The sequence below is a fragment of the Opisthocomus hoazin genome, chromosome 7 (assembly GCF_030867145.1).
Source record: "Opisthocomus hoazin isolate bOpiHoa1 chromosome 7, bOpiHoa1.hap1, whole genome shotgun sequence".
Classification (NCBI taxonomy): domain Eukaryota; kingdom Metazoa; phylum Chordata; class Aves; order Opisthocomiformes; family Opisthocomidae; genus Opisthocomus; species Opisthocomus hoazin.
The window spans coordinates 31,238,086-31,372,085 of record NC_134420.1 but is presented as its reverse complement, the minus strand read 5'-3'; the positions used below and the strand labels follow the sequence as shown (position 1 = coordinate 31,372,085).

Below are 134,000 nucleotides of genomic sequence, written 5' to 3'. Positions count from 1 at the left end.
CTGTCCCTCGCCATCTGCCATCCCCTGCCCGGTACGCAGGCAGCAAGCACCCTGCGAAGCGCACCGTGCCCTCTCAGCACCTAACGCGCGGACGCAGTGTGCGCACCGTGACGTGGCGCAGCCTGGGCCGCGGCGGGGACTCCTTGCTCCTGGGATGCTGCAGAGAATTCGTTAGCCTGTCCCCAAGTCGTTGGGTTGCTGCCGGCTGTTTCACAGCCCCATCGTGCAGGTGGTCTCTGGGGGAGCCGCTGCCAGCCGGCGCCGCGCCACGTGCCTTCCCCTGGAGCGATGGCTCGCAAAGCCCGCAGCATGCAGGCGCCTGGGAGCGGGCAGCAAGGCAGGCAGGGAACCGCATAAATAAAAATTCAGGCGCCTCCAGAAGCTTTTCCAGAATTCGGTGGTGCCCGGCCAGGAGTGCAGAACGAGTCTGGATTTCCAGCTTAAACAGGCCAAGCCTTGCGGCGGATGCCATTCTTTCTGTAGCCGCAGTTGCGGGAGTTGTCCCGAGGAGCCGTCGAGGTGGATGTGGCAGGGAAGGCAGGGGCCATGGCTACCCCCAAATTTGGTGAAGAGCAGAATGAAATGATTGGCGGTGCAGCTTTCCACCGGCAGAGAGAAAACTGAAGCGGCCATAGGAGGGTGTTCCCTTGTGGCAGGCCATAACGAGTTGAAGCTATGTCTGGAAGAAGATACGGAGTCACTGCTTTTATTGCTAACTCCTGTCATTAGTTTCAAGTTTCATCGTGCGGAAAGGCAGTCGCAGAACATGAGGAGCGATTAGGCCTAGCACGTACCTGAAGTCAGAACAGTTTAACCAAAAGCGTGATTTTTGTGATTCATTTTTGTGATTGATGGTTTCATGGGAAGACTCACAGTGATGGATTTATGGCAGAAGCAGCAAACACAGAGGCCGGTTTCAAACGGGTGTCCAAGCTGCCCCACGGAAAGCTCGGGCCCACTTCGCTAATTGACGTGGCTGTGGCAGCTTCCGTCTGCGGACGAGCAAGGTGGGAGCAGAGTTTATTCGCCGGAGAGAGGTTAAGTGCGAGCTTTCGCAGTTCAAACCAGAACCTGTCAGGGAGCCCTGCGGCACGGTGAAGGACAGCTCGGCTTCCAGCCGCGTTCAGCCGTTGCTCTGTCTGCTGACTCTGCAACTGCAGGATTTTGTGTGGTCTGTGATTAGGAAACCTTGTTTAAAGGCTTTCCTTATTTAGGAAACCTTCCCCTTAGCAACAGTTTTGAGACCACCAACTCACTCCGCATACCGCTGAGATTAGTTAATAGTTCAGTTATAAAGTGTAATTTTAAAGGTTTTCTTTTCAACTAATGAAGATAGAAACAAAATATGTGCCATACATTTAATTCAATAAATGAATACATGTATAAAAATACAAAAATGTAATTTTACTAACATTGGTGAGTGGCAGTTGATTGGACAGGGCTGGACAGATTTAGTTGGCTGATTTGGTGACATATCAGCGTTAGAGAGCTACCGATCTCAGAAGTTCGTGTGGGATTTAACTCAAAGTCTTTCCATACTGCCAGGAGATTCTTTGGCCAGCCGGGTACCACCGTGCCTGCCTGTCAGCGTACAGCCGTTTGAACAAGAGGAGTGGTGCGGGCGCCCTGGCGACGCGGTGATGACTTGTGCTTCCCAGTGGTGCAGCCCCGCGCTCCTGACAGCAAAGGGTTGCCAGCGCCCGTTAACGGCGCTTGGCGAGAGCTGGGTCTGCTGAGGCACGGCGCCGCGTGTCCCTGTGTCGCGGGCGGGCAGGCCGAGGCGTGGCCTGTAACAGAGGTGGCTGCAGACACGCAGCGAGCCGGGGGCAGGGGCGGCTGCTGTGGATTCGCCCTCTGCCACTGTAACCACCCGGTCCCGCTCACACCTCCAAGGGTAAAAAGTTTTGTTTGCCGCAGTCATTCCAATTCATGTCAGCATCGCTTCGCGCCGCTGCAGTTTCACGTCTCGCACACTCCTGCCACGAAAAGAACTTTCTGCCTTTATTTATCATGGCAAAAAAGAGACTGTTTCATTCCTATGCAATCCCTTTCTAAGCATCGTTATCATTAACACATTGCTTATTCTCACTTCCTTTCGGTTTGCATTCCCATGGGGTGTTGAAGCCTTGACAATACAGAGGCGAAGATGCTAACGACAACTCCTGGCAGATTTGAGAGATTTCACGTAAACAACAGTGTGAATGTGATGCAGAGGGGAGCCTTGGGTTTAGCTGGGCCTGCTTAGCACATGCCGAATTCTTCACTGCTCACAGGAGACCTTTCAGGGAGCCTGGGGCACGGCAGCGGAGAAACAGCAGGTCCGCAGGTCCTTCGGCTCCAGCCTGGGCACGGCCGAGAAGGGCTGGGTGGGGACGGAGAGCGGCGGTTCGCAGTCTCTCAGGTGCGGCAGAGAGAAGCCGGGGAGCCATGCCGCCTCCGTCAGGGTGTACCTGGGGCAGGGAAAAGCCCGGGTGCGGAGGCCCCTTTCCAGGACCCGCAGCGCGGACGGCCCGAGGTCAGGCCCCGGCCTGGGAGCCGCGGGGGCCGGGGCAGGCCCCGCCGCGCCCGGGCCGCCCGTGGCCGAGGCGGCGGTTCCCTCCAGCGGCCGCGGCGGAGAGCGCAGCGCCGGGCGGGCCGCGCGGAAGGGAAGCGGCGGGAGCAGGGAGCGAGGGGAGGTACGGGAGGCCCGGCGGGAGCCGCTCCGCCGGGGGACGGCGCTCGCCCGCGGGGAGGGGGTGGGAGCGGGGCCGGCTCTGGCCCGGCGGGCCGCGGAGCACGGGCGGGGAGCTGCGGGGCCCAGCGCCCCGGCGGGGGCTGTGGCGGGGCCGAGAGGGCGGGCCGGTGCCGTGGCTGGATCGTTAAGCCGTGAAGTGACACAGGGAACCCTTCAGCCGTCCCCTGCCCTGGAGCCGTGGCTCAGCACGCAGGGATCACCTTTGCTGTTCCCCAGCCGCAGCCTTGCTCCTAAGGAGCAGCCCGCACTCCTGGGGCTGGGGGAAGCTGGTGGCCTGAGAGGGGAACCCGCAGTTGCTGGGGAAAAGCGGGAACGATGCCGTTCGGTTTCAGCAGTGAAATGAAGTCGGGTGCAGACTCCAAGCACATGACGGCTGGCTGAGCGGGGGATACTGAGGTTCGAGCAGCTCCTCAGCTAGGAGGGAGATGTGGGGTGTTGGTGGAAGTGAGCATGGTCGTACGGCTCTCGGCGTGTGCATCAGATGAACCTGCAGCAGAGAGACAATACGCGACGAACGTCCCCTCGTGGCTGGAATTAAAATTACATTTCAAGTCAGATTCCTGAAAAAAAAAAGTACCTCGAACTACGTATCCACCTCACACCCTCAGATGCAAGAGGGGAAGCTGGTGGGACAGAGGACATGCCTCAAGCACAGCCAGATGCCACTGCGCCCGGGGAAAAGGGGCTGCAAGCGTTTGAGATCGTAGAGGGACAGCCATGGCGGTGAGAAAAGACACCGAGGATGAAGCCGGGGGGAAGGAAAGGGTGTGCACAGCACCCCTGCTACCAAAATGACTCGCTGTGGTCTGGTGGTGTACAGAGCGTGGGGAGACTCTATAGGGAAGGGCAGGGAAGTGCTATGGCAAGTAAGAGCTATGCAGGAGGTGAAGAGAGGGAAGGTCACAACAGAGGGGAGAACACCCGGGAGAAAAGCGTTTTTTCTCCCACATCTGCCCCATCTCATGCTGCAGACCGTGGCTGCTGTCCATATGGAAGGGGAAGAGTGAGGCCTTTTCTTCCCATCTCCTTCTCAGCCTGTCACCGCTACTTTTCTCCCTCTCAATCGTGCTGCTGGCCTGGGGGGCCAACATATCCAGAGAGCAGGATAAAATGGGGAAGGAGAAGGGGCCCTGGGCGTGCTCGTCCACGATGGGAAGCATGTGCTGAGAAGCGCAGCCAGGTAGCAGCATCGCTGACAGCGGAATTGTTCGTTTGAGGTGTGAGTCGTGTGCTCCCTCCTCAGAGTGGCTGCAGCTTCGTAGAGGAGCATCTGAGATAGTCTGCTTGTGTTTTGCCTGTTCTCAGCTTAAATGAAAGATTCCTCTTCCATGACTGTCATTTTAGCAGAAAATCCACACAAAAATGTCATAACAAAATGAGGGGAAGTTTTGCTGTCATGTTTGAGATGATTACAGGTAACACTTCACCCTAACAACCACATTCCTCATAGTTCCCTGTGAACTGACTGTGAGTACTGCAGTACAAAGATTCGATTTAAAGATAATTATGCCAGTGAAACCACTTATTAGGTCTATGCTTTAAATAAGCACAGTTGTTATTTTTGGCTAGCCATTCGTAACCCCCTCAGACCATCGGGACATGTTTGCCTGTGCTTACAGTAATGCTCACATTAAATTCTATGGATTTACACCTGTTTTATAATAGTGTCATGGAGAGTAGGCTATGTCCCATGATGTATACAGGCTGGCTGTTTCTAGAAGTTTAATTTCACCTGTTCACCCTGCAACCCGGGGGTGTACTTAAAGAACAAATCATGGTTCTTCCTTGTCTGAATTGATTAGATGTCTCAGCAAGAGGCTATCCTGCTTTTAACACATTTAAAAGTATAAATTATAAAACCCCCTCCAGATTATGGAGAAAACTGAAAGTCTGAAATACCTAGTTTAGATTTTAACAAAGATTAAAGCAGAATCTAATATGTTTTCCACAGCAAGCATCACTAGTAGTATTTATTACAACAATGAATCTGGCTTAGTAGCTGAATTGAAATAGTCTTTTTTAGTGAAGGATGTTACTACACAAATGTGGACAAAAGTTTATATCCAAGCAGTTACAGGATTTTATTTCCCTTTTCAAGAAAGAGATTTCTGGAAGACTCTTGGAACTGCTTACTGAACAATTGAATAGCTGGGGGGGGAGGTTTCACACGTTAAAGATTTCTTTGTCCACACAGTTTGCTCTGTCGGTTCATTTGGCAGTGCTGCGCTAAAAACCAAGTACATCCTGAAAAGTCATAGACACACTCTAGTGATGCCATATGAGTGCATTTTAAGGAAAAGGTAAGCAAGAGTAATTACTTAGCAATGAGCAAGCAGCTTTGTTTTAATGCAAGGGTCTAATTTGCTGTTGTGCAAAACTACTCAGGATGATTTTTAGAGTTTTTTAGGATATATAGGTGCTCTTTGGCATGACCTATTTGCAAATTAGTGCCAGCCTGTCTATAACAATGCTCATATTTTCCTGTGTATTCCCAGCATGCCTGTTGGCACACACGTTTGCCCAGCTTTGTAGACTAGATCACAGTATGATGAAGAACTTGACAGGGATTTTTATTCACAAGACTTGATTATTTGTCCTCTGGAATCAACTGAAATATAGAATAAAAACAGAAATACAAGATAGAATAAAAATTAAAATAATTTGCAAAAATATTCAGGAAACCTTTTCTCCGTGTTTTTTGTTGTTGTTGTTTCATAAAATTAAATATTTGCATGCTTTTTGTTCATTTGCCTGTAAGAAGTACTTACACATGCTTTCTTTACTTGAAGTCATAGGAACAAATTTAGCACTAACATAAGTACATGCTTATTGTGACTGTCTTCAAAGTGTTTTTCAAGACCTGTATCTGGCATATTCTTTAAGTGGAGAGTGTTGCAGAGGAGCGTATTGCATAATGACTCCCTCCAGCTGATCATAAAAGTGTCAGGGAAAAGTGCAATCTATGAAAATCCCCAAGAAGAGCAGGAGAGTTAAAATATAGCATGAGAAGAAGATTTCCAACCTCACTGCTAATGTAAGCCTTGTGTCACAGGGTTGTACCTCTTTATGCCAGCACTTCGGTGTGGCCTGGCCTCCAGCCTGGTGGGGCGAAGCTGCGGCTGCAGGGCTGCCTGTCAGGGCTGCAGACAGCTCTCAGGCTCTGGGTGACCACGAGGTCTTTCCACCACAGCGGGGAAACCCTCCTCTTCAACAATGACCCCTTCCCCCTATAAGGTTTAGCTTTTGGGTTGCCAGACAAGGTACGGATAGTGTGCTTCAGTAGTGCTGGTCATTGCAAGGCTGTTGGTACCAAAGCAGTGTTTAAAACCAAAGCAAAGCTTAATGTTTGTAGTGAGTTACGTTAGCGGTTCTGTCTTCAAAACAGAAGACCCATATTCTGTCGTCATCTAGAAATCCCCAAAACTGCCACTGCAATGCCTCTTGAAAGTGTCTGAGCAGACACTTAAACAGCCAAGCAATGATAACCATAACATAATCCTCATAACCATCATGTGTAACCATAATGATGCTGCTGACAGAAGCATGACATAGTCCATGACATAACCGTTGATGCTGTGTAACCAATCTCAACAGAAAACCTATTGCACTAAATGTTGCAAGAGTAAATCAGTATACAAATTAGATAAAATAACATGGAAAAAGTATGCTTAAGGTCTGGTTATTCCAAGCTTCTTCTGTGGTAATATGTATGTAGTTTTAATTACCTTTTCTTTTTCCATATTATTTTGGAGGTAAGTCAGATGGTAGGCTGGATGGAAAATAATTTCTGATTTTTGCATTAAAGAAATATTAACTCTCAATTTATGCCGAAGTAAATCAATACTGGGGACCGTGAGATGGGCTACTTTCCCTAAGGGCACAGATCTGTCTTTTTCATTTGTTATTTTTTTTCAAATCAGAATATAAATTGCTCTGTCTTCCCCTTCAGCCTAGTGGATAAATTCTGAGGAAACTACACCGTTGTTCTGATGGGTTTCTTCAATTCTGTACATGAACAAACTACCCAGGGCCTTGCTGCAAAAGTGAACGCTGCCATATCCATGTGCTGAGCTAATATCTGGCACTTGTCTTTGCTGTTTCCGTCATTGCTAAGAGCACAAAGAGTTCTCTTCAGTAACAAAACTGAGACTGCTCTGTTTCTCTTTCCAAGACAGCAGATTTCTGCAAGAAGACACTGAAAGCAAGACAGGATTAAACCATCCATTCTTCCTCATAAGGAACTGCATTACTATATTGTAAGCCAGGCGTGGTCAATCTTTCAGCAAATTCTTCTGATTCCTGTGACAGAATAGGTGGCTCGACAATCAAGCATTCCTCCAACCTCCTGAACTCATGGCGCTTTCCACTGTTTCGTCCTCAGGTTTTGTTTCGATAGGACTAGTTGCACAATTTGTCGTAAGAAACAGTCATAAAGAAAATAACCCTGAATAAGTACTAGGGGAAAAATACTCCATGCTTTTACTGGCATAAAAAACTGTTAACATGCTCTTTAGCATCATAGAAAATATACAGCAAAGCAAAGGAAAAATGGCAAGGGTCATCCAGTACAATATTGCCCTAGGTAAGCACAATTTTGCAAGGCTGCATGATGACCAGACAGGAAATAAAGAAAACCACATCCTTTTTGAACTTGTAAGGAGAAGACCTTTGCTTCCCGAGCAGGGTTGTTATCAACCTGAAGAAACACTCTTTGGTTTTGGCTTGTGGTTTTTGGTGGGGTTTTTTATGTTGGCAAAGATAAGTATTAATTAGTTACGATGTTTACTAATTAGAACCTAAATCTTTTGTGTTTTTTTCTGTATATCAGTTGGAGGAATGATGAATCCTATTTCTCTTATAATGGTATCAAAATACTTGCCAAAGAGTTTGAGAAATTGCCTCATGAGGACAGAAGCACCTTTGGAAGTGGAAACACTGGGCTGAGATGATAGAGGGAGACAGACAGGAAGCGTCTAGGAGTTTGTTTGCTGGATTTCACCTTCGTTCTAGGAACTGCATTTCCCTCATGGGCAGTTTTTGGTCGTTTTTCACAAAAACCTTTTTCCTTTGATACACATGTGGATTCCTGGAGAACAATGCTATCTTCAGATTTCATTGTGTCAATACATCAGCAGAATTTTGGCTGAGATTAACAATAGAGGTGTTGATCTCCACTTTACACAGAAAATGCCTACTGGCAGGTTAGATGTTCATACATAACTGTATACCACACTCTGTTTTTCAGATTGTCACATGAAGCTAAAACTCTTCAGGAGATATTCAAAGAGGGTGAATGGGTCAATGTCTCCCTGAAACAGTGACAGAGACAAATCAAAGCACACAAAAGAAAATGCTGTTTCAAATGTAGGCAACTTAACTGTCTTCGTAATTCATTTTTATATAACACTGAACCATAAAGTTCAGTGAGAGTCTTCCACTGTCAGCAGCTGGACAGTTCTCACACTTTAGCAAGTTAGGAAAAAAGGCAGGCCTGTGCCCAACTGGTGAACAAACTACTGGGACAAGAAAACCACTGGTGGCTGAGCGGAAATTCCAGAGAAATTCTTATTCCAGAGAAAGAGGGGGATAATCGGGTCTCCGGGGGGGAGGGGGACAGGAAGCACAGGGAGAGGAAGACCAGGCGTGAAAGCCCTGAGACACAAGATTTCGGTCCAAAAAAGGGGCCAGCCACTTGTGCTGTCCCATGGGTGGAACTGGAGAGAGTCCAAAGGAGAGCGGGAGAGATGAACAAAAGCTCTGTGAAACATAGCCTGAAGGTGTGCAAAGCCTGAAGAAGATGGCTTGCTAAGCTGTGTGATGACATTGGGCCAGTTGCAGGCAGCAGCTGGCAGCATGGGCAGGGCCCCACATTACTGTCAGGAGGTTCAGTCGTGGGGGGCTGAGGCTGCGGCACGATGAGCCAGCGAATGTGGAGTAACAAATCCTGGAACAGGCAGTCTCCTGAGGTCCCCTTCAGGTTCAGTTTCTAAGATGTCTAGGAAGTGTCTTTGCAGGGGAATTAACAATTACACATAGCAGTGGAAAAGCACTGAATGCTAACTTGAACACCTGCAGGAATTCCACCAAAAACTTTTCTAGAAACGGTGAAGTGTATCTGGCATGCCAGGCCTTTTGACAGGGGTAGGTCAGATGAGTGTAAGCTTAATTATAGAGCAGAATTTAAGAGACAAGGAGACCTTGATGAACTCATGTCTATAGTGATCAGCCTCACTACAAGGTGCAGCAGCGCTGGGCTGCAGTCCCCAGGCTTCTTGTTACAAACATTTAATTTCTGGCCCTCACTGCTGTCCCAAAGGTTCTTGCACTCTTCAGTAAGTGGATACGGCTAGGACTTGTGAGTTCTCCTCTTCCAGGTGCAAGGTGTTGTGGACACTTCTGCTAGCGCTCCATTTCTTGAGGAGAGGAAAACACCATACTTAGTAGGTAAGCACTAGAGGTCAAAAGCACAGTTCTAGTCTCTCATCTACACTGTCAGAGCCAAGCATTTCATGCATACATTCTCATAGATGCTTGAAGTACTGCATACTGTGGTATTTTCCAAGATCTGTACTCTCTCCTGCCTATGACCACTTGAAATCTCCAGGCTGGACAATCGTGAGCTCACAGCCCTCGAGGCATTCTCGCTGGTCAGTGTGTGCAGGGTATAGCTGCCCCGCAGGTAAAGGACTGTGACTTTCCCAAAAGTCAACAGCCACAGCAACCAAATTGTACTTTTCAGACTGAAGCATTAACACTGGAAGTGAAAAATTTTGAACTAGAGTCCTCTTTAGCCTTAATTGAAATGTGGAAAGCACTCCACATACATAGCTGTAGGATAAGCCATGTTCACTGCTCTGGCAGGTTGATGTAATGCTGCATAAGCATCTGAATCAGTTTGCTAGTCCATACCTGTATCAGAAAGTGTTTGCCATGCTTTTCAGAGTTTGTGTGTCTCCCACTCTGGTGGAATGTCCTGTGGAAGTCGCCATAGTTGGATAAGAATATGAAGTACTGCAGTAAAGCCCTGTAAAATATTACCAACAACTGAATAGTACATCCCTTCCTTGCTTTCAGATAGAGATGCATACAGTTGCTCTGCACCTTATCCTGAGGGAGAGGGCAGGAAATATTCACTGATGTACTGATTTGTTTAAATATTTTACCCTTGAAAGACCACAACTTCATTATAATCAGTATAGACACCTTCCCCTTTAATGATAAACCTAAGTTGCTAATTGTTATTTCAGGGTATGGTGCGTATCCGTGTTAGGGGCTCTTTTGGGTCGACCTGACTACAACTTGGCTTTACAGTGTCCTGCCCCAAAAGACAGAAAAAATCTTTTACATTCATAAAATCTAAGGTTTATTAGAACATAAATTAGTGTCCTGGTTTTGGCTGGGACAGAGTTAATTTTCTCCCTAGTAGTTGGTATAGTGCTGTGTTTTTTAGATTTATTATGAGAATAATGTTGAAAACACACTGGTGTTTTTAGTTGTTGCTAAGTAATGCTTATACTAAGTTAAGAACTTTTTAGCTTCCCATTCTCTACTGACTGAGGAGGTGCACAAAAAGCTAGGAGGGAGCATAGCTGGGACAGCTGATCCAAACTGGCCAAAAGCATGTTCCATACCGTGTGACGTCATGCTCAGTATATAGACTGGGGGAGTTGACCAGGGCAGGCAAAATCACTGCTCGGAGTCGGGCTGGGCATCAGTCTGTGGGTGGTAAGCAATTGCACTTTGCATGACTCTGTATAAAACAATGATGATGATGATGATGATATCTTCCTTTGCTGTCCTAATAAACTGTCTTTACCTCAACCCACGAGTCTGGGGTTTTTTTCCCGATTCTCCTCCCCATCCCACCAGGGAGGAGGTGAGAGAGGTGAGTGAGTGCCTGTGTGGTGCTTAGTTGCCAGCTGGGGTTAAACCACAACAATTAGGAAAAAATAAAGCAAAGCAAACAGAAATTGCAATGCATGGTCGTTACTAAGGCTGCAAGACTTAAGTTCACATAAGGATTTATAAAATATTTACATACAAAATAAGTGGGTGAACCAGCTATTTCAGAGCTATTATTTGTTCATATTATTACAATTTTAGAGAGACTACATTCTCATCAACTCTTAAACCTGCAGTTTGCAGAATATGGAGGCCAAATCTGTTTCAGATGCAAACAAAACCCCAAAACCTGAGTGGAATGAAAAGCCTTGGCAGAGGCTGTAACAAATGCCTAACACACAGCGCCCAGTCAGCTGCCAGCAGTGAGAGAGGGTACTCCTGAGAGACCTGCGACATGTACATTATGGGAACAGGAACTTGGGGAACAAATCCAAATTTTGCCATGGTATACAGCTAAGTGGGTGTCTGGCTTTGCACAGCAACAAAAAATATTGCTACAAATAAAAGCATCACTGTGACCCTTTATTTAAAATTACAAACCCCGAAGGGCTCTACCTGTAGCAGTAGTTGCTGTGCAGCAAGACAAGAAAAAAGTCAAACCCATCATTTCAGCCTTCCAGATAGGAACCTAAAAAACAAAGACCAAAAAAGGTACCATTCAGTTACTGAATACCAAAAATATTCAGGATAATAATTTGTTTATATTAATTGGATTGATTTTTTCCCTATTTTTTGTGTCTCACCTGTGCTGTCTTTCTGGAACAGGATGGACCCAGAATCAATTTTTTAATGTTCAGGTGTCAGGTGGATTCTCTCCCAACTTCATCACTCTCCTTTTCCATGCTTATCAAAAGCTAGAAGTCTCAAGGGGCTCCTTTAATATGTAGGCACCCCTGGGACAAGTCTTAACAAATCTCCGGGAGTAAACATAATTTAACCCTGCAGAGAATGATGGCCCCTCATGAGAGAGGGTTTCCTGTCTCTTCTGGTTCATAATAACAAGGGTCTCTCAGACCTGGTGTCGATGGTCCCAAAATTAGCTTTCTGCCTTACCCACTAAAACTATCTGAATGGAAGATAAGTTTATTTTTAGGGGGAAAAATGCCTGCAAAACATCGTTCACTTTATATTCACATCTCACCTTGGTAGTAATATCTCACTCTTGTAGCAGGTGCTTGAACAACTTTCTCACACAAAAAGCCTTCTTACAATAGCTGCAATACATCCAAAAACACACACCTGGCAACAGCCTGTGCCTGAGTAAGTCAGCATCTGCAGCACCTGTCTGGTGGCCCCTAACCGTGGGAATTCAGCAGGAGTCCATACATGTCGTACAGGTGAATACTGAAGAAGGGATCTGGGAAGAAAGGGGGGACAATGCAATCAAGTGAGGTGTGAGTTGGGATATTAGTCATAGATTAGTAAGTAAAAAGCTTTCCCCATACTTCTGCTAAATCATAGAAATATAAACTTGAGTATGCTTACCTGGCTTTGGGTACTCACGCCAAGTTCTGCTCTGGGGTCCAGTAGTGGCTGACCTGTTGTACCTTTGGTGGGACACCACAAATATGTATAATCTTGTTAACAATGTCTCTGCAGGGTGGGATGATAGGACTTCTTGAGAAAGCCCTTTCATCCTGCTAAGCTTTGGTGCATCTCCAGAAGATGCTATAAGAAGTATCCTGGAGGTACAAAGCAAGTGTTCTAGTCATTGTGAACAACAGGGATGTGCACATGGACAGTGCTGAAACGGTGTTGAGCTGGCTCGTTTTCACAGACCTGATCCTGTGATTCATCACTCATTTTTGATCTGCTGATTCATCTGAATTTTAATCTTAGTATACCGACTGAGATTTATGATCACTTCAGCTTGTTCTTTAAAACTAATTCTTACTAGAAGCAGCATTGTAACTGCACACCTGTGTACATTCAATACCCAGTCAAAATTTCCAAGATGACTTCCTGCAATTTCAGACACTGCTATCGGGTAAATTCTCTGCCAGTTTTGATTTTATTTGGTTTACATTAATTTATGCAAGTTATATAATTTAATAACCTTTTGTTTTATACTAAAGCATGACCTGGCATAAGAATTTTGTGACATGAAAAAATCATGTCAGGCCTACACTGCAATCACAGAGCACTTGTGTCTTTTCCTTTTTCTTGTTGCCTTGTCTTCTTGTTTCCTTTTATACAGACAAGCCAAGAAAACTAGAGACTGTCGAACTTAAAGCTTTTGACATATTAACGGAATGCAGAAACAGAATCGCCTTCTAGCTGTGTGCTGTGAGAGCTGCAGTTTGGTTGATGCTCAACAATGTGCGCAGGTGGTGTTTCCTCTTCTTCTCAGTGGTCAGAGGATGCCTCTGTGGAGCAGGAAACAATCAGTTTCATTGCTCACACTGTTCTTTTGTGGACACCTTTTTTGCTGTTCGCAGCTCTCCTGCTTTGGGAATTTCTCTGAACAAGAAACCACTAATCACGGTTTACCTGTTAGGACTCACATTCAAAACTGTATGAAAAATTAGGACTGCTTTTGGGCGGAGTCATCACTTTTAAGTGGAGGAAACACCTGCTTCAAGGAACGACTGGTGACATGGTCTCTATTGCTGACATACACTGATCAACTGTCAGATCTGTTTGTTACACCTTCACGAAGAAAGTGTGGTGTCAGGTTTGTGCATACATGTCCTGAAAGGATGTGCATGTGGATATCCACGAGAACGGGCAAGTTCGCTCTTATTTCCTCACTGCTGACAGATAAACTTGTAGGAAAGCTGCAAGCTTGGCTTTGCAAATCTTTTTGTTTGTGTTCCTTTCCCTGCTTAGCCCCATCTTTTCTCCAAAGCGGAGCACTCATTAGTACTTGCTAATGCTTTCAATTCTTTAAAAGTCCTGTGAGACAACTTTATATTGATGTATGAAAGCAGAGCCGAATGGCTTTGTATTTATTGTTGTCTAATAGTGTGTGGCCTATGTTATGATTTGATGGCACAGCTCCACATCTATTTTTTTTTAAACAGATGTCATTGAGAAGGATGAACAAATAGGTTGACATCTTAATTCACTACAGTTTATTAAGGTAAATAGAAATGAAACAGAGCAAAGGTTATATCACAGGCATATAATAATAAATCAGAAGATGAACTATGGCACACGCTACCACTTCCAATCCACCCCAGGGCCCAACCCCTGAGCCATGCTGCGCCACACCGCCTCTGCCCCTGCTCCCAACTGCAAGCCCCCAATTTCCTCCCGGGAAAACATCACCCAGAGTTAGCACCCAAAGGAAAGAAGTTCCACTGGGGGTTCTTCTCCAGGCAAAGGCAGGAGGGAGGCCGGCTCAGCTTAGAGCCTTTGTTCTGGACAGTACACTTGTAGGCAAGATAGAACAGGAAATCTCTCTCTCAGGCCACGAGGAGACAGTCATCATCTTCATCATAAAGTTTACAACGGCCTTGCAGTTCTTGCGGGCTTACTGGGACAAGGTCCAGAGCCTTCATCAACTTTTATTACATTACAATATCAAGAATGAAATGACAGTAAGCCCTTCTATCAGTGAACTTACAATGCTGCCCAGTGGAATGAGCCTTGGGGTTCACCTGGGGAATAAACAAGGTGGTACCATCCCCGCTGTGCTCCGGGCAATGGGCAGGCGCTCACACAGCAGGAAATGCGGTAGACTAGAGTTTTCTGCATGCATTGACACATGACAGCTATCGCTAAAAAACACAGCCAACTCAATGCAAGTACTAAAGATCTTGCAATTTTCTCCCGCAGATCCATTTTCTGAGCTCAGCCCAAACTTCCATGCCCATCTTCACAAGCTGTGAAAGCTTTTCACAGCATATAGCAAGTCGCCATTGTTTTGATTAACCCTGAAACACATTGCAGAGCTCTGAAGAATTCCTGTGCCACTGCGCAGCAGCTCTTGGGTGGGGGGCATGTTAGGAAGTATTCTCAAGCTCACAGAAATGGAAATGCAGCGAATTGGGTTGAGCATTAAAAGATGCCTACAGGGGAATGTTACAAGATCCTTTGTAAGGTAATGTCCATTTTTTCTATTTTCCAGGTGATACCAACCCGTTCTTCTCATTTTATTAGCATTGGTACATCACAACTTATACTGTTCTTGTATGACACTGCTTCCTAAAACTGTTATTACATGTGCACACATGCGCACACATGTCCTCTGCAGTTTTTTGTGTTGCGACCCACAACAGCTAAACAGCATTGCCGCAGCCAGTGGTTCCAGGCAATGAGCTACTTATGTTTTTCTACAGGCAAATGCCAAACCTGAAAGTTCGTTGTGAATAGTTACAGAGATTTTTCTGCATAGATAGACAGCCTGCCGTTACTGACTAGTGCTTGTGATGAATGAATTAGCCATCCGTTTTCTGTAACCACTGTAGGAAGAGTATGCGATCCTGTGTGAAAGAGGAAATAATAGAAAGCCATTCACATCTAACAGCAAGAAACTGGAGGGGAGTGTTAACACTACAGCGCTGATCAGAAAGACAACCATGAAAGTCAGTCAGTATCAGTTCTTCAGAGTTTTCCTAGGCTGGCTGATGGTGCCAGAAAATTAAAGTATCTTTGCTGAAGCTTATAGCTTTGGAGGGATCTGAAAGTAAAAAAAAATCCACGTGAACTACAGGGTTGCCAGGGCAGCATACGCAATCCAGTGTTGGGGGATAGCAGAACTGTGGGGACTCCAAATACGGTGGTGGTGACAGTAAGATCCAGAACTGTGAATCACTCTGCATAAAAATCACAAGCTACTTAAAAAAAAAAAAAAAAGGTGTTGCTGTTCTTGCTTGGTCTTCTCACTTTGGATCTCTCCCTGTGCCAAAGCTGCCCCATTTATGGAATAGTCAGCCATGCAAGAGCTGCCAGATGTACTGAACAGTAGTCCTGGCTTTGTGTACCGTCTGCCGTCAAGGAGAGACACAGACAGCTTTTTCTTCTGCCTCCTCCTGTCACCATGGTCTCATCAGTGTCTCCAGCTGATGTCCGATATATCACTGCATCCTCCCTCTGGGGTAGACCACCTCTGTGTCACACTCCCTGCACTGGGAGCTCTTCTCACAACCCTCATGACTCAAATCCCATTGCATCCATTTTTCCCAGTCTCCTTTTCCCTTTCTCTTGGCTATGCTGCTGGCAGCAATGGCTGCACAGATTGGTGGCTGCAGTATGATTATTTTTTCCCTGTCCTTTTCTATGTCATGAGAAGCTGTAAGCCAGCTTTGGATCCAAGAGTAGCCTGCCAGCCTGTGTACATTTGTAGATGCAGCTGATAGGAACTAAATGCATTTGAGAGATTTTCAAGTTAGCTCCTGATAGACTGACATCCCCTAAATGTATACTCATAATTAGTTTCTGAAACTTGCTACAATTAATATGGTCACAAGTTAATTTTCAATGTGACTAGGCAACAGATTTTCAAAAAAATGGGGCAAGTCTCATACTTAATATAGTAGCAGTTACAGACCCCTCCATGATCTAAAACCAAAGTCACCCAGGAATATAAGGAGTGGATAATGGTTTGAGTTGCTTCTGCCACATGCTTCATTGCTCGCCTCACCATAATCCTACATTTTGTTTGCACTGCGCCTCCTGTGAGGTGAGAAAGCAACAGTTAGAACAAATATATTATCCGAGGTTACCCAGCTCCACCGAAGTGCCATGCTTGGGTAAGTCCCAAGGGCTCATGGACTCCAGCAGGCACAAAGGGGGAAAGCCAAACATTGTCCCCCCTGTGCTGACTGGCCAGTCAAGATGACTGGGAGGCAAATACTTTTGGAGAATAGAGAAGAGTCACCTTTCTGTTGAGATTTTAGATCCTGCACCACTCCAGATGTACAGTTTAGAATGTACCTCTAACTACTTCTCTAAAAAAAGATACATTTTTCAGACCTTCCCTCTTAAATCAGGCCATAACACTGACAAAGGTGCTGAAAGTCACCGTGAACACCAGACCTGCTCATCAGAAGATTCTGAAGAGATACAAGGGAAACCCTGACTGGATTGCTGCCAACTATACTGCTTTAGGAACAAGTCTGGTTCCCGGTGGTGAGAGCACTGCTAGAGGGGAATATAATCAGGCATTAAGTTCTGTGCAATGCAGCTTCAAGCATCTGAATTTATTTGCTCCTTTCCTACAAGATTCACAGTTGAGGCTCTTGCAGACAAGGAGTGGTTTGACTCTAAAGCAAGTTATTTATTGCTTTATTTTTTTTTCTAATAAAAAAGTAAAATAATTTATATTTAAAAATGGTGTTCTAAAAATATTCATTGTGAAAAACAACATTATTTGTTGTGCTGCTTTTGGCTGGAATAGAGTTAACTTTCTTCACAGTAGCGAGCATGGGTCTGTTTTGGGTTTGTGCTGAAAACAGTGTTGATAACACAAGGATGTTTTTGTTACCCTGGAGCAGTGCTTACACAGAGGCAAGGACTTTTCTGCTTCTCACCCCACCCCAGCAGTGAGGAGGCTGGGGGGCACACGCAGCAGGGAGGGGACACAGCCAGGACAGCTGACCCCAGCTGGCTCAAGGGATGTTCCATGCCATACGACGTCACGCTCAACATGTAAAGCTGGGGGATGGAGGAAGGGGGGAGACGTTTGGAGTGATGGCGTTTGTCTTCCCAAGTAATTGTTACATGTGATGGAGCCCTGCTCTCCTGGGGATGGCTGAACATCCGCCTGCCAGTGGGAAGTGGTGAAAGAATTCCTTCTTTTGCTTTGCTTGTAGGCGTGGCTTTTGCTTTACCTATTAAACCATCTCTATCTCAACCCATGAGTTTTCTCACTTTTGCTCTTTTAATTCTCTCCCCCATCCCACTGGGAGGAGTGAGCAAGGGGCTGTGCAGTGCTTAGGTGCCAGCTGGGGTTAAACCACAACACTCAACCTTCCCCCATCTCTTACCAACAGACCAAAATCTATCATTTATAAACAGTCTTTACAAAATAAACATATGCTACTAATAATCAACAGAAAGACTATTTCATATAGCTAAAGTACTGCATAGAACAACAGCTCATGGCAGGGATTTGGTATGAGAGTGCTCTAGGACGATAAACCATGTCTCCAAACACCAGTAAAATCTGAGCAGCAGACAGTCACCAACCCACCTATCAATCACCTGTGAGGACAAGTTAAACCCATTTTGTACAAAGGAAACTGTTCTTTGTTTAACCTACACTAGTCATTCAGAGAAAAATAATCCTCATATTTCGTAGCATAGCTGAACAAGAAAAAGTCCATTTGATACAATTTTTTTATCTTCTCCATTTGTTCCGAGTTCAATTGTCTGAGATACTCCAAGGTGATATCACCATCAGTTCGTTTCTCTGAGCCATACCTCTTCAAGCTGGGGTAGTGCAGGCTCTCTGGTGCTCCAATGACCTTCAGAACATGCTCGGAATCTAACCCAAGAGTTTCATACTTCCCCAGAATATCATAGTGAATGTTGCAAGGATCACAGAGCAGAGACATTGGTTTCCAGTGAATGTCAAGAGTATTTGGCGGTTTTGCTGTAATGAAGTTGACAAACTCCTGGAAACTCACTTTTTCAGAAGAATTTTTGTTTTTCCTGAACATTGCTCTAATCTCATTAGCAACAGTGATACTGTAGAACGGCTCAGAGTGCAGAAGTTTGTCTCTGTAAGCTGAAACCAGCCGTTCCAAGGGATGTCTGGTGAACATCACTTTGGTGTAATTGTTCAGAAATTCCTTTTGTATGGCAGGAGGGTAAGCCACCAGCTTTTTGATCAGCGAGGTTTGGTGGATGTGGTCGTGCTCAATTTCAGAGGCATCCATATTCAAGCCTGCTTGGAGAAGAAAAATTATTCTCTTCCAGTTGGAGCAGCCTACCTTGGGCACCTCACAGTAGATAAATTTATGTTTGTGCTCCACAAAGAGCTGGTTTGCAACACGAGAATCCAATTTGCTTCTTGATTTAAGAAGGTTGTTCTTCAGGCAAGCAGAAGCCAGTGCACTTTTGCGATCATTTTGAATTGCCAGCCAATCTTCAATGGGATTAGGAAAAGCACCTGCAACCAAGGAAGAAATTTAAACCATTAGCATGAAATAGACTTCTATAAGTCTCTTTCTCTGTGACAATCATAGCACTCAACCTATTTCTTTGCGTGCAAAAACTAATGAAGATGCTAAGATCTATTTTTTGTTTATTGTCACCGGACTCCACTATGGCAAACATGCAATAAACTATCCTGCTTAGTGAAAAGTTTGTTAAAATGAAAACTTTCAGCATGTTAGCAGTATTACTCTAAGCAGATCAATGTTCTAACACTTCTAACGTCAACCAGCTTTTGTAGTGCTCTTCCTCTCACACACTGCGAAGACAGCTATCACCAAGACAGGGCCTTGGGTATTTTCATAGTATTGTTTATCGGGCCTTGGGTATTTTCATAGTATTGTTTATCACTTACGCTCCATGGTTATTTTCTAACACATTTGGGAAAGGTGTCCCTGGTTTTACAGAACATTAAATTTTTCTGTTGCTAAATTCTTTACTCACCTGTTAGGTTTTTTTGTCTCTTACAGAAAAACCCAAAAATAAATATCCCAAAAATGAAATTTGAGAGAAGAAAAACTAACAACTTCTGGTTCATATTACTTTCACAGGAAGGAGGATGACGTGATGTCCAAAGTGGAAATCTGCCTTTCTGTCAACAACGAAAGATAATACAAGTTAGATTTTATATGACTGATATAACAAAGATAACATGGTATTCTCTTACAGACTTTATGACAGTAGAACGACCTTTCAAGCCCTATAAATACAGGCTTTGCTAATATGTAAAAATTCTCCCATGAAAAAGACTCATCACAGTTATACTGTTAAACCAAACAGACAAATAACATGACCATTTCAAAACGATTACAGAATTCCCCCCTTTCTCAGTACAATGACCTGTGTATGAGCAAATACTCCTCCCTTCTCCTCATTTCAAGCTGGTGTTCCTGCCAAACAAACTCTCTATCCCTTCACATTGTGTAACAATAACCTCATTTAGGATTGCAGAGATGTATATTTTTTTTAAGTAACCTCACTTGCTGGAGTCCGGGAGAACAGTTCTCTGTAACCTGCAACAGGCCTATCCACAAGCCTATGATGCATTCAGGATGAGATTCTTCCCATCTCTTGCCCTGAAGCTTTCCACTTTTTACAAATAAATCAATATGCACTGCAGGAAAAACTCTTCACATTCCAGCAGCGAATCCTAACTACTAACGACAGATTAATTCTCCCATTCTCTCTCTCCCAAAGACACCGCAGTACATATATGTTTGCTGCCATTGCTGCTGCAGCAGAAGAGCCTCAGAGTGGTTCACTATGGCAGGAAGCATATAAAAGCAGCAGAGGAAACAACAGAAAAGGAGATGTTCGATGTTCACAGGTAAAAGGAGAGAAAGCCAATGCGTCCAACACTGAACATATTCCCTCTCCTAGGCTCACTCATTCTGTCCCCTTGTACTTCCTGGAGAGAGAGCTCTAAGTAAGTCCTCTGTGCAATGCTACTGTGTTGCCCCCATTAGAAAGCTCTTCATCAGCATGCTTTTCATCATTTTTTATTTGACGTAGCAAAATTAAGTGCAAAACCGTAACTACTGGCAAACATGACATTCTATTTCTCTTCTATAAAGTCTGCGCCATCAAAAACATCCAGCAGCACTGTTTTCTTTTTCTGCTTTTCAATTTTTCATCCTGCACCTGCTGGTAATAAAAACATCATTGCCTGGATATCTTGAGGATGTAACTTTAACTGTTTTTTTGTTTTGTTTTTACAAAGATACAACAGGACCACTCTGGAAGTTATTCGTGGTGCCCCTTGCAGTGTGGATGTACATAAACCCAGCTGCCACACTGGAAACTGGTTTCCTGTGTGTTCTGAGCACCAGTTAAATTGCTGAAAATGTACTTGCATACAAGGCTTCTTCCTTTCAGGTCTGAGGAGTGATTATTAGACCCAGAATTTACCAGAATATCTTCAAACTCATGCAGTTAACAGCATTACTAATTATTAAATCTCTCTTAGCGTAGGCATGATCTGAGAAATGGAGAGGGATGACTGCCCACTGTCTCTGACCTGTAAACATCATTACGAATAAATCTGCGGTTACGTATATTAAGAATTTACTTGTGTTTACATTAAACTGTTACAATACTCATTCAAATGAATGCAGTATTTTTACACACAATGGCATTTAGCCAATATTTTTTCATTTTCTTGGCTGCATCAGACCATTATAAAGGCTGCAAGAAAAAATATGGGTTGATCTTTGGCCTTTAACCTTTTCTTTACCGCACACCAATTCTCTCTTCACTGTGCAATCTATTGACTTCTAATGCATCAAAGGCTGTTTTCAAGGCCAGCTAAAGTCAGTCAGATTGTTCATTGATCTTGTGAGGTCCAAGGTCGAGTGATCCCTTTTTATTCTTCTTCAGAAGTGTTTGAAAACAGAATTTCACACTGTGTAGCCATTAAAATAAATATGACTCTAAATAATTCTGTACAGGGACTACAGAGTCTGCGTTGGAGAAAGAGGCTGGGCATCATTTACCTCACATGCTGTCACCTCAGGTTAGTCATTGCTATCATATCTGTCTCAGGAATCAGAAAATGAACTCAGTTAATTTACCCTATTTAGATACTTGTATCATATATATTTGTTAATTGAATTACTAGTACAGAATATAAGGCCTGCCATAAGACACATTTCATGTTGAAACGTGTCAATGAGTCACCAGAGGGAAACGGAAGGGACTTGCCTCCCTGAGGCAAAGAAGCTGTTTATGAGTTAGTCAAACACAGGAGACAACACCTCTTCTGAGATATTTGTGGAAGCAAAAGAATGCTGATTTTAATTCAGGGGAACAGTCAGACCATAAGGAGGGATAGAACAAGCTCCAAGGTGACAAATTAAATCTATCTGGACCCCTTAGATAACTTCAAAGTGCAGACTGGCTGCAAGAGCTAAAACTGTCCATCAACAAGTGAAGTCAACACAACAATTTGGAGAAGCTACCTGAAGGTGAAGTCTGAAGGTTTCTTCTGAAAACTTTTCCTGATGGGAGACCTTAATACGGAGCTCTGTGTAATGCAAGGCCTTCAACGATGAAAATCACCTAAAAGCAACCTGAGGAATAGGAGGAAAGAAAATTCAAAGTAAGAGCCATTTTGTCAGAAGGGGGACAAGTCACCCAGAAATGAAAAAGGAGGAAAAAAAATCCAAAACAAAAACCACCATTGTGATACACTCAGTGTCAGTAGACCAGATCAACTTTTTCTTCTGTTTCTTCAGTTATGCTTTTTCCAGATATTTGTAATTGTGTTGTCTATTTTAAATGTAATTAATTAATACTTCTATTTGCATTTTATCTCATCCTATCTCGATTTAGATGTGATTTAAGGTGACTGGGTAACTACAAGGCATTCCTCAGTCAAGGTGTGGTGAGTCTATTAACACAACAACTCCATAATAAATAGTCTAGTTCTGCTGTAACCAAAGGGCAGCAGAATGGACTCCCACAGGCAAAGTGGAAAGACAGTAGCATAGGACTCAAAAAAAAAGGCAGCAAAGTCTTCTAGTGAAAAGTAACACAGCAAGAAGTCAGAGATCTATATGTCTCTTTGGAACTAACATATCCCCCAAAAGAGAAGAAATTATCAAAAACTAAATACAGGGCATTAATCTGTTTTGTTTGTTACACATAGTTGTGGGGGTTTTGTGGATTTTGCTTGTTTGGTTGTTTTTTATTTTTAATGAAGCATAAAATATTCTAGATAGCAGCCTTACACTACTCTGTTTGGTTTTGCTTGTTCTTCAGATCACTTCGTCATAGATCAACCGTACGTAGCTATGGCTTAATACTTTCAACACTGCGTGCCATACTGGATTCTGCAGATTTTATCAGAAATCATTTTATGATTCTTTCCTGGACATTGCTAAACAGTATACCGGGCAGTAAGAGGAATGATCTTCACATCTTTCTTGCAGAACACTTTCAGAAGGATTTCTACCAGATGATGAGACTTTTTGAGGCCGGCCAGTTAGCTGGTGTTTAATTCCTTCCATGCGTGCCCAGCTGATTTGATGGCTTTCAAGTTTCTTAGTCAAAACATGCTGCAGTATCAAGTCAAATGCTTTATACAATTCTAAATCCACTATATCAATGTTATTACTTCAGTCAGCAAAACCTGAACAAAAATAGCAAGTCAGTTTGGTGATATTCATTTCCTATAACATAATCCAAAGCTTTTATGTGAGAGCAACCAGAGCAATTGATCAAGCCAAGAGTGGCAGCAAATGGGAAACAGCAATGCCAGTCATCTCATGTACATGTGTGATGGGAAAAGGGTCCAAAGCCCTCGTAAAATGAGAAATATTTCTTGAATTCCAACTTTCTTTGCACTACTGTTAATTTTACCATCTCCCTCTACTAACCCATTGTTAAGATTCTTTTCTTCCCGATATATACACTCCTCATAACAAAACCAAAAATTTGTATCACATTGTTCATACCTTTGTTCTCATATTTGCTGACCATAAAGTGTTCTTTCCACCCTTCTGTAACCTTCATGAAATTTATGACCATTTTCTGCTTCTAACTACTTTCAACATCCTCCATTTCTATATGCTATACCGAGTATGGAGGAGTGGCCAGCAACCTACTTGCACATCCCCTATATGTCAGGCTAGACCATTTGACCCAGAAAAGCTCTCTACCTCAATGATGAGACTGTAGTTTTCCAGGGCTCTCACAAAATTGTCATATGCCTAAGTTATCAGAATTTTTTTTCTGTTAAATTGCTTTCTCTTGGTTCATTTGTCTCATACTTGCTTTCCATTTTCTGATTCTTGACCTTGCAACCATTGCAAATGTCTGTTAGTGGTCTGGACTTCAATTGTTCGTACCATATGTAGCTACACCACAACCACTGACACCTATCCAACCACCAGGTCTGGTTCTGTAATGAGTTCCTTTTCCCCTGACCAAGGTCTGGTACAGAATCTCTAGTACAATTTCAATTCGGAAATATTTAGACAGTCCCAAGATGTTTTAATGATAAAGTCATGTGAGTGCACGACCTAGCACATCACACTCAGACTGAACTTCTCCCTCCTGCTATGCGGGTTTATTCCTACCAGAGGCTCTGAAGGAGTAGATTGCATTGCATTTAACAGGTATCACTGGTACATCATTCTGTCCTTGAACCTCTAAAACAATGACTTATAATATAGCATTCCCTAGTCCTTCTCCTGGATCTGCTGAACTATTGCAATTGAAAAATCTGCAGTATTTAAAGAAGTATTAAAACAATCAGTCTGAAAAAGCAATATTTTGATACCTTTATAAACAATTAGAAGTCCTATAACTGGAAGTGTTGAATAATGTTATGTCTTTATGTATGACACCTATTACCCAAGTACAGAAATATGTGTACACACACTCGTGTGTGTATATATGTATATACATTTCTGAACTAAATGCATGTGTGTATATATATATACACATACACGTAGTTCAGAAACACATTAATATCAGTTACACTGGCATGTTATTTGCTCCAAGTAAACTAACTAAGTAGGTTGGTAAGGATTTAAAGTCTCCTGGTGATAAACTTTTGAAGGTGTGTCTCCAGGTAAGGGCAAAGACAGACCTTGGTCACAGCTGAGCATGTGGGGTGATCCTCTGCACCCTGCTTGATAAGTGGGACTTTTCAGATTAAAAGAATGAAATTACAACAATACTTATGTATGTACCTGATATACTTGAAGTCAGAAGTGAAAAAAGGTACCAGCAGGGCAGCTCAGTGGAACTTAAGGAAAATCTCTGGAAACAGATAACATTCTCAGTGGCTGAGCCACATTCTATACTTCACTTCTGTTAATCCCTTCAAAAGACAACTGCAAATACATACATACTGATATGTACATGAGTACATAGAAGGTGAGGAGGGGATGATGTGAAGAAACTCCCCAAGAACAGCGAGAATAAAAAATGAACAGGAAAAACGAGCTTTGCTGGACGCAGTTCTGAGTGTGCTGTTCTAACAGGGTAAACTGTGCCTTCAGAAGCAAGACCCTTGCTCACCCAAATCTGCAGCCCCCTTGTTCTTGTACAACTCGCTATGGATGGACGGGAGGGAGGGAGACCCCAGAAACTGGAGTCTCAGCAGGCAGGCTGGCCTGTGAAGTGGAAAATCATTAGTGGATTAGGAACCTCCAGCAGGCTGCAAACAGCCAAGGATTAAAAGAACCATCTGATCTGCGTAATTTTGCCAACGAGAGCCAGGGTCTGACATCATCTTACTTGCAGCAGCAAGGGCTGAAAGGTGTTGTGCGTGAAGGGGTATGAGCTCAGCAGGGAGACAATGCATGAGCTAACCTGGGGGCTACTGAGGAAGCGGCTGACAGGGGTAGCCTACAGAATAGCACACTTCACAGCAGTGAGGCAGGTACAAAGCCACAATTTCCAACACAGGTGCAAGCTAAAATTCTTGTTCCCTGCAGCAGTCATTTCAGCCCTCTATTACTGCATCAGATTTCTTTCTGGTCTTGGCAACCACAGTGCTACCTTCCTCATTGCCATCATTAAACTCCTTGTTGTTCTCATTTTACCACCTTCTTATGCCTATCTTTTAGCTTTTCCTTGTCTATTTCATCCCATGTCATCTCCCTGTCTTGCCTTCCAAGGATTTGCTTTACCTGTCATTTCTCGTGCAGTATTTAAAAGCTCAATTTTATTTTCTGATCAGTCATATTGCTAGCCTCTGCTACCATTAGCCCATGCCAACAAAGAAATGACTCTGCTTTCTCCTCTGCTGCCCCCTTTTTGGAAGAAGTTTCTGAAGCACCTACAGAGCTATTGCATTTTCTCACCTAGAATCACTCCTTAAAATCCTCCTTTTCAGGGATGCCAACACCAGTTAGGCTGCCAGTGTGCTAAAACAATTACCAACCAGCTCACAAAACAGCAAGCAAAACGAAGAGCCAATCTGGGAATGAAAAGAACCAAAGCAAGGAGAAGAAAAGAGTACATGTGAAAAGGCAGCACAGAGTCTGACAGAAAAAATCCCAGAGAGGCAAGGAGCGGCAACGTGAGGAAAAGTGGCAGAGCCATGGCCATGGGAAACAGAAAGGCTATGTAGCTTGCTCAAAAGATGCTGTGGGAAAGGGAGGCTGAGAATGGGAGTGGAAAAGACGTAAAGTATAATTCAGTGAAGTAAAGGTGGAGAAGAACAAATTCAAGGAAATCAGTATAGAAAGGAATATGCAAAACTATCCAATAGATTACCACAGGCATTTAAAGAGGAAGGAGAGTAAATGCACTGCAGTCACTCCCGCACTGGAACCCACCCCTTACTACGTGATAGAACTTGTCTCTGTTTTCCTTCCTGTACCTGTAGCCAGAAAGGCAATGGGCTTTTGGTTTTTTAAGTATGGCCACTTCCCATCAATACTGTCAGGGAGCAGTGAGGGACAGCTCTTCCCTTCAGGACGGGGAGCTGGGAGCCAAGCGCAATAACCACATGGCCAGTGTGGCAGGGGCCTCACCAGACTGGATCCATCACCACCCCTGAAGGGTGAAGACCTGGAGATGGTGGCCAGGTTCAGCCAAGAGACCAGACCACCAGGCAGAGCCACAGTGACACCAGCTCGTGGGTGGGCCCAGCTCAGCTGGGCCACAGGGAGCTAGAGACCAGCCCAGCTGCGGCATCACTGGGGCAAGGACTCATGGCCTCAGGGGGCTGGCGTGGGGTCCTGGGCTGTGGGCAGGGTGGGAGAAGCCCCAGGGGGTTGGTCAGGGACGGTCAGGGCCCTGTCAGTGCTCTCTCTTGGGGCCTGACAGATAATGTTAGAACAAAGTCCACCCCCTCTGCTTTGTTACCTGGTAACGGGCTGTGGGGCCATCTTATCTAAACACTAATTCAAAATCCCATGCACTATCAACTGCCATTTAAACCACTGCAAAACCAATTGTAGGAGAGCAACCTTCACCAGTTCCTTTTAGGGACTCTAAATGAGCCTAAGAAGCTTGAAAAAGAGGAAGAAAGGGAGAAAAAGAAGTATGGAAGAAAAGCTTAGAACACGATGCACACCTACCACGGTAGCAACGAACAACCTCCTCTCAGGCTTGTTTCATGGGAGGTAGGGCCTCATAAATTCCCCCTGCTTTTCTCATTATATTGGTAACCAGGTCTCTGGCTTTTCCTGTGGCTTACAGTCTGCTCCCATATTTCTCTTCTCAGTTACTGTCAGTAATAGCAATATTGTCCTTGCCATTCTGGTCTACCTGCCTTGTCTCAGCCCTGTCCCCTCCTGATTTTCACCTCCCTGTGTAAAGTTGATTCATTCATTCTTGCCATTGCACACCAAATAGCATAGCCAGAACTGTCTGTAACAGTCCTGGCTGCTTAGCACACAGCCCCCAGGCAAGCTCCTGGCTGCTGTTCACCTTGTTGCATCCTTCTTGTGTTCCCTCCACTAGTACCTCTCTGCCATAAATGATGACAGCCATGATCTCTCTTCCTCTTTTTACACTCCAGTGCATATAAAATGTCTCTGCTTAAATTATTCTTCTTTTTGCTCCCATCTCCTCCAGCTTCTTCTATCATTCTAGTCCAGCTTTTGACCCTAATTTTCAGGATCCAATGCCATTTTGTTCAAAACCATACCTCTACTCTCATTACCCTCATCTCTTTGTTATACTCCTCCAAAGACTCCTGCACAGGAATCATGTACAAGTCCTCACACCAGTGTTTTGGTGCCTGCTTTTTTACGAAAATAACCTCTTCACCTGAAATATCCTGACACTTAATGACAAACTGTGTGTATGCATTCCTTTCTCTTCCTCTACGAATCTAGGCCTATTTTTCCTTTCCTATCTGGTCCCCTCTGTATTACAGGATAAGCTGTTCAGCAGAAGTGTTATGCTAAAAGTCTGATTTTAGGAAACATGTTTTTACATCACACTATGGCACATGCAGTATCAAATATCAAGAAGTTAGGAAATAGTAGGATTAAAGCGGTGTATGAGCTAAGTCATAGGGAACATAAGATGAAGTATTGGCTGGCTTTTAGCAGCCAAGTCTTGAAAAGCAAGAGCTGACTTTTCAGAGTATTTAACGTTACAAGATACTCTAAGTTCAAAATAGTCTTGTTGATTCAGCCACTGATATGAGTACTCAAAAGATCTGCAAATCTGGTTTCCAGAGCCTGCGCAATTACCCAGAAAATTGAGAATGGACAGTCAATGAGAGTCTCTGAAAAGCTGGGAGCCCCACAACACCTGAAAGTATTATGGCAGACAAAGAACCTAAACTCTCATCCTAAAGCCTCTTGCCTGATTCACTGCACACCTTCCCTCATCTGCTGTAGGTAGTGGGGATCCTACTGCACAGCCCTAGAGTTTCTCAAGAGCATGTCCATCCTGTGAACTGAATGTGTCAAGTTGTGTGCAATATCTTGTTTCTTTAAAAACGAAGTGTTGAAAAACTACCAAAAAATGTTTTCATGTGGCATCATAACAACATGCACAAAAATAATTGTCAGTAGTGAATCATTTAGCTCCCTTGAGTGATCTGATGATACTCTAATGGAATAACCAATAGTGGCAGTGGGTTTTTACTTTCTGAACAAACCCAGTGTCAACAAGGACGAGCTCATCAGACTTATCTGCTGACAGAAACAAAATGGCAAGACTCAGGCATGTGGGATGCCATCCCTGGCACTGGAGAAGAACCGTCCCTAGCACAGCGTGTCCCTGCTTCCCCTGCTCCCACCATCAGCACAGCCTGCCCAGAGTCTTCCACACCTGCTGCCCCAAATTCCACCAGCACGCCACTCCACAGGAGCTCTTCAACACCGAGTTCCCCTCCTGCTGGACATACATCTGCATGGGCACCAGTGCTTTTCCCTCAGCCCCCCGCCCCAGGTGTGACTCCTTCTTCCTCAGTCCCTGCTTCCACTCCTCCGGCTTTTAACCCAGTCTCCAGCAAATCCCCATCTCACCTCCAAAAGCCATCCTCGTATTGTTCTCAGTCAGATTTCCCAGCAAATCCTGTTCCTTGGGCTTCCCAAATGCCCATCAGATCTCACTTGGATTCTGCTGTTCAGTTTTCCCCATGCACAAGCCAGCTCTCTGCTGGCTCCCACTGCCAGACTCCTCCCTTAGCCTCCTCAGTCAGCCTCACAGCCCCCCACACCAACCACACTTCCGAGCCCAGCTCATCAGATCTGTCTCCTTCTTCTTCCAAGCCTCCCCCGCAGCCCCATTACTTCTCGTTCTCATCTCTGTACTCAGCTAGTCTCAGGTTCTGCACTCCAGCTCTCTAGCTATTTTAGTATCTCCCAAACTTTACTGACACATTTTCCTTTCCTCTCCCTCCCACACGAATTTTCACACTATTCATCAAGGCACAGTTTCTTCCTGCTGATTTCATTCTTTGAATCTGTTTTGCCAGTGATCCCAAACACTTTCACCCAAAAAATATTGCTCATGCTTGCCTTGTTATTTAAAATGGGTAGTTTACTCCTCTGTGCCACCTCAGTCCAGCAGAGATTTCACTGAGATTATACAAGAGGAATCCCCTTAACCTCATTTTCAAATGCTTTTTCCAAACTCTGCAAAGTACCTGAACTTCTTAGAGGAAAGGTCACTGGAATCATGTAACACAAGAAAAAAAGAGCACAGTTTCCAAAACACCCTGTATAAAAAGGTATAAAGTATTTGCTTTTAAAAATTATGCTGAGGCAGAGATCTAGCATGGAAAATTTCTGCTTAAGTACTTGAAATTTGACAAAATCCTATGCAGCTGCAAATGGTGTTGAAATGAGAAGAGTCAAGATGCGTATTACCCTTAGCAAAGGGTGAATGAAAGCCTCTGTCTCTTCATTTCAGGCACCAGAATCCTTGTAGCATCAACTTTTAGCTGCATGTTAAAGTCGCCTGTTCTTAACTGAGAAGACCTGTAGCAATGAAAAACAGACTGACAAAAAAATCCTCTGTAGATTCGTTTCACCACGGTGTGATTTCAAAAGCTAAATAACATCTCTGTTTATTTCTTGAGACATTCGATGACAATTTCTAAATATATAAATGAAAAAAAAAAACCCCAGACAATTCTGTGACAAAGAAATCTCTTTGTGGAGATTTGACTACACTAGGAAAATCACAGTAACATGAAAATCTACCAACAGTCCAATTTTTACTCACTGATCAGACAACCTCAGTGGAGATTTCCCATTCCTCTGTGTGATGGTAAATAGAAAATAAAGATTCAGCCAAAGAAAGATCAGTCTGAAGAGACACATTATTTTAATTTTATGCCAAGGTCTACAAATGAAACAGGGGAGACGTTTTTGTCTTCTCCTTACCTGAAATTCAAAGCCGGGCAAAGTGTTTCTGCATCCACACAGATTTCTTCCCAGGAGAGCACCTGAAACACTCTGTATACATAATATTTGTCTTCGTTTTGATTAAATGCCCAGCTAGAACATGCAAGTTTTTCCCTGTGAATGTTTAGGTGAGTGTCTTTAGCTGCACATTACAAAGCAATGTGCTGTGTCTGTCTTTCGGTATAATGAGCACCATTTAACCACTCCCCACATATGGTCTACAGCAGCTGTCAAAGCCTGCCAAGTGCTTCAACAGCAGCCTGCCAAGAGGCTGCCTGCTAAGCAACCAAGAAGGAGGATGGTTGGGAATATGAGGGTAAAGGTAATTTGGTTGAGAGCAACTGTGATGTGACAACATATATTATTTTCAGATGAGGAACAAGAGCAAAGATCAGTTCAAACCCAATGGACTGTATACAAGAAGACTCCGATAAACCCTGGGTCCTGGAAGGTAAGTTCTCATGGGAAACATGGCTAAAGCAGAAGGAATTCAGTAGAGTTGGCAGTTCCTTAAAGAAACGACGTTTAGGGTACAAGCACAAACAATCCCACACAGTAGGAGGACAGGAAGTATGGTCAGAGACCAACTTGGCTAAGCAACACGGTCTTCAACGACCTGAAACACAAGAAAGAAATGTACAGAAAGTGGAAACCAGGTCACACTCCTAAGGACGAGTATGAAAGAATAGTGAAAGTGACATGTGGGCAGAAAATATGGAGACATACTTTGTTAGAAGGCTGCAGAATCAGGTTGCTTCATTTCAGAATTTTTTCATGTGCTTGTTCTTTGTATTAATGAAACTTCAAGATCATATGAATTGAATAAGGTATCCTCACTGGGCAAAAAAGATTAAATGCCTTTTGTCTGCCTTCCAGCAAAGATTCAATTCTGTCAACGTAGAGACATTCTTGGCAAAAGAACTACATCATATGGATGACCAGCTGAAAGAAAATCTCATAGAGGAGTGTTTGTTGTACTAATGCATTACAGAAGTTCCTAGGACATATGACTCCATTGCCAGCAAATACCAGTGTTGGTCATTACTTGTGTTGCCTATGCCGTTCTCTTACGTAGACATGCTCACGCGATTTTGTACAGAAAAAAACCTCCTTAAAGAAGTTTTAACCTTGCAGAAAAATTACATTTTTCACATTTTACAAACTATTTGAACCAGGAAAAGTCCATTTGATACTGCTTCCTGGCCTTCTGAATTTCTATTGAACACTGCATTTGTCTAAAATACACAAGACAATCTGTTTCTGTGAGACATACTTTTTAAACTCAAGAGTAACATACAACCTAGCTTGAAATTCATGCTTACCTAATATAGCATACTACAGGAGTCATACAATAGAAGTATTGTTTCTATCCTACGATTTTTCTCTGGGTAAAATTTTTAGACTTTGCTGGATAAATTTTGGTGACGGCTAGATATTTCATCTTGAATAATGCTGAGAAGAAAGTTGTTCAAAGGAACAACTAAATTATGGCATTAATTTCTTCAATCAGAGTTTTAAAACTTTATAAAAACAGGGAATAGCCTTACATCTAAAGGCAATCGGTCTGTCTTCCTGCCTGAGTATAGGCCTTTCAACTATACCCACATCCACCTAAACCCACCCCGCAATAGAAGTGATTGAGCACCAAAGGTAAATGTCATAGCTATGCTCCTGAGCCAGTCTTCCAGTGAAATGAAGTGAATGATGTAATAAAATGTTTGTTAAACTTGGAAGTCCCATGGTCCAAGTTCCAGTACAGGAAGCAATAGCTACCATGAGGGAAAAAAACATAGGGCCATAAAAATAAGAGAGACAGAACAACTGTCCTACGAGGAAAGGCTGAGAGAGTTGGGGCTGTTAGCCTGGAGAAGAGAAGGGTATGTAGTCATAGGACAAGGGGTAATGGCTTTAAACTGAAAGAAGATATATTTAGATTAGATATAAGGAAGAAATTCTTCACTATGGGGGCGGTGAGGAACTGGAACCGGTTGCCCAGACAAGTTGTGGATGCCCTCTTCCGGGAATTGTTCAAGGCCAGGTTGGATGGGCTTTGGGCAACCTGGTCTAGTGGAAGGTGTCGCTGCCCATGGTAGGGGGTTGGAAATAGGTGACCTTTAAGGTCCCTTCCAACACAAACTGTTCTATGATTCTATGAATAGTCCTGGTCCTTTGAGGATAAAAGATGCCAATGATATTTTCAGATGTGAGACAGATTTCTGCGACGCTGTGGAATTGTTTCATAATATCAGTATTCTTACAAGGCTGCAAAGATGAGAGGTGTTAATTTCAACCATTTTAATTGGTAGCAACAGTAATCTAAAACTAAGTAGTAATTAAGATAAACTACAGCTTTCCCACAACCTCTACTCCTCCAAAAACAAAAGAAGCATCTAGATTTAGGACAACTAATGTAGCCTTCAAAAAGTGTATCTGCACAAAGTCCTGCAATGATACCCTCTGGAAAGATCATCACTTTTTAAATTATGATTCTTCGCTGATTTTTTTTTTCCGCCACAGATCCTAGTTCAGCCTATATACAGTAATACAAAGAAAATAGGGCTTTTAATGGCCCTTTTTACAGTCATTTAAGAAAAAGGACATGCTACACGTTAACCAATATGGGAGGTATAAATGTGACCAACCATACACATGCCCAGCTATGACCCAGGGCTCACTCACCGTACCAGAATGAAGAATGTCTGTACGGATGAGAGAGGAAGATGGCAGAAGCACTTTGTACAGTCATAATTACATGGCACTTTAAGAGGTAAGTCTTGGTTCATCCACAGAACACAGAGATGATCAAATGCATAAAGCATACCTCCGTTTTATGTGCTTACTTAGAAAATCTGCCAATACAGTTAACAAAAATTCCTAGCTAGTGAAGCCTTCTTAGTATATGTGAAACCTGAAGGGCAAAAACCAAAGGTGATCCTTCATTTCAATTTTCTTTGTTTCAAATTTAGAACTATTAGTATCTTCAAAAGGGTAAAATTTAAAACAGGATTAAAGCAGAGTGCGAAATAGAAGCTAGTAATTAATTTGTATTCTCAATAAGCTTTGGCAACCCCTACTCAAATGCTGCAAGAATTGAAAAACAAAGGCAGCTTACTACTTCCCAAACAGTGTAGTAGAACGCATCCTACAGGTAAAAGTGCTCAAATTTTAGAAGTTTTATTGTGGAAAGATTACCAAAGCAGCTTCAGGTTTTGACATGTAACAATGCAAAAGGAAAGAGTATTCTGTAAATAATCTCAATGATGAAATGACAGTAAAAGAAGAAACTTGTGTGCCCTTTTGTATTCTCTGTACGTTTTCATGAATAAGAGTCCTTGCACTAGTATAAAAATAGGTTTATGACATCACATTGGTAGCTAAAAAAAAATCAGAAGTTTGAAAGGGCAAAAATTCTTGCACCTTAAGAGAATTTTCTAGGTATTTGCAGCTAAATGTTTTAGATATCAATAACAAGAAACTGAAGATACTAAATAAGATTGTGTCCTGGCTTTTAATCAAAGCAGAGATTAAAAAAAAAACAGAAAACATTGAATGTAATATCCCATGAAGTTTAAAACAGTCTATAAATAACATCAACATTTCTTCTTCATACTACTACTTTAAATCTGTTGTCTACAAAATATTTAGCATTTTGTCTGATTTGTGCATCTCCTTTACACTGATAATTTCACACAATATTTCTCAGGTAATAGGAATTAGTCACTGGATATGTATCTGAAATGTTGTGTATTTATGATTTTCTTTCCACTGCAGTTAAGGCAATGTAAAAAATCCAACAACAACAAACCACATGAAAGCACTAACAACTGCAAATTTTTTTCTGCATCTGAAGAGATCAATTGAAAAGCCAATTGCCTTTGACATCTCTAAACTTAAAGTCAGAACTCAGTATCTTTTAAAACACAAATAGAGAATATAAATGCTTTGATTTATTAGTGAAACATCTAGAAGAAAATAATTATATGAATTTTCTAAGAGAAATAGAAAAAAAGAAGAGAAATACCTCTACATTTCCTGCCTCTGGAGCTTCCTGTCTGGGTACAGCTTTGTACAACTCTGGCTCCAGTTTGCTTTCTGTTTACTTAATCAAATAAAAAGAAGGTGTATCCTTGAGTACTATAAGTACGGCACTGCCCATTATGGTCGTTCTTCAGCAAGAGAGTTCGAATTTTTTTTCTTAGCAATATTAGTCCCCACGAAAAAATGGAAGAAAATCTTTGATCTGAGTGACCTTTACCTTCATTTGTAACATTTTCTTTTATTTTAAACATTTTCCTTCGTCCATGCACTATACCTGCACTATGCAATCTGCTGATTTCTATGTCAAAAAGGGTCTGATTCAAAGCTCGCAGAAGTCTGTTTGAGATGTTTCAGACACTGATGTCAAGTACATTGATTTCTACCTATGCAATGATTTCACTTCTAGCCTGCGTGGGTGCCAAGAGCTCTTTGGTGACCTAATGATGGACAAAAGTACATATTTAAAGTATTCAAAAGGAGGTGTGTGAAAGTGTGTGTGTTGGATTAATCTTCAGATTCATATTTATAAAAGGAGAAAGGGATCTATGAAGGCAGAAAAAGGAATCCAATACCTTAATACTATGCATCTGGAAATTTTTTTCCAACATCTGTTCTTAACTCTTTTGCAGCTCACTGCTGATATTATGAAAAAGGTTGTTCAACTCTAACAAATATGTAAACAGAAAAGGGGCCTATCTTACACATAGCATCCCATGTACTGTGACTGCATATTTGTAATGAGCCGGAAGAGGATTGTCAGAGGTAAGCTGAGCTTCCTGGGCCTGGCTCGTTACCCGCTGACACTAACAGCCAGCTGAGCTCACGAAAGCCTTAGGTCTGATTTGGGACAAGGTAGATCCCTGTAGTTGTGCATCAGCAGCTCTGCCTAGGCTTATCTTTCAGTTCATTTCACATCCTAATTTTTTCGTATCTCAACACTGAGACTCTTCAGTCTGCAGTAGAGTTAGGTGTTTACTTTGGGGATGAAAACCAAACTGTGTCACTAGACCACAGTGACAGCCTAAAGACGTGTATCACTGGTACTCACCTAGCCAAAGAGAAGGGCAACACCCTAAGAACAAAGTCTACAGTGAGAACCTGATGTGTTCTGTTTCCATAAAACGTAAAAGTGGTATGATTTCTATTAAATAAAAAAGTGCAAGTGGTTTTCTTGATACAATTGCTGATTTTATGATTTCTGCAGGAATAGCACTACATTAACCACTGTCCATTTAAACAAAAAGGAAGAAAAGCACAGGAGTTCACTGCAATTGCTCCCCAATACATTTGTTTGTTTGTTGTCCATTACTTATTAATCTTCTGATGGATGATGGACAGTTATTGATTATTTCAGCCAATCACAACTTAATAAGCTTTTAAGATTGAATACTTTTCAGATAATCTTTGTACTGTGCCCTGTCAGGCAGAGCAATGCCTTGTGAGCTAAAATCACAAGCTCATCAGTTACACATTACCTATACATCTATTTAGTTAAACTACCAACCAAAACAACTCTGACGACATATGGCCTACAGGCAACAATCATCAGTTATGACTCGTTTTAAGACAGCAATACCTAGAGAAGAATCAGATCCTTGTTCTTATCTGCCTGTAGAACAGAAAGACAGTCCCCACCTACGAGGCCTGAATTACAAAGGAGTATTGCAGATAAAGCAAACTGATCCCGATGGAGTGTGGTCATTATTAGGGAGCCTAAGCAGAAGCCTCCAACCTACCATGGTAAGTGGCTTTGGTATTAGAGAAATAAGGGGCTTTTTCTTCTATCATCTTACTCTCGTGTTTCTATCAAAAGCATGGGGAAATACGTTTATGGTACAGAAAAGGCATAAGCAGATAACAAAAAGATGCTTTAACATGCTTATGTTCGCAGATATGAGAGAGATCCGCAAATGCTGATATTATTACAGAATAACATGGTGAAAACCGAAGAGAATCTTTTAATCTCATTCTTTTAAAAAACTTACCTGCTGTCTCTGGTAGAGTTTTTTTTATTCACTTCCATTTCCACCTGTGCTGGGAAAGGGAGAAGGCACGGCAAAGGAAAAAAGTGCCCATGTTTTCAATTGTGGTGCCCCGCATTACAGCATCCCACAGCTCCTGCAAAGCTGGAAAGTCCTGCTTGCCATACATACAATTCTTGAAAAATTTAGCTGAAAATTTCCACAACTTAAAAGACTTGACGTCTTCAGAGAAATAGAAAGCATCCAAATATGGATGTATTTTCACAAAGTTCTACTCCCATTCCTGGAGCAATACTGATACCTTCCTGGTTCACCTCACAGATGTATGAGAGCTTCTTAGTGAAATGACCGAGAGCTTTAGTATGGGAAAAACACTCCTAGACCTAATGGGGCAAAAGACTCTGGTTCTGTAGGCTAGTGTCTCGCAGAACGCACTTCTGATTTAGTTACTGCTTGAAACTAAATACATGGCCTTGGGCTAAAACACACTTTTAAAAAAGCATCCAATCTTGATTAAAGTGCTTTTAGTGATATGGAATCCATCTTCAGTCCTTCTGTCTCAACTCACCACCACTCATGTCTTTGCTAATAAAAATTTTCACCTTTTTCCCACCTGAATTTGCCTAAACTCAGTAACCAGCCCCAGAATCTTGTTGAACATTTCTCCAGCCAGACTGAATAGGCTTCTGCCATCAAGCTTTGGTCTGCAAAGTAGGACAAAGACAGAAATAAAAAGAAGCCAAGAGCAGCTGGTGACTTTGAAACATACTCATCATAAACACTTTTCAAGTATTTTGGTTATGCTTATGACCCTCCTCAATCTTCAAAATTTTCTGTAAATTACAAGCAAAAGTACTGGAGCTGGTGCCATATGAGTAACACAGAGAAAACATTCAGCTTCATTAAGTCAGTGTTTGAAATGCACTGTTTTCCCAAAATGTAACACACAGGAGCCTAAAGGGCTGGCTTCATGCTCTCTCGTCATATGATGGCTTGTAGCAGGCATTAGTTATTACTCTCTTTTATCCTTTATCTTCTAAAACAGTGACCTGCAACATAATACACTGATCTTGCTTTGGAAATACCAAATAAATTCTAGTTTTAATTGAAAAATCTAGCAAGTAAAAATAAAATTTGCACATTTTCTATCTGAACAACTGAATTTGGGAAAGATTGTAAGAAATAAATTCGTAAAATAGAAAAAAGTTGTACAACTCAAAATGCAGGAGTATCTGTATAGGGCACCCTTTAACTCCATACATGGATAAACTTTAACATATATACTCACGTGGTAGTTCAGAAGCATAATAATATCAGTTACACTCAGACTGGTGTATTATTTGTCCCAAGTAAACTAATAAAAATGGGTGAATACATATTTAAATCTCCTGGAGATAAAATTGTAAGTGCAGGTGTGTCTCAAAGAAACAATTGGCAGGGAGAAATCTTGGTCACAGTCAAACAGGGTGATCTTCAGCACTTGATCTGGTGATAAGATTTTCCATGTAAAAAATAAAATGACAATAGTACCTGTATGTGTTACTGATATGTTTCAGTGCCAAGACAAATAGTTGAAGTGACAGGGTTACCCAGCTTTTACTGGGTGGTGAATAAAAAAAACTGGGTGGTTAAATAAAAACTATTTAAATTTGATTATTTAAATAACCAATGCACAATAAAGTTTGTCTGGTGTATTTTATAATCAAATTCCTTCAATAGTCTTAAAAAAGAAAGCCACCAAACAAAACCCCAAAACAGTTGATGCTCTGATCTGGGTTTGGAAGAGATATATTTTCTCTCCTGACAGGGGAAAGGAAGGAAAGTAACATATAGTTGCTACACATGAACAGTATTCACTAAAGAATATAAAAAGGAAAAGACAATATGCAGAGAAACCTTCACAGTCCCTCAGTTAATATGGCTCAAAAAAATCCAACTCATAATTAGATTGTTGGCCTTCACTTGTCAGTTATTAGCACTGCCTCTTTTCAGGCTCTAATAATTGCAGTCCTACCCTGCTGTAACCACTAATTCAGTAGTCTGTCACATCCCATCCACTCTCTACATCTCCTTTCCATCCTACATTTCAATCACACCACACATCGACCGCTTGTCTTCGCTCTGAAGACCCTGTATGTCTTTATTTTGTTCATTAGAAGTGCAGCTCTCTCAGATGCAAGATTTTCAAACTGGTACTACATTAAAGGTTCTCCTGAAGTCCAGGCAAGTTAAATCAACAGCATTTCCTTTAGCTAGATCATTTCTTTTATCAAAGATATCAGATCAGTACAGCATGATCTACCTTTGGAAAAATGTATGTTCCATTTTATTGTCCTGCCTTAATGACTGCTTTCCTTTAAAACCTGTTCTAAAGCTTCGCACACTGTTGAGTCAGACTAATGGCCCTATTGTTGACTGGATCAGTTTTACTGCCACTCCTGGTTCTTCTTTAACGCAGGTACAATATCTGCTAGAAGAGTAACCGATAGTCCTGTAAATACATGATCTGAAGCAGTCCAGAGCTGCAGTGGATTGAGCACGGCCCATTCCCCACAAGCACTGAAAGAATTTGTGTGCTAGGATCTGGGTATCTAACAATCATGGTAACAACGAAGCTGCAGTTGTTCAAAGGCCTATTTGATCAAAGTGATCAGTTTCCATTCACCAAAAAAAAAGTCAAATCCTTCTCCAAAGCCCTGACAGTACCACAGCTGTTCAAAGATAATTCACTATAACCTTATTTTCAAAGTGGGCAAAATGCTTGCATTCCCCAGATTCCCACTCAAACACTTTAAGTGTTCTGGCTGGCTTGAAAAGAAAAAATGATGCATTCTTTCTTCTCATTTGAACTATTTACTATAATCATAGAGGCGTCCATTTCTTATTTTCTGCCTTATTGATCTTCATAACAATCTGATGGGTTGGTTAACTCAGTGATGCACTCTCTTAGGGTAATATCCCTATACCCAAAGTTCTGCCTTTCCCTGTGTAGACATGCTAAAGGAATTGGCATATGCACTTGACCAATTAGGGACATTTCGCCTTACACGGAATTTGAATTTAGTCTTCTTGAATAGAGGCTAAATTATATGAATATGTTAACGAAAAGAAACAAAAGGTGTTTTTCTTTACAGCTCCAAGAGAGAGGAAGAACAGGGTAGGTCTGAGGATCTCAGAGCATTTTATATCTTCAAGTACTAACAGATGGACTAAAGACTCCAGCCTTGGCAGGTATAGGTAAAACTCTGCTACCTAGTGTTTCCTTTCTCTGCAAGAATTAACCTTCTGGATATAGGAATAATTGCAATCTCTTTGGCCTGTTTTCTCCTTTGCTGTGTGCCGACAAAGACAAAAACCACATCAGCAATCAATGGATACAGCTGCATGTCACCGATTTTCAAAAGAACACTGTGAAATGTTTTTTTTGCTTACCTATACATAAATTGTATTTATTAATTAGTGTGTAGATGTATAAGCATATTGTTTAAGGCTGGATATAAAAAACTTACTAAAATTATATCCTGAACAAAATCTTCCCCAAACTTCAGAAATTAATGTCTAAATTTTTTTCTGCCTTTATGCGTATTTATATCATGATCATATATGCAGCTATGACTCTGCTTTACTTGTGCTTCTTAACATATACTTTCCAACATCCATTTTATAAACTCTTCCTAGTTAAATAATAATCTACTATGTTTAAGGTTCATCTAGGATATTCTTAACACCATTGTTATAGAGGAAAGTTTTTGGGTTTAAGTATGAACCCAAAACCTCATTCTTGAAAGAAGTCATACATTTTAGGGTAGTCAGCAAACAGGTAGAGCAAGAAACGATGCCAAGCATATAGCAGGAAGTATCAGATAAGCTTACTCTTATGCTAGGATTTATTTCAGAGAAAAGACCAAGAATGATAAGTTTCAAGATGTTCTTGATTAAATCCTTACAGGCTAAGCAAACTTGATCAAATCCATGTTTTGCTCATTTTTCTGTGAAGAGAAGAACTGTAAGCCTCCACATGGAGTCATTCAACAAAACCTTTGGTTTATATTCTAACATTGTTTTAAGGATTATGAATTTTTCATGTTTACTTGCAATTAGGGAGAAATAACTTTGTTCCTGTACCTTTTCTGTTAGTTTTTAACAATGTATACATGTTTATGTGTACATATGTGTACTCTAATTCTTTTTTCAACAGTTCAGTTATAGTTAGACATTTCTAAATGAAAAATTGTACCTATCCTTTATTTGTTGACTTTCACAGGGACATGGCACAAGGAACACCCTGCTGATTAAAGAATTACTTTCTACAGAGAAATTTCAAGACATTTTCACTGTCTTTATTGTCTAAATTCTGAAATTGAGTAGTCAATAATTTTAAGTTGAAAAAATAAGCTAAATAAAACATATAAAATCCAAGATACAATTATCTCGGGGAACTAGCAACACAATACCAAAGTGTTTCTCTACAGGTTTTCAGCTCAAATAGCACTCTGGCAATTAATTAATCACCTGTATTATTTTCATAGGCAACAGTCTTCTGACTGCTGACTCCTGATTTAGGTCAGAGCACACAGATTACTTATTAAATTCCAGCATCATCCATCAAGGTATGCAGAAATCCTTTATTAAAGTTTGTCAGAGTAGTCTTGCAATAATTTAATACTTTGCCTTTGTTCAAAATGTAATATTTTCTGTGGCTTGCTTAGCTGAAAAGTAAGACATGTTTTACAGTCATGTATTTCTCTCTGTGGATTCCTTTACCATGTTTCTCAGGATTATTCATTGAATAAACACATGTGAAAGATCACACACTTGTCTATTATTCTCATACAGGGTTGGTCATCTCTGGCACAAATAGTTTCATGTTCCTTCCACAGATCTTTCTGGTGTACCTGAAATACAGTCACATCCACACGGAGCTCTACTCAGTTTCCCTTGATAACAAGTTCCAGACTGCATGCCCAGAAGAAATCACTGTTCTGCTGAACTGTCCATATTATTCAGTAATAGCCAGACATTTCTGCTGAAAGGATGATAAAGCAATAGAGTAAATTTCAGAGTTCGTCAATCTAAGAAGCAGTTTTTTCCTCAGTGATTTTTTTCTGGATGAGTTCACTCTGTGGGCCATCATTCTGGAAACATTTTGTACACTGAGTCTAATAACTGGAAATTTCATTATACTTTCTCTGGAATAGTATAAGGCCAATTCTTGCTCTGCAATGGCACCTCTGATATTGGGGACACTTTCTCAAATGTAGATCTAGGGTCGCAAAAAGGCATTTTCTTAGCTGTCACAAAATAGCCATTAGAGTATGGTTAGATTGACATTGCATACAACATGTAAATTTCATGGCAAAGGACATTCGAAGACATGGCATGCTAACTGAAATCCTCATTAATGCACATAATACATTACTTCTAGTCATGTAAAATCCTAGATGTAACACTATAATAGGAACAACCTTCACACAAAGAAAGAAAATCCAATTAAGAACAGTAAATGTGCTTAAGCTTGTGTATGTGAGGGCATGCGAACAAGCAGCAGATAAGCGCATCAATATTAGCACAAATGTTCTCTCTGTTGTTCAGATAAATTAATAATACGGATGTTCATTTGTATCATCGTGCCATTATCCATAGGACAAGGAAGGAGGCAGGAAATGACTATTGAAGTAATGTTCAGTTCTCCAAAACATCATACTCCAAGTAGTTCTCACTAATTACGAAAATAGCCTTATTTAATAATCACTGCATCTCAGTATATTTGCTGGATGTTAGTTATGCTTTTTTCTAGACCCAATTTCCTCAGTCTAGATGGACCACGGGAGCCACATTCAGTTGCAGAACTGTTCTATGTTTGGCAACTGTGTCACAAACAAACCAGGACTGAGAGGAGGGTCTAGTGTTACATGATTAGGCTATACATGTATTATAATAATGACAACCTGATATGATCATAGTCCTGGACTGCGATGTTTGGGGCAACTAGCTGTTATCCTTGTTGAGGCTGAAAATTGAGAAAAGTTCTGAGAAAAAGAATCTTAAGTTCCTTGCCAAACAAAAATTAAGACAGGATTTGCTGAGATTCTCGGATGTTTTGTTCAGTTTCATACTCAGCACTTCAGGAAAGACATTGTCAAACCAAAGAGGACTCGGGAGATAGATGGAAATGATTAGACATCCAAAGACTATGACCTTTGATAAAGAAATGTAAAAGCTGAGGTCATTAGGCTTAAACAATAGAAGACTGAAGTGAAACATAACAGTCCTCAAATATATAAAAGGTACTTTTGAAAGAAAAATAATCTATTGTCTTTGGAAAGAATGAGAAATAATGTGTCTATACTACAGCAAGGAACTTCAGTTAGATATTAGAAATAAACTTATAGGTAAACCTGAGCAAGAAACTGTCCAAGGAGGCTGCAGATTCTCTGCCTACTGGGGCTGGGGGTTTGGTGGCTGATCTGCAGGTCTTCCTGCCCTGCTTTTCTGACTCTCATGGTTTTCTTGGCTCCTCCTCCACTAGGACCAGAGTTAATTACACCCAATGCACTGCATCAGACAGTCAGCTCTGGTTTTCACTTTTCTGAGGGATAAAGGGGGCTCTTTTTGCAGAGCGTGCTGTTCTCAGCCCGAGCCTAGACAGCCATGTAGCTGCAGTATAGCAGCAGCAGCGCAGCTGCCTCTGGAGAACTGTCATTACCTCCCCACACAAAGCATATTTGTTCTGCCCTGGTAACCTACAACAGGGACCAAAATTCTCTTCTGTTGTGGAAAGCCTGTGCACACCCACATACATACACCAGGGTTGTTGCTTTTTCATGCTTGATGGTGAATACTGCACAATGTGCACATCAGTGGCTAGGGACAGACAAGAACAATGACTTTCATCCTTGATGCAAACAAATGCTAGAAGAATGCTTCCACACCCATTAAGCTCTCAGAAAAATAAAGCTTTACTTTTTTCCAGCTTTAAAGCATTTCTCAATTAAGTCAGGGGTCATAATTATGTCAATGATCACCTGTCAGCACGCTAAGATGATTATCTTGTCACATACCTTTATGGATGTGAATATACCACCAGGTGTGTATTAGGCAATAGTTGAAGAAAATACAATCAACTGGCAGAAGATTTGGGACATGCAAGATATGAATGTCTCAGAAAAAAGGATAAATATTCTATAACTGCCTTGCACCCTCCCCTTCAGACTCCACAGAAAGCTTAATCTGAGTTCACTGTAGTAAAGTTACAATAATGAATAATTTGATTTATCTTGTTGCTAAGAAATCAGACCACTCTGAAATTTCCGGGCCTCCAGTGGAAAGGGAGGAGAGTTGTAACAGGAAGGTATGGATGCAGTTCAATTCTTGAAGTTCAATCGGGTGTGGCTCAACTGCAATAATTAAAATATTGCTGGCACCAGTCAGTATAGTAATTTTAGAAAGCTTCTGACAGTGCTCTATTAGCTGTGACAAAAATGTAGTAATCAAAAATGTGATTTTCAGAAGGCAGTGTAATCTTTTATTACCTCATTTTACTTATTTATTATGAATACAGTGTAGGTGAACAGTGCTTGGCTCCCAGTCTTCAGACCATAGTTCTTTATCTACCCATAAAATTGGTTAATTTTTTTCAAAAACAAGCTTCCTCATTGCCTCAACTAGATCCACATTTGTCTTTGTCTAAACAGAGACCAAAGTCTCCTGATAGTCTGTATACTTTACTTGGAATATTGCATTCTCTGTTCAAATGCTACCGTTCTGCTGATAGGTAATAAGTTAAAGACTACAAAATCACACAAACAAAGGAAAAATTAAGAGTTGGTCAGAAGGGTCCTCTGGAAGTCACCTGGTCCAACTCCCCACTAGAAGTGGGACAATCACCAAAACCAGATCAGGTCACCCACAGCTTTGTCAAAAGCCTTGAAAAACTGAAGCACAGCGAGTTTGAAGGTACCATGGGAGGGTACTACTACAGCTTGTACAGTGTTTGCATTCATTCACTGGAACGTTTCACCGAGACCTATCAACGGTAAGAAGACAAAAGCCCTTCGATACTCATCTGAACATATGTATTTCTACCCTCTAATCTTCATAATACAACATCAGAGCGCTTGAAGACAGCTGAGGAAAATAATCTCTTTGTTTATCTTTTGTGATACAGAATGACTGTTTGCATTATCTGTGTTTATCATAACTTTGCCAAAATCTCAGAGCAAAATGGATCATTCAATACAGATTTGACATGAACAACAAGGTGTATTAAGATGAGCAATATTAAACAATAACTGTCTTTCTCTCTGTTTCGTAATAAAATTTCCATTTAAACAAATGTTCAAAATCACGAGTTAAAGCCTCATAAAGGGTCACAGATGATGTTCCTCTGCTAGTAGAAGTGTCAGCTGTGAAGATATGGTAGGGCGGCTGGAAGTGAAATCAAAGATAGGGCTGTTGTCTAGAGCGTTTGGAAACTACTAACGGGAAGTTTTCCCGGACACTCATAATAAGTTATCCCACTGAGAAGGGATCAGCGCACACTCCCTAGATTCAGACAAGTTCAGGAAGCGATTGTGCCTAATGAAGTCTTTCCAATAACCCTTATACACAAGGAAAGTAGTGCACCCATACCACCTCTGGTAACAGTCACCCAGGCCTTTGCTCCTGACCATCTCCACCTGTCCCCATAGGAGAGAACAGGTTTTTTTTCTACAGACACCTCTTCAGAAAGACCACGCTGGCATTAAGGAAAGCACAGGGACCTTATGTCCATTTCAGAGGCAGGGGCATATCTGCATATCTGACTCTCCGGGGACCATTTCCATAGCTTCTTGGTGTACAGCTGAGAACAAACTGATGGGTTAAATCAAGTTGTATTTACATTGTGCAGTGCCAGCACTTATGGTCAGCTGTGTTGACTGGTTTTCATACAGTGTGTCTTGATTCCTTTCCTCTGATTTTTTTTTAATTTTTACTTACTCTAAAGTGTTTGTCAGTAACACGTAGAAAGGGGTTGGGACATTGCTCAAATGAGCAGAAGTGTCCTGCTCTACATGAGCTGTATTAATCTACTAGACTGAAACACATCACTGAATCCTGTGCACGACAGTTTTAACTGTTCTAATCTTTAATGCCACTTTTGCTACTCAGGACTGTTTGAGGAACATCCTAAGGAAGAGCCATCTGTGGAAAGTTTCAAAGAATAACAACTGAATTAAGATGACCAGGGCAGGGAGTACTTTTCTTTTTCGAGACAGAGATGGGGCTACTGCCTGCATAACTGTCTTGCATATGTCCAAATAAGCTTTGCAAAAAACCTAAAATCTCTAGTGATTTTATTTTCTTCAGCTTTTTAAAGATAAACCTTTCCTTCCATAGGGAAGCTGATTAAGCATGGCTTTCATCTGCTGTTGCTTTGATGCAAAAAATCAAGTCCTTTTCTGAAGTAGTAAGTGGCACCCTCTTCAGCTTAAGCAGTTCATAACCACTGATTTTTTTTTAAATCTGGGTGGCTATACTGCAGAAGCAACTTTTGAAGAAGCTTTGTTTCTTTTGTCTTTTTTTGAAGATCAGCTATTGGTCCTCTTAGGATATGACAGAGCTACACGAGCTTAGGTCTGAGCCAGCATGATCATTCGAAGGCTTGTGGAGGCAGCACCTTTAGCATTAAATGTTTGCATGCTTTCATTCTGTGTCTCAGATACTTGACTTGTTTGCTCCAAATGTCTTCTTTTGCTGGCAGGCAGAGCACCATAGCTGTGTGCTGCTTCTCTCATTTTGACTCACTATCACCTCCCTTTTCTTCCACAAGAGCAGAGACTTGTGTTCAAAAACTGCTGTTTCTTTCTTCCTGCACCCTATTTTTCCTTACATTTTTGTAAAAGTAACAACATACTATAAGAAGGTAAACAAATAGCCCTCTAGACACATTTCCCAGTTACACTGAGCGTTCCAAGGATGGGCTTCCAAAACTCTGTTCCCCCACCTAAAGTAACACTTGGGCATTCATTAAAATTCCATAATTTCTACTCTGATGCTCACAACAAAATCATTAGGACTGGAAAACAAGGCTGCATCTATGCTGCTAAGAAGTGTTCTGAACTCAGAATGCCTGCTGTGGTCTGGTGTATACAGCTCAATATGAGTTTCACCAGTCCTTGTAGCTGCCAGCATCAAGTACTGATGTAAAGGACTTCACGGCCCCTGCAAGAAGAGATCCCATTTTGCCCGTTTGCCCATTTTGCCTCATTTTTCTCCTTGACATCACTACTGCAAGCATGTACGGATATCTGGAAATTCCTACTACCATATGTACTCTTGGTAAAGGTGCCTTAGAATGTCTTTGTCATGAGAAGTACTCCTAGTTTTACTGCCAGAAATCTTAGGAAAATTGAAGAATTAGTACCAGAGATACTCCTAAAGGAGAAAAACCAGATGTTTTTTTTGGCTTCAAGACTAGAATGTGAAAGTTGGGATGCCAAAGAGCAAGATAATACGCTAACAACTGTATCTGATGTTAAGTACTATCTCTATATTATCCTAATTTGAAGCAATATAGCTAATAGAAACAAACTGATGTGGAGGATCTGAGCAACCATCAGCTATTTAAGTGCCTAAATACTTGGGAAGCTCTGAGACAATAATTCTAAGTCAGGATAAACATTGCTAATTTTAATCCCTGCAGACACCTAAATTTCCAATCAGAAAAAAATGACTGGAAGTCTGACTGAGATTTCAGACTCTGTTTGCAAGGATTTGGCTGAATAATGATTTGGGAAGGCAGATGAAAAATCCAGAAAACAATGAGATGAGAAAGTCCGCCCTAAACATAGCCCCCCAAACCATTAGGAAAATTCTGAAGTAGCAAAACACTGGAAGTGCCAACTGGAAAGATGTTCACTGTGAAAAGGAAAGTTACCTGAGAGTCTTCCTGTACTCAGGAATGCAAGACTGATGCCTTTACTCATAGAACTAGGCAATCTTCACATAAGGATCTTCTGCCGGTTTTTCTTCCTCCTACATGACTCTGGCCTCTGCCTGGAGCAAAAAAGGGAGAATTTCAGGCATCTTGCTTTTCTGCACTTGATAGATCTTCAGAAGCTGTAGTTTCTAGGTTTCTCCTGGTCCAGCTATTGCATAAAATTTGAAATTATGTGTAACTCAGAAAATTGATACATCATTTTAAAAAGTTTTGTCCTGTAGATAAATCATTTGAACCAGTAGACAAAGATGGGTCAGGACAGACTAATGGGACAGTGACTACTGCATGCTTTTCCAGTCTAAACACAACCACCAGGCACAGGTTTGACCTGGCTTACTTAGCAACAGGGAGTCAAATTTAATACACCACTCACCTGCTTCTTTGTTTGTCATAGCATGGCTTTGCACCAATGATCAGACACTAAAACCATCACCCTTCCTTGAGGTGATTCATTTCTCAGATGAAGACTGCGTGCACGGAGCAGCTCCTACCTGGGGAGCAGTGATGGCGGCTGCCCCTGCAAGGCTGGGTGGAAGGGGATCCCCAGGGTGGCAGGGCCTGTCCTGCCACCCCCAGCCAGAGGCGGCAGCTGGGTCCAACTGGGAGGGCGCAGGCTCATGGTGCTGAGGTGGGACAGGCCAGAAAGCAACCCCCAGGGCTGGGGTCAGCTCCATGCATGGCCAGGCAGGGCCATGCAGACAGGCCGTGCCAGGCCATGAGCCCACAGCTGGCGGCCCAGAGCAGGGTGCTCCACAAGCACAGCCCAGCTGAAGACCAGCACCCCACCAGGCCAGGCTGAGCCCGGGCCCGTCGGTGTGGGGAGGCCCCAGGTGAGGCCGGTCAGGGCTGTCAGGGCCTGGCAGCGCCCTCGGGCCTGGCGCTTCCACTCCCAGGCGAACCCTTCACCGGACATCAGTGCTTGCAGCAGGCTGTGGGACTGAGCTATCGGCCGCCTGATGGTCTTGCAACCTAAAAAACGTCAGCATTAAGGTTCTTCTCTTTCTGCTTATTATACTCCTGTATTTCTTTTATGCAATGCTTGTTTTGCATTATTTTAATCTATTCGCTGCATTTCATGAAAAACATTTTCAGTGGAGCTTCTTAACCTTGATCCTTTTGCTCAGGCTGGTTGGTCCTCCAGGTCAGCAGGATCCTGCTCACCTCTGGAAGCCACAGCTTCCTTAAATCTATGGCTGAAAATAACCTATGGACTGTTTTCTCCACAGGTCCTCATACCTGTGTTGGAGACGAACCACTCCTCTAAACCACTGAACTCTGGCTAATGCAGACTCTCTGGGGCAACAACAGTCTTCACAACCTCCTCGCTGAAGCTCCCCAGCTTCCTTGCAGTGCTGCAGTCACCATTGCGTGGATGAGGCTTAGGTGGATTTAGTTTCCCATGAAATGCCCGTGAGCCTTTGTTCTATTGTGCGCATGGAGTTAATAATTTCTGAACAGCAAACTTCTCAAAAAAATTTCATATCTGCTGTTGTAGCTTTAATCTCATTTGCTGGAGAAAGGAAGATAAACAGTGAATGGAAATAATCACACTGCTGTGCAATAACTGCGTATTTTCTTTTCATTCAGCTTCTAAAAGACCTTCAGTTAATCCTCTGAAATGTTCAGTTCACAATTCAAGTTTTAAATCTCTTTTTTTTGTTCCTTGTCTTGTTTGTTCAGTGCCTCACTCCCACTATTCTACTGGAAAAGAGGAGAGTGTGAGTAACGAAGCCAGAAATAACACATGCACCAAGCTGCTACAATCAAACCACCAGTTCACAGATAATCTAATTAGACTAACACAGTCTAATTTTAAACTCTGTTTTTCTTAAATTATTTTCTGTATAAATCATTGCACCCTCTAATCTATCACACTGAGATCTCTGAATCAAAAACTTCTAAGCAAGATATACATTTAACACAGAGTAAAAAGACTGTAGGAGGAAAAAAGGAGCTTAGGACAGAATGAAGTATTGACAGAAACCCTGTATATCTTGCACTGCCTCACATCAACAGCTGATCTGGGTCGATCATGCCAGTTTCAGAAAGGGAAATTATCTTTACAACTCTGTCTTCCATAAGAAAAAAAGATTACACAAGGCATTTTCAAATGTTATTTCATGACTCTCCAAAACTGCTCCTAGGATTTGCTCTCCTACAATGTTTGGCTGACTCCTGCTCCTCAAAGATGTCAAATTTTAACAGCCTGTTCTGTATTTTAACTCGGAAACTCCTACTTCTCTTTTTTTCCCCTTCCCTTTTTGGGTAAGAATTCAAATATTCACTATTCCTTTTATGTGCCTGATCATGTTCAATAATGGTATTTCAGGAACCTGATGAAAATTTAGAAAAGCTTCCAATCTTTTCCACCTTGTTTGCCACTGTCTCCAGTCTGCTTTCTTTCTAGAACATTTTCAGTTTCATTTTTACCTTGTGCAAGTTACAGATCACAATATTCACATTTTTAATACTGCCCATTATATTGTAAGGAAGTCCAGTTCTCAGTTTTTTATTGAAAACTTCCTAGTTTCAAAGATTTTTAGCTATGCCAATTAAGAGTCAAATCTCTAGTCTATGCCAATGAAAGCTCAAATCTCTAGTCTTTTAAAATGTCTGTACTTTTTTCCATAAGAATATTGGATTGTGGATACTCTATATTCAATAGAAAATGGGTACAGTCATATCCTTTCGCAAAATATTTGAATTTAACAGTAGTCAAATTAGGTACTATTTAAAAGCAGTTATCACATTTAGTATGACATCACAAACATATCAGATATTATTTATAGGTTTTTTTAAATGAGATTACATATTTAATACTTGAACAGTACTATGTCTGTGAATTGAGGAAATAAGCCAGACTGGTACAGAATTTCTTTCAAGTATATACAAGAAAATCTAGGCCATTTTCAACTGCAGATCTTAAGTTTCTGCAATTACCACGACAAACTTTTCTTCAGTATTTCTGAATATGTTTTTTTTTTTACGTTTCACATTCTTTGATATAATTCTGCATCTACATTCACTTCAGGCTAACTCTATACAATTTCAGCCATTTTTATATTGCATTAGTCCCTGGAGCTAAAGCTAAGCAAGATTTTACACCTTCATTTTCCATAATTACTACAGAATTAAGCCATTTAATAGGCTTTTCTTTGCTGTTCGATTTATCAAATTTCTCTCTATGTTTTTGCTGGAGCACTAAAGAAACATTTGTAGATTATTTTTTTTTTGGCAGTACAACTGCATCTTACATTACAGCAATTTTCTTCTCACACTTTAAAAATACTTCTAAATTGATCGTCATGTCTGTGAGTACATGTCTACCTAATGTGCACGTCCTCCTGCCAAGCCCTGGCACATTTACAAGCATAGAATAAATATTTTCTTCTATAAACTAATTGTAAGCTATTTATTTCCAAGATTTTATTTTATCTTTATATCTTAATTACTTATGGCTGGGAAATTATTGGTGTGCGGTACATTCTGAATCATATTCAACAACAATACATTCTTCTCATTTTTTTCTTACTGCTCATGAACTCAACATCTCACTGCCTGATAAATGCATGTTAAGATTTCAGTCAACAAGTAGATGTTCCAGTCTCTTGACACAGCTCTCCCTTTAATGTCTTTGGAATAATTCTTTTGTGTTGTGGAAAACACATTTACTTAGTTTCTCAGTAAGCATTTTCAGTCCTTGTCTTTGGGCTTTTGTGAAATACTTCAGCACCTGACAACCTGACAGGTGTACTGTCTCTTTACAAATGCCGGGAGCTGCTTCAACCTCTGTTATTTGCTTGTGCAGCCCTACGTACTGCTCCCTGTTAGCACATGCTGACTGCCTTCTGCAGACTCCTCCCTGGACATTTTAACTTCCATTCTCCTCTGTCTGTTCTTGTTGTCATTTCTGGTGTTTATTTAATATCATCCAGGATAATACAGGCTTTTTCCCTTCCAGCACTTGGAGCCTTGTTGGTTTTATTTTGCATCCTGGTGCAGTTTCATTGATGTTTTCTAAGTTTAAATTGGGAAATTCCACCTATATTTTCTTCAGTTTTGGATGTCGACATCCTATTGCAAGCTGCCTTTGGATCAGATAGCCCCTCCCCAGCTTCTTTTTACTTAATTTCATTGTATGGACTTTAACTGTATTTCTTTTCTTCTGGAAATACTGTACCCTTTGATAGCTGATTGACTTTTCTTAACTTACTTCGCGTTTTTTGACAAATACCTAGCCTCTGATCCAGCAACTGTTTCAACAGCTGCTTTACTTCCCTTTCATGTGGCTCTCTGGGTGCTCAGGGTGAGATGCAACACGCACCTGAGCATCTCCAGGCACTTGGGGCTTTTCGGTTCCCTCTCCTCATACACAAGCTCTTGTGCAGCTTCTTGACATACTCTTTTTCCTAGCCTGCTCCTGGCATAATTGCCTGTGCTTGGCTGCGAACACACCTGGCACAAAGGTGATGCTCCTGGTTCCAGAGAGCGCTCTTTGGTGGTAGCTAGAATGAAGTTGGGGTTGGTGGCTTTGAACTGAGAAAAGCCCTTAATAAAAAAACATCACGTCCCTCGGCAGGGCACCCTCACGTCTCCCTGCCTCTTTCCCCAAGGTTTTCTCTCGGCAGGGCAGGCAGGAGGGCCCGGCAGTGGACCGATGGTGGCAGGGCAATGAAGCAACCCTGGGAGAACAGTACGTATTCCCTGAAGAGACAAAGGACTTTGCCGCACGGGGCTGCAAGACAGGCACTGTTCACCAGCGCCGTGTTTGCCCAGAGTAAACAGAGGCTAAGTTATTGTGGATTATAACATTAACGAATCAGGATGTTGTAGCATTTTAATGCCAGCATTTCAGCTCCTCCTAAGTTAAATTTAAATCTTTCTGTAACGGCATTTTCCTCCTTTCCAGATCAGAAAGATCACTGGTTTAAATCTATTATCGTGAGCCTGGACAACACACTCTTTTGAATCCAAAAGGACAGATTTCTGCAGAGGACAGCCATAGTTTTATCTTTTCCTCACTTTTCTGTGAAATGCACATTGTTGTGTGTCAGAAATATTCAGTTCTAACCCTAATGCATTTAATGTCTTCATTTAGACCATGGGGCGAAGCTGAAAGCATGTTCAGACTTGGAGAGAGAGACAGCGGGGGAGAGAGAGATGACGAAACAGCCATTGTTGTATACCATTGTCTGACCACCTGAGAACTGTATGACCTTTGAGTTTATTGAGAAATATTAATAAACCTGTGAACATAGCGAACCATTTCTCTTCTCTGTAAGCTTATTGTGTGGTTCAGGTTTTTGGAAGAGACTTTTGTAACATTTGTTTTTGTCAAAGATAAAAGACAATCCCTCCTAGCTATCTTTACTAGCACCAATGCACACATTGTGCAGTCTTTCCTGTAGAGCATGAAAAGAAACAGCAACTCCAGTGAGCATAAATATTTAAGAACAGAATAGAATTTTCTCTCCCTGTCATACATTCGTAAAATAAACCTGTTTTGGTTTTAGTTTTCTTTTTCCAGGAGGCACAAACAATTCTGCAGAACAACTGTTCTAGAGGATGGAACAGAAAGTTATGTGCATAATGATGGGGAAAGGAGAGAGTTACCACCAGCCCTGTGAGGCAGTGACGGACAGCGTTGACAAGCAAAGGGCCCGGGGTGATGTGAATGAAAAGGAACACAAAATCAACAAAGCAGGGTTAAGCAAGGGCACCTCAACTGCTTACAAGCAATTGCGTGTAAGCAAGGAAGTGCCTACAAAGCACCATTGTGGGAAGACCCAGCAGCGTGCCAGTGTGCCCCTCTGAAGTGCCTGTGCACTAGTGCACGCAGCGTGCGGAATAAACATGAGGAATTAGAGATCTGTGTGTTCTTGCAGGCCTATGATCTTTTGGAGATCACGTAGACGTGATGGAATAGCTGGCATGGCTGGAGTGCTCCGATGGAGAGCTGCAGGCTCTTTGGAAGGACAAGCTGGAAAGACAAGGAGAAGGAGTTGCCCTCTATGTGACAGAATAGCTTGAGTGCATGGAGCTTTGCCTGAGGATGGACGATGAGCCAATTGAGAGCCTATGGGTAAGGACTATAGAGCTGACCAGTGTGGATGACATTATAGCGAGTGTCTGCTATTGGCCACCTGACCAGGAAAAACAAGTGGATGAGGCCTTCTACAGACAGCTAGAAGCAGCTTGACATTCCTAGCCCCTTTCCTCTTGGGGGACTTCAACCACCCTGATAACTGCTGGAGGAACAACACAGCAGGGCATAAGCAATACAGGAGGTTCCCAGAGAACATTGATGACAAATTCCTGACCACAGAGACAGTAGAGCAAACAGAGAGAGGTGCTCTGCTAGACCTCATACTCACAAACAAGGAAGAGTTCATTCGGGATGTAAACACCAAAGGCAGACTTGGCTGCAGTGACTATGAGATGACGGAACTCAGGATCCTGAGAGGAATGATACCATAAGCCACGGCATCAGGAAGGAGTGGAACAAAAAGCAGGATCACAACCCTGAACTTCAGTAGAGCAGACTGCGGCCTCTTCAGAGATCTGCTTGAACAAGTCCCATGGAATACGGCCCTGGAGGGAGGAGTCGTCCAAGAAAACTGTTTGAGATCCAAGGATCACCTTGTCTAAGCTCACTAGCAGTCCACGCCAATGAGCAGAAAGTCAGGAAAAAATGCCAGGAGGCCAGCAGGGACAAAGAAGGAGCTCCTGGCAAAAAGTGGCAAAAGGAAGAACAGGCAAAATATGGGCCTGCTGCTGAATGGGGCAGAGGTCCTGATGACACTGGACATGGAAATGCTGAGGTACTGAACACTTTTTTCACCTCAGTCTTTACTAGCAAGACCAGCTCCAGAAATCCCAGAGAACAGGGGGAAAGTCTGGAGCAAGGAATACATACCCTTGGTGCAGGAGGAATAGGTTAGAGAATACTTAAGCAAACTGGACATATATAAGTCCACGGGTGCTGATGGGATGCAGCTAAAAGTGCTAGGGAGCTGACTGATGTCATTGCGAAGCCACTTAATTATCTTTGAACAATCCTTGTGATTGGGAGAGGTGCCTGAGGAGCATAGGAAAGCAAACATCACTCCTGTCTTCAAGAAGGGGAAGAAGGAAGACTTAGGGAACTACAGGCCAATCAGCATCACCTTGATCCCTGGCAAAGCAATGGAACAACTAATCCTGGGAATCATTTCCAGGCATATAAAGAACAAGAAGGTTATTAGGAGGAGTCATCATGGCTTCACCAAGGGGAAGTCATGCTTGACCAGCCTGATAACCTTCTACAATGAAATTATAGGCTTGGTAGATGAGGGCAGAGTAGTGGATGTTGTCTGCCTTGACTTCAGTAAGGCTTTTGACACTGTCTCCCATAAAATCCTCATAGAGAAGCTGATGAACTGTCAGCTGGATGAGCCGACAGTGGACTGAAAACTGACTGAATGGCCAGGCCCAAAGCACGGTGATCAGTGACCTGACATCTAGTTGAAGAGCTAGTGATTAGCATTTTATCCAAAGTGTCAATACTGGGTCCAGTACTGATCAACATCTTCATTAACTATCTGGATGATGGAGCAGAGCATACCCTTGACACAAAACAGGGAGGAGTGGCTGATACACCAGATGGTTGTATTGCTATCCAAGGAACCTCTACAGGCTGGAGAAATGGGTTGATAGGAAACCTATGCAACTCAACAAAGGGAAATGCAAAGTCCTGCACCGGGAGGAGTGAACAACACCAGTTACCAGTAGATGCTGGGAGCAAACTGGCTGGAAAGCAGCTTCACAGAAAAGGATCTGGGAGTCCTGGTGGACACCAAGTCAAACATGAGCCAGAAACGTGCCTTTGTGGCAAAAAATAAGTTAACAGTGTCCTGGGCTGCCTTAGGAGGAATATTGCCAGCAGGTTGAAGGATGTGATCCTTCCTCTCTACTTGGCAATGGTGAGGCCACACCTGTGTCCAGTTCGGGGCTCTTCAGTGCAAGACAGAGATGGACATACTGGAGAGTGTCCAACAAAGGGCCACTACGATGATTAAGGGACTGGAGCATCTCCCATATGAGGAAAGGCTGACAGGTGGGACTGTTTAGCTTGGAGAAGCATCACGGAGGATCTGAACTATGCATATGAATATGCATTGACCTCTGAAACGAGGGTGTAAAGAAGGTGGAGGCAGGCTCTTTTCAATGGTGTCCCACGACGGGAGGCTCCCTATGAACATCAGGAAATCCTTTTTTACTCTGAGCATGACTGAGCACTGAGACAGGTTGTCGAATAGAGGTTGTGGAGTCTCCATCCCTAGAGATATTCAAAAGCCATCTGAACATGGTATTGGGCAACCTGCTGCAGGTGACACTGCTTGAGCAGGGAGTTGGACAAGATGACCTCCAGAGGTCCCTTCCAGCCTCAACCATTCTACAGTTTTGTAATTATACCACAAGGACTCTAACAGCTGACTGAAGATGAGTGTTGACTGGCTAATCCAAGGGGAGCCTTGGCTTTGGTGCAATAAAACAGTAAAAAAAAAGTAAATTACAACTTCCATTGGTATGAGTCCTTTCAAACTGCTATCCTATAAAGTCTGGAGATACAATGAGCAATGAACTGCTTTTCTTCATTACAGGAGCAATCTCTGACCTCTAATCATAACAACCTAATGACAACTTCTTAACTGTTAAAAATTTTAATGGAAATGAAAATAGTGCTTGGAGTTTGAATGGATAGTACTGTCTTCTCAGGCCACACAATGCCACAGTTAGGTTTAGTTACTGCATTGGACAATGTCCTCTGTCCACACAAAGATGCCTATTGAGGATGCTGGAAGCAGGCACAAACATAAAAGCAGCAATGTTTTAAGATAAAAGTTTTCATTCAAGCCCTATGATTAATGCAAGGAAGTAATGGAATGAACACTTGTAAGAGCAATCCAACAATTCATAGAATGAATTCACATAAGATACACTCACATAAGACATTTGCTTTGTTCACTCAGAAGATAAATGAATCAGTAAAAATTCTAGAGTGGTGAACGGAGTAAAGGGATCATGTCATCGTGCCTTTTCTGTGATACTGATCTGACACTTTTTACAAGAGTTTCTCTATGGGCTTGTTTGTGCTGGTAAGATGTGAGGTGGAAATATTTGTCTGCTCCAAACTGGATTGACACCGGCAGACAAGAGATCAGTATCTTTCAGATTAATCCATGTGCTCATTGCCTATTTGAGCCGTGTTTGAAAAATGAACTCACCTGATTTACACTACCAGTTCCTAAGCCAATCAGATCCTGAAATTATACATTTTAATTTTTCTTGCATCCCCTTTAAAAATGTCCTGAGATTTTGGAAAAAAATAACATTTTAATCAGTTCATCTCCATACTTAGTTACTCATAAGAGGAAAAGACTGACTGAAAAGAGAATACGTGCTGCATATAATTTGAATGTGGAAACAGTATGGGATACAGAAAGAGAACAAGGTTATTAAAAAGCTGTAAAAGAACCAAAAAAATTTGTGATTTATTTCTCCCATTTTTCATCATAAAATTAAATTTTGAAACACCCTTACAAAAATCTCAGCAAGTTTGAAGAAAGGTTTGGTCAAAGGACAAAATATGCGGAAGGGAATAAAATTGTTCTCTTTATGGAAGGTGAGAAAATAAATATTCTGAATACCCAGTTCGTGGATACAAACTTTTCATCTGGAACACTTAAGCAGCCTTTAGACTCATTCCTTAGTTTCCTTTCCAAACACTTTAGAATAATAGTTAAATAAAAAAATACCACTCATGAACATTTTTTGATCCTGCTGCGTTTGCACAGAACTGAGCTGCTTAAGGTGCTCTGTAATGGGAAACAGCAATCCCCTCTCCTCTCCTCTGAGATGTATCCCTTAAACGCTGCACAGCCTGCCCGAGGCACGCTTGGCATCTTTTCCCCAAGGCCCCGTACTTGCCTTGGATGTTGTAGTGAATATTATGGTGATCACAGAACGGGGACATCAGTTTCTAATGAACGTCCAAACAGGTGAGCTAGCAAATCTGCTTTTTCTAGCCTTCAGCCCTTTATGTACAGGCTGTGCCAGTAGCTCCACAGGTACTAAAGAATCAGGAAATATTGCTGGATTTGAAAAACCTTTCCTCTCTGCTTTACTTACCATGGCTTGTCACAGAGGATTAAGTTTTCTGCTTTTCCCCCCATACCTCCTCCTCAGTACAGATGTGTGCTTTATTTGCTCCGTGTTACCTTCTCTTCTGCATTTGAGCAGTACTCATCTAGCAAATTCACAATTAATCTCTTCTTCTGACTTTATCTTCAGACAGAAAACTAAAGCAGAGGAAAGGAAAAACTGCACCAGGTATTAACAAACCGAAGTGGCAGCTGAGCAGCAACGTTTGGTTCTTTGTCCTGCCAGTTGGCAAACGGCAGTGAGTCTGTACCCCTGTCCCAGCCTGGGACGTGGTTTCCCTTTTGACAGCCTGTTGGAAAACCCTGTCAGTGACTTGCAGCCCAAAATACGGCTGCAGGAGCGGGTGCTGGCACTGCAGACAGCGTCACTAGCAGCAGCCACGGTATGTGGGCTCAGGAGCATCATAGAAAAATACCTGCTGCTCACTGCCTCTGGATGGCTGCAGCCCCTGCCGCCACGGCGCGCTGCCCAGGGCAGAGCTGGGGAGAAGGCTGAGCCCGGCGGGCTGGGGGTGAGTGGAGGAGGAGGAACACACGGTTGGAGGTGACAGGGTGGGGGACTGCGTCTCTTCAGAGGAAACAGAGGGGTGATTTGAGACCCTTGAGAGTGTTGGCACAAAGCAGCTCCAAAACTTAGAAGCAGCGTGGCAGAAAGCGTGAAGGAGCTTGTCTGAAAGGCGTTAAAGTCCACCGTAGAGATTAGAGGCGGGAGTCAGCATCTCATTAATGATGAAAGACAATTAGTAAGGTGGCAACAAACAGCAGAGCGCCTTGAAAATGAAGGTGTATAGCCAATGTTTGATGTAATTAGAAAAGTATACACCAGAAGAAAGATCAAAAGAAAGAGAGAGTGGATCATATGCTGTCAACCCAACTGCAAAAAAAAAGACTTTAGGACAAGCCTCCAACAGAGTTATCTTGTAGTTAAATTCAGAAAGATGGCAATCTCACAGGGACAGCATCTGACAGGCTGTACAACAATTTCTCCATAATCTTTTCTCAGGACAGCACAACTCAGCCAGCTGAGCCCTGGCAGCAGAGGAGATTGCGAGCACGGCTACCTGCATGAGGAATGATGCTCATTTCCCCACACCAGCAAAAACCCCGTACTGGTTCTGCTCACCGCTCAGCAAGGAGCGCACACCAGCAGCCAGCCAGCTGAGACGGGTGATGGTTGGGCAGGTGCCCTGCTGATGCACGACTCATGTTGCAGTTTGTTCCAAATAAGTGGAGCCTTTGAAAAGTGTCACTGACATCTGCTCACCACAAATGTACCTGTACTACCTATAGTGAAAAGTGCTTGAACATCCATTTCCCCTAGTACCACTTTGTTTCTTAGTTGCTCTTCACCTATTCATTGCTTGGGAAAAAAAAAAAAAAAAATCAGGATCTTTAGCAACAATTCTGCTACTTTAAAGTCTACAATCCCACCCATACTACACAATTCCTCTGCAAATTTTGGATGCGATGAAGACCATCATAGTTTCTTCTTGACCCTTGCTCCTCCTCCAACAGACTCTTGCTAGTGAATCTCAGAGTCTGCTCTGCCGAAAGGGATATTTAATTAGACTCAGCAGGGCAGCTCTGATGGCAGCCCTTCCCTGCCTAGAAGAGGAATGCTGCTTCTCCCTCTAAAGCAGTGATGGAGTGTTCCCTGGCAAAAGTTCTGACAGTCTAACTGCCTTCTTGTGGGAGCCCATCCCCACCCAGCATCTTTGTTTCTCCGCTTCACAGATTTGCAGGATTTTAAGTTCCTCCTGTTGGGAAACTGTTATAAAACCTACCATATTTCTCCCTCACCACACAATTTTACCACGAAACTTTCAGTCCCTTGATAGAAAAGGGATAAATCAATCTCTTACAGCCTGGTCAGAAAAGTAAGAAAGTAAAGCTTATTATAGCTGTATAGCTGTCCCATATAGGAAATCTTTACTTTTTCAGAGAGATCCTTCCAAGTTTTCCGATGTTTTAAATGAATCCCAAATCCATTTAAAGACCAAAAAAAGACTATTCTGCAAAACTGCTGCCCCTCCAGCCTGATTACAAGCTTCAGGAGTCTCCATATTTAATCTGTGGAAACTGAATGCTGTGTTCACATCTGACGCGAGTTAGCTCTGTAGCCTCATGTTCTGCTATTGCCTAGAACAAAAAATTTCACCCTTAGTGTTCTACCCTTAAAACCAAGTGCTCCTACCCTTTTTTCTTGATAACGCAAGACGTATCTATTTGATTAAACTATATTTTGTCTTAGCTTTGTTCATGTCTGGGATGGAAACATGAGAGACAAAAAGAACATGTAAACATTTTATCAGGCATAAGCTGGAGCCCCATCTTGACCTGTTCAGCGGGCGAGCCCCTACGTCCTTCCACAACCAAACCGAACCATTTCACTTGCATCCAAAGACTGCGGTCTTAGTCCTCCCACACCAAGACAAACCCCTCAAGAAACAGCTTTTGCTACCCTTGCTCAATGTTAGAGTTAAAAAAGCACCTGGAATTATAACAATAGCCTGAGTGCTAATCCACTAAAAGATCAGTCAAGTCACCTGGCTCAAGTCCACTTTCAAAAATCTAGTCCTCCTTGGATTTGGAGCTTGTGCATATCTGTTTCTCCTCACTAATGGCTAGTCTAATAGACTCGGTAGCTTTATCTCAAATTTTTGAACAGTGTAATTGCAGCCACAGGACTTTGGGAACAGTCACCAGATTTTCTAAATGTTGAGCCTTCAAACTGTCTTCCGTTTATAGAGACAATCACCAGGTAAGACATGTTCATTGATTTCACATTAATGGCTTTATTGAAGAACCTAGAGTTTCCTGATGTAGCTGACTTCCTGGATGATGTGCATGCTGTAACCATTTATTTATTTATTTATTTATTTTTAAATGAGAGATTAGAAAAAACAAACCCTGTGCTCCTTAAGCTGATTTTTTGAATGTGCTTTCCCAAGTGGATGGTTACCATAGCTCCCTGCCATGGCTGAACGGTGCTTTGCCTCCCTGAACTTGACAAATCGATTCTTTATAATACTGAATGACTTTCTACAATACCATGTTGGTCTTTTCCCAGGATTAAGTTTCAGGCACAGTAATAAGTTAAGCGTAGAAATATACATATATATTTATACTGTTTTATAAAGAAATGAAAGGCAATAGTAAACTCCAGGAACATTTTTTCCAGAAGCTAATCAAGTACAGCTGTGTTATTACAAACTTGTGCCAAAAAGCTGGTGAAGGCATTTGGAGAGGGGTGCTTACGAGCCACCACTGACCCGTGGGAGTTGTTCAGCATGCTCAGGAGCAACATTGCCTCCTCGCTCTCCTCAGCTCAGGGGATGGGGAAAACAAGTCAAGGGACCACCAGTGAAGCAGGTGAAGCGAGGCCCTCCTTCAGAAGAACAGTTCCCAGGTTTGTATGGGTCAGCCTTTGAGGCACTGCCTTTCATTCCCCTTGCTCCCCAGGCACTGCAGCCCCGGCATCACTAGATCCCCTCACCCTGTCCCAGCATCCCAGACCTTGCTTTCTCCAAGCCCCATGCTCCCCCGTAGCGGAGGGGGAAGGATGCAGGATGAAGGGACAGTCGGAAAGGTTGTTTGAGGAACAACGCTGCTATGCTTCCTTCCTGGTTTCTGTTGTTGCCACGTCGCCAAAGCACAATGCTCAAGTGCAGAGCGGTAGGGCTTAGACCCTCCACTTCACCCTCGGTGTCTGAGAAAGCCCATACTCAGCCAAAGAGTTAGAAATGCTTTCACGCAGCATGGACCACTCACTCTGTCCTCCGACAGCCCACTCAGCCCCTCAGCTAGCCTCTCCTTTTGAAGTCGAGGTTCTGATCACATTTGATATCTAGCTACATTCCTGACAAACTCCCTCTTCAGTCCAGCCCTATTTTAACAACTGAAAAACATCTCTTGTTGTCCTGTGGCCATCTGCTACCATCCCCAAGAAGTCAGGCCAAAAACACCCAGGTACTCTGAAGAACAGTGTTAGTTGAGACCAAACATGTGCAAAGACAGCCCAACAAATGGGATATCTTAAAATCTTTTATGAATGAATGGGACATTGTTTCTACCTCCAAGGGCAAGTTAACATCTTTGTTCCCTTTGAAAAGGGACTGCAGCAAAGGGAACTAATATATCACATAAATACACAAGGTGCAATAAAATTAAGAATTTATTTCAAGGTGGAAGTTAACGAGCAGGAACAGAAAAACAAAGGGGCAACAAGCAGCCTTCAGAATTTAAATGCTCTCTAATTTTATAGTCACAACTTAAGGTTAGTAACCAGGCATCAAACTTGTCATGACTGATGACTCACATTATGGTGGATTACAGTGGATCCCATTATGCATCGCTTCTTGAAGAGAGGACCAGAGGAATTACCCAGGATGTCTCTGCCCAGCATTCAAAACTTTGGTGTGCAGCAGTCTACAAAGACCTCAGTTTTAGCTTTCAGTAAGTAACACAAAATAATCACCATGGGAACAGTCCTGCCTGTGACTTTGCAATTCAGGTCACCTGTGAGTGACAATATTCTTCATAGGACTCTATCCAGTTCCCACTACCTCCCACAGAGTCTTCCCATCCACTGCAACAGAGGCCACACTGACCATTATATAATATTTAGGACGGTATGTTTTCAGGCTTCTGAAAACATAAACCCCTAAAGTGTTTCAAGACACCATTTCTAAACATTTTTTTTCCCCCCTTCAGTACTGCCTCCGGCAGAGTACTAGCTGCTGTGAAAAGATTGTGCTAGTTGAAACATGCAGCACAGTGACAAGAAACCCAGGAGTGCATTCTGTAACATTAATGCCATAATATTAACAACTCTTCAGTGCTAAGCAGTAAAGGAATTTTGGCTTAAGGTGAAAATTTTTATTGAAGACCATATATCCCACGCTGTTAGAATAGTTCATTCCCACTTGCAGACTTTACTTTCTAAGCTAAATTGCTGAACTTTTCACAGCAGATCCTTCTATGAGGAGCAGAGCTATAAAACAATTTTACAAAATGCTAAAATTTTTCTCAGCTGACTTAATTTCAGTTTTTGCCATCAAATTTTGCTATCTTCAGCTTTTTGTCTTTGATCATTTGGGAAAATATTGTGGAAGTTTGAAATGGAAATAAAAATCAATTAACAATCAACGAATCCTGATTCAAAATTGAATATGACTGCTTTTTACTTGAAATTTATCTACTGTTTTTCAGATGAAGACAACATTTATTGAAATCTTCAAGTTTATCTTAATAGTGGCAGAACAGTTTGCCTCTATAGTCCGCTATAATACTTCCAAGAGGAGAGCTTCATTACACGAAGAATAGCTACTCTCAGTTTTTCACTAGTAAGTCTTCAAGAGCAAAGTATGAAACAAAACTCTGTCTTTTTCCTTTTTAGTGTTTATGTTGTATACGATTTGCTTTTCTAGTCACATAGACCATTCCCCCCCCCCCATCAAGGAAGCCTACAATATTAAACCAACTGTTGAGCATGTGTTTGTGCTAACTGCAGCCAGAAAAACCACTGCATTAGGGCCACTCGTGGGGAAGATGTAATTTTTCATAGTAATGTTCTAAAGCATATTTGGGATACAAGCAACAATTTTATTCTAATTGTCATACCACTGCTCATTAAAAACAAAGTCACTTGTTGCTTGAATATGATGAGAAATACCTGGGATAGGTAAGCAGCAGAGGGTGTACTAGAACTGCCACCTCGGAAAGCATCCATACATCAGCTGCTGGGTCACTGGCGTTCAGACTCCTTCCTCACATCAGCTTACACTCCTCCACTAACGCTTCCAGTAAAAGGCCTGAAAACTCACAGCTACACAGCTGGTTTTAGGAGCTGATCTTTTACACAGCAATTTCACCTTGAAAAATAATGGAAGTGAGCTACCTGCTGGCAGATGTGCCACTGGGAAGAACTGCAGAGAAGGGATGAACCAACTTGGCATTTATGCTGTTGCACTCAATACAAATACTCCTTTGCCCCAGGTGGGGTATCTGGCAATTGCATGTTTGTCCATAGTCACGAAGGAGAGCAAACAAATGATTAGGGAAGGCTCTTTTCATAAAGCACAAAGTCACAATCACCACAGATTCCAGATAAAATTTTACGTTTGATTTAGTGGCACATTTTACAGCTCCTGAGACTTCCCCCTCCCTGCTCTGAAGTAAAAATCTTTTTAATTCCTTTCCTGAAGCAGGTGCAGTGAAACAAGGCATAGTGATCTTGTTCATGCTGTTTACAAAGGCAGCTCTTAATTAGTAGCACCCCTGCCTCCAACCCACTGAATCACAAACCCGAACTCCCCAAAGACTTGATGTATTTTGGTCATTACATGTATATAAACTTGTGCTGGAAAATAACCTGTATTCTTTGCTTGCATGTACATCATTTATTATTAAGCTGTATTTAGGAATCTCATCTAAAATGGGCTTTAACAACTTGACAAAGTTACTCAGCTGCAGTGTATTTCATTACCCTATCCACCCTTGTATTTTCTGCAGAACAAGCTGACAGAGGTTTACTAACAAACCTAAAGCCTGCCCCAGGAAGAATGAAGAAATGTAATATTCTTACTTGAGAATTAACGTGAGATTTAGGACATTGGCCTGAGACTTCCAGCAAGTTTTTTTTTTTTTCCAATGGCTTTCTTCCCTTTCTCCTTTGTTGTGATCATGGGTTTCTGCACTGACCTACTGTAATTCCTCCAGAACAGTACTCAAAAACGTAGCTCTTGTATGGCAAAATTTTATACATTTACTAAAACCAAACTTGTGCAGGATCCATGATAATTTATGCACATGCAATTAAGTCAGTAATGTTGCTTGCAAACGGCTGTACGAGTAACCACCAATTTTCCAATTAACCTATTTCAAAACTTCAACGTTCCTCAAAAATCATTTCAGAAAATTGGTTACTGCATGATGGTTTTCTACAACATGGGTGACAATGGTTCACTCAAACCAGGTGACACATTTGGCACAGGTGGCAGGCTAGCTATCAGACAGCAGCACATATTATGTCCTGAATTTTGCATAGTATTCATCCTCATGGACCAGAGGTTCTCAGTATTTTGCGGACTATGACCAGTCTTTCCCACCCTCATTAGGGCTCAGTGTTTCTTCTGTTGTCAGAGAATTACAGATGTGTGGAAACACAGAAGCTCAGAATGGTACATAAATAGTTCTAGTAGAACAACGAGTTTCAGGCTAGCTATCAGGAATTACAAAGACATCAGCCATCAGCTACTGTCAGGATGAAAAACCATAAGGAAAGTGATCTACTTTTTTTTTATATAAGCTTGATATGAAGAAAAACACACAAAGAACACCCCTCCATAACTATTACTTTTTAAGAAAGCAAAGTACACTACCTTACTTCATACTGTGTAAAGGTCTTAAGTCTCTTAAAGCATTCAGGTCACACTTTGACACTAAGTGCCAACATTTCTAAAGAGAAAACAGTCCTTTTGCATTTGAAATAAATTCCTCTCATGTTTCAATACTGAAGACTGAGTGCAAAGTTAATGATAAAGAATACATTCTACCCCAAATGTGTTCTACCCAACCTAATCACACTCAGATTAATTTTTTGTTCTACAGAAAATACACTTTATCACCCACAGACTACTGGAATGTGGGATGCTGAGAATTCAGGAAAAGCCACTTGTTAAATTCCAAGTTCTTCCTAAGGAGAGAGTCGCTGTGCCCCCAGCAGTGGGCTACGGTAGCAGAACTGCTCTTCACATTTTCCATTCAATTAAAATATATTAATTAAGAAACTTTTGCATAGACTGTATATTTAGAGAACACAGACTAACTAAATCCATAGCCTACAATCCTCATTTGCTCATGGGTAAGTGCTGTGTTGGGCAAACTGGGTAACTTCTATTAGTTGTCATAAGACAGCTTGACTACAGAGCAGACAAATTACACCAAAGTAAACTTAGGTTTCACTTAGAATTTACTGTAAATAGGGTCACAGTATAATCTAGATTGAAAGAGACTTCAGGAGGTCCCTAAGATTAACCTCCTGCACCCAGCAGGATCAGCTCCACAGCCACACTGCTCAGGGCTTAATCCAGTTGAAAACCTCTCAAGGATAAGCTGCACAACCTCTCCGGGCAGCCCACTCCACTGATTCACCGTCCTCACAGAGCGGTGTCATTACCTTTAATCAGAACCTCTAGTTTCAAATTACGTCACTGTCTCTCATCCTCCCACCACACGCACAACAGTAAAAAGACTACTTTCCTGACAACTTCTCCACATTTACTAGAAGGCTGCTGTTGGCTGCTCCTGAAGTTGCCTCTTCTGTTACACTGAAGGTCTCGTTTATGGGCAAAGACGAAGCAAAACATACATATAAATAAAGCTAAGAATTTATTGTTAGCATATGGAAATCTTAACCTAATTCAAGGACCACTATTAGCCTAGATCTGATTATTACAGGAAAAGAAAGAATAATAATGCAGTTCGTGTAACTGCTGGAAAGGATAACGTGAAGCTGTCAGCATCTGGAGTCCTTTGTTTGGGAGGAATATGCTGCTGCTTTCTTCCTCCTCCCTCTAGGATCCACTTGGGGTTATTTTTATGTTTGCTGACATGCTTCTACATCTTTCTCTTTCCTTGTAGGTCTACAGCTCCATGCTACATGCAAACTTATGATATATGGTGCCCTTCACATATGTTAGATATGATTTCTTTGTTCTGTTACTCCCTAAACACAGTTTTGTCCAGTTCTGGTTCTGCCTTTTTTAAGAAAAAAAATAAAAAAACCCCAAACCTTCACAAACAAAAAAAATCAACGCCACCCCCTCACCCCACTAAACAACACGAAAATGACCACTGGTGAGCAACCACTCACCAATATATGACCATAGGCTCTCCAGTCCCATACACCTGCCCCATCATCCATCCGTACTTCTTCACGCTACATCCTTTGTTTCCACTTCTATAGGTCTCTGCTATCATACCACACCTGCATTTCTTTCCAACATATCATTACTTTTGGTCATAAATATCTCATTCTACATAAAATAACTGCTTATTACTCTTACATATATAAAACTATGGTTGCACCATGCAAGGGTAAACAGAAGTAAAACAAATCAGTCACAGACACCTTTCCAGTTAGAGAAACTATTGTTCTAGCAAAGCTAAGTAAAACAAAGCTACAGTCAGGTCAAGCAAAGTCCAGAAAGCGAAGCCTGATAAGTCTGAGTCCTGAGGCCTGGCAGACTCAGTACTAAGCTTATTGTCTATTACTAACAACAGTAATACAGTATTACAGTGCTATATCACTACTTTCTTTCCAGTTAAATAAGCCCAGCCATCTTGGTGGCCCTCCACTAACCTTGCTCCAGGTGGTTGAAATATTCCTTGAAATGGAGAACTCAAAAACCACACAGTATTCTACACATGGTCTAATACAAAATGACAGATACACTGTCTTAAGTACTTACCGATACTCGTCCTGCCTTCTGTTACTTACAGGTAATTGCAATATATTAGCTATTCCACGGAAGTCTCTACTTAAATTTACGTTCTTTAATGGCTCATAGTCTTAGCTGAATACTGCTGTTTCTCAATAGAAACAAAAATGCTAAAGAAAAATAGTCAAGTGTCCAAAGGCTGGCACGTGAGCAACACCTACTTGTTATGCCCTGAAACAGCTGGGTCAAAGAAGCCTTTAACATCTTGATAGATCTCAAGGCATAAAGAACCCCAAGGGAGTATCTAATGGCTGGATTTCCAAACAGCTGGAAAAGGTTAAGATGTTACCACCACAGTTCTCCTCTTGTTTACTACCCCTGCAGTCCAGCTGACAAAGCAGAAAATAAAGCTGTTGGGTTTTTTTATTTTTCAACCCTGGTAACTCCACATGGTATGAGACTAAAGAAACTGCTTGAATGATATTCTTTCAGCCACTGAGCGTGAGCAGGGGCTAAAATCTCAAGTGGTTGATGATGGTGGTAAGGTAGAAAGAGTGAGTGCTTAACCATTCCAGCTAAAAATTAAAAAAAAGGAAATTCACCCATTTATTTGGCTACTTAAGCATCTCCCTCTAAAAGACCAAGTTACTGTGCTGAAGGTAGTAAGACTGCGTATTTATCAGTAGTTTAAGTATCAAATTTACAGCACGTATTTCCCACAATTAAGAACCCCAAAACTCAAAGTTAAAAGTGGTCCGGACAAGCTTAACTATCTCCTAGTTAAGATGGTGGGAAAAACGAAGACGTCAAAGCCCGAATTTGAGATGACATCCACATGCCTTTTTATTTCCCAGTATGCATAACCAGTGAAGCATTTGTGCAGACTCATTTTCAGTTCTCACCTTCTTCTGCTTCCACCTTCTGACAGCAATAAACTAGCTGTGAAGCACTTTCTTCACAACTAGTTAATTCCTTCTCCTTTAAGGCACAACATTTTTTCCTTTGGTTGACTATCCTTCCCAAAGCCAGTTAAAAACTTTCGACCCATCCTGAAGACCCTTTATCCTAAGGATTCCTTGAAAATCTGTGACCTTGCACAGCAGCTTAAAAGCATATACACTTAAAAAAGCTCATAAAGAGGTGGAAAACTATTTTCTTGTTCAAAGCGCATCAAAGGAACACCTTGCTAATCAAATCTCGAGTTACAGCTCCTCACTCTACAGTACGACGAGTCTTCCAGCCTGTTCAGCGATATAAAGACAATTTTGTTTCACAGACAGCCCTAGCATGAACTCTAGAAATACACACCCAGAGTCTCAGTAAGGATGCGTGTTGGTAACGTCGCACTGCTCATGGTAAGCCACCACGTCTGCGAGACAAATCCTGTGTGCTGCTTGTAGGAAGGGAGATGGGGAAGGGGCAGTACACGCAGGGCAGACAAAACCGGAGAAAGCAATACGAAATTACTTACAGAATCATAGGATAACTCGGGTCAGAAGGGAGCTCAGGGAGGTCTCCAGTCCACCCTCCCACTCAAAGCTGGGTAAACTACAAGGTTGGATCATGTTACTCATGGCTTAATCCAGACTTCTCTTGAAAACCTCCGAAGTAGAGACAGAACAATCTCTCTGGGCAACCTAGTCCACTCTGACTGTCCTAAGGGTGAAATTTTTTTTCTTACATCTTGGCAGAACCTGTCCTGTTTCAGGTTATGCCTGTTGTGTCTCATCCTCCCACCAAGCACCCCCTGAGAGCAGTCTTGCTTCACCTCATTCAGTAGCTTCTCTAAGTTCAGCTACGTGTTTTAGCACATTTGCTTACAAAAGCAGTCTGGATTTCTACAAGATGAGCAAAGTCTGTATTTTCAGTGAGATGTAGCAAAGGTGCAAGTGAACTGACCTTCCAATGGGCTCCATTTGATTCTAGGGATAAGGAACAACTCCAGTTGTTAGAGCGATCAAGGAGTCAACAGCCACTCTTGCGAAAGAGGGGGCTTACTCTTCATTATTTTACAGTATTAGTATTTTAAATAAAATTGTCCAGACTGACAAGTGAAATGTTGGCTTCTGAAAAAACAAATTCTAGACAGGAAACCCTCAGCACCTCAGATCAAGGGATAAACAATCAACCTTATTAAACCAACAAACCAAGTTTATTTATAGAAGTCTGTACAAATGTGATGAACTATGCTAGGACACCAATGAAGCAAAGCAAACAAATCTCTCCCTCTAATGACTGGGAGGTGTAGTCACTCACCTTCACATGCACTTAAAGGAAAAAAGATTACAGCTTTCATACACAGTTCTGTAACTATTCAGGAGTACTTTCTTGATGTATTATTCTCTAGATAAGAGGTTTGCACGATAATGTACTAACTATTGCCTCTCTTAAAAATAGTATTTCAGGAATCCAGAGGACTTTTACAGGGTAAGTGGCAGTTTCATAGCTGCAGATAACTAGGACACCCTCCATCATTCCGATCTGCATTCTAAACTCACTGCATCTCCTCTGTTTCAGTTATCTCCACTAAAAGTTACTTGCAACACTGTACGAGTCTCGTTGACATTTTGGTTGTAATGCAGACTACTCTTGTGCCACCAAATGTAGAAGTTACCTAAACCCCATACATAAAGGACAAGCATATTAAAAATACTGAATTTGAGTCAACTTTACCTCTAGACACCACTTGTCACTGAGCCTCAGAACTCTGAGGCTTTTCTGTGGAAAAACCGGTTCCTGAATCGCTTGATTTGGCAATTATTTCTGCAAAGCATTGGAGAGTGATTATTTTGAAAACTGGCTATTGCAAAATAAGTTTAGATTTTTTTTATTACAAATCTGTAACATCACTGAAGCTGTTGAAAAAAACCAAAATCATATCAAATGCATATCTACACAGTGAATCACGATATCTCCTATGAAGTTATCATGGTAGATTCCATAAATCCACTCTTCAAAAGTTAGAAGTACATATATGTGAGAGCCTACTACAACTCCAGAGAAGCTGCTAGAATAGGCCATCAAATAAAGCAGTCTGTGATTACATATTTACAGAATAACCCACATGTGTCCTTAGAAACATGGACTATTCGGTAAATAAGTATTGAAGGATTTCAAACTATTTGTTTACATAGTAGGTAACAGCTGCTTTATAGGTTGATTTTCTTTTTATACACAGTTCATAGTATCAATCTGCACACAATTACATGATGTTTCTTTAAAGCTACTATTAAAAAAGGAAGAGAAAGTTAAATAAGAACTAGATTAAAGTTCATTAAGAATCCAATAGAAAGTATCAAACACAGGTTTAAACATAACCAGTGTATGATTTCAGAAAAACAGTAATGCTCTGACACAAGAGCAGCATCAGCATTTTCCCTCTTCAGGGTCCCCCAGAAACATTCCCATCCAGTTCAATGCTTAAGTTATTACACACGTACCGGCCTGACTAGGAACAAACATGTGCTTACACGCTTACCTGAATGAGGATGTCTAATCTTTTAGACTTCTAATTCTCTTTTAATTTAGTTCTTACCTCCATATAGTCAGTTGTATCTTGTTTGGAAAAGTTCTTTGTTAAATGTCACTTATATTTACACTTTTTTTTTTTTTTTTTTACACCTGAGTGATAATTTAGCTGTCACCATGTGTCCAGTCAAATATTCCATAAAGCCATACAATTCTTGTGCTACCACTGCACTCCACTTGTACCAGTTTATATATGAAAAATGTGCATCAGCTACCTCTCACACATTACCCACTGACCTTTCTGCTATGTTCTTACTGGGTCCTTCCCCTTCCATACAAAGTGATTTTTTTTTTTTTTTTCCAATTTTTTGTTTGCTTATAGAAGCCCTGTTTAAATAGTTCACAAAGCAAGAAACAAAGTGAGCTGGAGCCCAGTGAAGACACGACGACTTAACAGTTACATAGTAATGGAGGCTTAGATGTGAAATTAAAGCCCAACCAATTAGCACCCCAGGGCCATCCCAGAAAAAACTACTCCACTCCGTTACAGCTGGTGACTCCGGATGTGCTACAGATGACAAGTCCCACATCAAGAGCTGTGTACCTCTCTCTCATCAATTAAGCTTAAGTAAAAAAAGGGAACATGAAGTTAAACAGCTATATCAACCAAGCCGTTTTAGTACGAAGAATCACATTTAATGAGTTTCTTTCTTGCAATTTCAGATGCTCAAGTACAGCTGGTAGAAATTCAAAACAGCCGTAAAGAACTGTGACAGACGGATACAAATAGTACTGCAGCTTAAAAATGATAAAAAACACCTGAAAAAAAGTCACACAACCCTCCCAAAAAAATTTACACTTTGAACCTAAGCCAGTTTTTGAAGATTCCCTTCTCCAAAGCTAGGATGAAGGAGGAAGAAGAGGAGGAAGAAAGTGCAGATGACCTTCCAGCCACAAAGGTCTTGCGCCAATGTTTATTCATTGTGCCTGTGGTGGTATGTAAGGGGAGATCACCAAGTGCTGATTCTGTGACCACCAAGAGATTCCTATGGAAATCCAGACCTCAGGCTAATACTGAACACAGAGTGGACCAACGAGCTGCATCAACAAAATAAAACCAAAACAAACTAAAAGAAATGGGAAAACCCCAAATAGCACAGATCCACATTTGTGAGGGGGGCAGGAGGAAAGGGCAAGAAGGGAGGTCTATACAGTAAATAGTTGAATGGTTTATGTTACAGATGACTGGCAGTTTCAAAGAGTCTCTTCCCAGCTCCATTGCTGCTCCAACCCAGAAGGGAGAACTGAAAAAGGAGGAAGAAAAGGTAGGACATCGTCATGGAGCATGCAGGATCAGAAGCAGCAGAGTGGGCATGCTCAAATAAGCCCCCGCCTCTTTTTGTAGTCCTCCAAGTTCAACGATCGCCGAGGGGCACCATCCTTTGCTGGTGGAGCCTTGGAGGTGATGGCCAGTGCCTTAGATTCTGTTGGGGATAAGAAAAGAGTGAGGACCAAAATACATGAAAACTACTGATTTTTACTTCCTGCTTTGAATGATAACTTCATCACAAAATCATGTCTGACTTCTCTAGTTTACATCAGGTTAGAACTTCAGTTAATAATACAAGCAGTATCTGGTCGCTTATCTTCATAGATAAAGCATGTGCAGTTTTGACTGTTTGTTAATCCAGTTTTCTGCTGATAAGCATACTTTCATTTCTTAACAAAACTACTCTATAGCACACTGAAATCACAATTCAAACAGAGCTTTAAGGCTCAGTTCTGAGATCTTTGATAAATCATTATCCCATGCGAATAGCAAGCACAAAGAGACAAATAATAAGGGAACGTAAATCAAACTTCCTATCCATGTCTACAACACACATTTTAACCAGTTTCCAAGTTCTTCAGCTAAGAAACGAGACTGCTCAAAGCCAGATGCCAAAATGGCGTTCTGTCTGAGGAAAAAAAAAACCAGAACGGCCATACTTAAATTTCTACCTATATTGTGTCTCTCATTGTTCTCTTTCCAGTCCCTCCCTTCCTGGTTTTCAGCATCCTTTAGTGTCTAACCTTCATCTGCTTGCTAACTCTCTGAAATTCATAACTCACTGTCTGCTTCAGGATGTCTCCTATTCTTGGCATCCTACCTCATTCTGTAGTCTTATATCCAGAGTCCGATCTTTACCTAGTTTGGAAAGACAACCTCTCCTACTTTCCCTTCTTGACAAGGTTTGAAGTCTTCGTGTGTTCTTACAGTACTTCCTAAATTGTTGTCCTCCAAAAAACTTCAGCTCTAATCCTTCCAGTAATGCAAGAAAAAATAAGCCTCGTGAGTCAAACTCTACTCTATACTACCATGCTTTCCCCTCACTGGAAAATTGCTCAATAGGATGAGAGGAAAACACCTCAAGTTGTGTCAGGGCAAATTTAGATCAGATGTTAGGAAAAATTTCTTCACCAAAAGGGTTGTCAAGCATTGGAACAGGCTGCCCAGAGAAGTGGCTGAGACACCGTCCCTGAAGGCATTTAAAAGATGTGTAGATGTGGTGCTTAGGGACATGGTGGACTTGGTAGAGTTAGGTTAACGGTTGGACTTGATGATCTTAAGGGTCTTTTCCCAACTAAATGATTCCACGATACTAAACTGTTCTTGCCACACATCTCAGGCTCTCAAAGTCAAGGTCACAAAGAGGAAGGGTCAGAAGGTTTGTGTGTACTTTCACTCCTTGCCCTATGTTTTGGTTTCCCAAAAATTTAGCTTCAATACCATCTGCAATATCAAAGATAGGAAACAGCAACTTGGTAAAGCACTAGGTTCAAAATAAAATAAAAATACTTTATCCACATAGCATGTACACAGATTGTGGAACAGGACATCACATACACCCAAAGCTTATCTCTCCTCAAAAGTGATTCGACAAATTAACAAAGTATCAAGGTAGATATCAAGGTTTAATAAATACAACATTCTCGTCTGTTCCCCAAAGACTATGCAAGTCATAGATATTGTAGACTAGAGTACATCTGAAGACACTCATTATCCCCTTTTCTCCCTAGGCATTTGGAGCAAGGATATGGGGATATACAGTCTTTCAGTCTAACGCAGTACAGTTGCTCTTGTTTTCTCAATGGATGTCACCAGCACACATCCCCTCCTCCTCAGTTCAAGATACTTGCCAGGATGACAAACACTGGGTCCTTGCTCCCAGTGATTCTGAAAGAACTATTCTGGAAGAAGTGAGCTCTACCATAATGAGCTGGACAATCACATTCCCAAACTCAGCTGGAACACCTACCTGAACTAGGAACCTGAAGATCAATCTTTACATCAAAGTCATGCACTTTGAAAAGATCTTCTGAGAGGTCACTGGCTGATTTAGAGTTCACATCCTTATCCTTCCCTTGACCCTGAAATAAAAACTACAGGTAAGTCTCCAACCTTTGTCTGTCCAGACAAACAGATATAAAAATGCTTTTTCCCCACTTCTGTCACAAACGTACTTAGTTTAGCTTTCATACTGCTAGAGAAACTTAATTTTCTTTCCTCAGGAAACAAAAAGCTGTTTCTTTTCTATGATAATGCTCTACGGGATAACTATTTCTAGAACTGAAGCATGCACATCTACTATTAGTCATAAGTTTCTAGAGTAAAAACGGTGACAGTGGGAGGAACACAACGGAGACAGAAATGGAAACTTGCCTTAGTCATGTCCTTTGGAGCATCTGGTAATACACCAGACCCATATTTTGCATTTAGCTGGGCAAGGATGGCAGCTTGGACAGCAGGATCTCTGGACTACAGAGCAGAGAAAGAAGAAGAAAAATCACTGTATATAAATTGGCGAAAACTATACTGCCATTTTGCTAAAACAGCATTCATACCCATGAAACTAAAACCGTAAGAGGCTGTAGATCTGTTAGCCAAATTTTCAGGATCTCGGAGACAACTGAAATCATCCTGATACCTGTGTAATGCATCTGACAGTAACAACTTAAAAGTTATCCTTCAGGAAGTCTTTCTTTGAGAAAATGAGAAGTACATTTCCTGTTGATACGGTTTGCTCCCATGACTAGTCTTAACATTATTGTTAGATAGATTTGCTGCTCTAAGCAAAGCAACTTACAGTTCTGGCTGAAACACTCTACTGCAGAGAAGAAATCTCTAGAGGACAATTTTCTTTACATAATAGTTGTCTACCATAATAAAACTATTTAGTTACTATTCTTTTCTAATAAAGAATTATTTCAGAAATAATTATTTAATTCAAGCCCTACAATAAAATTTCTTCTCTATTCTTTTCCCAGTTTGCGGAGACTCATGGAGAGCCAACCTTACCATTTTTTTTAAGTACTGATACCAGAACCATATACTATTCAAGAACAGGCCTGAACAAAGCCAGATTACTTAGAAGTAGGAGCTGCTCACCTTGCTGTCCATCATTTATACACATAGCAACTGCAGTAGCACGTTTTGCCACAGTATCACGAGGCAAGTTTGTGTTAAACTACTCTATCCATCACAGGCCCAAAATGCCTGGTCGTCTTCCTCCTTTCACAGTTCTTTCAAGGAAAGTTTCAACTAATTAGAAGCAAAACTCACACCTAAAGCAAACCGTCTTCCCAGAGCTGACTAAATCTGAGTAACTCTACATAGAAGAACTCACTACAGAAGTCTAAACCACAGTTGTTTCTCCATGTACATACCCACTTAGGTCCTTCACACTTCGCATTAAAAAAAAAAAAAAAAAAAATATTGCTTCCTCCTTCTTTTGGGATAGTGAGACCAGGATCTCGCTCAACTATACCTCACCCTGGCATCTGGAGCATTAATAGCATATGGCAGAGCTGCGAATGAATACAAACAACATTTTTCTTCCTACTCTCTGCATTACATTGGTTTCTGCTTCTCTGCAAATTGCCTCAGCTGAACATCAGTATTACACTCACATTAGACACTATTGTGGGCTTGCACTGCCGCCTAGTAAAGGGGTCCATTTGTTGGTTTTTCATGCTGTGACTTTCAGCCTGAAGAAGAAAAAGCACATGGGTTTGCAGAGTCAGCTACTTACACCCTTGTAAATCCTCCCACAGCACCCCATCCATGCAAGCACTCATCAGCTATCTATAATATGAAGATCAGAGAAAAAACAGCAACAGCATTACAGACTAGAAAGATTTTGACACACTCACAGTCCTATGCTTCACAGGGCAAAACTGTCCTTATCGAATATAACACAGAAAATAGGCACACAACTCTCAGGATAGTTAAGGCTTAACAATTCATTAACAAGCTCAACTTATCCTTAGCAGAAGTGTCACTGCAAAGAATTGAATATTTCCTTTACGATTTTATTCTCTGAAGTCTCCTTTCTGATTTCTTTCCCATACAAAATGCACTAAGTCACTATTACAGTCAGTGATCTGCTGATAAGCGAATTAATCAAAAGGATAAAGCAATCTTCTTTAAAATCATGTCAGTTGCCTATACAAAAGATTTTATAGATCATTAAGAAAAATTTAATAACTTCACCATGCCAATATTCTCCTTCGCATCATTTCATCTCTACTTGTACAGAAGTATTAATTCAGCACTATTTACCACAAGAGCCTTCTCAGACTCAACGATATTCCACTCTCTATTCCTCTGGTTGATGTAACTGCAGAAAGGAAAGAAAAACAAAGTGACTGTCATTTATCAATCAAGCGCCTGACAGCATCCCTGCAGCTTCATCCTGCTCATGGATTACTCCTATTGCAACACAACTCCTACCTGGGGTACGTGGAAGAGAGTTTTATGTTTTTGACAGTTTTAACTGAATCACAGATACAAGGAAGCGAAGATAGGCGAACACTAATAGAGCCATCATGATACACATTTCACAAATATATTATACAGGAAAGAAGAGACAAAATCTTGCAGCTAATTCACCACTGCATTAGTCTCTCTTCTCCGTATATTTTGATTGATACCATTTAAGAAAGAAAATTCCTAATATCTGCTTCTTACCTGATTGCAGAAATGTTTTTTGTTCGTTGACGATCCAGGGCCTCTGCTCTCTCTTCAAGCTCATTAAGCTGATCTTGAATCTGTTTGGCCTTATCTTGGTCCCCCAAGTCCTCAGCCATAGCCTTCAACCAAACAGTAACTCATTAGGCACTACTCTCTACCACAGCGCTAGTCAGAGAAACCAGGGGTAGACCCATGAATCAGCCAGCTAACTCTATTCCAGTTGCAAATGTTCTACCTTGCATGGTAAGAATACAACAAAGAGCTAAACTCTCCTTGCAGCTCAAGGCAAAACAGGACTTCTTACTCTGAAAACCTTTGAAACCCCTTAAACTACAGACTATGTAGCAACACTAGTCCCAGCATGAGGAGGGCAAGCCAGATGACTTAAGTTACACGTTTGATTAAATTTTAATATCACTATTTACCAGCTCAGAAAAAGAATGATGATTATTTCTGCAACTGTCAGTTGGTCCCCTGCCACACCACCAGACCAATAACCATAGCTTATTCTGCCACCTGGTGACAGCAAAAAGCAATTGCACTGTTCTGCAATGGAAAACTAACGATTTACATATTCGTGCATAGTAAAACGATGACCGAACAATACAGTTAAGCCAAAGCATGTAGAACTAAAGATTAACACAAACTCTTTGTTTTTATTGTATATGAAGCACGAATATCTTGGAAAAGGACTGCAAAGATGAAAACAAAATGTGTTATGTCTGCCTGTCTTCAGAGAACTTAAGACTGCTTGTTTGTTTCCTTGACTTCTCAACTTTGGCTTCTCAGCACTGTTAGGTCTATTCGTTCCAGGAGGTCTACATGTAAAAAAATTCAGTGACAAGTAAATCTTTCAGCAAGGTATTCTTTTCAATATAAATTACTGGCCATAAAGTGACAATTCAGTCACCCTCGAGTGAAAGACAATTTAACACGTCTTTTATTTTTCCTATTTTAAAAAGGCTAGGAAATGAACTTTCAAATGTTATTATGGGATACTGTAAAGAAAAAAGAAAAATAACTCCTAACACAGAACAGCTTAAGACCTTCTTGTTTAAAAGACACAGAAAGAGACAGCTATAATTGCTGGCAATTGCCCTTAGAAAAAGAATGCAATAGTTTTAACTGGGTTCTAAGTGTCCTGAACCCAGCAATGAACCTTGAGATCCACCTTTTAGCTGCATAGTTAAAGTCGAGTTTACTGCTGACTACCGCCATAATCCAGATTAGCTCCAGTTCTTCAAAATCAAAGACTGGATTAAGCTTGCAGGCATCATCTCATCTCTCACCTTCTCCTTTAACAGCTGTGTTTTCTTCATAGCATAATTTGGTGGTGCTTTTCTGAACCTTTCCTTCTCTTTCACAATCTGTAAGATGCAGAGGAAACAGCAAGAATACGCTGTTAGAATAGAATACGTCTATTTCAATATTTCGACACTAGAAGCAACAGATCAGTAGTACCACCTAAGAAATGTACTTATTGCAACAGAATTTTACTCATGCTTTTTCTCTGCTGCATTTTTTAATTTGTGACTTAGTAATGAGTTACAGCTCCATTCCCCTCACTTACGACCTACAAAAATCTGATGCTTATTACATTTGGTCAGTATTAAGCAAGTATTCTACAGCAGAAACTGTGATAAATGCATCTATCATGATGCTGTTAGCTTTTCAGAACTTGAGAACTAAGTTGCCATTCTCAGGGCTCTGCAACCGAAGTTCAAGAGAAGTAACAGGGCACAAAGGATGAAGTAAAGCAGGAGTGAGCACCAAGCAACATCTGAATCACCGAAGTATTCTATCCAGTTATGCAACTTCATCTGGAGCCTTTTATTTTCTTCTTAGGAAGCAAATACCATAATCATTTTGCTTTGTAACAGCTAGTGCTCTACTCCATGCGTTCCTGTCACCTTTAAGCACTGCCACAGCCTCACTGTAACACACTGTTTACCTCCTCAATGTCCTGGTCATTAAACTTGTAGTTGAGGGCTTCTTTGATGGACACTTCTTTCTTATTTATCTCATCTAGTGTGGGTAGCTGCATCCCAGCAGAGAACATCTACACACAAGAGACAAAGAGGTTACTTTCCACTTAAATTACTCCTAGCAGAAGGCTGCTAAGAAGAAACCAAAGCCTGGCCAACTTACCGCTTCCTTCCACTTCATAAACTCACTTTCAGTAAATTCCTGATTTGAGACAAACTCCAAACGAAAGACACGTGAATCACTGCCATGCCTGCAAGAAGAAAGCGTAACAACATCCCTCGCTGATGGTACAGAGCTGTGATCTTGGATCTACAGGTGTAAACTGATTCAAGCAGCCCAAAACCGGACCCTTTACTCTTGTGGCTCACATGCTATCTATTCCTAACTTCAGTCAGGTCAGCCGCAATCCAGGAGCCTACATCAGCTATTAGTAGTAATGCAAAGGAATACTAAGACAGCGAGTCTGCAAGAAACATTCACTCAGTTGTGGCAGTAAAACCTTCAAGAGGAAACAGAAACAGACCTCTCACACCTAAACCTTACATACTCTATTTGGTTGCCCACAGTATGCTCTTCACAAACACAAAGGTCCTTTGTGTTTGGACCAGTAGAAGTAAACTTTGAGCAGTACTGAATTACACAATGCTGGAGCCAGCCCCTATCTAATTTTTGCTTTGTTGGCCATTCAAAAGCCAGAAATCTCCAAACATTTTCTGCACAGCACCACCTTTGACACTACCAGCTAAACTACTACACTGCTATTAGCCAATACTAAAAAGAGTTGCCATGGTGTAAATTTCAGTCAAAGCATGGAGCTCTCTCCTGAGGTAGCCTAATAAGTTATTGAATGTCACAACAGATTTAGATAATGTTTTTGGTTTTTTTTCTTACTCCACACTTCCACCCACGTACATTCTCCACATACCTTCCTGTTTCTCCCAAATGCTTAATGTCTTCTTGTCCTACCTCACCAGGATGTTTCGTATTGTAACTGTTAACCTTCACCTCACGATACTTATAAGGGCCTTAAGAACAGCTGAGAAATCCGATGCTACATTTAGCTTTTCCCTTCCAAAGTACCATTTTATGTTGTCAACATGTATGCCAGACCCAATCATGTATGCCTTTAAATGATATGTATTTCTAACACCTGATTATAACAACAGCGAAGAAAAGATATAAAAGAGTATTGCAAAGCTCAAGGGGCATACACAAACAATCACAGGTTACTAACACAAATTAATTGCTCAGATGTCTACACAATCACAGATCAAGTTTTTTTTGTTTTGTGGTGGTTTTTTTTTGGTTTTTTGTTTTTTTTTTTTTTTTTTTTTAATAATTTACATTATGCCCAAGGGGAAAAAATCCCAAACAACCCGAATCCCAACACTCTAGCCGTAAGCAGCATGGCAAGGGCCCAGTCTGTTTTTTCGCTCTTGTCTCCAAACCAGACACAGAACATTATTTGCTGTGAAAAGCAAACCACTTCATGAACGGATGAGGATTACTTTGGTATCTTACCGCAGCTGTAGTCCTTTGTTTGTACGGGTACCACCAAGCTGGTAAACCTTTGCAGTCTCTACCACACCAGTTATTTCAGCAACCTGTACCACAGGGTAAAATACACAAGAGGAAGGATGCAAGAGGGGTTTTTTTTGTGTTGCTGGAATATATCTGGCATATTTGAGTCTTTTCACTAGAGACAAAAAAAATTAATCTAATTAACAACTCTAACTAGATCAAGGAAAGTATGACTCTTCAGTGCATGTTATCAGGTACTGAATTAGTTGCTTCATGCACCACCTTTTGAGTCGACAAATTACACCATCTGAACGCTTGATGCAGTTTTTCTGTCTTCTCAGTTCTGCCTTCCTGACCAAGTGGTATACACTTTCCTACTTCTCCTATTTCTTTTTCAATTAACGCTGGTTTGCGTTAACGTATGTCCCTAATGAAATACACCAGTGCTGCTCACATATTAAACACAGCCTCCCCGTGGACCTTTTAAATGCAATTTTAGAGAATATTATTGCACCCTGTGATTGTACAGTTACAGCAATGAAACAAGAAACAAAACTGTGTTCTCAATTACCTTTTCTTCTGAGGCACACTGATGCAGTAGAAACACATTGTTAAAAAAGAACTGAGACCACGCAATAACTTGGGAACATTCCCAGAAATAAGAAGTGAATGTTACTCATCCTTACTTGGTCAAAACAGAGTCCTGAACTCTAGTTTGCAATACAAATGATGAGACAAGGCAGCATGAACCAAAGCTGGAAGAACAGGCTTTGTTAGTGCTCCCTCTCACTAAATATATCTCTTCACCTAGCTGGTCCCATAGATTCATTTATTTTTAAAGCATTCTCCACTACTATGAGAGCAATTACATTTTCTGGTTATAAGCAATCTTTTTATATTAATCACTCAATCACAGGTACCTGAGAATTGCTAAGCTGCAAATATTATATTACAGCACTATAAAAAGAACTACATCCCTTGGAACTAAACTCACCCGATAAACTGGTTTGCTGTTGTGATTTCCAATGCCAATACGGACAAAGCAGCCAGTGACTGTCTTGGCAAAGAAAGGCATATGACACCAGCGTTCCAGCTTGTGTCGTGATAACCGTACTCGGTTCAGTTCTTCAGGCAAGGACACTGGCTGGGACTTAGGAGGAATCTCCTCCTTCCTGATTTGGGAAAGGTGAGAAGGAATAAAGAATAAAAGTAGAGACAATCATCAAAAAAGGAGTCCTGAGCAAGGTGTAGCATGAGTTCTAACTATTTAAATTACTAGTAAAAGGAATGATTCATCATGTATTAGCTGATTGTAGATATGTGAGTTTAGCATTCATGAGAAAAGCTTAATGTGAAGTCCCAGACTTGTTACCCACTGCTCTGCTACCCCAAAGCAGAAAAACCTCACAAAGCAGAAAAACCTCACACACAGAGGCAATTTACAGGCCAATGCTTTAAGATAAGCCAGCACACCTCTCTGCCCTGCTAATATGCCAGGGTTCTGTGGCTGCTGAACTGTAGGACTAAACAAATCTGTAAACAACAGTGTAAACAGGGCTAAAGATGACGGCAGGGAGCTGAAATTGCAAACCCATCCAAGGTAAATCAGTCCCATGCACCATGATATAGAAGCCAAGGACTCAAATCTGGGCAATGCAAGTGCACCCAGAGGCAAAACCACTTTAGAGACACTTAACTGCCCCCAAACAATCCTCTAAAACAGCATGTGTCTACACAAAGTGGATCTCTGCTTCTGAACACACAAGTAAACATAGTCCAGTGTTTACTACTTACTCTTCCTCTTCATCAGAGGATGAAGATCTAGAAGAACGATCACTTTTCTCACTAGACTTATCATCCTCCTCTTCCTCTTCATCATCAGAGTATACTTCACTAGTTTTTAATGGTTGTTTTTTTGCAAGCAATTCAGCTGGGGAAAGGAGGACACAGAACAAGGAAAAGCAAGCTGTAAATTTTTTTATGAAAGCTTCCTTTCAGAGCTGAAACCTTATTGTTTTTTAAAAAAGAGAGGTAGATACTGTTAATTTTACACTGGCTATAAGTGCCACGTGTTCAAATCCACTTAGTAAGCTAAGCACTCCATTGTATATATTCAGAGAGAGAAATCAAAGTATTTAAAAGCATCTTAAGTCTTGGTTGTACTATCTTCAGTCTCCCAAATTGATTGCATGCAGCAATACAAGATGGGCATAGCAACTGGATATACAAGATAAAACTATTATGATCCGACAACTCATTGTTATTTTGCAAGGTAAAAAAAAAATCTCATGTTTGGAAAGGACCACAATAAAACCCAGCAGAGTAACAAAAAGGGTTGCATCTGTGGCAAGACAGACAAGATGATGTGCCAGTGAGTAAACAAGCAAATGTAGACGAGACAGCACAAGTACAATAAATATGATTTGGATGGTTCAGAGATTAAATAACAGAATCTAAATGACCAATTCAAATACATGAACTAAACACTACTAAGTGCCGTCCAATGGACAGTGATGAAAATTTGCTTCGTTTTCAGACCATTCGGGGAGGGGTGGGGAGGGGGAGGAATACAGGATCAATGGGGCCAAACAATACTCTAGGTGGTCATGTTGGGCAAAAGACCAAGGCAAACAGACATGGAATTCATTCAGTCCAAGGTGTAGGAATGTTGCATTGATTAGAAACCGGAAGCAGCACTTTCAGAAAGCTGTAATAATGCCTCAACAATTGTAGCAACAGCAACACGCTTTCATACCTGTTCTGTTCTTCCTTTTCTCTCTTTCTGCTTTTAGCTCCTCCATTGCCTGAGATTTCTTGTCTAGCTTCTCATCCCGCTTTGATCGCCGCTCTTTGTTATGTGACATAACCTAAAAAAATGCACAGAAAGTCTCTCAACACCAAGTGCAATCCATAAGCTGAAATGCATTAAAATAAAGACTGTTTGCAAACTTTGAAAACCTTTCAAATATAAGCTACTAACAAACTCCATTTTGGAACCAGTTATTTTCAAGTTCATTTTTACAGAGGCTAGGGAGAGGGAAATAGAATCTGAAGCACATTTCTTTACTACTTTGTGTCAAAAATAATGAACATATCTACACTTCAACACTTCTGCCACCAAGTTTTAGTCTCAAAACTCCTCCCTAAAGCTAAAAAAATGACTAGAGAAATAAAATGGAAGTAATTCTGCAACTAACAAGTAATAAGGAAAAATCTGACAAACTTTCTTCTCATTTGTTTATCCTTCTGCAAGGTCAAATCAAGGTACTGCTCATTTAGTAGCAAAGAGAAAAGTTTTGTTAAAACATATTTAAAGCAGAAATAAAGTTGTGTGTAAAGTCTGCAATATGGATCCAAATCTTAAATGTTGTAAGTCTTCTAATATTTTCTGTTTCCAACAGGTCTATCTGGAATACCAGCTAGCACAGAAAGCAGCTGCTCTAATATGCGTAAGAGACAGTAATTTCAAGTAAGTCAAAGTAATTTCTGGAAAGCACTGTAAAAGAACTCTGCATAAGATCCCTTTATACATGCATATACGTATATGCGTCTACACATGTATTATATATGTGGACTATGTAAGTATATACACACACACGTATATGGAGTTGAGAGGGGTAGTGAGATGAGATTCACTCCACTTAACACATGCCTAAGGGAAGACTGATCTCATCCAATTTGATTTAAGTGTTCAACATCAATTTCACTAGAAAATAACATGGAGTGAATTTCCAGCTAGACATATCCTCCTCCACTGCACAAAAACAGAGAAGACAACGTGTGCAAACAATCAACTAGTTCTTAGATGGCTAAAGTTAGGCCAGATGCACCCCAGCTCATCCTGGGAGCCTGTCGGCACAGACTCTGTGAATAGTTACGAGCAGGATCTTACCCATTTGAAACTACAGTTCAGTTACAGAGGTCTCACCCCAAAAACTGGTATTCTCCTCTTTCTACTGGAGGTGGAAAAACTATAGAACTACTTCTGCTCCTCCTAGTATTCAAGCTTTTCGTTGACACCCCTACCAGCAGAAATGAAGCATTCTTTCTATTGTATATGCATGCAAAGTAAGAAAGACAACAGGTGAGCAGTTTCTGGCCTGCTCTCCGAAACTTTCACTCGCAAGTAAGACTGTGTATGTAATGTTTCAGACAGAATGACAGAAGTTCAGCTAAAGTAACTGCAAAAGGTTGCTCTCCTGTTCTCATACGGGAGGACTATCACAGCAACTCTAGATATAGCTGCAACTTTGCATGGTTCATTAAAAGGAGTTAACAGTGCACCCCTCAGCAGACCAAAGATGCCAATTACTTTAAATGACCTGGAAAAGCTAAAGATAGCTTAAGCGTATAAATGAACTAAATTCAGACCTGCTTGGCACACTGTTTGACATTAAGGCAAAACATTAGGGACAGAGAGAGGCAGCATCCTGTCTCCCACTGTCAAGGAAGGAGGATTTATTACCAAGGACAGTTTCATTTCCTACCTGTGATTCCTGGATCTGTGTGAGTTTTTTCTTCTCTTGTTCTTCCTCTTGCTTTTTCTTTTTCTCTTTCTTTTCTTTCTTTTTTGCTGTTTTTAGTTTCTTCTTGATTTCAAATCTAGTAGCAGATATTGAAGCAAAAAGAATGTATAAAGGAATACTCTCTTCCTGAGTGAGCACAGTACCACCCAGATGCTATCACAGCTTAAGTTGTGAGCAGGCTGTAAAGAACACTTCCACTGCTTGCCCAAGATGGATAACCCTTTAACAGTATCCTGTCCCCCATTCCATCCCATTCCTTCCCCAAGAAAATTAAGGTGAAGAAAAGCCGAGCATTAGAAAGTGCAGGCTTACAGACAGCCAACCTAAGGGGCTGAGGAGACCACATAGTAACGGCTGCTCCCCAGAAAGCTGTCCTTACTCCATCTTCATCTTGTAGTGACCACTGCATGCTGCCTCCCAACTCCAAAAACAATTGGCTTTTTCACATCATTTGAATCTCAACAGCTAAAACCTTGGTTGTTTAAAGCCATTATCATGCTAACTTTTTCACAGTTAAAGTCCATCTTTCTACTAGCATTAGTCTGTAGAAGAATGACTACAAAGAAGGCACAGTGAATCCTCGCTCAGCAGCTACATTCCAATCAGAATCAGACAGTTTCTGCAGTCCAATTTAGGCATTTCTATTTCTACCTTCATGAAATATGTCATTCTGAAATCTTATTTTCAGCCACTGTATTCAGAAGAGCAGTGATTTTGATGGAACTGTCCTGGGACCGAGATTCCACTGCACCATGGACTGGTCATTGCTTTAGTGAAGTGTGCATATGGACAAACACGAGGAAAAAAAATTACTTAACTTCCAATAACAAATTCAAAATGTGTTATCCATATGCATATTAGACAGTTCATTTTTCTCCAGTCCTTTACACCCAAATTTGGCAGACAAGAAACTAAAGTGCCAGATGAGCTCTCTGCGCTTTATGTCTTTAACATGAAGCACAACACACAGGGCACAGGCATTGTATCACATGCAATGCCTGCTGTAATCCCAATGAACTCACAGCACCACATACATACAAAGAGCTAGACAGCATTTTGAAAGATTCAGCTTACCATGAAGTTAAATAACTACACCCCCCGTCCCTTAGTTCTACCTGCCAACCTTCTTACATAGAACAGGACAAACTCATTAAAGATTAAATCAGTAACTCAAGCTTAGAGTGTTTAGCTCATTTGTACCAAGTATTCTCCAGCATTCATTCAGAAAGACAGACATTCAGTTACCACAGAACAGTGAATGAAACTAAAAAAATATGGTGTCCTTCTACCTGATCTAAATCCAATCTTTCACTCATTCTGATCCCTTTGAGTAGAGCAGCAGACTAGAGACAACACTGAAAGCAGTATTAAAACCACAGACAGAGCTTTAACTATGGCTTGGACAAATAGACTCTCTGGCAGTAGCCTGTACTGACATGATTTACTCAACCGATGTCAGTCCTCTGGAGACATTTCTCAGCAAGTGAGAAAAAGAGAGAAGTCACTGAAGAGGGAGGAAATTGAAGAAAACTTGCCCCACATCTGCCAAACCTTTTCTGTTAGACACATGGAAAGAAAAATACCTTTATTACAAGGAAGCTGTCTGACAGGACAGTGTTACAGTAATAAACAAAGAAAACCACAATACCTACAGTAGAAATCCACAAACGATCCCTTGAAAATGACATATCCAATGCCACTCCTCATTATTTCAGTATCTCTCTCTTCTGTTAGGGCCCCAACCAGACTGGCACCCATTTAGAGGCAATCCTAACATTGCTCTGTGCTTCACCTTGTTTTCTGAAAAATTCCAGAAGCTCATACACACCTCACACTTTGTCTACCTTTTTCCAAAGTTTCTGCATGTGACAGCTAATACAAAAAGAGACAGAAGAGAAAGCAGTCCTTCTGCCTGTCTGGCATCTGCTGTGCAAAGCAGTAATATGGCCACAGTGGCAGCTGACAGAACCATGCATATTCAACAGCTGAGAAACTTTCAGAAACTGAGTTCTACAAGAACACGCAGAATTCTTGCTGTGTGCTTCTCAACTAGCTACAAGGACAGCTTCCGCAAAACAATCTACAATGAAGTTGAATTCACTTTATAGTGCTGAAAGCTTGGACCCAAAATGTGAGAGCGCAGTCAGCACACTCTGCATACAGCCTGTATGAATTTGCTACCAAATATCAACAGATATAAAATTCACCTTCTCTTTAGCACTTCTCTCTTCTCTATCCGGTTAAACAGCTCCTGCTCTCTCTCTTTTTCTGTCATTTGTTCCAGTCGAGCTCGGTCTTCTTCATCTCCCATCAGATCTTCTCCATAGCCATCATGGAATTCCTCATCTTCAGATGAAGAATCTGTATCTGAGCTAGATGAGGAACTGTTGCTTTCTGAGTCAGAGACTTCTCCTAAAACAAAAATGCAAGGCAATGAGATTCAGTTGGGGCAAAGCCCAACCATTTAATTTTAGCATATTAGCAGAGGATACCAAGAATGAATTTTACACTACTCTTCCACTATACTAAAAATTTACAAATCACGACAACTAAACCCACAAGCAAATACTTCATTACCATAAGATACACATGCTAAAAAATTATGAGTGATACTACATGTGAACACAAACTGGGTTATAAGTAAAAATTCTTAGCAGTACAAGCAAATTCTAGGAGGCCTTTTGATTAGTGTGTTAGGATCTTAAGGTTAGATTTCTATGCCTATATGCTTACATCCCTGAGAAGTTGCTTATACATCCATAACTTTGTAAGCGTGTATGCGCACCTCAAATGCCACTATTAACCACCAATGCTCCTCATTATAGCAACCTGAGGAACCAAAATTAATAATTTGAAGATTGTAACACTATGACCTGCAAAATCACAAGATAAAATTGAAACACACTACCCTCAGGACTGGCAAGGCCATGATGCTATCTCCATTACTGTAACAAGCCCTCCCAGTTACACATGGTCTTAGGAAACAGGTGACTCCCCAGAATATTGGGTAATACCACCTTTAAACTTGATCCAAGTCCAAGTGCTTTGATTATCTCACCTGACTAACTACATTACACCAAATCACAAAAGCAGACGTTAGGAGTCTTTTTTTCACTTTCATTCTGGTCTCTGTTTCTGGAAACTTCAAGCTTTGCAAACTTACACTGAAAAACCTTCATTTGTAAGCACTGATACATATAACTTTCAGTCACTTCATGCTTTGGTCTGTCTCCACTGCGCTTAATATACTTAAAACTACAGACTCCTTCATATTCTTTCTTAACTTTGTTTTTTCAGTATTAACTGAAACTGCAAATAACCACCTGCAAAACTTCATGGGCATGATGAAAACAGGAAAGAACACAGGAAATTTGCCCAGCATTGGAACAGAATCAATGACAAAGTTATAGCAACGATTCTTCTTCTTCCACGCCATTATAAATATGCAATTCCAATTCAGAGCAAACGCATGCAAGATAAGCTCCTATTTGCATCACGCAACACTATACACCTCTAGCTTTGTCATCACAGAGCAACTGTCATCTGCCCGGACTTGACCAAGCATTTGACACTGTCCCGCACAACATCCTAGTCTCTAAAGTGAAGACACACGGATTTGATGGATGGACCACTCAGTGGATAAGGAACTGGCTAGATGGTCGCACTCAAGAGAGTTGCGGTCAATGGCTCGATGTCGGAGACCAGTGACGAGTGATGTTCCTCAGGGGCCAGTACTGGGACCAGTGCTGTTTAACATCTTTGTCGGCGACATGGACAGTGGGATTGAGTGCACCCTCAGGAAGTCTGCCAACGGCACGTATCTGTGTGGTGTGGTAGACATGCTGGAGGGAAGGGATGGCATTCAGAGGGACCTTGACAGGCTTCACAGGTGGGCCTGTGCGAACCTCACGAACTTCAACAAGGCCAAGTGCAAGGTCCTGCACATGGGTCAGAGCAATCCCAAGCACAAACACAGGCTGGGTGGACAAAGGATTGAAAGCAGCCCTGAGGAGAACAATTTGGGGGTGCTGGCTGATAAGAAATTCAACATGACCTGGCAGCGTGCCCTTGCACCCCAGAAGGCCAACCGTATCCTGGGTTGCATCCAAAGCAGTGTGGCCAGCAGGTTGAGGGAGGGGATTCTTGCCCTCTACTCTGCTCTGGTGAGACCCCACCTGGAGTCCTGCATCCAGCTCTGAAGCCCGCAGCACAGGAAAGACATGGACCTGTTGAAGCTGGTCCAGAGGAGGGCCACAAAAATGATCAGAGGGATGGAGCACCTCTCCTGTGAGGACAGGCTGAGAGAGTTGGGGTTGTTCAGCCTGGAGAAGAGAAGGCTCCGTGGAGCCTTATTGCGGCCTTCCAGTACCTGAAGGGGGCCTAAAAGCAAGCAGGAGATGGACTTTTTACAAGGGGATGTAGTGATAGGACAAGGGGTAACGGCTTCCAGTTAAAAAAAGGTAGGTTTACACTACATAAAAGGAAGAAATTCTTCACTCTGAGGGTGGTGAGGCACTCAAACAGGTTGACCAGAGAAGCTGTGAATGCTCCCTCCTTGGAAGCATTTAAGGCCAGGCTGGATGGGGCTTTGAGCAACCTGGTCTAGTGGCAGGTGTCCCTGCCCATGGCAGGGAGACTGGGACTAGATGATCTAGAAAGTCCCTTCCAACCCAAACCATTCTATGCTTCTATGATCACAAGAAGTTTGAGAAGGGAAAATATATCAATGTGAATAAAAGAAAATTCTACCTGCACTACAGATGGAACATGCTAGAAGGAAAAAAAGAATTTTCCAGGAGAAAGTCAAGTAATGAAATACATCATATTTTCTTCACTTGAAACAGTATTTAGTGTCGTGGTTGTAACGGAGTGCTTGCAGCAATGCTATACTGAATTACATGCACTTCAAGCTATGGCAAGTTTAAGAGTCATCCAGACTAGCAGTAACACAAAGAAAACTCTTTGAAGGTAGTATTTAACATCACCACTTAACATTAATCTTCAGTGTACACAAAGGGGTAACTTCACTTGGAATTACACTGTAAGTAGATGCACATGTGTTATCTTACCCTCTTCAGGTGCTGAGCTCTCAGCCGAGCTGTCTTTATCCGAGCTGCCTGAAGAGGCAGCTTTGTTCATCTGTTTCTTCATGGCTCCTTTCTTCTCTGCCTTACCCGCTTTTCCCTTTTTTTTGTTTTTAGAACCTCCAACAGTCCACTGCAAGGAAAGAAACAAGAAAGGGATCATGAAACACAAACATCACACTTCTCCCTCCTCCACAACACTGGAGTAAAAACGACTGAGAAACAGTCCAATACCTGACAGCAACAAACCAATCACACAAGAAAGGGGAAAAAAAAAAAAAAAAAAGAAAAAAAAGCGCCAGCCAGTAGGAAACTTATCAAATGAAAGCATTTTACAAGGCTGGGGGGGTGGTTGGGGTGGGTGTGTTGTGTGGTTGTTTTGGTTTTTTTCTTTTTTTTTTTTTTTTTCTTTTTTTTTTTTTTCTTTTTTTTTTTTAAAAAAAAAACCAAAACAGTTATCAGTGCAAGCCAAAAGTCAGTAGGTCACTCCTTTCGAAAACAAAGACGACTTCAGAGTCTGCGATATCCGCCAGGCAAAAACAGATACTGAAAACATTTTCCTAGGAAAATAATTTTAAACAAGCATCCAACCGCATTTGTAAAGATTAGCTTCAGTTTACTACTATTAAACAGAAGAAACAGATGTGTTTCCAAAACTAGTTTATTCAACAGCTGACTTCATACTTCATGAAGGCACACTAATTATACATGACAGTCTTTCCAAAAATCTCAGTTTCACCAAGAGTACAGAGCATCTGTATTTTTATGCAACAAACCAATAGCGGACTTGCTCATAGACAGTAGTGCCATTGTCTGCATCCATGTACACAGGTCAGAATCATATCAGAATCACAGAAGTCAGGAATAAAAAAGAAAAAAAATCAAATGTCAAGTCTTAGTTTTCTCTTATTATCATATCTTCAATTAACTTAGACTGCAGTTTCCAAGTACAGGACTTATACCACCACACACACACAGGCAACAACTTTAAATTCCAAAGTCCCAGGAGAAGAACTATTTACCTTACAATGTGATTTCTTATTAGAATTTCTGCATTGTCCCAGCTACCTGGGTAAAGCCAGAAGCGAACAGAACCAATAAGCATTGCCTGTGTATTATTTTAAGGCTTTACAGTATTTTGCACTTCTCTACCTCCCCTAGAAATTCTCTAGGTGCAAGACCTTCAAGAATAAGACAGTTTCTTTCTAAATGCATGTACATATTTAGACTGTTATCCTCTTCATACCTGTGTGTTACTCATCTTTCATGCACATCACCCTCTGTTCAAGCATGCAGTCTACTAGAAAAATACATTCCTAATTCAATTCAGCAAATACTCTTTTGCATAACTGAGATCTTGCGCTCAAAACTACTCTAACTGGAAGGAAAAAAAAAATCTTTAGATTTGACCTCAGGTGCACACCTTCAGTCTTCTTACCCATTCAACCCTTCCTGGGGAATGAATCAAGTCCATCTCTGCAGGCAGTAATCATTCTATCAAATTTGATGACTACTTCTGCCTGATTAGGCACCATCTTCACAGAACCCTGGTATTTCAAATACTCTAAATGAAACTCATCCAAGTAGTTAGAAGCTACTACCTGATCTACTAATATCTTTAGAATTTCCTAGGTTTTGATTACTCTCACACCCAGCCTTGTACCTTCCATACTACCAACTGATTCATCATCTTTAAGCATCAGCTGTGTATTCAAAAGTGTCTGTCAAAGGCCAGGCAGAAGTCTTCTGAGGCAAAAGTACAGCTACCCAGTGCTGAGCCTCCGGTTGCAATCCACACCAGGTGCAGTTACCCGGTCCATAAGCTACGTGAGAAACTGCACAGGAAGCATCTGACTTGATATCAGCCTGAGCTTGCACTCATGTCTTCACTGGCTTCCACATTAAAGTTTTACTTGTTCAGTTTTACAATACTGCTGCCTAATATTTCTCATTAACTATGCCCATGTAAATCAGTTAAGAACAAGCTTGTACTCTGTCTGAATCTGCTCAAACCTCAACGTTAAGGAGTCATCTCCTAGGTATTACAGAAAAGTGTATTTTTGCTATTTGTTCAAGAGCTCACCTACTGCCAAACACACCAGTGAAAACACGACAGTGAGAAAATGAAACTGAGCACTTAGCAGGGAGGAGCAGAGCCCTCTGAACCGGGGATGCAGAGGTGCCTCCTTCCCAGAGCTCTGCCACTTCTTTTCAGTGTTCTAACACTGAATTATACCTTGTGTCAGCATGCTGTACAGCAAGGAAGCAGCACAGAGAAAGCTGTAGTATACACCACAGTTAAGATCTTCAGAGGTCATGCTGAGATGAAAGAAGCTAAGAACAGATAAAAACAGTGGGACTTCAGTTGTTAATAAAATGTTTTAATAGCTGTAGATACATGCATTATAGATCACTGTTCTCAGCCTTTGACTCACAAGCAGACTTGTGGAGAGAACCTGGGTCCAGGAAGACGGGACTGAAGAGAAAGCTGTGTGACAACCTCCTGAACAAAAACAAAGTAATAAAAAAATCTGCCCTAACCTAGCAAATTTTGCTTAGGTTTCTATTTCACCCCAGAGACCACACTTCATCTTGCCTTTGTTTATGCAAGTGACCTGTATGTCTTTTAAAGTCACAATAACTGGTTGTCACCTCCCAGTTTCAGTGCTGTCACAAAGCCAAATTCCTCCTCATCCAACTCAGGTGCTTCAGAGGTTATTCCGCGACCCCAATCTCTCATGGTCATTCCTGATACCACTACAGCACAAGACAAGGGTTCGAGCAAGCCCTAAGGACAAATAAACCATCAAAACCAGGACATCGTCGGTGCGAAGCACTTTTAGGCTCACAGATTGCTCTGCAGGCTCAGAAACCATCCGTTGTCATTTGGACACTGAATGACCACTCTGCATTGTTCAGAGAGAGAGACTAGCAAACACCAAGTTTCTTCTTATGGCAGAGGAAGACATAACAGAGGATTTGCAAGCCGGGGGGGGAGGGAGGAGGAGACAATGCTGGAAAGCCATGAGATTTACCTGCAGTCCAAACCAGAGTCTTGAGCCCCTTCCTTATGCTCTTGCACACCAGCAGAGATCAGAAAGGCAACAACATGTTTGCATGTAACATCAAATAAAAATGGACACACAGTTATAGTCAGAAGCATTTTTCTCTGCTTCCCTGAACTCCATGCATCTCAAACAGCAAACAGTAACTGTATTTTCCAAAATCTGTCCTCTATCGCAGCGTCTCCAGGTTGCTTCTTCCACGTTCCAGCCAGTCAGAGGCAGCCAGCACTTCTCACACACTTTCCATGACTGTAATGCGTCCTCTAAACAGTCCCTCTGTTCACTGCTGCCTCCTCAGCCACCATCTGGAACCCTCCATGGTTCCAGACACAGCAAGTTAATAAACCCATGCAGAAGTGTGCTGCAACATGTCTTTCTGCTGATTGTTTAGTACTCTCCAACAACAGAGCTTTATGGTTCATTCACAAGAAGTAGCCAGAAGACCACCGCAATTTTTCCTCTTGCTTCCAAGTTCACAGTGCTAATAGCTTGCGTACTTCCCCCAAGAAATGATTGGACTCAATGATCTTAAAGGTCCTTTACAACCTAAATGATTCTATGACTCCAAGAAGTCCAAGTTAAGCCACAGTACCCAGAATTAACTGCCAATAACTAAAAAAACAAACACATTAGAAATTATCCAGATTTAGAAGTCAGCCTCCACAAAAACAACTACACAAAATGATTGAGGAAAACAATTTATAGCTCAGCAACCCTGGAACATATTTCCACTATGGAGATGAAGTAAGACCAAGGAGGGAAAAAAAGTAAAACAAAAAAAAAGTGACCACTGAGAGTACAGAAAGCAGTAGAATTGTTTCACCCCCGCTACTCAGACAGTCGCTCTTTTCTTCCGTTCACACAATACCTGAATGCATTATCCACCAAGACTGTATTTTGCAAACAGGTATTCTCCCTGCCTTTTTTTTTTTTCTCTCCTCCTTTTTTAACATCAAGCCAGACAGAGATGCACAACCAAGGTTTCCAGCCTGTCCTTGTCAGGTCCTTCCCTCCTGGATATAGCTTTTATAAGCAGAAGGCAAATTACAAGCCACATCAAAGCAAAACAGGTTCCTTACCAATGTGTTCCCTTTCTAGGCTGGACAAACTTAGACAGCATGACAACTTAACAGCACCAAGGTACATAACATTAGCCTATCTTACAAGCTTTCATCCCTTCTCCTCCATTCATACAGGAAACAAAAGGCAGACCTCCAGGCAAGTCATCCCACTGCAGTTTCAGCCTGTCTGAAGACAACAGCAGGTAGCACAGGTAGGAAGGCAAGGCAGCATTTCCTGTCTTCAGGGTTTCTCGAAGCTGGCAGAACTCCGGAGACAGCACTCCAACAGCTATAGGAAGCAAAATGCTCTCTGCCACTACTGTTAAAACTAAATAGTAAATAAAAAGCTCTTGTTACTTTTCTTGCCTTTCAGGGTCTGCACCTGTCATTCCAACGCCTCAAACACATTCACAATGACAACAGCCCAGCAATTAAAAAACTTAAAATTTTGGACACAAAGAGGAGACTCAGGTTATCAACACCAAAACGGAAAGGAGATAAGCAAATAAAGGAAACACCTTCTGAAGCCACAGAAGAGGCTTTGCCAGGAACTGGCTGAAAGAAGGCTTCATGGGCCAAAATATGACCAGACACCTGATCCACCCTTATTGTCTGAGTATTACTCAAAGGAGCTCACAGAAAGGTAACTATGGGTAACTATAAAAAAAAAGGTCTACCTACAGTAGGTTCAAATTCAGTTTAAGATGCAAGTTAATATTTGCTCTAGAAGTATTTTGAGGGCTCCGTGTATTGAAAAATGACAAGAACTGCTGAGTGACAACATCGAGATGGTAGATACCATTTGCCAACGAAGAAGCACTCTCCATAATCAAAACAAACTTGGGGGTGCTACTGGCTGTTAAAACCTACTAACCTATTTAGGAAGCCTGGGCCAAACAGCTGGGGATGGCAACAGCCATAAAACACTTGGTCAGTAGGTGCCTTGCATGGCTCTAGTATCACCAACCAGCAAGCATCATCTGGACTAACGACGGCTTAATGACTTTTCTAGGTATTAGACAGTGCCTTATGACTGGATTGTTCTCAGCAAAAACTGCTCCCTGGGTACAAAGGAGAAGTTAATTCGGTGAAAAATATTAAATAAAATCACATATTCAACTCCAATGCCTCCATGAATCTATTTCTGGCGCAATCTGCTCCACTTCAGAGCTCCTGCAGACTCTCATACCACTAAGTCAAGTCCCCAAAAGTGATCCCCATGATAGTCTGCAATTTAAGAAGCTACTTGCAGACTGAATTTTATACCTGTTTTGGGCACAGATAGCTCACATTACTTCTTTGGACATGCTAGCCTCCACACAATTAGCCTGTGCTATTCATATTTGCACTTGACTTTGTGGTGAGGGTATTACCAAACAAATCAGAGTAGGATAATGAGAAATAAAACCCAAATCTTAAAACACCTTCACCCCACCCCTCCCTCCCTCCCAGACTTGACTTCACTCCTGATTTTCTCTACCTCCTTCTCCCCAGCAGCACAGGGGCACACGGAATCGGGGTTGCAGTCATTTCATCACACATTGTCTCTGCCATTCCTTCCTCCTCAGCTGGAGGGCTCCTTACTCTCTTCCCCTGCTCCAGCATGGGGTCCCACCCACAGGAGACAGTTCTCCACAAACTTCTTCACTGTGAGTCCTTCCCACAGGCTGCAGTTCTTCATGAACTGCCACAGCGCAAGTCCCACAGGATGCAGTCCTTCAGGAACAGATGGCTCCTCCACGAGCTGCAGGTGGATATCTGCTCCACCATCAGCCTCCATGTGCTACAGGAGGACAGCCTGTCTCACCATGGTCTTCACCATGGGCTGCACGGGTGCCTGGAGCACTACCTCCCCCTCCTTCACTGACCTTGGTGCCTGCAGAGTTGTTTCTCTCACATATTCTCACTTCTCTCTCCTGCTGCAATTAATAATTGTGTGGGTTTCCCCCCCCCCCCTTCTTAAATGTGTTATCCCAGAGGCGCTACCACTGTCACTGATGGGCTCGGCCTTGGCCTTGCCCAGTGGCAGGTCTGTCTTGGAGCCGGCTGGCACTGGCTCTATCAGACACAGGGGAAGCTTCTGGCAGCTTCTCACAGAAGCCAACCCTGTAGCCCTCCCCACGACCAAAACTTTGCCAGGCAAACCCAATACAAAAACACAGTGGAAAACATGATTTATATACTTATATATTATTTTATATTTAGCATCATAATCTGTACAAATCCACAGAAGACACCCTCAAACCAGAAAGAATACATGCAGTTTTCTGCTAATCTGTGGTTTCTAGAGTGGTGTAACTTGAAGTGCAGTATGCTGACACAAATTTTCAAGTCCTTTCCTCATAACAGGGGCATAAAGCCTCCTAGGCCAACTGTTATGCAAGACTGATTTCCTCACTAGCTGCATGACCACTGCTTACCTCTTCCTCTGTCCCACAGCTCTTTACAAGATCTTCAGCTATGCAGTTTCCTACTGAATTTGCACATAAAGGTATAAACAGATACTCCTCAGTAAACTCCAGACTAGTACCAAGCATTCATGATACAACTTTTCTTGTCCTGGAAGTATCTTCTGCTATCATCATAGAGCTGTTAAAAGGCACAACCAAACCCTTCAGAACATTAGAATGAGCGTAGTACGATGCACAGACTTACACCAGCATTGCGAACAGCAAACCTTTCTAGAGAAACAAACAGGAGCTCCTACAGCATTGTGGCTTTCTATGTAATTTACACTGATGTTCGCAAAGTTGTTGCAGAAGTCATCCAGGCTTCACCATGCAACAGAAAGAATTCTCTTACTGTAAGCAACGACACCAGGATAAAAGGAAGAGCAAGAACCCAGAATTAACCTACTGCAACTGAGGAATACCATTCACACAACGTCTTCAATAAGCATTGAGGGTACCTTTGGACACACACACCTCTAGCACAGTCGCCCCAATAGTAATTTGACTAAAACCAATCTGGTTACGTGCAGCAGGCTATCAGCTTGGGATGGTGAGCTCTTGAGTAGTCATGGCCACACGTTGCTCCACAGATAAAGGAACTGTCTGTCTCCACATCTGCGTCCAGCTTGGTATGTCTCTTTGTGAAGGTAGTACTTCTTATTGCAAAGCCCTGCAGTCATTGCTATTTATCAGTTCTCTGAACAAGAGTTCATAGTCGATTCAGTCATGCATGTTCCACAGACCCACTAGAAGCTGGTTCAGAACATCCCTCCTATTTCGTTGCCTGCAACTCACCTTCAAGTCCTTGGCTAGGTAATTTGATTCAGACCACAGAGGTCCTTAAAGTGTTACAGAATGCAATATCTGCATCATGACCACCTGATGGGCTAAGAGTTTACACAGCAGTGCATTCTCACCAAGACACACAAAATATAACATTAAATGTCTACTGAAATCACTTGGGCACCACTGTCTAGATGTGGCATGATTTGTACATCCTGTTATTCTTTAACTCCAAAATGCACTTTCTCTCCCCTATGCCACATAAACTTTCCTCCCTTTAAAAAATGCAGAATACATCTCTGAAGCAGAGATTCAAGCTCCCTTCCTGTACATGCAACATGATGACAATCCTGGAACTTTTAGCACTTGCCAGGAACCACAAAGGATGCACACACTACAAAACTGTGTGGAAGCGCACACGTATGATTAAGCACATTTACCCAGGGCAACAATTTCCATGCTTTTGCCTCAAGGTCCTCAGCAGGAAGTCCAGTAATACAATTTCAACTTTCAGACCCCCTCTCCCAACCTCCAAGGCTGAGCAAACTTCAAACCAACCACAAGAACACTGATTAAAACCAAAGCTGTTCAGCAGGAGTAGCACAGTCAAGTCTAGGGAATGCACACAACTGAATGACTGGCAGAAGCAGAACTGCCATAACCCAGCCTGTCTCACCCTGCTGTGACAAGCAGCAGTTCAGAATGCGTATTTCAGGCACAGGAATAGAAGCAAGTGTCCTAATTACCTCTTCTCTAAATATTTTCCTCTTGCTGCATGGAGGTCAGAAAGAACAGAATATCAATTAGAAATGATACACAGATTAGAAAGAGCATCAAATGCACACAGTACAACAGAGATAATGCTGCATCTGCAAGGTCTATGCAAATCCGTGAATATACTTTGTCATATTCTACATATAATGGAAAGGTAGGCCTTAGTTGTAGTTACACAAGCTAAAAATATAATTTGAATAACATTATTTATTCTGCCAGTTTTCAGAGATAAACACAGAACAGAAGACTTTATTGTCAAGGTGCTCTCCACATCTAAGTCTACTTTTCCACACAAGCTGGTCTCCACACAGCTTAGAACAAATATGCTGTGTGCCAGCAGATCTGCACATGCACAGTGACAGACTGAGTGGTCACCCAATAACAAACCTATTAATCTAGCCCATCCATAATTTTCTCTCTCCTTATGTCTTAAGCATATACTAGATACAAGAGTCACTTCTTTGTTTTGTGGGAGTGTTTGTTTTTTTTTTTTAAGAAAAGGATTGACTGAAGCAGAGTTCCAAGCATATTTGTTTCAAAAATGCCTCAGAAAGAAAATTAAACTACATGTTCTTTACTTTTATTGGAAGAACTCTGCTACACTACCAAATGCTTAATAGTTTATCACTGGCCTACCCTATAGGTCTTGAAGTTGTCACAATGAATAATCCTTGCTGTAGTTTCAGGGGAAAAAAAAAAAAAAAAAAGAAATCCACCCCAAACAGCTCCCTATTAAATTTTTAGGAATAGATGGAATAAATGACCTCGCTACATTGTGTGGAAAGCTTGCAAAAGACATTTGTAAGCCTTCAAGAAAGTGTTTTTATTCAAATACCTGTATGACCTGTTCATCAGTTCCTCTGTTTTAATAAGTCTATTTAAATTTTCCTCTATAGACAAAAACAGAGACTTCTAACCAGCTGCAGAATGTAGTACCAAGAACAAATAATAAAAACAGATCAAGCAGATAAGCACCGCTATACAAGGAATTGACAAAACCCTAGAGCAAAGTAATGCTAAGCTCTTCCTTGCCTCACTTTCTTCAAAAATGCCAACAAAACCACACTCTGTTGAATGTTCAAATGGCCAGACACGCTAGTTCACAGCAGAGTTCTTAGAGAATCAAAGTAGCTTACTAGAACAGTTTTACCACCTGTAAACTAGTGCCACCAGCCTTGACCCTGTTCTTCTCTCAGGAAGCTCTCTTCTAAAGCTCAAAACCTCTCTCCTGTAATTCAGAGCCCAGCTTCACTGCTACTTCAACAACAAGCATTACACAGGAAAAACACGAGTTTTAAGACCATTCAGACCATAAGAGCATCAGATTAAACAGGCAGTCATCTTTTCTATAGACATTCAGACTATTTTGTATGCAGTTACAATTCAAAGGACAATTAATTAAATGAAAAAAAAAGAGTATTTCCGAGCACACATCCTCTCAGATTAACAGCTCTCCATCAGTTCCACTGATGGCCAGTCCCACCTTATGCAGTCAGCAGGCTAAATATACATTATAATAAATACACTTTCACTGCTTAGACAAACAAGTGATAGCAAGACAAACTCACCTCATCATCACTGTCTGACGTCTCAGAGTCTGAAGATGCTGTAGGTTTGCTCACAGGTGGCTCCTTTTCTTCAGAGTCACTACGTTTCCGTTTGGCCAATGACAAGAGCTCCTGGTGTAAAAAACCACACATTTATTTTAAAATGTCATAATTAGTTTTACCAATCCAGGTCAGTGCATAAGAACATTCTCTGTGATACCTGAGCACATCCCAGTAAAGTGATTATCTTCACTGACTAAGGAAAAAAGTCTACTTATGTTTCATAAATATATATATTCACGCTCACAATTTTAGTACAACAGGACACTACTGAAGGATTCTGAGGATAACAAGCTGTAAGAAGGAAATACTACTACCATTACTTTCTTGGTATAAGCGACATAAGACAAACTACTTTCAGAGTCATGTCCAGGTCTGTTTTATTTGGATTGGGTAATAATTCAAAAACACCCTAACTACATTATGTAGCACTAACTCAAAAAGCCAAATACCACTAGAGAGCACCTCCTTCTTCTAAACAAAAAGATATGTTTGCAGTTATACACTTTAAAAGGCAAATACTTTAGGCATCACCACAACATCATGTCTGATCATATTTAGTCAGCCTGTTAAATCCTTTTCCACCGTCCCTACATACCACAGGATGCACTTAAAGTTTTGGATAGACACACAGCAGGCATCAAGCGCAAAGTTTGTGAAACTAAGTAGAGTTGTTCTCCAAAGGAAGCACTTTCCAAGGCAACACACACCAGCACAAAGAACTAAATGGCTCTCCAATAATCTCATCATCTGCTGTTCGCAGCTTGTTCAGATGACAGAAGCAGTAGTACAAAACAAACATTTACGAAGCTGCATTACTACCTTTGTAGTCCGTGACACATAATTTATTCATAAAAAGATTGCTCTGGGGCTGACGAACCTTAGCCGTGAGTAGAAATACAGTCATACCAACTTCTGCAGACTTGGGAAGTCAATACCAGATTGGTTTGCGTTAGTTTCACAACTGGAAGATTATCTCCACAGCAAACGGATTGCAATTTAGTACCTCAAATGAGAACATAAACACCGCAGAAACTAATGGCCTAGGCTACTTACCAACAAAGAAACTTTCCATTAGTAATGGCATTCTACAAACCTTTCTCTGAAGAAGGCATGCTACATCAACAGAGCACATTTATACAATTAACTGTTCTCTTCAGGAAGCTCCTGATGTTTCCTACAATCTTTTCTAGAATTTCTCTCTCACAGCTGTCTCTATGTAGTCCTTCAACCCAGATTACCTGCCTGGATAATATCTTGGCGTATTTATCACTACTTTTATTCCAAGCAATTTTCCTTCTTTCTTTCAACCCTTCTGTTTTCCAAGACACTATACTAGAAAGGCTCCTACTCCTTTGATTCAACAAGCCTAGACGGCCACGGGAAGCTGTCAAACATTTAACCTACAGAGGCCTCACTCAGTATACTCTCATCCTTCAATCACACCACAAAAACTTTGCTTCCCTGCCACCTACTCTTCACCCTTGCACATACATATCCCTACTGCTGTAGTTGCTATGAACAGCTCAGTGGAGGAGGAAGCACCTACTCAGGTACAGCTGCAGATGCACGCTTCCAGTGAACGATGGAACAGATGCAGAACAAGGTGGCAATTCCTACCACCATGACTCCGATTGCCTGATCTATGCTAGAGCTAGTCCAACTCCTTTGATTTTCAAGCTCTGAAGGAAGCTAACAAACTAATATACCAGCGGTGAGATGTTGGCAGCTCTAACGACTCTAGAGGCATGCAAGATCAGCAACATCAAGGCATGCGCTGCTCCAATATATTTGTCTAATGGAGCCTCCGATATGATTTTTCTGAAGCTTTGAGCTGCAAAGCTATTTTTGAGTGTTTGGGAAGGCTTTTTATTGAAACATAGCAACAGCTTCTATATTAAAAACTCTGAAGGCCCAGCACATAAATTACATCAGGCACGTAAGCTTCAGCATATCTACCCAGCCAAACTTCTCCCGGGAACAAGCGCTACCGCAGAAGCTGTAACACACTTCACCTGTAACGTCTTTATTTACCGTTTGGACCACATCATCAACACTTGCCACACCGAAAAGTGAGTCTTTGAAAGCAGCTCCCTCCAAAGAGGAAGACGCCCCCCTCTGCAGCCCTGACACCGTTAAACCGACCCCAGGCATCGCACTTCCAGTCCCAGGGGATGCCCTGGCGATAAATAAACACTTCCCCTCGCTGTATCTACGGGCTCCCAACTCCGCTCCAGCTTCCCACCCACAGAGTTCCCCCAGCTCCTTCGCTAAGACTGAGGAAGGAACATTCAGCGCTCAGTAACCCTCCCCCACCCCTCCCCGGGAGCCCGCCTGCCCCGAGGGGCTCACCGGGCCGGCGGGAGGCAGGGACCTGACACGCTGCTCTCCCCAGCAGCTCTCCCGGCGTGCCAAAGCAGCACGGAAAAGTTGCCCAGCCCTTCGGGCCTCTTCCCCCCCGGCTACGCCGAGGAGTAACGACCACCGGCAGCCGGACCTCGCTCCCCCCCACCCCGCCTCAGGGCCGAACCGCGCCGCAGCATCGTCCCACCGAGCGTCGCCCTCCTGCAACCCCCAGGCCCTCGAAACCCGCCAAGGCGGGCCGCCTGCCCAGGGGGAGGCCAGGGACCCGCCGGAGGGGAGCGGGCTCTCTCCACGGAGGCCGCGGGGACCCGCATCGGGCTGAGGAGAGCGGCGGGGGCGCGCAACCCCCGGGGCGAGCGTGTGGGAAGGGGGGAAGGGATGGCGGCGCCGAGCCCTGGCGCGGGCCGGAGATCCCAGGCCCCGCGTGCGGGACGGGCCTCTCCGCGCACCTGATCTAGGTTCTCCTCGCTACCGCTATCCTCAGTATCGGAGTCGATAAGGACGCGGCCTTTCCGCTTCTTCACCATGGCGGAGCCGGCTTTTTTTTTTTTTTTTTTTTTTTTTTTTTTCTCCCCTCCTCCTCCTCCTCCTCCTCCTCTCCCCCCCCACCTCCTCCTCCTCCTCCTCCTCCTCTCCTCCTCCCCGCCCCGGCGCCAACGGCGGCGGCGCGGCGCTACCAGCGGCCCGGCCTGCCCCGCGCCGCCCGCCCGCCCGCCCGGGACACAAAGGGCACCGCGCATGCGCACCGCGCCGGGGCGCGAAGGAGGGCGGGGCCTGGCGGCCGTGAGGGGAGAGGAGGAGGCGGCCGCCAGCGCTTATTCGAGCTACACCGCCGACACGTTCCCTCACAAGCAGGCACCTCCCCCCTTGAAACGCAAAGTTCTTTGCGAATAAGCCGCTCGGCACCGTGCAGCGGCCTCTCCCGGCGCTTCCGCCGCCGGCTGTGGCCGCGACGGTCCCGCCCTCGCCGGCGGCGGAACCTGAGCGGCGAGGTGCGCGTTTCCCCGCCGGGCCCGGAAGCGGTGGGACCCGCCGGTAACGGCGGGAAGGTGAGGCGGCGCCGGGGAGTGCGTCGGTTGCGGTAGGCGGGTTAGGGGCGTTCTGAGGCGGCCGCTTTTGCGGAGAGGCCGCTGCCGCCTCGTCGCCGCGCCCCGGGCTCGCCTCTGTCCTCCGGGCTTGGGGAAGGGTGGGCGGGATCCGTGCCAGGTGCCCAGGTCGCGGCGCGGTTCGCGGTGGGGGTGCGGTGAGGCACAAGCGAGACCGTGGCTGGAAGCCGAGATGAAAATTCCCCATTTTCTCCCTCTCGGTGGTGGGAGGAAACAGGGACGGGGCTGTGCGGAGCGGGGTGCAGCCTGGCTGCGGGCTGCAGCTTTTCTGTGCCTTCATCTTCGTGCTGGCTGTGGTTTGGCTTGGGGCGGGGCCCAGAAATGGACGGGGTCTGTTGGGGCTCCCGTGTGCTTCGGCTCAGGGCCTGGGGAGCCCCGCGCGTGGGGTTTCTTTTTCAGGAGCTTGCCGCCTCCTCTTGCCGAGCGTGCGAAGGAGAAAATGTGAATTTCTGCAGCGCGGTTTTAGGCCACAGTGCGTAGCTTAATTGGAGCATGAGAATAATGGTAGTGAACTTCACTATGAGTAAAGGAAGGTGCGTGGCATACAGAGAAGAGACTGGAGCTTGCCACAAGTCTTTTTGTGGTGCTGGGTAATATATGACATGTTACTGCCCGCTTACATCTGCTGTGTTTGGAAGTGCTGTCACTACAGCAGTTTAAAGATGCGGATGAGTTTCCCGGTCAGGTGTTATGCTGAGTGTTATTATATGTGTAAAGCAAGCTTCTGCATGTCAGCTCATTGCAGGAGAAAGAGGGAAAGAGGCATTTAAAACACGGAAAATATGAAAAAGGAAAGGACTATCCCACTGATGCTCCATGGCAGTTTATAACTGAGAATTAGGTGGGGCTTCCAAGCTTAGAAAATTTTGTGGGTGACAGGGGCAGGGGGATGACTAGTTTTACATTGAAAAATTCTTAGAGGGGTTGAATAAGCTAAGTGGTCCAGTATGGCACTTCTCTAATTTGTTTTGACTGACTGCATTCTTAAAAGCTCTGAAAAGATGAGCTGATTTGACATCATTTTAGGATTTATTCTGTGGAGAAAAAAGCCAGCCAGTTTAATAGTCTGTCTAATTTTATAAGTCAGAGATAATAGCCTCTGTAGAGAGCATGGAACATTCAGGCTGTCCCTTATGAATTAGAGATTAGAAGTGTGGCATAGCTGTTCCTACCAACAGTGATGCAGAGAGAAGCAAAGAGAAGATTTTCAGAATTTTTCCAAAGCTTTATAAAAAACCTTGTTGAATTGCAGTCTCTCATGTTAAATTCTTTGGTCTTTGCAAACCTCTCTGTAATCCTAAACCAGGTATGTTGAGGGGCCAAGGGGCTGAGTGACTTATGGAAGAAGCATGTAGTATGGCTGCTGTAGGACTTCATGGCTGAAATGTCATCTGTGGCTGTCAGATGAGACTGTCGTTCTGGTCCATACGGCAGCAGGGTTTGCCTGTTGTGAATTTGTGATTTTCTTGCAGGGGATAATACTTTATAGTTACATGATGATAATGCCATCTTTTAGAAGCCTTCGTCTAGAGGTTGTTTTTGCTGGTGTTACTCATAATACCTGAACTTACTTACAGTGAAAGAGATGAACAGGAATTTTGTTATTCTATTTTCCGTTTTAGTTGAAGTATTTTACTTAGTTTTTCTTGTTTGCCTGAGTATTTCACATCACGGGGAGGTGGGAACACGTAGGGTGGAAATCACTAAGTAAACTAGAATTCTGAGGAAGTGTAATGCTTGAAGTTATTTTTTTATTCCTTTTTCCAGTGGCTTAGATTTCTTGTTAATATCTGTTTTAAAAATTAAACCATTTTACAAGCATCCTGTATGTAATTTTTTTAATCTTGTCTCTTTTTCATTAAAGGTGGAGATAAACTACAGTAACTGAAGTAAGATAGCTCTGGATACTAGTTTTGTTGGTAAATTAATTTCAAACCCGTTAATCGCCATACTGCAAGCGAATTCTTCAAGTTTACTGAAATGGCTCTGACTGCTACGTTGCTGAGCAGTGCTCGCTTAGGTGGTAGATGCTGCAGGCACAAGGTTTTGCACCCCTTATTTGGACCTCTCCTCAGCGTTTCCATGTCAAAATTGTATAGCAGCTATAGGAGGCCAGGGTCACAGCCTGAGAAAAAACCATCTTGGCGAAATACTGATTTCAGTTTAAGGAAGAGCATTGATGTCTTAAAGACTCAGCTGAGCATGCTAAAGCAGGAGACCAAAGATTACTTAATAGGGCCTGGAGGCTATCCATTAGATCAGTACCTGTTGGAACAGACGAGGGTGTTGTGGGAGTTCCGGAGCCAAGAGGATTTAAATAAATGGGTTATTTCCTCTGATGTAGAGATTGGAGGGAAAAGTGAAGTTTACCTCAAATTGGGTAGGAATAACCAGGCTGCACTGCTGTATGGAACCCTCAATACAGAAGTACCTCGTGACGGGGAGACCAAGTACAGTGGATATTGCAGTATGAGAGCTAAACCGCCAGTGGTAAGCACAGCTTCACGCTCGTATAGCTTCTGTTTTTTAATCGGAGAGCATTTTTGTGTAAGCCCCGTAACAAGAAGTGGACTGTTGCTCGCTGCAATTGAAACCGCTCACTTTCAGGAGTATTAGATACTCCTTCAGGGATGTAGTTGGTGATGTATCCTTTGACCTGGAAGAAACTTAAACTTCTTGGATTTTGTTTTCCTTTCTTAGAAAAGGAATAATATATGTTTGATCATTTACTTATGTACAACAGAGCGTCCACTCATTAAGGCATCGCTGTTTGCAGCTTCTCTGCAAACGAAGGATCTGTAATGAACCTTTATATCCAAAATTTTTAAGCACCTTTAAGAGCAAAGGAACGTTTTGATTCAATGGATAAAACACTTGACTTTTTTGTTTGTTCTGTTGTTTGTGACATGGCACAAGTACACAGGTAAAATATTTTCTGGGCTAGAAACTTGGTGAGCAGAGAATATGAGCGAGCAAAATCAGTGGGCAAATGAGAGACAGATGAACACTGATTAAAGTGGTGACATTGGGTCAGGGGAATGGAAATGCAAGTTGAATCTCACCCGAGTTAAATTCCCAGGACTGCTACTGACTTGTGCAAATGTGGCTCAAACTTTCACCTCCTAAATCTGAAGTAGTGGCATGTGTCAGTCCATCTTTGTAATTCAGTTTGAAACCAGTGAGTGAATACGTACACACAAAGGCTCTTTTTTACTTAAGTAAAAAGGCTCAAAACTGTCTAAACCATAAAATCAAGTAGCCACAGGCCTTGTGTTAATGTATTGATGATCTACTCATCCTATTACCTGTAAGATGAATTGGTAGAAGGACAGTTGATAGGTAACCATAGTAGTGCTGTAAAATAAAGGGGAAACCTCTGATTTTTTGGTGCTAATTTTGACTTTAAGCAATTCTGGCCAAGAATACCCCTGACCCCCATTGCTCCGAGTGACCTCAGTGTCACACTCTGAAGACTCTTGGATCTGCTTTTGTGCAAATAACAACAGCAAGACTTTGAAGGTCTTCAAAAAAAAGTGCAGTTGAAAATTAGGCATGCTTGCAATCCATATCATTACGCACAGTTAATGACAAAAAGTGTTGGAAAACATTGAATGCTTCCAGTGCTTATGTCAGTCTTCAGTAAGGGAAGTTATCACAGGGGATGAGTTATCCCACTTCCTCAAATTCTTGTAGTCACCTCTGAATAATCTAGTACTGAGCACAGAATATTAAACTTAATGAACTACATAACTGCTGATCCATCACTATAGTGTTTGTCTACTTGCCTGGGAATTTTGTCCCAGGAAGGAGGTCTCATTTCTGATAGTTACAAGATTGTGGTTTATAATCAAAGTGTGAGTCCTCAGAGTGGTAGTACTGCAATTTGTGGGCTGTAACACAGCGCTGAAGGAAATTCAGTGAGATCAGCAACTAGTCTGGTAAAAGAGTAACCCAGTTTTCACTATGTCGCAGTAGATGTTATTTGATGTAATAATGAGGGCGGCGATGAAAGCAGTAGCGCTTTTCTTCATAATGGAAGTTTCCCCTTATTAAAGAGGCATAATTCTATTTATTCATCATTTGTAGGGATCTTTTGCTAGGAAGAAGTACTATGACTGGTCAAACTTCAACAGTCTGTATTTACGTGTCCGTGGCGATGGCAGACCTTGGATGGTAAACATTTACACAGACCCTTACTTCTCTCATCAAAAGGATGACCTCTACAACTACTTCATGTTCACCCGAGGAGGCCCATACTGGGAGGAAATAAAGGTGAAATAAAGAGTCTTTGAAACAAACGATACTGTCTTGGGGTCCTGGCCTAGCTCTGTGGAAGGGGAATTCTTTCAACAGCCAGCTTGTTGCTATTGCTGTCCATTCAACACTGTTTCTGTTCTGTATCCTTATACAACAGGCACGTGCCTTTGGCTTGGGAGGTCCCAAAATTGTGAATCACTGGATTGTGGGAGAGCACACTGGGTCAATTGTGTTAAAGATTTGATTCACTATACATTCACCTAAGCGCCTGCTGTTGGCTATTACTGCAGTAACAGAATAGACACAGCAATTGAAGCTTCGCATATGTTGGCAGGAATATTCTCTGTGGTAGCCAGTTTGTCTGTAATACAGATGGACATAGACTGGTGCAGGGTTTGTACCCTGCAGCAGCATTTGCTTGACCTGCTGCCTCACTGGAGTCAGAGACTTGAAGATGAGGTTTGTCATTTATGGCCTTCAAATCTGTGACACAAAATCATATTTGTAAGAAGTGGGAGGTTCTGCTCTTTTCTGATGAAATTTGGGGAACTTTGGTAATTTGCTGATGACAATGTTAAGGAGGTTTGCACATCCTTCGGAGTATTGAGTGGCAGCCATGTGAGAACAGCCCACTGTTTCGCAGGTGAGGAGTCGGGAGGATGGAAATTGGTGTCATTGCTGGCTTGTGTGTTTTCCTCTCCCCCCCACCAGCCAGCCCTCCCGTTTCCTATGTCTTATCACAGCCCCTCCTCTGCCTTGCTCCTGCTGTGTTCAAAGCCATTTTTACATTACCCTGAACTGCTTTGCTGGAGTACTGATGTCTCGGTGTGGAGTTTGCACTATGAAATACACAGCTTGGGTACAAACGAGCTGTTGATATACATGCGTGCTAGACTTTTCATTGATTTCTATTTTATGCTGACATGTTATTGGAAGGAGATATTCTTGACATAAACAGCCACCTTCTGGCCTGTAGCCTCTCATTATGTCCTAACAGGGTAACAATCCTGCCCGATGGCTACAGACGGCCACCACAGAACAGTGTGGGCCTGGAGCTGCCTGCGCGAGGTTGAGGAAAGGGTTAGTGTGGCCCATTTCTCTGTGCCAGTTAGATGTACCCAGCTGGCGCTGGTACCAGCTGTAGCAGAGTGTTATTCCTTCTAAGGCAGGCTTTCTTTATCTTAAGCTTTTATTTTATGCACTGGTGACGCTGAAGTCTGTTTTTGTATTGTTTTGATTCTGTCAGATTCCATTCTCCAAATTCTTTCTCTCCAGTCGGGGAAGAGTCCAGGATGACCAGCATCCTATCTGGTTAGACAAGGCAAGTTTGCTGTAGGCTTTATCTGTCTGAAATTTCCTTTAAGATCATATTGTCGTGATGTACATAATTTACAAATCCTTTAACGTTTATGAATTTGAAATTGAAGGGCCTCTTCTGGTTATAGGGTACTTCTGTGCTTGCCTTTGCATTTAAATTATCCTACTTTGTGATAACAGTGTCAGTTGACTTCAAAGGAGTTCCAACAATATTTTCAAGAGATGGAGATAACCAAGAAACGACTGACAACCTGGCTTTTAAAACAAAAAAAAACCACCAACTTTTTTTTTTGAGGAATGGTCAAAGTGACTAAGAAATCTAAAATGCCGGTTGGCACAGTAATGGCAAAAATAATAAAAATAAGCGTCATCAGCTTTCTTCTGGACAGAAGGCTGTCAGGGATATCGTGTCGTGAGATTTTATTTGGGCATGCACTGTATCAGTAACCGGGATAGTGAGCAGTAAACTGATGTATTTATAGGCTGTTTTTTGTGTTTTTTTTCCAGGCTTTCTAGTCTAAGTATTAAGTAAACGTGTGGAGTGTTTTTTATTTTATTTCTGCAAATAGGTAGACTAATTCACTGGTTCACAACAGGAAACATGTTGGAAAAAACTGTTTCTGCATCTCTTTTTTTCTTTTAAATTTCAGTGCCCCTCCTGTATGTAACTGAGGGCAGCTTAATACCCAGTGACTACCAGAAGGAAAACAAACAATAGTGTAAATATATATGGGGAGAAAATAAAAGGCTCGTTACTTGAACCCAGTGTTAGGGACCTGGAATGTTGCATTCAGTTCCTAATTGCCTTAATAAAAAACCAAAAATAAACCAAAAAAACACAAACTAGGAAAAATTTGAGGGCAATTCAGTGAATGGCAGCGTGAAAACAATCTATTCTAAAACAGAAGAAATCGGGTCTGTAGAAAGCAAGTGTGAATGATATGAAGGTGGATCAACTACAGTATAAAATATGCTTTGTGGAAGAAAGTTTTTATAAAAGGCCTATGTTTAAATACAGACACTGAAGAATTTGTCAGGCTTTGGAAGATAACAGTCATTCAAAATGGTAAATGAAAACATAAAATTGTATATGGGGTGTTTAAAAATATTTACCAGGATTTAAAGGGACAAAACAGTACTTGATCTAAGCATCCTCCACTTAATTTTCATTCCTTATTATCTCATGCTTAGTATTTCACAGTAAAAATTATGCACTTGCATATAATATGAAGTGTAATTTTACAAATGTATTTTAAAGAAACCTAAAAATAAGGGAAGGGGTTTGAAGGCAGTTACAGAAATCTTGGTAACAGTGGCTAAGAACCTTGGCTTAATATAAAACAGTAACAAAGTTCCACGCATTTCAAAATGCCTGTTTGGGTGCACTTTCACACTGTACCAGGTGTGTGACTTGGCTAGAATCAAACTTCCCTTCCATCCTCCATTACGTTCTGTTTGTGTTTCTGGCTCACGAAACAGTTGTAACAGACTTTATGAAAATGTGTTTGTACACCCAGTGGTGGTAAAACTGGCCATACACAAACCTTGAAGGATAAAATTTGCAGTGTTGCTTTAGGCTCAGGCTGTTGTTAAGAAAGGGTTCAGCACAGTGGCAGAAAGGCAGAAGGGAAGTAGTTCCCATGGGGTCTGTTCTGGGAATGTGGTAGCAAAGCATTCAAGCCTTAAGAAATGCTGCTGCGTTTTGAACAAATACCAGCTTAAACTAAATGGCCGTGAATTGTTTGTGAAATATGGAAGTGGTAGATACAACTGTGTTTGATTTGATGTAGCGTCATAAATACTGTTCTAATGTATGTGTCTTTTAATTAGATTAGTACCCTTGGATTCACAATTGGAGATAAAGTCGATGGTCCGTTCCAGCTGGAGATTGATTTTATTGGCCTGCTAAACGATAGAGCTCATACAGAAGAATTTGCTTATGAAACATATGAAAAGAATCCTCAGATCTAAGTTGGGCTGGTGTCCTGGTGGACAGTCTTCAACTGCTCGGTTCACCTTTATGAAACACTTCTTAACACATGGCTAATAACAACTTAAAGATTCTGTGTAAACAGTAAAGAGATAAGTGCACAAGCTGTTAAGGGTAGTAATCTGACTAGAGTGACACCCCTGGCATCTCTGAGCTGCCAGATACAGAATCCCGGAGAGCCTGTACATACATGGACTGGAACAGAGCTTGGGAGAGTTGCAATGCGTTCTCACACAGTAGTAACTGGTGACTGGGTAAGTTTTGGCTTCTGTCCTGACCTTTACAGAAATAAAAGTATTTCATGAGCATGGTGCAGTTCTTTTTTTGTACAACAGTTTCATTTTCTACATTATATGGTTTGTAGACAGTTGTAAAACACATCTGCTAGTTTTAAACTGGAAAAAGTATGATGAGAATTAATACCCTGGGGAGTGGTATGTAAGTGTGACTCAGCAACTCAGATTTACAAAGAGCAGCACCAGAAGTGGAAAAGTTAGAAGTATTTCAACCTTTAGCTTTGGCTCTTCTGAATAACTAAAAAAAGAAAAAGCTGCCCCTGCCAGCATTGAAACAGCAGCTATGCAGCAGGCTCAGCTTTTTGTGCAGAGCTGGTGGTGATGGTCCTCCAGCATTAGAGGTGAGGCTGTTGAACAGAAGTAGTGCTCCGTGGGTGGGTTGGGGGGAAACCCCCAGCACTGTCTGTTCCCCGAGGAGCTGGAGCTCAGCTTGCATCACACCATACACAGCAGATCAGGTCACACTTCTGATGGCTGCAGTTAGCGTAACTCATCTGTATTATATGAAGTCACAGCCTCAGCTAGCAGCACAGAAGGCTCCATACCTCCATTTTTCTGAGAAGTCTGGTGTTCAGTAATTTGAGAAATACTTTAAAGAACAAGTGCTGAATGGTTTCATTTCAGGCTAATCAAAGCACTGACCTCTTCTCCAGTGACCTTGTTTAAGTATACTTTACAAATATTAAATGTACCTATACTTTTTATCAGAGGCCAGAATAAAGCAAGCTAAAGCAGTGCCTTATACTATCATTTCCCTCTTGCGCAGAATTAAATAGCTTAACAGTGAAAGAAGGGTAATGGTTAGAATTTCTAAAGATACCAGAACAAACATGCTTTCATAAAGTGGTAGGCAGGCTAACTAGTAAGGAGAACTTGTCACAGAAAAGACACAAAATAGTAAATACAAGCATGAACAAAGCTAGTGCTACACTAAAGGAGACAGTTAAACATAATACACTAGATAATATAAAGTGATAAACAGGATGTATACACAAAATATTTATTTCCTTCCCATTAAGTTTATTAAAAAGAATTAATTGCTTGTTCTTGACATTTCAGCATATATTTGATGGGACACTAAATTCACTGAAACACATTCTGGCTGAGATAACTGCTAAATTACCTTTCCAGTTCCATCCCTAATGAATCCAGACAGCTTGTCTATGTATTTTTAAAGAGTAACTGCTTTTAAATCCAAGGTAGTGAATCTGCCTTAACATTACTGTAACCTCTTTCAAGCATCATAGATATGAAAAGCAGAAGAATTTTATTAACACCTGCTATTTACTATAGAAAGGATCAAAGATAACCTAACTTTTCAAAGCATCCAGTTGGGAATTTGTAAAGATGCTTTTCAGTTGTAACTTTTTACAAATATGGTATTTTACAATAATGCTGTAAGCTTTTAGTCTCACAGAGCTTGCATATTTTGTCTTCTCTTGGAGATTCCCTAATACTTCATAGGCATGCAATTAGAAACGCTGAGTAATTGATGTAACTGTTGCTACAGAATTTCAGGACTGAGCTGGAGCACAGGGCAAGCAGACACCACCGACTCCTGTAATTTCCCCGTGGCACATTTTGAAGCTTGCTATGCACAGTGTGCATTCCCGTGGGTGACAAATGCTTCTGGTGGAGGAGTCTGTCCTATGTTGCAAGGAGGCTTCTTGAGCATTTTTTTTTCCCACATTTTCTCCTTTAACATCTTTTAGTTCAATGAGTTAGTTAAATGAAAATATTACTAAGCAACTAGAGATAGTTCCAGCTCCTAAAAGTTGAGAACTCTTGCCTGGCACAAGCTGATCACTAAAACATTATGCTCAGATGCATTATAAGGTCCCATTCAATGCTGTCTGGATTCCACTAGCTAACAGCAACCTGAACCATACACGAACAGCACACATATTTACATGACAGGAACAGTATTTACAGTGATTTCTTACGTATTTCGTATCCCTCCTAACCCACAGATATTCCTCTACAGTTTCCGAGAGCCTGTGCCTTTTTCTTCTTTCTCTCTTGCTTGTGTTTGTCACGCCTTTCTTCCCTGAAGGAGAAAAAGAAGAGAGACAGGCCATATGAAGTTGTATGAAAGGCAGAAACACAAGCAGCCAGAGGAATCTGAAGCTGAGCAAGGCTTAACAGCTGTTTAAGCAGTGTGCTGCGTTTGCCATGAGCAGAAAGAACAGTACCATTTTGGACTGAATCCAAACATTCAGGCAAATAATTCTGCTCAGACCTACAGGTCTGACATTCAAGGTAACAACAGGTCAATATTTACAGTTTCTTCCAAGGTGAAGGTAAATCTCCAAGCGCTAGAATTGATAGCTTTCGTAGAAGTCTATGGAATTCAGAGCTGCCCTCTGTTGGCCTTCCTGATACTAGACAGACCATTGGAGGCAAAAGTTGCTTTAATAGAACAGTATTGTTTCCGGAACTGCGTATTTAAATCCTAAAAAGACAAATTGAGTCATTGTATTATCTTAAATAACACTATTCACAAAGAGCTCATGGTGCACTAACCTTGTCTGGAGATGCGGCTGTTTGTAATCTGTCTTGCGTGAAGAGATGCTGCTACCGACAGACTTATTTAGGACGGTATTTTCTTTAAATTCTCCCCAAGGTTTTAGTCGTCCTACAATTTAGAGACAAAAAGAGAGACTATTAAGTTACTAGTTTAGTAATTGTGTGCTTAACTTCTTCCTGTGAACTTTACACTGGCTCGCCTGTTTTTTGCTGGTTGACTTCAGGCTGAAATGCCTCTTCATCTGTACTACCAGTTTCACCAGCCCATTCCCTACAAGTAGTTCTTCTAAGAGTAGCAACAGGTGACTGTACTTGTACCTAACACTCACCACACACAGTTCAGCTTCTCACACAATAGTGCACTTTAAAAAAAAAAAGTTAAAATAACAATAAGCCTCATTGTGTAAGGGATATCTCGTATTTCCTGTGCATACATCTATTCAGTGGAATAGAAGGATATTTATTCTTATATTTATGGGCTTTTGGTCATAAAGACTTCTTCAGTAGAGAGGCTCTTAAGAGCATATACTGTGTAGAAATTTAATGTCAGTCCACAGACTGTGTGGGAATTCCGAGAGAAGGGGACAGGAAAGAGACTGAAAACTTGGCTGTATCATGGCTTGTGTCAACACCTTACTTTGAGCAGCTGAGTGCAAGGGGTACGACCAATGCAGCCGCATGGGATCGCAGTACCTTTGTGTGGCTGATACCGAAGCGGCCTTGAGAGACTTGCTTTGAGATCAAACGTCTTCTTTGTGCTTGTGGGTTCTACAGAGTGAGCTGCGAACTTGAAGGGGGTGATAACTACAAAAGGCATCAAGATACCATAACTTAATTACAGCAGCAAGAACATCGCTGTACATAGCAAGTTGGAAAGTGCCTGTGAACAACCACCTTACAACTACCAAGACCAAAAAGCCTTTAATGATAGCATATATAGCTCCACGTATTTTTCTAGTGCTTCAGAGCAAGTTGTGTTTCCTAGTCTCTATGCTGATTTGGAACCAAGTTGATTTTCACGTTAAAAAAAGAAGTATTTTTCCAGAACGCACCAGCTTCAGATCAGAAGCAGAACTTTTCTTTCCTCCTAAACAACATCAATATTGTCATACAGCAAGACAGGCAACTCTGGGTTCTTGACCTGTGGTCATGTGCCTGTGCTGCTTGGGTATCAATGGCTAGACAGCAGAGCTGTGCTGGTGCAGGGATCATCAGCAATCAGAAGACTTCTGCTTTTTCTTACAGAGCTTTAGTTCCCCAGTTAATCAGGGTTGCCAAGGCTGACAATAACAGACTGTCCCAACACACAGCTAGCAGCCTGGTCCGTGCCAGTCCCACAAGGAGAATGAGACATCTGAAGGCGCCAGAAACTCCTCTCACCGCAGACAGGATCTCCCTGCACCTGTTGTGTGAATCCTTTGCTGCCTGGTCCCTAAAGGTCTAGAAGATTTCCTATCCCCTTTTCAGTAGGTAGCTAGGTACCAGATGTTTAAGTCTTAGCACCCAACCATTTTAGTCAAAACACTGGAAACCAAAGAAACTACTGCAATTTCTAAATAATCAGTCAAAAATTAGAGAATGAAATTAAAACCTGGGTCTGCGTGACATTAGGTTATAAAAAAACATATATAATAATTCAATAAAAGTCTTGATCTGAAAGAGCCAAGTATGTACCATCCACTTTACCCTTTGATGCAGTCAGATCATTCTCTGTTGCGTTTCCCTTGCTGTTTTTCCAACTTGCTAGTTTGCAGCTCTTCTGGCTGTCAGGTATGCAGACCTTCAAGTACGGAGACATTCTCGATGGAGTCTTGGTAAGCGAGCGTTTATGCTCATTATCTTTTGTGGCTTCTGAGAACCTGAAAATGATTAGAAATATGAAGTCAGCCATAAGGAATATAAGCAATGTGACAGAATACAGAAGGTTTTGCGTTCTACTTTTCTTACAGGTAGAAAGTTTTACTATGCACAAGATGTTCACCACTTATGTATAAACTGCACTAAAAATACCTTTGCTGGCAGTTTTCAAGTTATGAGCCATCATCAATAGCAGTAAGTAACACTGGGAATTCCAAAGAACTAAAGAACTGACTTGTTATTTTGGAGACCAAATATATTTGGATGCAATAAGCTAATATATTTCTTCCCACAGATATGATTTACTGTAGATTTGGATTCTGTAGTTAAACATTATATATATATAGATATTGTTAATTTAAAAATTTAGAATAAGAAAAAACACAAGAAAGTTAACTAACAGAACTCTAGAACTCAAAGATCTACAAGAGAGAGAAGCTGGCAATTTTAGTCAAAACACAAAAGTTACCTGCATACCAAGGCACATACGTGCTCTATGTATGTGTATGTACACACACATTTTTAATGTATGTGTATATATACACATATATGTGTACACATACATAAACACATGAAAGAAAACTTCAAATCTTGCACGAAGTAATACCCTTATCAAAAAGGTACCGAGAATAAGCTGAAAGATATAGCAAGACAGCGAGGAAATGCTGAAGAAAGCTATGTTTTGAGGGCAAGCAAGTTCACGGATGAAGTGCAGCTTGCAAGATCCACCTCAGCACATCTTTGGACAAGTGGAATGGAAGCAAATTCTGAGTGTTGTTTTGTTTTACATATTGCTAAGAATCAAGTAGGGCTGCAGTGGAGACAATAAAGATCATCCCACAGGACACCAGAGGCAGAAAGAACATTGTTTTCATTTGTTATCTGCTAACATCAAAGATAGCACATTTAAAGTAGAAACCAAACCAGTAAGATTATGAGCTTGATTTTACATTGAACCTGTAATCCTGACCTTTGAGCAGCAAAAGGACTGCATTCAAAAGTCTCATAGTAATTTATTAGGAGATGTCACTACTAGAAGTTGCACTATCTGACTTAATAACAATCCCACACACACTTTATTCAGGGACAAAGAAGTCCTAGCAGCTGTAATCTTGGCATGCCAAAGCTGAGGTGAAGATTGGCAGAAAAATAGAAAGCAGCACAACTGAGACCTGAGCTTAACCGAGTGTTGTTAGCAGGGGGAGAAACATAAGGGTAAATTATAGAATGTGTAAAACTGAACTTCAGTCACTGTGGAAAGTTTACTAAACTGAATAAAGTTGGAATTAGTACAATAGTTAGAAACCAAGAAAGAAATAGCAGAGACCAGGACTTTCACTGAATAGAGAACTGGGCATTTATTAATGATTAATACCATACGGACTGTCCTTTTGATTCCTTCTTTTAAATTGTTTTTTGTTCAAGATTTTAGAAAAATTAGTAATAAGCTAATCAAGTTTACCAATAACAAAAATTAATTGAATATTAACATAACAAACAATTAGACTACTGTGTAGGAATAATGAAGCACATGTGATGTCTTAAAAGGAAATAAGATGAGATTTAACAGCATTGAGTATGAGCTCATTCATTCAGCAATCTGTCATGACTTCCTGGTGTCAACTGGTGTCATCTGTCAAATCAGGCAAGGAAGGGAAGAGACCACTATGGCTGAGTTGAGACCTGCTGGGCAAACTAAAGAGCAAGAGGGATCCACACAAGCAGTGCGAGCAGGGACAGGTATCCTGGGAGGAGTACAGGGACGCTGCCCGGTTGTGTAGGGATGGCGTCAAGAAGGCCAAGGTGCAGATAAGAGCTGAACCTGGCAAGGGATGCAAAGAATATTAAGTAGGGCTTCTACAGGTACGTCAGCCAGAAAAGGAAGGTTAAAGAAAGCATTCCCCCCGATGAACAAGAATGGTGACCTAGTTTCAACAGACAAGGAGAATGCCGAGGTACTCAACAACTTTTTGCCTCAGTCTTCACTGGCAACTTCTCTCCTTGGCCCTCCAAAGTCAATGGACCACAAGATGGGGAACAGGAGGGTAAAGCCCCTCTCACTGTAGCAGAGGATCAGGTTCATGACCACCTGAGGAACCTGATGAGATGCATCCCAAAGTCCAGAGGGAACTGGTGCAGTGACTGCACTAGTGGACAAGGGAAGAGCAATGGATGTTGTCTATCTGGACTTCTACAAAGCCTTTGACAGAGTTCCCCAAAACATCCTTCTCTCTAAATTGAAGAGATATGCATTTGACAGGTGGACTGACTGGCGAATGAGGAATTGGTTGGATGGTTGCAGCCAGAGGGTAGTGGTCAATGGCTCGATGTCCAAATGGAGAGCAGTAACAAGCGGTGTCCCTCAGGGGTCCGTGCTGGGACTAGTGCTGTTCCATATTTTCATTAATGACATAGACAGAGAGATCGAGTGCACCCTCAGCAAGTTTGCAGATGACACCAAGCTGAGTGGTGCAGCTGACACACCAGAAGGATGGGATGCCACCCAGAGGAACCTGGACAAGCTATAGAGGTGGGCCTGTGCAAACCTCATGACGTTCAGTTCAACCAGGCCAAATGCAAGGCCTTGCATTGGGTCGGGGCAAGCCCCGCTATCAATACAGGCTGGAGGATGAAGGGGTTGAGAGCAGCCCCAGGAAGGACTTAGGGGTACTGGTGGGTGAAAAGCTGGACACGAGCCACCAATGTTCGCTCGCAGCACAGAAGGCCAACCGTTCCTGGGCTGCATCAAGAAAAGCGTGGCCAGCAAGTCAAAGGAGGGGATTCTGCCCCTCTGGTCCGCTCTGAGGAGACCCCACCTGGAGTCCTGCATCCAGCTCTGGAGCTCCCAGCACACGAAGGACATGGAGCTGTTGGAGCAGGTCCAGAGGAGGGCAACAAAAATGATCCAAGGGCTGGAGCACCTCTCCTGTGAGGGAAGGCTGAGAGAGTTGGGGCTTTTCCAGCCTGGAGGAGGCTGCAGGGAGACCTTATTCCGGCCTTTTGGTACTTAAAAGGGGTCTCAAGGAAAGATGGGGACAATCTTTTTAGCAAGGCCTGTTGTGACAGGACAAGGAGTAATGGTTTTAAACTAAGGGAGGGCGGATTTAGACTGGATATAAGGAAGAAGTTTTTTTCCATGAGGGTGATGAAGCACTGGAACGGGTTGTCCAGAGAGGCTGTGGAGACCCCATTCCTAGAAACATTCAAGGCCAGGTTGGACAGGGCTCTGAGCAACCTGATCTAGTTGAAGATGTCCCTGTTCACTGCAGGGGGATGGGGCTAGATGACCTCTGCGTTCCCTTCCAACCCAAAGCATTCTATGATTCTGTGATTCTAACTTGGTTCCATCTGCTAGAAACAATCTGCTTGGAGTAGTCAATCACAAGACAAGCCCCTGCTGTGACATTAGGGGGTGGGGCAGGCAGGGATTGTGGCAAAAAGGAAAGAAGAGTACCCAAAAAACCCCAAATGACAACTCCATTGCAAGACTCATCTGGAATACTGCATACAGTTCTAGTTAGATAAGCTCCAAGGTAAATTAATTCAGATATAACAGAGACTATCAGGTTGCCTGACAAAATTGAAAACTTAACACAATAAGAGAAGAAAAATAATTTGGCTTGGTTGGTTTAGCAAAATGAAAGCTGAAAGAGGTGTAAGATTCCTCTCCCATCAGAGATCAAAACAAAGAATCAAGTTAGTGACAGCACAGTAAGGCTTAAACCAGCCATAAAGCTAGGCTGAAAGTTAGTAACCAGAATTAGTCTCATGTACTTCATGTTTGGAACAAATATAATGTAGTCAATTCACAGTCAGTGTTGATTATTTCACATGTATGATACCATATTGCTTACTGGTAGTTTTGGTTTGTTCTTTTTACCTGACGTTCATTTTGGTTGTTGAAAGGACAGAAGGATTAAATGAAGATTTCCTAGATAAAATACTCTGACTGGCAGTGTTCAGAGAACCGTATGGTGAGCGTTGGAGGTTACTAGGAGTGCAGGTGGTGGAGAATCTGCCTCTTTCTGGATTTGGGCTGAATAAAAATGTTTTGCCGCTGATTTGTTTCTAGGGAAAAGCAAATCATGAGTTAGCACACTCTGCTAAACATTTGTCAGAAAATCAGCTAAAAGGAAGGTAAAACACACAGTGAATCAGAAGTATACAGTCTCTTCAGTTTTTGTCTTTGTTTCTTTAAAAGCATATTTTAAACATAAGTAGTCTCATTAAACTGATCTGAAAACACATACCTTAGAATTGTTATGTGGAGTGCCTTTTTCTGATGCTCTGAAGTGATTCGTTTTTTTGGCCACCACCTGCCAAAAGTAATTTGTCTGAAGTATACAGTGCTACAAAGTGTGCCATAGAAAAGAGAAATGTAGTGCTCTGGAGTTTCAGCATTACTGTTTTGATATGGTCATCGACATATTCAATCATATATTCATTGACACATTACTGTCACTTTTCTAAGGTCTGTCACACTCTCAGAGGCCCTGTTTGCAGCTTTCACCCATGCAAGCACGAAATACAGGAACTGGGAATTGGGGACACTGAGAACAACATATATTGCATAATGTTTTAAAGGAGAGCCACACGCAGTCATTGGACAATGCTTCTTCAAGGTACCAATGAGGAACTTCATATTTAATTACTACTCTTTGAAAAATAACTCATCCCCTTGGTTAAGTTCTGCAGCAATTCAAACAGTTGTAAACAAAAGCTCCAGGAGATCCTTCACAAAAGTAATTGTGACATAATAATTTTCAGTCAAAACTGACAAGTCATTTGTTGGTTCCTATAGCTATAACCATACACTGTTAATATATAAAAACTTAGATAACTATACAAGTTACATAAAAATAACTATATATAACTAGTCATATAGGACTGCATTTAATTTCACTGATCGTAACATTCCACTGCATGTACACATGACCAGCTACTTACTGCATCAAAGAGACTCTACAGGACTTCTACAGAGAGGCTCTGGAAGTAAATGAATTGGGAACAACAGATATCTTCCTGTGTTATCACTTACCTTGACTTCGCTGCTGCAGTTCTCAGTCATTTTTTTCTTCCTCTCTATGTAGTCAGCAATAGATTCCATTTTCTTGAAGTGAGCCTCATGCAACTTTTTAAAGTCTAAAAAGTTCCAAAAATAGGAAAAAATCACTTATCTCGTAAGCTCCTAAGGAAGTTTACTGCTTAATGGGAGAATCTTGCCACACCTATCGTTATGGCCTCAAAGAAAACATAACGTAACCCTCTAATTAGAGACTGTGTGTACACAGGTAACCAAACAGTATGAAATAGAACCTACTTCATCAGCTACATAGCCAGTTACCTGGTGCATGCTCTGGAGAATTATAGAATCATAGGATGGTTTGGGTTGGAAGGGACCTTTAAAGATCATCTGGTCTAATCCCCTAATTCCGCAGTTAACGAAGAAAAGGAACACTTTCGAATTACAAATGAATGAATGTATTTTATTAAGTGATGAAAATGAGGTAATACATGAAAATCCAGCACAACAGTAGTATTTATAAAGTGAAAACTAAACAAACAGAAATGATAGCATGGCTTCCTGCTCTTTGTTGTTTTGAAAATCATGAATGCAAGTATTCTATCCAAAAGATACTAAAGCATTTGATAAAGCAGTTTTATAACACACGTATGAGTCATTCACTACTATGAATTTACAAGTTGGAAGACATACTTTAAAATGTAACCTTTGGGAACATTTTTGTTTGCTTTCTTTTTAAAGAGAGTATGTTCTCTTCTTCAGGTGGAAATAGAAATTTGGGTTGTAAAAAAATGTAAGTCAAGCCCATGTGCCCATTTTTAAAAAGGGTAGAAAGGAGGACCCTGGGAACTACTGGCCTGTCAGCCTCACCTCTGCGCCTGGGAAGATGATGGAACAGATCCTCCTAGAAGCTACGGTGAGGCATATGGAGGACAGGGAGGCGATTCAAGACAACCAGCATGGCTCCACAAAGGGCAAGTCCTGCCTGACAAACCTAGTGGCTTTCTATGATGCTGTGACTGCACCAGTGGACAAGGGAAGAGCAATGGATGTTGTCTATCTGGACTTCTACAAAGCCTTTGACAGAGTTCCCCAAAACATCCTTCTCTCTAAATTGAAGAGATATGCATTTGACAGGTGGACTGACTGGCGAATGAGGAATTGGTTGGATGGTTGCAGCCAGAGGGTAGTGATCAATGGCTCGATATCCAAATGGAGAGCAGTGACAAGTGGTGTCCCTCAGGGGTCCGTGCTGGGACTAGTGCTGTTCCATATTTTCATTAATGACATAGACAGCAAGATTGAGTGCACCCTCAGCAAGTTTGCAGATGACACCAAGCTGAGTGGTGCAGCTGACACACCAGAAGGATGGGATGCCACCCAGAGGAACCTGGACAAGTGCGAGAAGTGGGCCTATGTGAACCTCATGATGTTCAAGAAAGCCAAGTGCAAGGTTCTGCCCGTGGTCAGGGCACACCCAGCTATCAATAGAGGCTGGAGGATGAAGCGGTTGAGAGCAGCCCTGCCAAGAAGTATCTTGGGGTAATGACAGACGAGAAGCTGGACACGAGCCACCAATGTTCGCTTGCCTGGGCTGCATCAAGAAAAGCATGGCCAGCAAGTCAAAGGAGGGGATTCTGCCCCTCTGGTCCGCTCTGAGGAGACCCCACCTGGAGTCCTGCGTCCAGCTCTGGAGCCCTCAGTACACGAAGGACATGGAGCTGTTGGAGCAGGTCCAGAGGAGGGCAACAAAAATGATCCAAGGGCTGGAGCACCTCTCCTGTGAGGGAAGGCTGAGAGAGTTGGGGCTTTTCCAGCCTGGAGGAGGCTGCAGGGAGACCTTATTCCGGCCTTTTGGTACTTAAAAGGGGTCTCAAGGAAAGATGGGGACAATCTTTTTAGCAAGGCCTGTTGTGACAGGACAAGGAGTAATGGTTTTAAACTAAGGGAGGGCAGATTTAGACTGGATATAAGGAAGAAGTTTTTTCTATGAGGGTGATGAAGCACTGGAACGGGTTGTCCAGAGAGGCTGTGGAGACCCCATTCCTAGAAACATTCAAGGCCAGGTTGGACAGGGCTCTGAGCAACCTGATCTAGTTGAAGATGTCCCTGTTCACTGCAGGGGGTTTGGGCTAGATGACCTCTGCGTTCCCTTCCAACCCAAAGCATTCTATGATTTTATGATGCTAAGTCTCCCTCCATAAGTAGACAACACATCTATTTCTAAAGATGGTAGGTTATCTTACTTGGTGTAGTAGCTTTCGTTCCTGTTTTCTGAGTCCTAGATGCATGGCCTACGTATACAGGGATCTTCCCTCCTGCAAGATGAGCATCACCTGGTATGGTAAGATTAGACAAAATCATTAGAACTCCTGGAATATATTTTAATGTCATTGCAACCTTTTCAAAAGTATTTGTTCCAAAACACACCTTAGTTCCCTAAAGTGTGTTTAGGTTTTGAGAAATAAAAACATCAGCTAGAATAGATATGTCCTAAGTCACCCAAAAGCCTTTTAAATTACATGTCAGTAACAGCATGTCTGTACTTGACAAACTACAAGCTCAGCATGAGTCTTACAGTCTTACTAGGTTATTATCTGTTGATAGTTAAGTAAACATGTGGTAAGCAAAACCAACTTTAGATTCACATGTCTTGATCTGTTCAATAAGCTAGTGTTTTTTAAATGTTGATAACAAAGAAGAAATACCTTTTCGCCAGCTTTTCTGCCACTACCCTACACACACACACACACACACACACACACACGTCTCAGTTATTCTTATCATCTTTGCTCTCAGGTATAGTATTAAGCCCATGTTCACATATTACTGATTAATTTTATTACGAAAATAAATCAGGTAAAGACTTCATATTGAGTTAAATATTTGCCTATCAAAAGCAAACATTTGCTTTTTTATTAATTCACATCCCTTTCAAAGTAAGCTTGGATGACCTCGGTAATATTGAATGAAATCCTCACTGGAAACAAATAATGGGGGCTTGATGAAATTAATTGCTGAACAAAAAAAAAAAAAATCAACTTTTCAACACTAAAAGCAGACGTTGTATTTTTCTGTCACACAGCTTTTGCTGTCTGAAATTACTGAAAAGAAAAACAAAACAAAAAACCAGAAAGCAGTATGAATACCTATAATTACAGTTAGAGGAAGAGATGATTACCATGCCAACTGTCGGGGTGAATGCTGCCTCAAGACCAGCATTCTTTACATATTCTGTTACTTCTGTTTTTGAAAGAACTTTAATTGAAAATCCTCATTTTCTAAATTAGTTTCAAAATTATAGATGGCCTCCAATAAGAATGTCCTTGTAAATTCTACTGAACTGCAAGAATATCCATACAACAGCTTAAAGACTACGTACACTGAAGCATAACAGGAGCAAATAATGATATATATCCTATTTGACAGACCAACAATATCAGATTGGGCAGACAAACTCACTTCTTTGTGCCAGCTACATGCACAAAGCAGTGGGGGAGAAATTAATTCATATTTTCAGCACCATCATATTTGAAAGTCTAAAAAAGCCACCAGACAGAATAATGATCCACTATAATACAAGCAGATATTGTTCTGCAGTTTAAACAAGTTATAAAGGATTCTGTCTGTATGTCCTTTTCTACTAATTTTACTCCTGGGAAAAAAGTAACAAATGCTGTTCATCTGTATGAAAAGAAAAATTAAGCACGAGGAAGGAAGCTCTCCCTTTCTTGACACTTTTTAAAGGAGCCTAGTAGCATCTCAGGGGTATTCCAAAAGGCACTGATCCTAAACAAGGTGCAAGACTCAAATACACTCTGACCTTTGTGAACTACTCCACTAAAAACATCAGGTCCAGAGTTCTGAAGTCAAAGCCAGCAGAATTCCTACATTGCAGAATTTGTGGATTTATGTTACAGTATGTTAAACAAACAAGTACACAAACTGAAGTGAGACACCTTTTTTCTTGTATCCCCGTATAAGGTACTGATCACCAGACATACAACTAAAATCTTTGCAGACACAATAAAATAAACAAAAGATGCATTTTAAGTAGTACAAATTACTAAACTTACTTTTCTGGAATTTTCTACTTACATTCACCTCCCCTGCTTTTAGTAGAAGTCTTTCCTGGTTGTTCTCTCTGATCAGTACCTATCCTTGGATTCTCAGTAGCTCTCTTTTTAGTTGCTTGTTCCTCTTTTTGGAACGTCTTCTGTCCCTTTTCATGCTCGCCCAGAGGCACTTCATTTTCTTTCATTTCAGAATGCTCCTGCAGTTTGAGCATACTTCATTTAAACAGTTTGTTCTGACTGGGTATAAAGAAAGGCTGTTGTCCTGAGAACAGTCAGTCAGTGGAACAAGCTGCCCAGAGAGGTTGCATAGCCTCCATCCTTAGAGGTTTTCAGTATCAGACTAGATAAAGCCTTAAGCATTGTGGTCTAACCTCATGGCTGACACCGCTTTGATCGGAAGATTGAGCAAGAGACTTTCTACAGTCCAGCCTGAATTAAGCTGTGAAATATTTATCCCTGTTATTTCACAAGCAGATCTGTATTAGAAAGTCTTTACCTGCACTGCTCTAACATTTTAGTATAAAAATGTCTTTATTGACAAAAGTTCGTTATCTGCAAGCAAAAATAAATTCACTGGCTACTTTACTTTTTAGTATTGTAGCTTTGGTTACTGTACAATTCTGTATCTAACACTCCTCATCTTCTCTTTTCCCTCCTCTAAATTAGTAGAAGCCTTTCACACAGTTCTTAGTTCACCCACTACTTGCACGTAGTTCTAGAGAAAAATAATTCTACCTCCATCTGACCTTGAAAATTCCCCTCCCTCAGTCATATAATCCATGAATAAATTACACCACCAGCCCCACCACCCCCCCACCCTCCCCAAGAGGAGCAGGAATTAAAAATTGTGAGGTTTAGGCAATCATCCGGTTTCTGGTTTTTTTTTTCCTATTTAAGGAAAGTGAAAACAGCCTTACTTAGACAAATTCTGAAACTAGTCTAATATTCAGAATGCTACGATGAACTAGTGAAAGCACTCTTACATTCAGATAAAGTGTTTGGAATTGTATATTTCTTAGAGGAAAATCATTCATTTCCTTGAAGTAAAGACTAACAAGTAATCTCTGTTCGTTAATAGACTAGTACATAGGCAAGAAAGACAAAACCAGAAGGTTTGCACATGACATTCTCGCATATACATACATGCACACACATATATGTAAAAAATGCATACCACCTGCTAAATGGTGGTAGACTAAATCAAGTATGTTTAAATCATGCATGGGGGAAGGCGGGTAGACAGCACACAAAACCAAGCAATGCAAATCACCTCTTTCTCATCAGAAAGCCCTGTGTTTTCTCCACTGGCATTAGTTTCCTCATTGGAATTCTTTTTTCTGGTTATTTTATTTTCTTTACCATGTCTTTTTGTAATGAAATGTACTGAATCAAGCGTAATTTCCTCCTGTTTACTCGGTTCATCCGATTCGATGGAAGCAGATGCACATTTTTCAGAGTCCTGTAGCAGAAAAATACTATGCTGTGGAACGTATCTAACGCAAACATAAACTAAATACTCCAAAGAGACGGTTTCATTATTAGAAAAAGTATTTCAGATGCAGGAAAAACAGTAACATGCCATTTAGTAACATAGTAATCGAGAAATTGGCAGTATCTAGATTTCCCTAAACATCAAAGCTCATTGTTTGAGGACTTTAAAATAAGTCCTACAGTTGTTTTATTACACAGCATTAATAAGATTCTAAAAACTAACACTGTATATTTGAAGTCTGACTTGCACGATGCTGTGACCCTCCCAGATCTGTATGTTTCTGTGGAATACTCTTTCCCAAAAAATCAGAGCCTCTTCCATGCTTGTTAAAAATAAAAACAGGCTAACAAGGATCACACTAGTTCCTCAAACCTTTAAAAATATTTTTAAAGGAAGCACTTAGAGGGAGACATATTTTAGAAAAAGCAGATTCCAATTTACTTTCTATGAAAACCGTAAAAAATATCTCCATATCCAACAAAATAATTCAGTTTACAGAAAACTAAAAAAAAAGTTTGGAAGACAACACATTCGGAGACAAATAAAGGAAACATCACATTTGTATCACTTTCTTTATAGTGTCAGTGTAAGTGAATTGTAATAGATGCAAGATGCTTTCTGATGAGTGTCACTTTCATCTAGGCATGCAAAATGGTTAAAATATTCTTATATTTGGTACTGACTAGCATCTGGAGCTAAACAGGCAAGAATTAAGATTTGTTCAATGGAAATTAAATGTTAGTGTTCACAGAGAATAATTTTGTACGGATGCTGAAAAATACATTGTTGATTTTGGTAACTGAAAGGAGATCAGCTTTGGGCCATATAGGAGGCCATCCGAAAGCTAGTGTTAGCACATTTGTTTCTACCAGTACACGAGTGCATTAAACTAAAGGTACTATTGAGAAAAAAAGTATTTTTATTACACTTCACCTCATGGTAAAAAACAGCCTTCAGTACATGCCCTGGTCTACTAGGTACAAAGTTAGATCTCTCTCTCTTATGAAGAATGGCTGATTTATCGTCTATTACCATATTTTCGTTTTCTTGTTTTGCTCCGTTAAAGTGTTGCTTCAGTGCTTTCAGCAGTTTGTCCGCCTGGAGAGAAATCGAAACAACATGAACCAAACACTGCATGAAGCCATCAAAGAACTGCATCAACGCAGCCAGCGTCCCACGGACGGGCCCAGCCGGCGAGCAGAGCTATTCCCGAACCCAATGCAGGAAGGCACGCCTGGAGCTTCAGTCAAACCCGAGGAAGCGCTGAAGGCCACAGGCAACCACATTCTCTACCAAAGTCGTGGATCTCCTTTCCCCGAAGGCCGCCCGCCGCTGGTGCAGCCGCCCGGCCGCTGCCGAGCCGTTTACCAGCCGGGCGGGGAGCGGGGGGTGATGTCACGGCAGCGCCCTGAGGCCGCAGCTCTGGGCAAGGGACCGGCGCTCGCCCCGGCTGCTCGTTCTTGCCCGCGGTCGGTAAGCACGCACACGCGCTGCCGTCCCTGGGGCACCCGGCCGCTACTGCTCTCCCAGCGGTCCCGTCGGGGACCGACTGCTGCGCCAGAGAGGCACCCAAAGCCAGAGCGGCGTCCGCGGGGACGGGACGGGCACCCGCGACACCCGCTCCCCTCGGCTCCCGGCCGGGCCGAGCCCAGGGGCCGTTCTCCGGAGGGAGCGGGGCTCCCCCGCCCAACCCAAGCCCAGGCGCTGCTCTCTCCCGGCCGCGGCAGCCGCCCCCGCCTCACCCGGAGGTTGGCCTTCAGGCCGGCGGTCTTCGCGATCCGCTGGAGCTCGACGTACTTCAGCGAGTCCAGCTGCTGCAGCGGGGAGAGCGCCATGGCGGCGCCAACCTCCGTGCTTCGAATCTCGCGCTCAACTGACACGGCGCGCCTTGTGCCCGCCCCCGCCGTTCGAACTCGCCCGCCGCGCCAGGCCATTGGTTGGACAAAGCAAAGGGGTCGGGCCTGTGGGCACGGAAACCACCAATGGCGACGCCTCCCCCGAGGCCGGGTTTTTTTCAAACGCAGCAAACACCCCCCTGGCGAGGAAAAGCCCTGCCCTCTCCTGCTTGATTGGGCGATGGAGTGCCTCGGGCGACGATTGACGCACCTCTTGCCCAATAGCGACGCAGACCTGTGAAGAGCGCTCCAATTGCGAGGCCGGGAAGGCGGGCGCCGCGCTCGAACGCCGGGCGGGAGAAGATGGCGGTGCGGCGGCAGCTGCAGGAGCTGTTCCAGGACCCGCAATTCGGCGGGGCCATCACCGTGGAGCGACCGCCGTCTCCCGCCGCCCCCGCCCGGGCCTTGCGGTCCTTGTCGCCTTCGCCGCCTTCCTCGCCGCCGACCTCGGGGGCGACGCCGCCACCGCGGCTCCAAGGGCCGCTGCCGGAGGACTGCGCCGTGTTCCAGTGCTGCGGCTGCTGGGCCGTGCTGGGGGACTCGCTGCACCTGTGCGCGCAGGAGGACCGGCGGCTCGGCCTCCTCGTCTGCTTCAGTCAGTGCCGGCCTGGCCGGGCCCCGCGGAGAGGGATCCGGGCGGGGCTCCCTATCGGGCGGCCCGCGCGGTCCCGGTCTCAGCGGGTCTCTCTTTCTCCTCAGAAGTCACGAACGACGTCGCCTGGGAGGATTCGCTGATGGTCGGCCTGGAGGGAGCCCTGCTGGGCTGGTGCGTAGCTCGCCCGGTCCCGGCTCTGGGCGTCGGGTCAGCGGCGCGGGCAAAGCCGGGTGCGGCAGAGCTGGGGACCGGCAGCCCGGCCCTGGGGGCTCTTGCGGGCTCGGTAAACTCCCGGGTGCGTTTTGTCCCCGGGCTTCCGCGCTTCGGGCGGAGAAACCTTTGGCGGGTACGTGGCTTTCGTTGTGGTCAAAATCGCAGATTTGGTTGCCCTAGCCTTGGTGGGCGGGGGGGAGCGGCTGAGCAGCGCGACGAAAGACAGCCTGGCCTCGTAGGTGCCTTTCTGCCCTGAGCGGTCTGCTGCCTGGATTCAAGCATCTCCGTTTGGGGTTCCTGGGTGGTTTTTTATACCGAAAACGGACAGCTTCGGCTGCTCTCTCCGTGAGCCTACAGTTAGCGACAGGTTTGGTGACTCTGGGAGTGGTCCGATGGGAAGGAGGTAAACACCACCCGAGGGTTCACAGAACCGGCAGTCTGTTTACACTGTGTTTGAATGCTATTTTACAAACTATAAGGAACTTTTTAAATATAAGACTTGTGGGGCTTTGGGGTGGGTTTTTTTGCCTTTTATTCCTCTCTTAGCATGAGGCAATAATCTGTTTCATCAGGGGGATATTTCACATCTCTGACCTGGTGCAGGCGTTGTTTTACCAGTTAAATCATGTTTGAGTAGTGTAGCCTAAACTACTCTGTGATAGTGAGACATGTATTTTCTTCCTTAATTGCCACTTCGCATATTACAGAGATTATTTTTTGCACATGTCCAAATTTTTATGTTCACCTTCTCTTTTTTTTGCATCATTTCTTCAAGGAGAAAGCATTGTTAGGTCTTGTTTTGCTGTCCTGATAGAACTAGAGATTTGATGTCCTCTTAGAAGCATGCAGTATCTCTGGTTTCAGAAGCTTCTGTTTAATACAGTTTTCCCTTTCTCCTTTTAGTACTTACAATGTATTATCTTGTCGGTCATGTGGCTCGGTCGTGGGCTTCATTCTTTACTCTTCGTCCAGTGACCTGGCGTATCTCCGAGGCTTTTTCTGTTTCTTCAAGGACAGCATCCTCTGGTGAGTATACTGTATTCTCATGGTCATTGATTTCAAGGGAATTTACAAGTTATTACAACAGGGTGTACAACTAGTCTACAGCTAACAAAAGCGACGTTGTTTTTGACTGAGCACATTGGTGTGGGATTTTGTGTTGGTGTGACTCCATTTGATTTGCCTTGCACTTTTTGAGTGTCCTCATGTAATGCCAAGGTTTAAATTTAGTTGCTTGCAATACTGAAATCTCCTTCAGTTCCCAGCTCGCTTAGCTAATGTAAGGTATCCAGGTAGTTCTGTGGTAGATTGAGGGCTTGATTATAGAAACTGTAAATTACTTATAGCTGGTAATGGGAGTATCTTATGATTTCAAAGTAAAACCATTGTTCTGTTTTTAATATTTTCATAATGTATTCACTACTTTTGGCAACAGTTTTGTATCTGCTTTAAAATCCTCTTAAATAATCTGTCTAAACAATGAATGCAATTATGGTGTTTTTAACTGTTTTTCTTAGTTTGGTTTGTTGTTTTTTCTCCCCCCTTTCATTTTCCAGTTACCTCTTAAAAAACCAAATGATAATAGAAGCTTCTAAGGTGAATTTTCCTGCTGTGACCTTAAAGGAACAACTGAGGAAAGTAAGGTTTCTACATTAATTTCTATGGAAAATATTTTCAAAATGCTCATTTTTTTGATAGTAGTCCAAAGATATTAATACAATTACTTTTTTAAGTGCTTAAGATGGAGAAAATACTGACATAATACAGTGACTGACTTAAATGCGTGAGACATGCAAAACATTTTCTAGAACCACTTACCTGCAAAACATTTCCCGTTCTAGTTCATTTTCTGGCAAAAATATGTTATCCTCTTATCTCTACATTTTGAAAAGAAACATACCCAAGAGTTGTTTAGACAGACTTTGCCTAAGTGTTACTACTTGTGTTGTCCCTAGAATTGATAAGTCACTGTTGAAGAATTTGAAAAATAGCAATTTGTTAATTTGAAAGGGATTCTGGCACGGTTGTATTTATGGCTATGTGAGCTCAAAAAAGCATGGCAGTGTTTACTTGTTTCCAAGACAACATTAGAACCTCCCTCCTTTTTTGGTGTTGAAATTCAATGTTCTTTTCTGTAACTCATTGTTAACTTAGCAAATTGTCTGTCCCATAGCTCAAGGAAAGTCACTGCGTGTAGGAGACTGCCAGTGTATCCAGTATTTATGTGCTTACTTGTTGCTTTTTTTGTTCCTGTTTTACTTGCCGTTCTAAGAATGGAAATGGGCCCATGACATTTCTTAAGTTTTGTCCTCTTTAAAGTCATCTTCCAATGTCTTACTATAAGATCAGAATGTTTTTATAGGTCAAGTGAGGCTAAAATATATAAATCTTATCCAGGCAAGACTTCTAAAGTTGAGACACATTTTTCTGAAGTAAAAAAAATTGTATTACGTGATTGCAAACACAAATTGTGTGAGTCTGGACAGTTTGCTTGTTGATTAGACCAAGTGCAATAATCTGGTCTCTGCTTTTTGAAACGTCACGTCAGCAGGGTTTTACTCTTGTGCTTTAGATGTGTTAACTTAAACCCCGGACTCTGGAAATGGCATTTTTGAAGGACTGTCCGCATGTGTTCCTAAACTAGTGATGAAACAGTCTGTCCAGATATTGTCAAAGAAGGTCTCTGGCTGCTTAAAAACTTGTAATGAGTTAACTAGGAAAGATTGGATTGGTCGTAGTAAGGCTCCAGCAACTCCATCTCCTTAAGTAGAGTATTTCCATACATCTCTGAAAGGTGTTATGCTGGCACACACTCGTCTGTCTCCTGATCTGGGTGCCAGTTCTGGCTGTACTAGACATGCAATATAGAGATTAAAGCCCAGTACAATTATCCATCTTGAAAGTCAGATGCTTTTTAGCCACTGAAAGCAGGGTGCAGATTATTCAAAGATCCAGGGTGAGGACATTTTTCTCCAGTTTTAATACTCTCTTTTTTTTTTTTTTTTTCTTTCTAGCTGAAGGAAAAGCTTGTGGAGGTCCACATTCGCATAGAATTGCTGATGAAGAAGCTGGAGGAACTGGAGCAGAAGAATAATGTGGCAGAAAGGCAAAGCTCTGCAGCAGATGCAGTCAGCCTACTGCCAGGATATACCATAGTCAGGGTCAACTGATAATATAGCACTTTCAAGAACTGCTGGAGCGGTTTCTGCATCTCTGCTGTGTTTGTTCATTATGATGAAATAATGCACCAGAACAGGTTTGAGTGTTGATCTGTCACTTTATCTGTATATGGAAAGAACCAATGCTTAAGTGCATCCCTTCAACCTAAGAGGAACACCTGAAAATATGACATACTGAGGCTATGCTTGGAAAAATGAATAGCTTGCCCATGTAGTACATCACTCTCCGAGACAGTATTACTATGATTTTGATTCTCTGTAATGACTTCAGGGTGGGAAACAGCCTTTGAAATACTGAAATCAGGTTTCTGGAACTGTACAAGACATACTAACAAGATAATGTTCAAGGGGAGCTATTATAAATGGAATGTTCTTACAGAGATCAAAGTTCTTGTCCTACTTTTTCATATAGATACAGTGTTAATGGCAGCTAGCTGTTGGTCAAGTGGAAATTAGCTACACCTGCTATGTGAGGCACTGCTAAAAGGCCTCCTGACTAGTTCTTGTGTGTGTCTGGCCTGCAAAAGGAGCAAGCTAGCATGTCATAGAAGCTGCACGGTGTGCTCAGTGCATGAATCTGGATGGCACAGCGCTGGCTGGAGCACAAGGTTTTGGATTTCACTTTCAAGGGTAAAGCGTGTGCCTGCCAAGTCCTCTGGAAGTGCAGCCCTGTGGCTGCACAGGACTCAGTCAAGTTCTGGCAGCTTCGTGAAGCTTAGGCTGTGAGCAACTGCCTTTAGCAGATTTGAGCCTTTCTTTCTGGGGCTGAAGCTGTGAAACCAAGGAATGGTCTTTTCTTCTCCTTCACTTCTGCTCAGTCGTGGGAATGCTGCTCTGCTGAAGTTGTGATGATCTGCCTGCTGCCTTCACTTGGCCAGTCCAGATGTTTCATAAAAAGTACCTAATGGGTACTCACTGGCATTACTCTCTGCTTTGAACGGGTTCTGCTTCTATCCAGATGTCTAGAAAGTAATTTGATGGAAAATAAAGAACACTGCTTGCCCCTTGTTATTGGGACAGAATATCCGTAATTCTTGTTAGTTGGAAGATTAAGGTTCCTTTTCCTCTCACTTTTGTTGCCTAAAGGACTGATGTTTTAAGACTTCCATGAAGTTTAGTAGTTGTCTGTAGGAGTCTAAAGAGGATTTTATTTACTTTATCAACTTCATTCCAGTGATGCAATTTGCCATTCTGTTACTTCTGCTTCCACATACGACTGGCAGATTGCACTCCCCATTGCTGTGGATGCCAGTGCTCCCTGTATTTCACAGTATGACTTCTTTTAATTGTAAAATAACTCTTGTAATAGACTTGGAGCAGAGGGGACAAAACTCACTGTGAGGCACCTCAGAGGCTTTAGGTGGGCAGCTGATACTTCTACTTATGTTCACTGTGCTGCTTTTTGATTAAGAGCTCTGGGTTGTCTCAGTTTGTTCTGATTAAGCAATAACATAAGAGTATCAACAGCCATTCTGCAGGGAGAGGAGAGGCTCTATTAAATTCTAATACTATATGCTATCTAAATTACTTTTATTGTTTATGTTTTACAAATCTGACAGGTGTAAGTGTAAAACTATAGTGCTTTTCAGTGACAGCTAAATTCAGGATATCAAAAGTAACTGCCTGAAGTAAATGCTACACTCTTGTAAGATCTCTTTCCTTGCCTGTTGTGATATTATCTCTAAAATGAGCTTTACTCTGAACCCTTAACTGGCAGGTTGTTCTTAACAGTTGTCACTGTATATGCATATAAAGTTTTGATTTGCTTTATTGGATAATTTCATTATTGAGAACAAAGAAGTTTTTAAAGTTGTGTTGTGCCATTATGTTTAAGGGGCTGTTGGTCTTTAACTGAAGTCTTGTGACTAAATTTATTTTGTGCAAGCGCTCTCTGTCTCGGCTAAATGTTTTCCATTGTATAACTTCACCTTTGTGTTAGTGACAGGCCTTTTGTTGTTGTATCAGTTTAAGAAACGTAACTGATAATGGGACTACTCACTTTTGCCCTTTCATTATGGTTTCTACACTGAGACCGTTTCTTGCTACATACTTCACATCTATGCTGTGTATAATAGTGCTAAATTGTCTTGCTTCATTTAGCTAAGTGTCCACCCCTAAAAGGAAAAGAAAGTTGTCAGTTAATTTTTTTTTGTATTATCTTTACAGTTGTAAAGAAGAAACTTTTTAAGTAAATAAAAAAAGCTGGCCTTCAGAAGTATATATTCTGCAGATCATGTATAATACCTTGCGAGTCATAAGCCCACTTCTTTTCCTTAGATTATGTTTGCAGCAAAAAAAAAAAATCACTTGATCTTGCTCAGGTCCTGGGTGATTATAAAGCATTAGATTAATGGTTCCTCATACTACATTACTTAGCATGAATTTAAACAAATAAAGAGTATATGCTAAATAGTATCTGGTAATTTGTTAAACTACCTTCCTCTAATCTTTGGAACAGGGAGGACCTCCGCTTTGTCTAGTCAAGCTGTGGTTCTTCATGTCAAATGGTGTTTTTTCTCGGCACTGACAATTGCCTGATGTACCTGCTGACACTCACAGCAGTACAGTGTTCTAAGTAAATTCTGTTTTAAGAAACAAGCCACCATAATTTACAAGCCTCAAGGTCAGGCCTTCTTATGTTAGCTAACCAGCAGCTGTCTTCTCTGGAATCTAAAGACAAAAACAACTAGAAAATGAAACAAATTAAGGTGGTTGAACAGGCTACTGAAGTAATAATCACAGTGTGAATCTTCTATAA

The 134,000-nt window shown here is 42.0% G+C and overlaps 5 protein-coding genes across 9 annotated transcripts; 2 read left to right on the top strand and 3 right to left on the bottom strand.

The window, feature by feature from the left end:
• Positions 1-13,695: 13,695 nt before the first annotated feature.
• LOC104326216 (carbohydrate sulfotransferase 8) lies at positions 13,696-47,044 on the bottom strand. 3 transcript variants are annotated; one of them, XM_075427520.1, is made up of 4 exons: positions 47,011-47,044; positions 21,697-21,807; positions 19,184-19,331; positions 13,696-18,695 (listed from the first exon to the last, which is right to left on the bottom strand). In XM_075427520.1, exons 3-4 carry the CDS (start codon positions 19,275-19,277, stop codon positions 17,845-17,847), a joined length of 945 nt encoding a protein of 314 aa, XP_075283635.1. In that variant the 5' UTR covers positions 19,278-19,331; positions 21,697-21,807; positions 47,011-47,044; the 3' UTR covers positions 13,696-17,844. The 3 variants fall into 3 exon arrangements, with proteins under 3 accessions (XP_075283635.1, XP_075283633.1, XP_075283634.1); XM_075427518.1 differs by lacking the exon at positions 47,011-47,044 and adding an exon at positions 30,052-30,269; XM_075427519.1 differs by lacking the exon at positions 47,011-47,044 and adding an exon at positions 28,687-28,831.
• Positions 47,045-69,529: 22,485 nt separating this feature from the next.
• Positions 69,530-101,977, bottom strand: RTF1 (RTF1 homolog, Paf1/RNA polymerase II complex component). The gene is made up of 18 exons (XM_075427517.1): positions 101,870-101,977; positions 99,018-99,128; positions 89,302-89,449; positions 86,440-86,644; positions 84,194-84,308; positions 82,462-82,573; positions 81,501-81,636; positions 80,701-80,878; positions 79,707-79,789; positions 78,348-78,435; positions 78,151-78,258; positions 77,489-77,566; positions 76,197-76,318; positions 75,789-75,846; positions 75,137-75,214; positions 73,890-73,985; positions 73,486-73,597; positions 69,530-71,670 (listed from the first exon to the last, which is right to left on the bottom strand). The coding sequence occupies exons 1-18, from the start codon at positions 101,945-101,947 to the stop codon at positions 71,564-71,566; spliced, it is 2,013 nt and encodes a 670-aa protein (XP_075283632.1). The 5' UTR covers positions 101,948-101,977; the 3' UTR covers positions 69,530-71,563.
• Positions 101,978-102,184: 207 nt separating this feature from the next.
• NDUFAF1 (NADH:ubiquinone oxidoreductase complex assembly factor 1) lies at positions 102,185-110,398 on the top strand. 3 transcript variants are annotated; one of them, XM_075427513.1, is made up of 5 exons: positions 102,185-102,469; positions 104,391-105,016; positions 106,613-106,798; positions 108,030-108,104; positions 109,931-110,398. In XM_075427513.1, exons 2-5 carry the CDS (start codon positions 104,507-104,509, stop codon positions 110,069-110,071), a joined length of 912 nt encoding a protein of 303 aa, XP_075283628.1. In that variant the 5' UTR covers positions 102,185-102,469; positions 104,391-104,506; the 3' UTR covers positions 110,072-110,398. The 3 variants fall into 3 exon arrangements, with proteins under 3 accessions (XP_075283628.1, XP_075283631.1, XP_075283629.1); XM_075427516.1 differs by lacking the exon at positions 102,185-102,469 and adding an exon at positions 102,480-102,501; XM_075427514.1 differs by lacking the exon at positions 102,185-102,469 and adding an exon at positions 102,543-102,626.
• Positions 110,399-111,427: 1,029 nt separating this feature from the next.
• Positions 111,428-127,294, bottom strand: NUSAP1 (nucleolar and spindle associated protein 1). The gene is made up of 12 exons (XM_075427133.1): positions 127,103-127,294; positions 126,393-126,458; positions 125,139-125,327; positions 123,891-124,065; positions 122,039-122,128; positions 119,808-119,911; positions 119,020-119,085; positions 118,650-118,837; positions 114,599-114,771; positions 113,606-113,716; positions 112,910-113,021; positions 111,428-112,433 (listed from the first exon to the last, which is right to left on the bottom strand). The coding sequence occupies exons 1-12, from the start codon at positions 127,292-127,294 to the stop codon at positions 112,346-112,348; spliced, it is 1,554 nt and encodes a 517-aa protein (XP_075283248.1). The 3' UTR covers positions 111,428-112,345.
• Positions 127,295-127,535: 241 nt separating this feature from the next.
• Positions 127,536-131,407, top strand: OIP5 (Opa interacting protein 5). Its single transcript, XM_075427017.1, has 5 exons — positions 127,536-127,850; positions 127,955-128,021; positions 128,967-129,089; positions 129,620-129,701; positions 131,078-131,407. Exons 1-5 carry the CDS (start codon positions 127,559-127,561, stop codon positions 131,231-131,233), a joined length of 720 nt encoding a protein of 239 aa, XP_075283132.1. The 5' UTR covers positions 127,536-127,558; the 3' UTR covers positions 131,234-131,407.
• Positions 131,408-134,000: the final 2,593 nt, after the last annotated feature.

Excerpts from the sequence above, each read along its gene's own strand:
- RTF1 (XM_075427517.1), bottom strand. The coding sequence starts at position 101,947 with ATGGTGAAGAAGCGGAAAGGCCGCGTCCTTATCGACTCCGATACTGAG. Across the intron at positions 84,309-86,439 it reads AGAGAAGTGCTAAAGAGAAG|ATTTGAAATCAAGAAGAAAC; the intron begins GTGAATTTTATA and ends ATCTGCTACTAG. Across the intron at positions 79,790-80,700 it reads ACAGCAAACCAGTTTATCGG|GTTGCTGAAATAACTGGTGT; the intron begins GTGAGTTTAGTT and ends CCTGTGGTACAG.
- NUSAP1 (XM_075427133.1), bottom strand. The coding sequence starts at position 127,294 with ATGGCCTGGCGCGGCGGGCGAGTTCGAACGGCGGGGGCGGGCACAAGG. Across the intron at positions 118,838-119,019 it reads CTCCACATAACAATTCTAAG|AAACAAATCAGCGGCAAAAC; the intron begins GTATGTGTTTTC and ends GCTTTTCCCTAG. Across the intron at positions 113,717-114,598 it reads TGATCTGACTGCATCAAAGG|TTATCACCCCCTTCAAGTTC; the intron begins GTAAAGTGGATG and ends TGCCTTTTGTAG.
- NDUFAF1 (XM_075427513.1), top strand. The coding sequence starts at position 104,507 with ATGGCTCTGACTGCTACGTTGCTGAGCAGTGCTCGCTTAGGTGGTAGA. Across the intron at positions 105,017-106,612 it reads TGAGAGCTAAACCGCCAGTG|GGATCTTTTGCTAGGAAGAA; the intron begins GTAAGCACAGCT and ends CATCATTTGTAG. Across the intron at positions 108,105-109,930 it reads ATCCTATCTGGTTAGACAAG|ATTAGTACCCTTGGATTCAC; the intron begins GCAAGTTTGCTG and ends TCTTTTAATTAG.
- OIP5 (XM_075427017.1), top strand. The coding sequence starts at position 127,559 with ATGGCGGTGCGGCGGCAGCTGCAGGAGCTGTTCCAGGACCCGCAATTC. Across the intron at positions 127,851-127,954 it reads CGGCCTCCTCGTCTGCTTCA|AAGTCACGAACGACGTCGCC; the intron begins GTCAGTGCCGGC and ends CTTTCTCCTCAG. Across the intron at positions 129,090-129,619 it reads TTCAAGGACAGCATCCTCTG|TTACCTCTTAAAAAACCAAA; the intron begins GTGAGTATACTG and ends TTCATTTTCCAG.
- LOC104326216 (XM_075427520.1), bottom strand. The coding sequence starts at position 19,277 with ATGAACCAGAAGTTGTTAGTTTTTCTTCTCTCAAATTTCATTTTTGGG. Across the intron at positions 18,696-19,183 it reads GAGACAAAAAAACCTAACAG|GTGCTTTTCCTAATCCCATT; the intron begins GTGAGTAAAGAA and ends CCTTGGTTGCAG.